We start from the raw sequence: 135,110 nt of genomic DNA on the forward strand, positions 1-135,110 counted from the left end.
TTAGCAGTCTCTTATCCAGAGACACTACAGTAGGGAGTCATTGAGCAGAGGATCTTTTCCAGACACAACAGAAGGGAGTCATTTAGCAGTCTCTTATCCAGAGACACTACAGTAGGGAGTCATTTAGCAGAGTCTCTTATTCAGAGACACTACAGTAGGGAGTCATTTAGCAGAATCTCTTATTCAAAGACTACAGTAGGGAGTCATTTAGCAGAATCTCTTATTCAGAGACACTACAGTAGGGAGTCATTTAGCAGAATCTCTTATCCAGAGACACTACAGTAGGGAGTCATTTAGCAGAATATCTTATCCAGAGACACTACAGTAGGGAGTCATTTAGCAGAATCTCTTATCCAGAGACGTTACAGTAGGGAGTCATTTAGCAGAGTCTCTTATCCAGAGACGCTACAGTAGGGAGTCATTTAGCAGAATCTCTTATCCAGAGACGCTACAGTAGGGAGTCATTTAGCAGAATATCTTATCCAGAGACACTACAGTAGGGAGTCATTTAGCAGAATATCTTATCCAGAGACACTACAGTAGGGAGTCATTTAGCAGAATATCTTATCCAGAGACACTACAGTAGGGAGTCATTTAGCAGAATCTCTTATTCAGAGACACTACAGTAGGGAGTCATTTAGCAGAATATCTTATCCAGAGACACTACAGTAGGGAGTCATTTAGCAGAATATCTTATCCAGAGACACTACAGTAGGGAGTCATTTAGCAGAATATCTTATCCAGAGACACTACAGTAGGGAGTCATTTAGCAGAATCTTTTATTCAGAGACACTACAGTAGGGAGTCATTTAGCAGTCTCTTATCCAGAGACACTACAGTAGGGAGCCATTTAGCAGTCTCTTATCCAGAGACACTACAGTAGGGAGTCATTTAGCAGAGTCTCTTATCCAGAGACACTACAGTAGGGAGCCATTTAGCAGTCTCTTATCCAGAGACACTACAGTAGGGAGTCATTTAGCAGTCTCTTATCCAGAGACACTACAGTAGGGAGTCATTTAGCAGTCTCTTATCCAGAGACACTACAGTAGGGAGTCATTTAGCAGTCTCTTATCCAGAGACACTACAGTAGGGAGTCATTTAGCAGTCTCTTATCCAGAGACACTACAGTAGGGAGTCATTTAGCAGAGTATCTTATCCAGAGACACTACAGTAGGGAGTCATTTAGCAGAATCTCTTATCCAGAGACACTACAGTAGGGAGCCATTTAGCAGAGTCTCTTATCCAGAGACACTACAGTAGGGAGTCATTTAGCAGAGGCTCTTATCCAGAGACTACAGTAGGGAGTCATTTAGCAGTCTCTTATCCAGAGACACTACAGTAGGGAGTCATTTAGCAGTCTCTTATCCAGAGACACTGCAGTAGGGAGTCATTTAGCAGTCTCTTATCCAGAGACACTACAGTAGGGAGTCATTTAGCAGAGGCTCTTATCCAGAGACTACAGTAGGGAGTCATTTAGCAGAATCTCTTATCCAGAGACGCAACAGTAGGGAGTCATTTAGCAGAATATCTTATCCAGAGACGCTACAGTAGGGAGTCATTTAGCAGAATCTCTTATCCAGAGACACTACAGTAGGGAGTCATTTAGCAGTCTCTTATCCAGAGACACTACAGTAGGGAGTCATTTAGCAGTCTCTTAGCCAGAGACTACAGTAGGGAGTCATTTAGCAGTCTCTTATACAGAGACACTACAGTAGGGAGTCATTTAGCAGAGTCTCTTATCCAGAGACACTACAGTAGGGAGTCATTTAGCAGTCTCTTAGCCAGAGACACTACAGTAGGGAGTCATTTAGCAGTCTCTTATCCAGAGACACAACAGTAGGGAGTCATTTAGCAGTCTCTTATCCAGAGATACTGCAGTTGGGAGTCATTTAGCAGTCTCTTATCCAGAGACACTACAGTAGGGAGTCATTTAGCAGAATCTCTTATCCAGAGACACTACAGTAGGGAGTCATTTAGCAGTCTCTTATCCAGAGACACTGCAGTAGGGAGTCATTTAGCAGTCTCTTATCCAGAGACACTACAGTAGGGAGTCATTTAGCAGAATCTCTTATCCAGAGACACTACAGTAGGGAGTCATTTAGCAGTCTCTTATCCAGAGACACTACAGTAGGGAGTCATTTAGCAGTCTCTTATCCAGAGACACTACAGTAGGGAGTCATTTAGCAGTCTCTTATCCAGAGACACAACAGTAGGGAGTCATTTAGCAGTCTCTTATCCAGAGACACTACAGTAGGGAGTCATTGAGCAGAGGATCTTTTCCAGACACAACAGTAGGGAGTCATTTAGCAGTCTCTTATCCAGAGACACTGCAGTTGGGAGTCATTTAGCAGTCTCTTATCCAGAGACACTACAGTAGGGAGTCATTGAGCAGAGGATCTTTTCCAGACACAACAGAAGGGAGTCATTTAGCAGTCTCTTATCCAGAGACACTACAGTAGGGAGTCATTTAGCAGTCTCTTATCCAGAGACACTACAGTAGGGAGTCATTTAGCAGTCTCTTATCCAGAGACACAACAGTAGGGAGTCATTTAGCAGTCTCTTATCCAGAGACACTGCAGTTGGGAGTCATTTAGCAGTCTCTTATCCAGAGACTCTACAGTAGGGAGTCATTGAGCAGAGGATCTTTTCCAAACACAACAGAAGGGAGTCATTTAGCAGTCTCTTATCCAGAGACACTACAGTAGGGAGTCATTTAGCAGAGTCTCTTATTCAGAGACGCTACGGTAGGGAGTCATTTAGCAGAATCTCTTATTCAGAGACACTACAGTAGGGAGTCATTTAGCAGAATCTCTTATTCAGAGACACTACAGTAGGGAGTCATTTAGCAGAATCTCTTATCCAGAGACGCTACAGTAGGGAGTCATTTAGCAGAATATCTTATCCAGAGACACTACAGTAGGGAGTCATTTAGCAGAATCTCTTATCCAGAGACACTACAGTAGGGAGTCATTTAGCAGAGTCTCTTATTCAGAGACGCTACGGTAGGGAGTCATTTAGCAGAATCTCTTATTCAGAGACACTACAGTAGGGAGTCATTTAGCAGAATCTCTTATTCAGAGACACTACAGTAGGGAGTCATTTAGCAGAATCTCTTATCCAGAGACACTACAGTAGGGAGTCATTTAGCAGAATATCTTATCCAGAGACACTACAGTAGGGAGTCATTTAGCAGAATCTCTTATTCAGAGACACTACAGTAGGGAGTCATTTAGCAGAATATCTTATCCAGAGACACTACAGTAGGGAGTCATTTAGCAGAATATCTTATCCAGAGACACTACAGTAGGGAGTCATTTAGCAGAATCTCTTATCCAGAGACACTACAGTAGGGAGTCATTTGGCAGAGTCTCTTATTCAGAGACACTACAGTAGGGAGTCATTTAGCAGAATCTCTTATTCAAAGACTACAGTAGGGAGTCATTTAGCAGAATCTCTTATCCAGAGACGTTACAGTAGGGAGTCATTTAGCAGTCTCTTATCCAGAGACACTACAGTAGGGAGTCATTTAGCAGAATATCTTATCCAGAGACACTACAGTAGGGAGTCATTTAGCAGAATCTCTTATCCAGAGACGTTACAGTAGGGAGTCATTTAGCAGAGTCTCTTATTCAGAGACGCTACAGTAGGGAGTCGTTTAGCAGAATCTCTTATCCAGAGACGCTACAGTAAGGGAGTCATTTAGCAGAATATCTTATCCAGAGACACTACAGTAGGGAGTCATTTAGCAGAATATCTTATCCAGAGACACTACAGTAGGGAGTCATTTAGCAGAATATCTTATCCAGAGACACTACAGTAGGGAGTCATTTAGCAGAATCTTTTATTCAGAGACACTACAGTAGGGAGTCATTTAGCAGAATATCTTATCCAGAGACACTACAGTAGGGAGTCATTTAGCAGAATATCTTATCCAGAGACACTACAGTAGGGAGTCATTTAGCAGAATATCTTATCCAGAGACACTACAGTAGGGAGTCATTTAGCAGAATCTTTTATTCAGAGACACTACAGTAGGGAGTCATTTAGCATCTCTTATCCAGAGACACTGCAGTAGGGAGTCATTTAGCAGTCTCTTATCCAGAGACACTACAGTAGGGAGTCATTTAGCAGAGTCTCTTATCCAGAGACACTACAGTAGGGAGTCATTTAGCAGAATCTCTTATCCAGAGACACTACAGTAGGGAGTCATTTAGCAGTCTCTTATCCAGAGACACTACAGTAGGGAGTCATTTAGCAGTCTCTTATCCAGAGACACTGCAGTAGGAGTCATTTAGCAGAATCTCTTATCCAGAGACACTACAGTAGGGAGTCATTTAGCAGTCTCTTATCCAGAGACACTACAGTAGGGAGTCATTTAGCAGTCTCTTATCCAGAGACACTGCAGTAGGAGTCATTTAGCAGTCTCTTATCCAGAGACACTACAGTAGGGAGTCATTTAGCAGAGTCTCTTATCCAGAGACACTACAGTAGGGAGTCATTTAGCAGAATCTCTTATCCAGAGACACTACAGTAGGGAGCCATTTAGCAGAGTCTCTTATCCAGAGACACTACAGTAGGGAGTCATTTAGCAGAGGCTCTTATCCAGAGACTACAGTAGGGAGTCATTTAGCAGTCTCTTATCCAGAGACACTACAGTAGGGAGTCATTTAGCAGTCTCTTATCCAGAGACACTACAGTAGGGAGTCATTTAGCAGTCTCTTATCCAGAGACACTACAGTAGGGAGTCATTTAGCAGAGTCTCTTATCCAGAGACTACAGTAGGGAGTCATTTAGCAGTCTCTTATCCAGAGACACTACAGTAGGGAGTCATTTAGCAGAGTCTCTTATCCAGAGACACTACAGTAGGGAGTCATTTAGCAGTCTCTTAGCCAGAGACACTACAGTAGGGAGTCATTTAGCAGTCTCTTATCCAGAGACACTACAGTAGGGAGTCATTTAGCAGAGTCTCTTATCCAGAGACTACAGTAGGGAGTCATTTAGCAGTCTCTTATCCAGAGACACTACAGTAGGGAGTCATTTAGCAGAGTCTCTTATCCAGAGACACTACAGTAGGGAGTCATTTAGCAGTCTCTTATCCAGAGACACTACAGTAGGGAGTCATTTAGCAGTCTCTTATCCAGAGACACTACAGTAGGGAGTCATTTAGCAGTCTCTTATCCAGAGACACTACAGTAGGGAGTCATTTAGCAGTCTCTTATCCAGAGACACTACAGTAGGGAGTCATTTAGCAGAATCTCTTATCCAGAGACACTACAGTAGGGAGTCATTTAGCAGTCTCTTATCCAGAGACACTGCAGTAGGGAGTCATTTAGCAGTCTCTTATCCAGAGACACTACAGTAGGGAGTCATTTAGCAGAATCTCTTATCCAGAGACACTACAGTAGGGAGTCATTTAGCAGTCTCTTATCCAGAGACACTACAGTAGGGAGTCATTTAGCAGTCTCTTATCCAGAGACACTGCAGTAGGGAGTCATTTAGCTGTCTCTTATCCAGAGACACTGCAGTTGGGAGTCATTTAGCAGTCTCTTATCCAGAGACACTACAGTAGGGAGTCATTGAGCAGAGGATCTTTTCCAGACACAACAGAAGGGAGTCATTTAGCAGTCTCTTATCCAGAGACACTACAGTAGGGAGTCATTTAGCAGAATCTCTTATCCAGAGACACTACAGTAGGGAGCCATTTAGCAGTCTCTTATCCAGAGACACTACAGTAGGGAGTCATTTAGCAGAGTCTCTTATCCAGAGACACTACAGTAGGGAGCCATTTAGCAGTCTCTTATCCAGAGACACTACAGTAGGGAGTCATTTAGCAGAGGATCTTTTCCAGACACAACAGAAGGGAGTCATTTAGCAGTCTCTTATCCAGAGACACTGCAGTTGGGAGTCATTTAGCAGTCTCTTATCCAGAGACACTACAGTAGGGAGTCATTGAGCAGAGGATCTTTTCCAGACACAACAGAAGGGAGTCATTTAGCAGTCTCTTATCCAGAGACACTACAGTAGGGAGTCATTTAGCAGTCTCTTATCCAGAGACACTACAGTAGGGAGTCATTTAGCAGTCTCTTATCCAGAGACACAACAGTAGGGAGTCATTTAGCAGTCTCTTATCCAGAGACACTACAGTAGGGAGTCATTTAGCAGTCTCTTATCCAGAGACACAACAGTAGGGAGTCATTTAGCAGTCTCTTATCCAGAGACACTGCAGTTGGGAGTCATTTAGCAGTCTCTTATCCAGAGACACTACAGTAGGGAGTCATTGAGCAGAGGATCTTTTCCAGACACAACAGAAGGGAGTCATTTAGCAGTCTCTTATCCAGAGACACTACAGTAGGGAGTCATTTAGCAGAGTCTCTTATTCAGAGACACTACAGTAGGGAGTCATTTAGCATAGTCTCTTATCCAGAGACACTACAGTAGGGAGTCATTTAGCAGAGTCTCTTATTCAGAGACACTACAGTAGGGAGTCATTTAGCAGAATCTCTTATTCAGAGACACTACAGTAGGGAGTCATTTAGCAGAATCTCTTATTCAGAGACACTACAGTAGGGAGTCATTTAGCAGAATCTCTTATCCAGAGACACTACAGTAGGGAGTCATTTAGCAGAATATCTTATCCAGAGACACTACAGTAGGGAGTCATTTAGCAGAATCTCTTATCCAGAGACACTACAGTAGGGAGTCATTTAGCAGAATCTCTTATCCAGAGACACTACAGTAGGGAGTCATTTAGCAGTCTCTTATCCAGAGACACTACAGTAGGGAGTCATTTAGCAGAGTCTCTTATCCAGAGACACTACAGTAGGGAGTCATTTAGCAGAATCTCTTATCCAGAGACACTACAGTAGGGAGTCATTTAGCAGAATCTCTTATCCAGAGACACTACAGTAGGGAGTCATTTAGCAGAATATCTTATCCAGAGACACTACAGTAGGGAGTCATTTAGCAGAATCTCTTATCCAGAGACGCTACAGTAGGGAGTCATTTAGCAGAGTCTCTTATTCAGAGACGCTACAGTAGGGAGTCATTTAGCAGAATCTCTTATCCAGAGACGCTACAGTAGGGAGTCATTTAGCAGAATATCTTATCCAGAGACGCTACAGTAGGGAGTCATTTAGCAGAGTCTCTTATTCAAAGACTACAGTAGGGAGTCATTTAGCAGAATCTCTTATTCAGAGACACTACAGTAGGGAGTCATTTAGCAGAATCTCTTATCCAGAGACACTACAGTAGGGAGTCATTTAGCAGAATATCTTATCCAGAGACACTACAGTAGGGAGTCATTTAGCAGAATCTCTTATCCAGAGACGTTACAGTAGGGAGTCATTTAGCAGAGTCTCTTATTCAGAGACGCTACAGTAGGGAGTCATTTAGCAGAATCTCTTATCCAGAGACACTACAGTAGGGAGTCATTTAGCAGAATATCTTATCCAGAGACACTACAGTAGGGAGTCATTTAGCAGAATATCTTATCCAGAGACACTACAGTAGGGAGTCATTTAGCAGAATATCTTATCCAGAGACACTACAGTAGGGAGTCATTTAGCAGAATCTCTTATCCAGAGACACTACAGTAGGGAGTCATTTAGCAGAATCTCTTATCCAGAGACACTACAGTAGGGAGTCATTTAGCAGAATATCTTATCCAGAGACACTACAGTAGGGAGTCATTTAGCAGAATATCTTATCCAGAGACACTACAGTAGGGAGTCATTTAGCAGAGTCTCTTATCCAGAGACACTACAGTAGGGAGTCATTTAGCAGAATATCTTATCCAGAGACACTACAGTAGGGAGTCATTTAGCAGAATCTCTTATCCAGAGACGTTACAGTAGGGAGTCATTTAGCAGTCTCTTATCCAGAGACACTACAGTAGGGAGTCATTTAGCAGAATATCTTATCCAGAGACACTACAGTAGGGAGTCATTTAGCAGAATCTCTTATCCAGAGACGTTACAGTAGGGAGTCATTTAGCAGAGTCTCTTATTCAGAGACGCTACAGTAGGGAGTCGTTTAGCAGAATCTCTTATCCAGAGACGCTACAGTAAGGGAGTCATTTAGCAGAATATCTTATCCAGAGACACTACAGTAGGGAGTCATTTAGCAGAATATCTTATCCAGAGACACTACAGTAGGGAGTCATTTAGCAGAATCTCTTATCCAGAGACACTACAGTAGGGAGTCATTTAGCAGAATCTCTTATCCAGAGACACTACAGTAGGGAGTCATTTAGCAGTCTCTTATCCAGAGACACTACAGTAGGGAGTCATTTAGCAGAATATCTTATCCAGAGACACTACAGTAGGGAGTCATTTAGCAGAATATCTTATCCAGAGACACTACAGTAGGGAGTCATTTAGCAGAATCTCTTATTCAGAGACACTACAGTAGGAGTCATTTAGCAGTCTCTTATCCAGAGACACTGCAGTAGGGAGTCATTTAGCAGTCTCTTATCCAGAGACACTACAGTAGGGAGTCATTTAGCAGAGTCTCTTATCCAGAGACACTACAGTAGGGAGTCATTTAGCAGAATCTCTTATCCAGAGACACTACAGTAGGGAGTCATTGAGCAGAGGATCTTTTCCAGACACAACAGAAGGGAGTCATTTAGCAGTCTCTTATCCAGAGACACTGCAGTTGGGAGTCATTTAGCAGTCTCTTATCCAGAGACACTACAGTAGGGAGTCATTGAGCAGAGGATCTTTTCCAGACACAACAGAAGGGAGTCATTTAGCAGTTTCTTATCCAGAGACACTACAGTAGGGAGTCATTTAGCAGTCTCTTATCCAGAGACACTACAGTAGGGAGTCATTTAGCAGTCTCTTATCCAGAGACACTACAGTAGGGAGTCATTTAGCAGTCTCTTATCCAGAGACACTACAGTAGGGAGTCATTTAGCAGTCTCTTATCCAGAGACACAACAGTAGGGAGTCATTTAGCAGTCTCTTATCCAGAGACACTGCAGTTGGGAGTCATTTAGCAGTCTCTTATCCAGAGACACTACAGTAGGGAGTCATTGAGCAGAGGATCTTTTCCAGACACAACAGAAGGGAGTCATTTAGCAGTCTCTTATCCAGAGACACTACAGTAGGGAGTCATTTAGCAGTCTCTTATCCAGAGACACTACAGTAGGGAGTCATTTAGCAGTCTCTTATCCAGAGACACTACAGTAGGGAGTCATTTAGCAGAGTCTCTTATCCAGAGACACTACAGTAGGGAGTCATTTAGCAGAGTCTCTTATCCAGAGACACTACAGTAGGGAGTCATTTAGCAGAATCTCCTATTCAGAGACACTACAGTAGGGAGTCATTTAGCAGAATCTCTTATCCAGAGACACTACAGTAGGGAGTCATTTAGCAGAATATCTTATCCAGAGACACTACAGTAGGGAGTCATTTAGCAGAATCTCTTATCCAGAGACGTTACAGTAGGGAGTCATTTAGCAGAGTCTCTTATTCAGAGACGCTACAGTAGGGAGTCATTTAGCAGAGTCTCTTATCCAGACACACTACAGTAGGGAGTCATTGAGCAGAGGATCTTTTCCAGACACTACAGTAGGGAGTCATTTAGCAGAATCTCTTATCCAGAGACACTACAGTAGGGAGTCATTTAGCAGTCTCTTATCCAGAGACACTACAGTAGGGAGTCATTTAGCAGTCTCTTTTCCAGAGACACAACAGTAGGGAGTCATTTAGCAGTCTCTTATCCAGAGACACTGCAGTTGGGAGTCATTTAGCAGTCTCTTATCCAGAGACACTACAGTAGGGAGTCATTGAGCAGAGGATCTTTTCCAGACACAACAGAAGGGAGTCATTTAGCAGTCTCTTATCCAGAGACACTACAGTAGGGAGTCATTTAGCAGTCTCTTATCCAGAGACACTACAGTAGGGAGTCATTGAGCAGAGGATCTTTTCCAGACACAACAGAAGGGAGTCATTTAGCAGTCTCTTATCCAGAGACACTACAGTAGGGAGTCATTTAGCAGTCTCTTATCCAGAGACACTACAGTAGGGAGTCATTTAGCAGTCTCTTATCCAGAGACACAACAGTAGGGAGTCATTTAGCAGTCTCTTATCCAGAGACACTGCAGTTGGGAGTCATTTAGCAGTCTCTTATCCAGAGACACTACAGTAGGGAGTCATTGAGCAGAGGATCTTTTCCAGACACAACAGAAGGGAGTCATTTAGCAGTCTCTTATCCAGAGACACTACAGTAGGGAGTCATTTAGCAGAGTCTCTTATTCAGAGACACTACAGTAGGGAGTCATTTGACAGAATCTCTTATTCAAAGACACTACAGTAGGGAGTCATTTAGCAGAATCTCTTATTCAGAGACACTACAGTAGGGAGTCATTTAGCAGAATCTCTTATCCAGAGACACTACAGTAGGGAGTCATTTAGCAGAATATCTTATCCAGAGACACTACAGTAGGGAGTCATTTAGCAGAATCTCTTATCCAGAGACGTTACAGTAGGGAGTCATTTAGCAGTCTCTTATTCAGAGACGCTACAGTAGGGAGTCATTTAGCAGAATATCTTATCCAGAGACACTACAGTAGGGAGTCATTTAGCATAATCTCTTATTCAGAGACACTACAGTAGGGAGTCATTTAGCAGAATATCTTATCCAGAGACACTACAGTAGGGAGTCATTTAGCAGAATATCTTATCCAGAGACACTACAGTAGGGAGTCATTTAGCAGAATATCTTATCCAGAGACACTACAGTAGGGAGTCATTTAGCAGAATCTTTTATTCAGAGACACTACAGTAGGGAGTCATTTAGCAGAATCTCTTATCCAGAGACACTACAGTAGGGAGTCATTTAGCAGTCTCTTATCCAGAGACACTACAGTAGGGAGTCATTTAGCAGAGTCTCTTATCCAGAGACACTACAGTAGGGAGTCATTTAGCAGAATCTCTTATCCAGAGACACTACAGTAGGGAGTCATTTAGCAGAATCTCTTATCCAGAGACGCTACAGTAGGGAGTCATTTAGCAGTCTCTTATCCAGAGACACTACAGTAGGGAGTCATTTAGCAGAATCTCTTATCCAGAGACACTACAGTAGGGAGTCATTTAGCAGTCTCTTATCCAGAGACACTACAGTAGGGAGTCATTTAGCAGTCTCTTATCCAGAGACACTACAGTAGGGAGTCATTTAGCAGAATCTCTTATCCAGAGACGCTACAGTAGGGAGTCATTTAGCAGAATCTCTTATCCAGAGACACTACAGTAGGGAGTCATTTAGCAGTCTCTTATCCAGAGACACTACAGTAGGGAGTCATTTAGCAGTCTCTTAGCCAGAGACACTACAGTAGGGAGTCATTTAGCAGTCTCTTATCCAGAGACACTACAGTAGGGAGTCATTTAGCAGAATCTCTTATCCAGAGACTACAGTAGGGAGTCATTTAGCAGTCTCTTATACAGAGACACTACAGTAGGGAGTCATTTAGCAGAGTCTCTTATCCAGAGACACTACAGTAGGGAGTCATTTAGCAGTCTCTTAGCCAGAGACACTACAGTAGGAGTCATTTAGCAGTCTCTTATCCAGAGACACTACAGTAGAGGGAGTCATTTAGCAGAATCTCTTATCCAGAGACACTGCAGTTGGGAGTCATTTAGCAGTCTCTTATCCAGAGACACTACAGTAGGGAGTCATTGAGCAGAGGATCTTTTCCAGACACAACAGAAGGGAGTCATTTAGCAGAATCTCTTATCCAGAGACACTACAGTAGGGAGTCATTTAGCAGTCTCTTATCCAGAGACACTGCAGTAGGGAGTCATTTAGCAGTCTCTTATCCAGAGACACTACAGTAGGGAGTCATTTAGCAGAATCTCTTATTCAGAGACACTACAGTAGGGAGTCATTTAGCAGAATCTCTTATCCAGAGACACTACAGTAGGGAGCCATTTAGCAGAGTCTCTTATCCAGAGACACTACAGTAGGGAGTCATTTAGCAGAGTCTCTTATCCAGAGACTACAGTAGGAGTCATTTAGCAGAGTCTCTTATCCAGAGACACTACAGTAGGGAGTCATTGAGCAGAGGATCTTTCCAGAACACTACAGTAGGGAGTCATTTAGCAGAATCTCTTATCCAGAGACACTACAGTAGGGAGTCATTTAGCATAATCTCTTATCCAGAGACACTACAGTAGGGAGTCATTTAGCAGAATCTCTTATCCAGAGACACTACAGTAGGGAGTCATTTAGCAGAATCTTTTATTCATAGACACTACAGTAGGGAGTCATTTAGCAGTCTCTTATCCAGAGACACTACAGTAGGGAGTCATTTAGCAGTCTCTTATCCAGAGACACGACAGTAGGGAGTCATTTAGCAGAGTATCTTATCCAGAGACACTACAGTAGGGAGTCATTTAGCAGAATCTCTTATCCAGAGACACTACAGTAGGGAGCCATTTAGCAGAGTCTCTTATCCAGAGACACTACAGTAGGGAGTCATTTAGCAGAGGCTCTTATCCAGAGACTACAGTAGGGAGTCATTTAGCAGTCTCTTATCCAGAGACACTACAGTAGGGAGTCATTTAGCAGTCTCTTATCCAGAGACACTGCAGTAGGGAGTCATTTAGCAGTCTCTTATCCAGAGACACTACAGTAGGGAGTCATTTAGCAGAGGCTCTTATCCAGAGACTACAGTAGGGAGTCATTTAGCAGAATCTCTTATCCAGAGACACTACAGTAGGGAGTCATTGAGCAGAGGATCTTTTCCAGACACAACAGAAGGGAGTCATTTAGCAGTTTCTTATCCAGAGACACTACAGTAGGGAGTCATTTAGCAGTCTCTTATCCAGAGACACTACAGTAGGGAGTCATTTAGCAGTCTCTTATCCAGAGAGATACAACAGTAGGGAGTCATTTAGCAGTCTCTTATCCAGAGACACTGCAGTTGGGAGTCATTTAGCAGTCTCTTATCCAGAGACACAACAGTAGGGAGTCATTTAGCAGTCTCTTATCCAGAGACACTGCAGTTGGGAGTCATTTAGCAGTCTCTTATCCAGAGACACTACAGTAGGAGTCATTGAGCAGAGGATCTTTTCCAGACACAACAGAAGGGAGTCATTTAGCAGTCTCTTATCCAGAGACACTGCAGTAGGGAGTCATTTAGCAGTCTCTTATCCAGAGACACTACAGTAGGGAGTCATTTAGCAGAGGCTCTTATCCAGAGACTACAGTAGGGAGTCATTTAGCAGTCTCTTATCCAGAGACACTACAGTAGGGAGTCATTGAGCAGAGGATCTTTTCCAGACACAACAGAAGGGAGTCATTTAGCAGTTTCTTATCCAGAGACACTACAGTAGGGAGTCATTTAGCAGAGTCTCTTATTCAGAGACACTACAGTAGGGAGTCATTTGGCAGAGTCTCTTATTCAGAGACACTACAGTAGGGAGTCATTTAGCAGAATCTCCTATTCAGAGACACTGCAGTAGGCAGTCATTTAGCAGTCTCTTATCCAGAGACACGACAGTAGGGAGTCATTTAGCAGAGTATCTTATCCAGAGACACTACAGTAGGGAGTCATTTAGCAGAATCTCTTATCCAGAGACACTACAGTAGGGAGTCATTTAGCAGAGTCTCTTATCCAGAGACACTATAGTAGGGAGTCATTTAGCAGAGGCTCTTATCCAGAGACTACAGTAGGGAGTCATTTAGCAGTCTCTTATCCAGAGACACTACAGTAGGGAGTCATTTAGCAGTCTCTTATCCAGAGACACTGCAGTAGGGAGTCATTTAGCAGTCTCTTATCCAGAGACACTACAGTAGGGAGTCATTTAGCAGAGGCTCTTATCCAGAGACTACAGTAGGGAGTCATTTAGTCTCTTATCCAGAGACACTACAGTAGGGAGTCATTGAGCAGAGGATCTTTTCCAGACACAACAGAAGGGAGTCATTTAGCAGTTTCTTATCCAGAGACACTACAGTAGGGAGTCATTTAGCAGTCTCTTATCCAGAGACACTACAGTAGGGAGTCATTTAGCAGTCTCTTATCCAGAGATACAACAGTAGGGAGTCATTTAGCAGTCTCTTATCCAGAGACACTGCAGTTGGGAGTCATTTAGCAGTCTCTTATCCAGAGACACAACAGTAGGGAGTCATTTAGCAGTCTCTTATCCAGAGACACTGCAGTTGGGAGTCATTTAGCAGTCTCTTATCCAGAGACACTACAGTAGGGAGTCATTGAGCAGAGGATCTTTTCCAGACACAACAGAAGGGAGTCATTTAGCAGTCTCTTATCCAGAGACACTGCAGTAGGGAGTCATTTAGCAGTCTCTTATCCAGAGACACTACAGTAGGGAGTCATTTAGCAGAGGCTCTTATCCAGAGACTACAGTAGGGAGTCATTTAGCAGTCTCTTATCCAGAGACACTACAGTAGGAGTCATTGAGCAGAGATCTTTTCCAGACACAACAGAAGGGAGTCATTTAGCAGTTTCTTATCCAGAGACACTACAGTAGGGAGTCATTTAGCAGAGTCTCTTATTCAGAGACACTACAGTAGGGAGTCATTTAGCAGAGTCTCTTATCCAGAGACACTACAGTAGGGAGTCATTTGGCAGAGTCTCTTATTCAGAGACACTACAGTAGGGAGTCATTTAGCAGAATATCTTATCCAGAGACACTACAGTAGGGAGTCATTTAGCAGAATCTCTTATCCAGAGACGTTACAGTAGGGAGTCATTTAGCAGTCTCTTATCCAGAGACACTACAGTAGGGAGTCATTTAGCAGAATATCTTATCCAGAGACACTACAGTAGGGAGTCATTTAGCAGAATCTCTTATCCAGAGACGTTACAGTAGGGAGTCATTTAGCAGAGTCTCTTATTCAGAGACGCTACAGTAGGGAGTCATTTAGCAGAGTCTCTTATCCAGACACACTACAGTAGGGAGTCATTGAGCAGAGGATCTTTTCCAGACACTACAGTAGGGAGTCATTTAGCAGAATCTCTTATCCAGAGACACTACAGTAGGGAGTCATTTAGCAGTCTCTTATCCAGAGACACTACAGTAGGGAGTCATTTAGCAGTCTCTTATCCAGAGACACTACAGTAGGGAGTCATTTAGCAGTCTCTTATCCAGAGACACTGTAGTTGGGAGTCATTTAGCAGTCTCTTATCCAGAGACACTACAGTAGGGAGTCATTGAGCAGAGGATCTTTTCCAGACACAACAGAAGGGAGTCATTTAGCAGTCTCTTATCCAGAGACACTGCAGTTGGGAGTCATTTAGCAGTCTCTTATCCAGAGACTCTACAGTAGGGAGTCATTGAGCAGAGGATCTTTTCCAAACACAACAGAAGGGAGTCATTTAGCAGTCTCTTATCCAGAGACACTACAGTAGGGAGTCATTTAGCAGAGTCTCTTATTCAGAGACACTACAGTAGGGAGTCATTTAGCATAGTCTCTTATCCAGAGACACTACAGTAGGGAGTCATTTGGCAGAATCTCTTATTCAAAGACACTACAGTAGGGAGTCATTTAGCAGAATCTCTTATTCAGAGACACTACAGTAGGGAGTCATTTAGCAGAATCTCTTATCCAGAGACACTACAGTAGGGAGTCATTTAGCAGAATATCTTATCCAGAGACACTACAGTAGGGAGTCATTTAGCAGAATCTCTTATCCAGAGACACTACAGTAGGGAGTCATTTAGCAGAGTCTCTTATTCAGAGACGCTACGGTAGGGAGTCATTTAGCAGAATCTCTTATTCAGAGACACTACAGTAGGGAGTCATTTAGCAGAATCTCTTATTCAGAGACACTACAGTAGGGAGTCATTTAGCAGAATCTCTTATCCAGAGACACTACAGTAGGGAGTCATTTAGCAGAATCTCTTATCCAGAGACACTACAGTAGGGAGTCATTTAGCAGAATATCTTATCCAGAGACACTACAGTAGGGAGTCATTTAGCAGAATCTTTTATTCAGAGACACTACAGTAGGGAGTCATTTAGCAGTCTCTTATCCAGAGACACTGCAGTAGGGAGTCATTTAGCAGTCTCTTATCCAGAGACACTACAGTAGGGAGTCATTTAGCAGAGTCTCTTATCCAGAGACACTACAGTAGGGAGTCATTTAGCAGAATCTCTTATCCAGAGACACTACAGTAGGGAGTCATTTAGCAGAATCTCTTATCCAGAGACACTACAGTAGGGAGTCATTTAGCAGTCTCTTATCCAGAGACACTGCAGTAGGCAGTCATTTAGCAGAATCTCTTATCCAGAGACACTACAGTAGGGAGTCATTTAGCAGTCTCTTATCCAGAGACACTGCAGTAGGGAGTCATTTAGCAGTCTCTTATCCAGAGACACTACAGTAGGGAGTCATTTAGCAGAATCTCTTATCCAGAGACTACAGTAGGGAGTCATTTAGCATTCTCTTATCCAGAGACACTACAGTAGGGAGTCATTTAGCAGAGTCTCTTATCCAGAGACACTACAGTAGGGAGTCATTTAGCAGTCTCTTAGCCAGAGACACTACAGTAGGGAGTCATTTAGCAGTCTCTTATCCAGAGACACTACAGTAGGGAGTCATTTAGCAGAGTCTCTTATCCAGAGACTACAGTAGGGAGTCATTTAGCAGAGTCTCTTATCCAGAGACACTACAGTAGGGAGTCATTTAGCAGTCTCTTATCCAGAGACACTGTAGTTGGGAGTCATTTAGCAGTCTCTTATCCAGAGACACTACAGTAGGGAGTCAGCAGAGGATCTTTTCCAGACACAACAGAAGGGAGTCATTTAGCAGTCTCTTATCCAGAGACACTGCAGTTGGGAGTCATTTAGCAGTCTCTTATCCAGAGACACTACAGTAGGGAGTCATTGAGCAGAGATCTTTTCCAGACACAACAGAAGGGAGTCATTTAGCAGTCTCTTATCCAGAGACACTACAGTAGGGAGTCATTTAGCAGTCTCTTATCCAGAGACACTACAGTAGGGAGTCATTTAGCAGTCTCTTATCCAGAGACACAACAGTAGGGAGTCATTTAGCAGTCTCTTATCCAGAGACACTGCAGTTGGGAGTCATTTAGCAGTCTCTTATCCAGAGACACTACAGTAGGGAGTCATTGAGCAGAGGATCTTTTCCAGACACAACAGAAGGGAGTCATTTAGCAGTCTCTTATCCAGAGACACTACAGTAGGGAGTCATTTAGCAGAGTCTCTTATCCAGAGACACTACAGTAGGGAGTCATTTAGCAGAATCTCTTATTCAAAGACACTACAGTAGGGAGTCATTTAGCAGAATCTCTTATTCAGAGACACTACAGTAGGGAGTCATTTAGCAGAATCTCTTATCCAGAGACACTACAGTAGGGAGTCATTTAGCAGAATATCTTATCCAGAGACACTACAGTAGGGAGTCATTTAGCAGAATCTCTTATCCAGAGACGTTACAGTAGGGAGTCATTTAGCAGTCTCTTATCCAGAGACACTACAGTAGGGAGTCATTTAGCAGAATCTCTTATCCAGAGACACTACAGTAGGGAGTCATTTAGCATAATCTTTTATTCAGAGACACTACAGTAGGGAGTCATTTAGCAGAATATCTTATCCAGAGACACTACAGTAGGGAGTCATTTAGCAGAATATCTTATCCAGAGACACTACAGTAGGGAGTCATTTAGCAGTCTCTTATCCAGAGACACTACAGTAGGGAGTCATTTAGCAGTCTCTTATCCAGAGACACTACAGTAGGGAGTCATTTAGCAGAATCTCTTATCCAGAGACACTACAGTAGGGAGTCATTTAGCAGTCTCTTATCCAGAGACACTGCAGTAGGGAGTCATTTAGCAGTCTCTTATCCAGAGACACTACAGTAGGGAGTCATTTAGCAGAGACTCTTATCCAGAGACTACAGTAGGGAGTCATTTAGCATTCTCTTATCCAGAGACACTACAGTAGGGAGTCATTTAGCAGAGTCTCTTATCCAGAGACACTACAGTAGGGAGCCATTTAGCAGTCTCTTATCCAGAGACACTACAGTAGGGAGTCATTTAGCAGTCTCTTATCCAGAGACACTACAGTAGGGAGTCATTTAGCAGTCTCTTATCCAGAGACACTACAGTAGGGAGTCATTTAGCAGTCTCTTATCCAGAGACACTACAGTAGGGAGTCATTTAGCAGTCTCTTATCCAGAGACACTACAGTAGGGAGTCATTTAGCAGTCTCTTATCCAGAGACACAACAGTAGGGAGTCATTGAGCAGAGGATCTTTTCCAGACACAACAGAAGGGAGTCATTTAGCAGTCTCTTATCCAGAGACACTGCAGTTGGGAGTCATTTAGCAGTCTCTTATCCAGAGACACTACAGTAGGGAGTCATTGAGCAGAGGATCTTTTCCAGACACAACAGAAGGGAGTCATTTAGCAGTCTCTTATCCAGAGACACTACAGTAGGGAGTCATTTAGCAGTCTCTTATCCAGAGACACTACAGTAGGGAGTCATTTAGCAGTCTCTTATCCAGAGACACTACAGTAGGGAGTCATTTAGCAGTCTCTTATCCAGAGACACTGCAGTTGGGAGTCATTTAGCAGTCTCTTATCCAGAGACACTACAGTAGGGAGTCATTGAGCAGAGGATCTTTTCCAGACACAACAGAAGGGAGTCATTTAGCAGTCTCTTATCCAGAGACACTACAGTAGGGAGTCATTTAGCATAGTCTCTTATCCAGAGACACTACAGTAGGGAGTCATTTGGCAGAATCTCTTATTCAAAGACACTACAGTAGGGAGTCATTTAGCAGAATCTCTTATTCAGAGACACTACAGTAGGGAGTCATTTAGCAGAATCTCTTATCCAGAGACACTACAGTAGGGAGTCATTTAGCAGAATATCTTATCCAGAGACACTACAGTAGGGAGTCATTTAGCAGAATCTCTTATCCAGAGACGTTACAGTAGGGAGTCATTTAGCAGTCTCTTATCCAGAGACACTACAGTAGGGAGTCATTTAGCAGAATATCTTATCCAGAGACACTACAGTAGGGAGTCATTTAGCAGAATCTCTTATCCAGAGACGTTACAGTAGGGAGTCATTTAGCAGAATCTCTTATTCAGAGACACTACAGTAGGGAGTCATTTAGCAGAATCTCTTATTCAGAGACACTACAGTAGGGAGTCATTTAGCAGAATCTCTTATTCAGAGACACTACAGTAGGGAGTCATTTAGCAGAATCTCTTATCCAGAGACGCTACAGTAGGGAGTCATTTAGCAGTCTCTTATCCAGAGACACTGCAGTAGGGAGTCATTTAGCAGTCTCTTATCCAGAGACACTACAGTAGGGAGTCATTTAGCAGAATCTCTTATCCAGAGACACTACAGTAGGGAGTCATTTAGCAGAATCTCTTATCCAGAGACACTACAGTAGGGAGTCATTTAGCAGTCTCTTATCCAGAGACACTACAGTAGGGAGTCATTTAGCAGTCTCTTATCCAGAGACACTACAGTAGGGAGTCATTTAGCAGAATCTCTTATCCAGAGACACTACAGTAGGGAGTCATTTAGCAGTCTCTTATCCAGAGACACTACAGTAGGGAGTCATTTAGCAGTCTCTTATCCAGAGACACTACAGTAGGGAGTCATTTAGCAGAGACTCTTATCCAGAGACTACAGTAGGGAGTCATTTAGCATTCTCTTATCCAGAGACACTACAGTAGGGAGTCATTTAGCAGAGTCTCTTATCCAGAGACACTACAGTAGGGAGTCATTTAGCAGTCTCTTAGCCAGAGACACTACAGTAGGGAGTCATTTAGCAGTCTCTTATCCAGAGACACTACAGTAGGGAGTCATTTAGCAGAATCTCTTATCCAGAGACTACAGTAGGGAGTCATTTAGCAGAGTCTCTTATCCAGAGACACTACAGTAGGGAGTCATTTAGCTACAGTAGGGAGTCATTTAGCAGTCTCTTATCCAGAGACACAACAGTAGGGAGTCATTTAGCAGTCTCTTATCCAGAGATACTGCAGTTGGGAGTCATTTAGCAGTCTCTTATCCAGAGACACTACAGTAGGGAGTCATTGAGCAGAGGATCTTTTCCAGACACAACAGAAGGGAGTCATTTAGCAGAATCTCTTATCCAGAGACACTACAGTAGGGAGTCATTTAGCAGTCTCTTATCCAGAGACACTGCAGTAGGGAGTCATTTAGCAGTCTCTTATCCAGAGACACTACAGTAGGGAGTCATTTAGCAGAATCTCTTATTCAGAGACACTACAGTAGGGAGTCATTTAGCAGAATCTCTTATCCAGAGACACTACAGTAGGGAGCCATTTAGCAGAGTCTCTTATCCAGAGACACTACAGTAGGGAGTCATTTAGCAGAGGCTCTTATCCAGAGACTACAGTAGGGAGTCATTTAGCAGAGTCTCTTATCCAGAGACACTACAGTAGGGAGTCATTGAGCAGAGGATCTTTTCCAGACACTACAGTAGGGAGTCATTTAGCAGAATCTCTTATCCAGAGACACTACAGTAGGGAGTCATTTAGCATAATCTCTTATCCAGAGACACTACGGTAGGGAGTCATTTAACAGAATCTCTTATCCAGAGACACTACAGTAGGGAGTCATTTAGCAGTCTCTTATCCAGAGACACTACAGTAGGGAGTCATTTAGTCTCTTATCCAGAGACACTGCAGTAGGCAGTCATTTAGCAGTCTCTTATCCAGAGACACTACAGTAGGGAGTCATTTAGCAGAATATCTTATCCAGAGACACTACAGTAGGGAGTCATTTAGCAGAATCTCTTATCCAGAGACACTACAGTAGGGAGTCATTTAGCAGAATCTCTTATCCAGAGACACTACAGTAGGGAGTCATTTAGCAGAGGCTCTTATCCAGAGACTACAGTAGGGAGTCATTTAGCAGTCTCTTATCCAGAGACACTACAGTAGGGAGTCATTTAGCAGTCTCTTATCCAGAGACACTGCAGTAGGGAGTCATTTAGCAGTCTCTTATCCAGAGACACTACAGTAGGGAGTCATTTAGCAGAGGCTCTTATCCAGAGACTACAGTAGGGAGTCATTTAGCAGTCTCTTATCCAGAGACACTACAGTAGGGAGTCATTTAGCAGAGTCTCTTATCCAGAGACACTACAGTAGGGAGTCATTTAGCAGTCTCTTAGCCAGAGACACTACAGTAGGGAGTCATTTAGCAGTCTCTTATCCAGAGACACTACAGTAGGGAGTCATTTAGCAGAGGCTCTTATCCAGAGACTACAGTAGGGAGTCATTTAGCAGTCTCTTATCCAGAGACACTACAGTAGGGAGTCATTTAGCAGAGTCTCTTATCCAGAGACACAACAGTAGAGTCATTTAGCAGTCTCTTATCCAGAGATACTGCAGTTGGGAGTCATTTAGCAGTCTCTTATCCAGAGACACTACAGTAGGGAGTCATTGAGCAGAGGATCTTTTCCAGACACAACAGTAGGGAGTCATTTAGCAGAATCTCTTATCCAGAGACACTACAGTAGGGAGTCATTTAGCAGTCTCTTATCCAGAGACACTACAGTAGGGAGTCATTTAGCAGTCTCTTATCCAGAGACACTACAGTAGGGAGTCATTTAGCAGAATCTCTTATCCAGAGACACTACAGTAGGGAGTCATTTAGCAGAATCTCTTATCCAGAGACACTACAGTAGGGAGTCATTTAGCAGAGTCTCTTATCCAGAGACACTACAGTAGGGAGTCATTGAGCAGAGATCTTTTCCAGACACTACAGTAGGGAGTCATTTAGCAGAATCTCTTATCCAGAGACACTACAGTAGGGAGTCATTTAGCAGAATCTCTTATCCAGAGACACTACAGTAGGGAGTCATTTAGCAGAATCTCTTATCCAGAGACACTACAGTAGGGAGTCATTTAGCAGAGTCTCTTATCCAGAGACACTACAGTAGGGAGTCATTGAGCAGAGGATCTTTCCAGACACTACAGTAGGGAGTCATTTAGCAGTCTCTTATCCAGAGACACTACAGTAGGGAGTCATTTAGCAGAGTCTCTTATCCAGAGACACTACAGTAGGGAGTCATTTAGCAGAATATCTTATCCAGAGACACTACAGTAGGGAGTCATTTAGCAGAATATCTTATCCAGAGACACTACAGTAGGGAGTCATTTAGCAGTCTCTTATCCAGAGACACTACAGTAGGAGTCATTTAGCAGTCTCTTATCCAGAGACACAACAGTAGGGAGTCATTTAGCAGTCTCTTATCCAGAGACACTGCAGTTGGGAGTCATTTAGCAGTCTCTTATCCAGAGACTCTACAGTAGGGAGTCATTTAGCAGAGTCTCTTATTCAGAGACACTACAGTAGGGAGTCATTTAGCAGAATCTCTTATCCAGAGACACTACAGTAGGGAGTCATTTAGCAGAATCTCTTATTCAGAGACACTACAGTAGGGAGTCATTTAGCAGAATCTCTTATCCAGAGACACTACAGTAGGGAGCCATTTAGCAGAGTCTCTTATCCAGAGACACTACAGTAGGGAGTCATTTAGCAGAGGCTCTTATCCAGAGACTACAGTAGGGAGTCATTTAGCAGAGTCTCTTATCCAGAGACACTACAGTAGGGAGTCATTGAGCAGAGGATATTTTCCAGACACTACAGTAGGGAGTCATTTAGCAGAATCTCTTATTCAGAGACACTACAGTAGGGAGTCATTTAGCACAATCTCTTATCCAGAGACACTACAGTAGGGAGTCATTTAGCAGTCTCTTATCCAGAGACACTACAGTAGGGAGTCATTTAGCAGAGTCTCTTATCCAGAGACACTACAGTAGGGAGTCATTGAGCAGAGGATCTTTTCCAGACACTACAGTAGGGAGTCATTTAGCAGAGTCTCTTATCAGAGACACTACAGTAGGGAGTCATTTAGCAGAATCTCTTATCCAGAGACACTACAGAAGGGAGTCATTTAGCAGTCTCTTATCCAGAGACACTACAGTAGGGAGTCATTTAGCAGTCTCTTATCCAGAGACACTACAGTAGGGAGTCATTTAGCAGTCTCTTATCCAGAGACACAACAGTAGGGAGTCATTTAGCAGTCTCTTATCCAGAGACACTGCAGTTGGGAGTCATTTAGCAGTCTCTTATCCAGAGACTCTACAGTAGGGAGTCATTTAGCAGAGTCTCTTATTCAGAGACGCTACGGTAGGGAGTCATTTAGCAGAATCTCTTATTCAGAGACACTACAGTAGGGAGTCATTTAGCAGAATCTCTTATTCAGAGACACTACAGTAGGGAGTCATTTAGCAGAATCTCTTATCCAGAGACGCTACAGTAGGGAGTCATTTAGCAGAATATCTTATCCAGAGACACTACAGTAGGGAGTCATTTAGCAGAGGCTCTTATCCAGAGACTACAGTAGGGAGTCATTTAGCAGAGTCTCTTATCCAGAGACACTACAGTAGGGAGTCATTGAGCAGAGGATATTTTCCAGACACTACAGTAGGGAGTCATTTAGCAGTCTCTTATCCAGAGACACAACAGTAGGGAGTCATTTAGCAGTCTCTTATCCAGAGATACTGCAGTTGGGAGTCATTTAGCAGTCTCTTATCCAGAGACACTACAGTAGGGAGTCATTTAGCAGAGTCTCTTATCCAGAGACACTACAGTAGGGAGTCATTGAGCAGAGGATCTTTTCCAGACACTACAGTAGGGAGTCATTTAGCAGAATCTCTTATCCAGAGACACTACAGTAGGGAGTCATTTAGCATAATCTCTTATCCAGAGACGCTACGGTAGGGAGTCATTTAGCAGAATCTCTTATCCAGAGACACTACAGTAGGGAGTCATTTAGCAGAGTCTCTTATTCAGAGACACTACAGTAGGGAGTAATTTAGCAGAATCTCTTATCCAGACACTACAGTAGGGAGTCATTTAGCAGAATCTCTTATTCAGAGACACTACAGTAGGGAGTCATTGAGCAGAGGATCTCATCCAGACACTACAGTAGGGAGTCATTTAGCAGAGGCTCTTATCCAGAGACACTACAGCAGGGAGTCATTTAGACTTACTTACTGCACATTCATATTAAGATAACTAGATGAGACAACCACAAATCACAGTCAAATACAAGATACGAGCATTCCATTCCAGTTAAACACTCGGTATATAGCGTTTAAAAAAAAACACATTTTCATAACCAGCTCAAATCTATGAATAAAAAATCAGAGAACAATAATATTTTATACACACATGAAGGTCCCCATAAGCAATCATTTCTGATGGAAAAAAACACAAATTTGAAAAATTGGTTGATATAGCATTTTGGAAAGAAACTTCATATCTAGTCTGCACAGTCACCCATAGAAAGGGCCTCAGAGTACGAGATTTACTTGTGATTGTATCAGTTACATGAATGATGCTGATTACAGCAAATGTAATGTAGGTTCTGAAGGGTCTAGTTATCGGATCACTGCAGTAGGAGTTGTGTAAGATTTCATTAAACAGAGTAAAACTAATGATGCCCTCAAATCAGGACTTGTAATCTTGTTGTTACATTGTTATCAATATGTAGCTTTTTATTACACTGAATAGCATCAAAAGAACAATCCCCAATGATATATTGAACAAAGTGATATCAGCTTCCCAACACCGCTCTTTGTCAGGTCTCAGAAAGAAAGAAACATTGAGAATCACAACATGGACACACCAATCACTTCTAAAGGATTCTTTATTGCCATGTCCTCCAGTTCACAGTACATGAACAACATTTAGTCAGTTGACTTCCTGTGAGGGAAAGAACAGGTTTAGAGGTGGCATCATACTGAAAACATGTTTTTGTGTTTTACAATACATTCCCTCAGTGTGCCCCACTGCCTGGTTATGGTAACATTTTTAACTGGCTGAGCTGAGTGCATAATGTGTGCTACCATTCTGACCTGATGTGTGGCCCAGGCCTGCCGTAAACCTACACCAGGATATGACTTCATGTGTAGTTCTACTGGTAATCATGTCCTATATTCTATCTTGACATTCCAGCTCTTGTGTGGTAAGTAGGGCATATACTGATGCCATGGTTTCCTGTAAGGATGGTGCCATGACATAAAAGGCAAACCAATAAGAGGATAACAGGAAAACACTGTTCATTTATCTGTGCTCTTACAGCATGGAGGGGAGGAGGGAACAGCCACATGTCTCTCTACCAGGGATCTTTCTCACAGGTTTCCTATTGGCTGGTTGGAGATCATTTGCCAGCTGAAGTAGCATACAGCAGGTGAAAGCCTATTGAATTGTTACTATCTGTAATGTGTTGTTAGGTGTCAGACATACGTTCTGTGTTAGGTGTCAGACATACGTTCTGTGTTAGGTGTCAGACATACGTTCTGTGTTAGGTGTCAGACATACGTTCTGTGTTAGGTGTCAGACATACGTTCTGTGTTAGGTGTCAGACATATGTTCTGTGATGCATAAATGGGTCTTCAAAGTGCACTCAAGAGTGTGATTTGGAGGATGGTTTATACTTGTCCAAATTATTGTGGAAAGTTTTTCTGCATCAAATGATTATATTTTGATAGGGTTGGAGATACTGGTCTTTAACCAGTGCTATACAGAATAATTCCCATTAACCTAACAAAACACAAACTTCATATCGTCTTCATATAACCCATTTGACAATTTCCTGGGGTCCCTAAACCCATCTTATTGTAGGTCTTCTTTTAGATTTAATTAGGGCTGCAGAGCGGACCCTGGAGAGACCCCATACCAACCAACCGTACATCTGCGTCTGTCATGTGGCAGACACACCTGTCTATTCTGGAGGGTACAGGACAACCTGTCACTGTCTGCTACCATAAAGAACTGAAATGAAGACACCAAGCTGAGTTACCGTTCATTACACTTTCAGGTAGGCAGAATGTCTGAGAGAGAAGCCTTCACATGAACCAGTCTGACCATGTTGTCTGTCCGGTCCTCTGTGGACAGTCTGAGAGTCACTCTTTAACATGTACCTAGTGGCTTTAGAGACCTTATTGAATGTGAATGTAGGAGCTCTGAATGAATAGCTCAATAGTAATATGACAATGATAACCAATATTATTTCCCCAAGAAATACTAGAACATTGCAGAAATATATTTCCTGCTGTCTTCTTATGTTTGAATTTCTACCAAAAAAAGATTATTCCTTAAAACCAACACCCACCATACCAGTTGAACTTTCTAGCACATGTAATTGCTCCCCCCTTGTATTAAAACATCCAACAAGGAATTCCACATTTGCAAGATTAATAAGTTATTACATTTTTATACACACACACACGCACGCACACGCACACACACACACACACACACACACACACACACACACACACACACACACACACACACACACACACACACACACACACACACACACACACACACACACACACACACACACACACACACACACACACACACACACACACACACACACACACACAGGGGAGCTAGGAAGTTGCCTGGTGCAGTACCATGCTTCAACAACCTCCTAGAATCTAAAGAACTATACAGAAGAACACAGTAAAACATCAGATATTCTTCCACTTCTCAACTCTACTAATAATTTCCAACAAGGCATCACCATTTCAAACAGCATGGATCAAACAGCCTGTTCGGCCACATTTACACTGGTCTGCATATTAAACCATCCTGCAATGGACAGCATACACAACCAAATGCGCTAAGTAACATTGAACACTTCAGCTGTACATGTCATCTTCACATATAGATAAAGTCTAGATGTTTTATTTAATTAGAATATATTGTAATCTGCTGGTACCGGGCAATCACAGTGACTCTAAAATAAAATCACAAGAGGAAGTAAAAGGGTAGGTCTTTAAAAAGGAGCATTGAGACAGTGTGATTGACGATTGTTTGGCATTCCTTCCAAATTTTAAGTCTAGTTATTTTGGGCGTGTCACAGCTGGGTCCAGTGGTCTGAGTGGGGTGTAGGAGATCTGCCCTGGCGTCTTTTGGCAGAACAGTCTTGGAGGAGGAATAATCCCGTCCTCCTCTGATCTCATATTGTTATTGGCGTCATCAGCAGTGCACCTGAAGATGAGGTGGGGTGAGATCAAATCCACTTTCATTTTTCAAGCAAGGCATAAACCTGGGCAGGAGGTTAAATAGTGCCCTGGCCCATGCCCATATAGGTTATGCTAAAAGTGCAAAAACAACGCAGAAACACATACAGTAGGTACACACACAGAAAGATGAAATGAGGGAATCCCTCACCCAGTCAACCACTCTAGAACCTTTCCGAGTCAATTTCAAATACACTGAAGTATCATTGTAGCCAGCAAACAAACAAACACAAAATATAATTGAACACAGATGGCTGTGTTCACTAAAGGAATCCTGTTCAGTTTACATTAAATCTCTACAATGTTTTTTTTCTTTGAAAGGAGAGCTGCCGTGTGGCAATGCATGGCTCAGTCCAGCAGGAGGCGTCCTTTCTACAGTGTAGCTTCTACAGCCATTCTTTAAGGGATAAAGTTCCATTGTTTCATCCTCATCCAAGGTATTATCCACTTCCATATCCATCTCAAGTACTTGCACGGAACACCACCAGCTCTCTGAGTGCATTCGGTGAGTCAATTCCCTTATAACTAAATTGCATCTCATTCCCTGAAAGCAGATGTGAAATACTCTGTTACTTGCCGACTCAAGTCCATAACGGTAGGGAGGGGAGAGAATAGTGTCTCTACACAATGAACTAACCATTCTGTGAGCAGGTTGGCAGAGAGAGGAAGGGTCAGTATGCATCAGTCCGTCTTTTCAAGCAGGCTGCATGCATGTCATTTTCCCTATGTAGCTCCAAGGCCATCCCCTCTAATGGTGCACAGCTGAGCTGTTTGTTCTCAGTCCGAGACGTTGCATATCATGGAGAGGGTTGAGCAGAGAGGAGAGAGACTACTGTTTACATACTGTACACACACTTTGGGTCAATTGAAATAAACAGCCATCAAACATGCTGCACATGTGTCTCTTCATCTAAATCAATTGGGTAGCTTTACGCAATTGCTATTCTGCCCAACTTGTCAAGTATGTGAAGCAAGATAAAATAACCATGGTGATGCACGCACGCGCACACTCAAAGAAAGGTACAAAGAAACACACTATTGGGTAAAGAGCAACCCTGGATATGCCTCTCAACTGGTCAAGCTATTGAGAAGACCATCAGATGGTGAGAAATGACTCAGGGTTGTTTTTCAGTTGGTTTGACACTCATGGGCTGGTCCAGAGTTCAAATATCCTTCTACAGAATGCAGAGTATTATGCATATGTGTGTGTGTGTGTGTGTCTGTATTAATATACAGTGAGCAACAGTAATAGAGTATGTTGATGTATTGTGCATGGGGTGTTTGTATACAATATTGAATGTGGTGTGTCCGGAATGTGTTTATGATCTTGATTGTCTGCGTTTGTTTGTTTGTGTGCGTTTGTTTGTGTGTGATCTTGTTTGTGTGTCTGTGTACACATAGTGTGTACTGTGACAGAGCTAGCAGGGCTTGTTGACATTGCACAGCAGCTCGGTGACTTTGATGAGGCGGGCCACGGTGCTCTGGGATTCCTCCTGCAGCCGCTGGTTATTCTGCCTGAGGCTCTGCACCTCGGCCTGCAGCACCGCCTTGTCCTCCTTCTCCTGCCAGGGAGTGGCACACAACAACACCCGTCTGTCAGACCACCATGGCTGGGATGGATGGAGGGGTGAGAGGGGGCTGGGTGTGGGTGGAGGTGGGTGAGGGCTGGCTTGGACTGGGCTGGACAGCAGGCACGCGCAGACAGACAGGTTCACAAACATACACATACATGCCTTGTGGTAGCAGTGCAAGCAAGACAGGGTACTAGAGAAGTATACACACACACACACCAGATACACGCACACACTCACACACACAAATACAAACCAATTTCCTTCTATAAAAACACTCCATAGGGAGAAGTGGAGTATGGAGGAAATGTTTAGACAGATTTACTATGGCAACCACTTGTTCCAGACCAAACAACCAATTAATAAATCAATCTCTCATTAAACGAGAGCAGAGGAATTGGCATAACATTTTATTTCCAATGTAGCTGATTGATATACAAGTGAGATTTCCATAAAGACCCAAGCTCCAAAATGTCTTGCATTCCTCATCAACCAAACAGCAGGGGTCACCCTAATCTCTCACTACTTGGAATTCAGTTTGAAATCAGCTATTGCAATTTTTAGAGCGGTGATTTGCCATAGTAAATGCTTCCTGTTTGCTATTTCACAAACTGTATCAAGAGCTGTGACAGAGACAGGAAATCGGAGGCTTAAGGTAGACAAACAGACAGGGGCCACTACCAGCACAACCAGTGTTACTTTAATTACGTTGGTAAACAGTTTATAATAGCAATAAGGCACCTCAGGGATTTGTGGTTTATGGCCAATATACCACTGCCAAGGGGTGTATCCAGGCACTGCGTCATGCCTTACGCCGTGGAACAGCCTTACGCCGTGGTATATTGGCCATTTACCACACCCCCCCGTACCGTATTGCTTAATTATATAGCCTCCCCACACCTTTGCCTTGTGTAATGGTGTTGATATGTTTTACTATCTACACAGAGAGAGGGTTCTATCCAGACTGACCCCTGTCAATCTGTCTCGTCTGTCTCGTCTGTCTCGTCTGTCTCGTCTGTCTGTCTGTCTGTCTGTCTGTCTGTCTGTCTGTCTGTCTGTCTGTCCGTCTCTGTCCATCTGTCTGTCTTGTGTGATGTGATGTCAGTGAGTCGTGGGATGAGGAGGAGACAGGTTACGGATAGTTGACAATAAAAATTCATGATAGATGAGACCAGTTATCATCAATCTGGGTCAATAGGAATTATCTTTGGTAGCAGCAGTACTGTATGGCTTTGCTGGTTCAACTCCCTAGTGGACCATAATGCAACTGTGCCCTGGAGCAAGTCAATAAACCTGAGATAACAAGTACTCAGCTTCAGAATTGGGAAAATGAATAAATGTAAAGATGAGAGTCCACCAGAAAGCAAAGTAACCAATGTTCATCACCACATCAGGTGGGTGTTGGGCCATACTACACTGGCTCCAGTGAGGTCAACCCTCCCGCCTTGGCAGTCAGACAGAAACCAAAGACTAACCAAAAGTAGTCCATGTTTCACATCACACTTCTGAATGGAACCTAACCAGCTACTCTGAGGTAACACAATTCCCACAGTCTCAGCTAATTCCTACTTGTTTCTGCTGGACATACTATGGGACTAGGACAGCCCATAACCAACCATGCTCACTCACTCTACCAGGGCAGAAGGTAAACAACAGAGAAAATGGATCATCTGACGTGGCATGTCCCTGTTAGGTCATCTTCCTTGTTCATTGTCCCTGACTGTTAATGTCTGTGTGTTGTCTAGATTGATGATAACACTGTGTTAATGGTGAGTGTTCAGAGGAAGAGTAGGGAGTTACGAAAACAGAGGGTAAGACTTTGGTTATGTTGGTGTTATAGCCACAGGATTGTGACCATAAATATCTGCAGAGTTGGATTCGTATGTGTGCTTCATGTCTCACATGTTTCAAGAAGTTGAGCGAATAGCATTTGCACTAAAATCCTTAGAATGCCATTCACATAGTTGGATGGCAGTTTTAAACACTGGCTGTGTGGCGTCTCTTTGATATTTGAGTGGTAAAAAAGGACTACGTTGGAGATATAGCACACTGCATACCATAGGGTTTCAGTTGACCTCAGAGATTAAACACCTTCGTTACTGTAACAAAGGAATCATGTCTCACCCAAATGTGTTTAAGGATGCTTGGGAGGCTTCCAAACCCTCTTCATTTCTCTCTCCTTCTTTCATTCTTTCTCACCCTTTCTCCTATTTGCTTCAGTCTTCCTTTCCTCTCCAGATGCTCTACATTGTGTAACCAACACTACAAGAGCAGCTAGTCATTCAGTAGTTCTGAAGGCTTCAAAGGTCATCCATCCCCAAGTCCCCATGTTTCCCAGAGAAGAACCTGTGAATGGAGAAATGGTGCTGAGGTCCTGAGGCTGCACACAGGGATGACTGACAGCCTGTCAGACCTTCAGGGTTGCGAGGAGGAACTTTGCTTACATCGTTCACATCCATGAAGGACCCCACAGGTCGTTTTGGGTTATTGGGTTAATTAAATCAGGTCTGTTTTTTAGTAGTTCCATTTCCAATTGTTATTTTGTTCTCAACGCAACAACAGAGGAAAAATCTCATGCTGTACTTGCCTCTACTGCCATTGGCCACATAGTGTTGAGAGAGTGAGCATGGTTGCCCAAAGTCCCTCCAGCCAATCTTCTCACCTCCTCTGTTCACCCTGCCCAATGACAAGACAGGTTTCTTTTGCTTGGCCCACCCTACTTCAACATTCCGTCTGTCTTTCTGTCTGTCTGTCTGTCTGTCTGTCTGTCTGTCTGTCTGTCTGCAGTAGGAATCAGGGGGTTGGGTGAGGAGAAGGGAGGGCGGGGTACAAGGTAGGGTGGGGGGTAAGTGGACAGGATGGGGGGGTCATGGGGTCACTGTGTGGGCAGGATGCTGGGGGGGGTCTGGGGGGGGGCTGTGGTTGGCCATCTGAATGGGGAGTACCTTTTGCAAGTCGTCCTGCAGCCTCTTCAGCATGTCCTCCAGCTGGGACACCTTCTCCTCCAGGTGGCCCGGTGAGTCACTGGCGAAACGGGACAGAGACACACACTAAGTATAATGCACATAGTTTGGTGCTGTCTGTATGTTTCCTGTATCCAGGGTCGGCCCTAGCCTTTTGGGGGCCTTGAGCAAAATTTTGTTGGGGGGCCACACCACCTCGCAGGCAAAACATTTTAGTGGCCCTGTCAATAATTCAATCATGATTCCTACAAGTTTAGATAGCTGGCTATTTTTTATTTTGAACTTTTTTCTCTTTTTTTTACCCCTTTTTCATGGTATCCAATTGGTAGTTACAGTCTTGTCCCATCGCTGCAATTCCCGTACGGACTCGAGAGGCAAAGGTCAAGAGCCACGCGTCCTCCGAAACACGACCCTGCTTGCTTAACCCGGAAGCCAGCCACCCCAATGTGTCGGAGGAAACACCGTACACCTGGCGACCAAAGTCAGTGTGTATGCGCCCGGCCTGGACATCCCCGGACAAGGACATCCCGGCTGGCCAAACCCTCCCCTAACCCAGACAATGCTGGTCCAATTGTGCGCCGCCTCACGGGTCTCCTGGTCGCGGACGGCTGCGACACAGCCTGGGATCGAACCCAGGTCCGTAGTGATGCCTCGAGCACTGCGATGCAATGCCTTAGACCACTGCGCCACTCGGGAGGCCCCGGCTAGACTAAATGACCAATCCAAAAAATTGTTAGCTGATTGAGTAAATGTTAGTAACTGAGGTTCAAACAAATTTCGAAAATGCACTTGATGTATTCAACTAACTCTCAACAGAGAGTTCCAAAAGAATACACACTGCCGTTCAAACATTTGCGGTCACTTAGAAATGTCCTTGTTTTGAAAAAAAAGCAATTGTTTTGTCCATTAAAATAACATCAAATTGATCAGAAATACAGTGTAGACACGGTTAATGTTGTAAATGACTATTGTAGCTGGAAATGACGGATTTTTAATGGAATATCTACATAGGCGTACAGAGGTCCGTTATCAGCAACCATCACTCCTGTTTTCCAATGAAACGTTGTGTTAGCTCATCCAAGTTTATGATTTTAAAAGGCTAATTGATCATTAAAAAAAACGTTTAATTTTTTCACCCCAATTGGTAGTTAGTCTTGTCTCCTCGCTGCAACTCCCTTACGGACTCGGGAGAGGCGAAGGTCGAGAGCCACGCATCCTCCCAAACACAAACCCAACCAACCAACCACTGCTTCTTAACACACTGCCCATCCAACCAGGAAGCCAGCCGCACCAATGTGACGAAGGAAACACCGTACACCTGGCGACCTGGTCAGCATGCACTGCACCCGGCCCGCCACAGGAGTCGCTAGTGCGCAATGAGACAAGGACATCCCTGCCGGCCAAACCCTCCCTATCCCAGACGACGCTGGGCCAATTGTGCGCCGCCCCATGGGCCTCTCGGGCGGTTGCGACAGAGCCTGGACTCAAACCCAGAATCTCTGGTGGCACAGCTAGCGATGCAGTGCCTTCGACCACTGCGCCACCTGGGAGGCAATCTTTTGCAATTATGTTAGCACAGCTGAAAATTGTTGTGCTAATTAAATAAGCAATAAAACTGGCCTTCTTTAGACTAGTTGAGTATCTGGTGCATCAGCATTTGTGGGTTCGATTACAGGCTCAAAATGTCCAGAAACAAATAACTTTCTCCCACTCCTCTTTCTATTCTGGTTAGAGCCAGTTTGCGCTGTTCTGTGAAGAGAGTAGTACACAGCGTTGTATGAGATCTTCAGTTTCTTGGCAATTTTTCGCATGGAATAGCCTTCATTTCTCAGAACAAGAATAGACTGACGAGTTTCAGTAGAAAGTTACTTTTGAACGGTAGTGTATATATCTAGATTTTTTTGACAGGTGGTCGGGCACCCTTGGAGACAGCTTATGTCGCTTATGCCTGGGGCCGGCGCTGCCTGTATCCTCTCTGTTTTGTGTTTGTGTGGAAAGACAGTGAGTAAAATAGATGTATGTTTGTGAGCTAGAGAGACTTTGAGTCAGAATGGGAGACACAATAAAGGGAGGAATGGGGTAAAAGAGGAGCATGCCATCACACTGAGTCAAACAGAGAGGAGGCTGAGGTACTGGCTGTGACCCCACTCTCTGGGGGGGTCTCAGGGGGAGTTGGGATATGCACAAAAATACATGTCCAATTAACACGTATGAAATAGGACAAATATAAGCAACCGCCAAATGATTATTAATCAGAGTGAAAGAAGGAGAACACATAACAGCAGGAGAGAGAGAGTTGGAGAGTTAAAGAAAGAGAGTGTGAGAGATGATGAGGGGAGATCTAAGGACAGGCAATATGCCAAAGAGCAAGTATCATGATGAGCAACAGAGAGGCTGAAATATGCACACTGTTCCACACAAAGGACAATGAGTCAGACACCATTTGGAGTTCACATACACAGAGAGACATGCATAGAGGTCTACAGTGATCCAATCTCAGTGTGTGCATGTATTTATTTTTCATTTGATATTTAACATTTATTTAACTAGGCAATTCAGTTCAGAACAAATTCTTATTTTCATTGACAGCCCACCGGTGAACAGTGGGTTAACTGCCTTGTTCAGGGGTAGAAAGACAATAGTTTTACCTTGTCAGCTCGGGGATTCAATCCAGCAACCTTTCGGTTACTGGCCCAACGCTTTAACCACTAGGCTACCAGCCGTGTATAGCTTGAGACCCAAACCCACCTGTCCTTCATGTCCTTTAGCTTGCCATCTGTCAGGGAGTCTGCTCCTTGGGTCCCATCTCCTGCTTTACGTTGTGAAATATGACACACCACTTACCCATGTTAGTCACTGAGCCCAACCACACAGAGCCAGTCATACACAGCCAGTCATATACACTCGATAGAAAATAAAGTATTTTGTTTTCAACAGTGCTAATTTGACCATTTCCTGTGGTAATGTATCAAATATGACAGCTGTAGATGCATTTAGTAAAATAACATAATCTGTTGTCATCCCATGCAGATAGATGTCTTCTTACCTTCACGTGACAGGGCTTCTAGGATGCTGCGGCATGCTGTGGCTAGATCAGCTATAGACTGCCACTCCTCCTCTGAGGAATCTGTGGTCTCCGACAGGACTGGAAGAGAGAAACAGAGTTTCAATGGGCTTTCATAACAAAGGCATATCAACAAGGTGAGCAGCAGACCATGACAATACAACATGACAACACAACAGAATTGTGGGATTTATGAGCAGGCAAATGCCTTCTGTGGTTCAACAAGGACAAAGAGCCACCACCAGGGGGTGCTACCACAATGCTTTGCTGCCTCGGTGGCGCTGCCCGACTAGCTGCAGTGTGAGAGCGAGAAGTGGGTTCTTTCAATCTCTGTGTGTGACGGCCTTCTGGAGTGTGGGGAGGGAAACAGAGACAATCTCCTCCAAGAAAGCTGAAGTATCTGCTGAGAAGATGAGTGTGTGAGCTCTTACAGAAACACTGTGATGAGTCTCATAGCCTCACGGCAGAGAAAGAGAGAGAGCAGATGGTCCAAAAGGGATCCTTGATTTGAGGCAGCCTAAAGCCCACCCCCCATCTGGCCCTCCTTTGGTGTGTAGCTGGTAGGGGGTGGTAGAAGGGCGGGGGCATATTGGGTTATGGGGATAGGGGGCAGCCTAGATGAAAGAAGAGGGACAAAGGGGATGGAAGGGAGGGCTAAAGGAGGATAATGAGGAGAGGGGTTTAGGGGAGAAAGGGTCTGGGGGCTAAAAAGGGATTTGAGTCTCAATTACAGCAGAGAGCATTTTTGAACAGTTGTAATTGTTCCATTTCAGCACCATTCGGCATGGCCTCATCAGCTGGCACAGGGTCTGCAGAGGCCTTCAGACGGCCTGGCCTTCATAGACCTTCTCTTATCATAGCTACTCCTCTCTTTACAGTTTTCTTTTGTTTTACTGCTCTAACTCTCAAGCTGTTGTGGCAGTGGAACAACTGTCTGTTTGCCATCACTAGGAGGGTGATCAACATCGCTGAGCAGAGTCTCTAATAGACGCCATCACTAGGAGGGTGATCAACATCGCTGAGCAGAGTCTCTCATAGACGCCATCACTAGGAGGGTGATCAACATCGCTGAGCAGAGTCTCTCATAGACGCCATCACTAGGAGGGTGATCAACATCGCTGAGCAGAGTCTCTAATAGACGCCATCACTAGGAGGGTGATCAACATCGCTGAGCAGAGTCTCTAATAGACGCCATCACTAGGAGGGTGATCAACATCGCTGAGCAGAGCCATCACTAGGAGGGTGATCAACATCGCTGAGCAGCGTCTCTAATAGACGCCATCACTAGGAGGGTGATCAACATCGCTGAGCAGAGTCTCTAAGACGCCATCACTAGGAGGGTGATCAACATCGCTGAGCAGAGTCTCTAATAGACGCTATTGTGTTAAAGGGCTGTTTAATAAACAGGAGAAACACATGGGAAATGGGATTCACAACACACATCACCATCCTCACCTAAAACTAGGACGTCTACCTAGGGGTAGTTGATATGTGGTGATGGTAATGAGGTGTGTAAGGACATTGGAGAGGAATTGATTGGAGAGGAATTGGGATGTTATGCAGGACAGAGTGAGTGGTGTGGTGGAACACCCACTCTTGGTGATGGAGTTGTGTAGGCTCAGGGCTCGGGAGTTTCTCTCCGCTCTGTTCAGACATGACAACCGGGTGGAGGACAGGGAGGGGTCACTCGCTGATGGCCTCTCCTCACCCAACTCAGCCCCCACAAACTAGAGGGAAAGAGAGAGAGATAGAAACGGTCAAACTAGGGGGTGGGGACCTTCATCAGATTATTATCCAGATTGTCATTTGTCTCCATGCCTGTGTGTGTCTCTGTGCCTGCTCCTCGTCCAGGGGCATCTTGGGTTTGACAGCCAGGATGAGGTCAGGCGTGGCGTCTCTCAGCTCCCCTGGGTTCTCATAGATGTGATGTTTCAACTTCACACCCACGTTGTCATACACATGCCTGTCACAGAGAGACACAAAGATTGAGACATATACAGATTATAAATCCGCTGCTTCCACTAATGACTTTCCGATCCAATCTGGAGAGCAAACTAGTTCATCTAGTCATCTTCAGGATAGCTGAGATTTGGGCTAAAATTTGAGTTCATTCGATAAAACCATAAACATACACAACAATACCTAGTGAAAACCATGATGTTTGAACTCGTGATGACAAGGATGTCAGAGAATCCTCTGAGGAATAAATAACCTGAGGTTTATGATGGGGCTGAGGGTGGAGGTCACATACCTGTCACATGTGTCTCGGCAGGACGGGTGCCTCTCTAGGGAGTAGCTGCGTGTTAGCTGGGAGGGGGTGATCTCCACGGTCTGGTTGAGTGGGTGGTCCTGCAGGGAGGTGGCCCGTAACAGAGGCAGGCTGGGTGGGGAGAGGAGGGAGCCCTGGTCCTCCTCACCCTGTCCAGTCTCTGACAGCCTGTCCTCAGCCTCTCCTCCCTCTGCTGGTCCCTCCATCGTCTCCGCCTCCTTCCCCTCTCCCTGTTCCCGCTCCTCTTCCTCCATCTCTTCCTCCTCCTCCCTCTCGTCCAGCACCCAGGCCTCTCCAGACTGGCCCTCCCCAGGCTTACGCTCTGCATCCTGGATGGCTTTCTGGTATAACTCTGAGAAACTCCTGGAGCCATTAGAGACAGCAGGAGAGCAAGAAAAGTTTCACTAACAAGATGGTATTACTGAATAAATATTACAGAAATGTATACATCCCTTTTAATACACTCCGTTTATTCATGAATGGTACAGTATTCTAGAGCAGTACCTCTGAGGATTTTGCACAACAATAAAAACATATATTTACATATATTTATGAAAAAACATGGCATCTCTTTGAAATCCAAGAGGTGTCCTTCCCTATTATAAGATGTAACAACATTCTGACAGTGGCCACACTTTTGTGGTTGTTCTTAAACACGACTGTCAAAACCCTATCTACCAATGAGGGGTTCTCTCTCTGTAGATAGCTCCACCAGCCAGTTTGACATGTACATGGCGAGCCCTGTTAATAGTGTTGCCTTACCTCTGAGAAGTTCATCCTTTACCAGGCTGCAGGAACACTGTCCATCTGGCTGACATTAGAAGAATGTAGAGGTCTTTGCTAACTGCCACTACCTGGGTCACTATCATTAGAGGCCATTAGAGACATTGATTGGTGGTTAACCAGCTGGTGGGACACTGACTACAACACGCCATAAACAATAGAGTGAGCCGTGACCCTGGAATGGTGTGTCTCTGACCTCTTGAATTCATCTGTTCATCTGTATCCCCATCCATCTTTCACTACCCCTGACCCCCCTTCACCCCCCTCTCTGACCTGCGGGGCTTGCCGTTCTCATCTGGAGGGATGACGGTGATGTGGATCTTGTGGGCGGTGCGGAGCAGTCTGGTTCTTTCCTCTGGTCCTAGGTGCACCAGGGCGTGGCCACACAGACGCACCACCCGTGCCCCCAGCTGCAGACCCCCGCTCTCCGCATAGCCGAACCGCTGCAGATCCGTCACAAAGCCCTCCTCGCTCATCAGGAAGCCTGGCTGGCCGACCCCGTCACGCAGGGGGGTCACCTCCCGTGCCTCGCACCCCCGCGTCACCAACTGGACACAGAAACAGGACACAGTGAGTATCCAGTAATGTATCATCAGAACAGAAACAATGATTCACTAACTTAATAGTATATGAGCAGCGGTGTTTGAAAGACTTCCCACCTCCAGTCTCTGCACCATCTCCCGTATCTCCTCCGCCTGGCTGTCCATCACATTGATTGACACAGCCTCCCCCCTCTCATAGAAGATATCCAGGCAAGGCCCGCCTATGGCCCTGCTGTCTATCACTGCCTTCCAGCCAATCACATCGCGGCAGCAGCAGTTGAACACCACCCTCCGTGTGTATCTCTCGATCAGCACCACTGATTCAGCTGAGACCCCCAGTAGACAGGGCAGCTTGTGTCCTCCTGTCTCCCCCTCATTCCCACTGGTGGCCATCACAGCCCAGACCAATGCCCCAGCACTGTGCAGCTCTGCCCCCTTGGCCCCCTTCAGTTTGTCTTTGCGTTTGCTCCCCAGGGACAGCAGGGGGAACTTGGTGGAGGAGTCGATTGGCGTGGTGGTCACGTAGTTCTCTGCCAGGTCCTTCAGGTACTCCTGTCGTGTCCGGGTGGCCATGGAGCGGAACTTCTCTGCCTTCTCGGCAGCGTTCTCAGCATTCACCGCCTTGGCCAGCAGGAAGTCTCTGAAGGCAGGGGAACGGGGGAATCGAGCACCCTTAGGGAACAGAGGCCCAAATAACGGGATGTCTTTGGAGCGTGTCACCGCCACCCTGAGATGGAGGGAGGGAGAGGGAGAGAGAGGGTGTTAGGGTATAAACCTCATAGAAAAATGAATCCAGCCTCATAATCATAGTCTTGCTAAACAGTCATAGGTTTGATACCCAACATGTTGTTACATGTTGTTGATTGATAATGCTGAAAGAAAATAAACCAACTGAGGCAGTGGTGGAGCAGCCAGGTACAGTGGTAGAGCAGGAGAGAAGGTTCTTTTCTCACTTGTAGTAGGTATGGTCAGAGCAGGACTGTTCCACCTGGACGATGATGAAGACATGTTGGAAATGGGAGCGGATGGCCTTAGGAGTGAAGGGCAGAGCCCCTGGCTCCTGGAACACTATGGTCACTATGTCATTCCCAATGTGCCTCTTTCTCAGCAACTACCAAACAGAGAGAGGGGGGGTAGCAGGGAGAGGGAAAGAGATGGGGTAGCAGGAACGAGAGGGAAAGAGATGGGGTAGCAGGAACGAGAGGGAAAGAGATGGGGTAGCAGGAACGAGAGAGAGAGATGGGGTAGCAGGAACGAGAGAGAGAGATGGGGTAGCAGGAACGAGAGAGAGAGATGGGGTAGCAGGAACGAGAGAGAGAGATGGGGTAGCAGGAACGAGAGAGAGAGATGGGGTAGCAGGAACGAGCAGGAAGGAACGAGAGAGAGAGATGGGGTAGCAGAGAGAGAGATGGGGTAGCAGGAACGAGAGAGAGAGATGGGGTAGCAGGAACGAGAGAGAGAGATGGGGTAGCAGGAACGAGAGAGAGAGATGGGGTAGCAGGAACGAGAGAGAGAGATGGGGTAGCAGGAGAGAGAGAGATGGGGTAGCAGGAACGAGAGAGAGAGATGGGGTAGCAGGAACGAGAGAGAGAGATGGGGTAGCAGGAGCAGGAAGATGGGGTAGCAGAAGAGAGAGAGATGGGGTAGCAGGAACGAGAGAGAGAGATGGGGTAGCGAGAGAGAGAGATGGGGTAGCAGGAACGAGAGAGAGAGATGGGGTAGCAGGAACGAGAGAGAGAGATGGGGTAGCAGGAACGGGAGCGAGAGAGAGAGAGGAAGAGAGCAACAGAGACAGAGAGACAGAGAGAGAGAGAGATGGGGTAGCAGGAACGAGAGAGAGAGATGGGGTAGCAGGAACGAGAGAGAGAGATGGGGTAGCAGGAACGGGAGCGAGAGAGAGAGAGAGAGAGAGAGGAAGAGAGCAAGAGAGACAGAGAGAGAGAGACAGAGAGAGAGAGACAGAGAGAGAGAGAGATAGGGTTAGCGAGGTAGTCAAGAGAGTGGGGAAGCTGTTTTGTTTTGGTTATTTGATCCACTAATGATCATGTGCAGTTAGTTATTTGGTGTTAGTTATTTGCATGGTGTCATGTTTCCAAATCACTCCACCAGAAGAGCTGACATGTGAGAGGCTCCCCAGCCTGACTGCCAGCCAAATAGACAGAGAGGCAGTATATCAGTAGCTATAGGCAGACCCAGCATGCTTTTAGAGTGGGTGTTGGACATAGAAACGCAGAAGAACAAAGAATTTGTCTGTCATGCTTGCTGTGCGACATTACTCAAGCGTGAAAGCCTTCATTTCAATATATTACTATGGGGAAATGTGTAGCTTTTAGCACCAAAGAATAACCATGACATAAACACAGAATCAAGAAGATTATTTTTTAAATTGTGATTTACTACAGGAATGCTGCTTGTGAAAGTTGATTATTCTCTTCGACATAAAAAGGCTGTGCTTGAATAAAAGATCAGGACCTCTGCTTCTGATCGCATTAAGGCTCAAACACACTGGCTAAGAGCACTTAGTATCTCTGAAAGTCATTTGCGACCCCACATGTAGAATCTCGTGAAAAACATCGGCAGTCAGACGTCTACAGCGGGTGGTCCCTAAAACACAGCGCGCTGAACGATTAGCAAACAGACGCTAGATCCACATCCGGTCGGTGTGATGTGCGTGAGCCTTCAGATTTCAAAAGTACCTTCTAAATACTATGTTATCACACCATCATTGCTATAGCTGATAATGTATTTCTTTAACTAGGCAAGTCAGTTAAGAACACATTTTTAGTTAGACGGTCTACCCCGGCCAAACCCTAACGACCCTGGGCCAATTGTGCGCCGGCCTATGGGACTCCCAATCACGGCCGGTTGTGAGACAGCCTGGAATCAAACCAGGGTCTGTAGTGACACCTCTAGCACTGAGATGCAGTGCCTTAGACCACTGCGCCACTCGCGAGCCCCTTAGTTGACTGGGTTTCCTTGGTGTCCTGTAAAGCAGTGTGTATTGTTACCTGTTGTGTGTTGTTGGCCGTGTAGGGCAGCATGGTGGACACATGGAACATCACCTCATAGTCCTGGTAGTGTGTGTAGAGGGACTGGGTCCCTGTGGAGTCCGCTGTACACACACACACACACACACACACAGAGAAAGGTTTACACACGTCGCTCTCAGCCTAGTAGTTAACAGAGTGAGAGACAGTCTCCAGATAGTTAAACACAGACTAAACTGTCAGTGTGGTCTGACTCTAGGGTGCTGAGATTACACAGTGATGGACAGTATTAAGATGGAGGACAAACACAGAGACTATACGACCTCTCCCAATACTGCTACGATTACACAGTGTTAGATAGTGTTAATCTTATGCGTTCCCTGGCAAATAATGCCCCCTATAGTGTGTGTCTCCAGACAGGGTGAGCTATATCCAGCCTATAGATAATGTCTTGATAGAACACTTGTACAGTCATTATCACACTATCTTAATTTGTCCAGTTTCTCACAGCAGGAAAATTAATCCTGCAGAAACAGGAAATGTGAATTATTATGTGGATTATAATTAATGGAAAAATATTTTGCGCAGGAAAATTCCCTTCAACACCAGTGATCAAATTAAGAGAGCAGATCTGTATGTGCAATGCTCACTCTTGGTGTCCAACTGAGCTCGGTACTTCTCCCAGCCTTTCAGATTCACCCGCTCCCCCAGCAGATCCAGGAACTCCTCGAAGGCCGGCCCCGAGCTCTCGTTGTTATACATGTCCTCCTCAGAGCTCTGGCCTGCACGGCAGTACATCACCCCCACCTTCCTCTGGAAGTTCAGCTGGGGAGAGGGAGAGAGGGAGAGGGAGGGAGAGAGGGAGGGAGAGAGGGAGGGAGAGGGAGGGAGAGAGAGAGAGGGAGAGAGGGAGAGAGGGAGAGAGGGAGAGAGGGAGAGAAGGAGAGAAGGAGAGAGGGAGAGAGGGAGAGAGGGAGAGAAGGAGAGAAGGAGAGAGGGAGAGAGGGAGAGAGGAAGAGAGGAAGAGAGGAAGAGAGGGAGAGAGGGAGAGAGGAAGAGAGGGAGAGAGGAAGAGAGGAAGAGAGGAAGAGAGGGAGAGAGAGAGGGAGAAGGAGAGGGAGAAGGGGAGAGAGAGAGAGAGAGGGAGAGGGAGAGGGAGAGGGAGGGAGGGAGAGGGAGAGGGGGAGAGAGAATTTGTCATTAAATCTTACCTGTTCATCAAACTGTAGGAGGTTTACATCTAACAGAGTATCCTGAGCAGTGGAGGCTGCTGAGGGGAGGACAGCTCATAATAATGTCTGGGATGCAGTAAATGAAATGGCATCAAACACATGGAAACCATGTGGTTGACTCCATTCTAGCCATTATTATGAGCTATCCTCCCCTCAGCAGCCTCCACTGATCCTGATGGATCTGACCTTTTTTGGGCCAGGCCATGCAGAGTGACAGAACACTGAGTGGTCAACCCAGCACAGTTAGCGTTACTAACCATGAACATTTCATCCAGTATGTTTAGGATGAATCTCTGAATGACAAATAATAGACCATGAATTGAAATTGCAATGTCCTTATCCATTTCTATTAAATATATATATATACAACTTATTATTATTTTTACCCACTTTTTTCCCCAATAGCCTAGTGGTTGGAGCGTTGGGCCAGTAACCGAAAGGTTGCTGGATCGACTCCCCGAGCTGACAAGGATCTGTCGTTCTGCCCCTGAGCAAGGCAGTTAACCCAGTGTTCCCCGGGCGCCAAAGACATGGATGTCGATTATGGAAAGCAAAGAAGGGAATACCTCGTAGGTTGTACAACTGAATGCATTCAACCCAACCCCTCTGAATCAGAGAGGTGAGGGGGGCTGCCTTAATCCACATCCACCTCTTCGGCACCCCGGGAACAGCAGGTTAACTGCCTTGCTCAGGGGCAGAACAACAGATTTGATCCAGCAACCTTTTGGTTACTGGCCCAACACGCTAACCACTAGGCTACCTGGCTCTAACCACTAGGCTACCTGGCTCTAACCACTAGGCTACCTGGCTCTAACCACTAGGCTACCTGGCTCTAACCACTAGGCTACCTGGCTCTAACCACTAGGCTACCTGGCTCTAACCACTAGGCTACCTGGCTCTAACCACTAGGCTACCTGGCTCTAACCACTAGGCTACCTGGCTCTAACCACTAGGCTACCTGGCTCTAACCACTAGGCTACCTGGCTCTAACCACTAGGCTACCTGGCTCTAACCACTAGGCTACCTGGCTCTAACCACTAGGCTACCTGGCTCTAACCACTAGGCTACCTGGCTCTAACCACTAGGCTACCTGGCTCTAACCACTAGGCTACCTGGCTCTAACCACTAGGCTACCTGCAGTCAACCCCCTGCACCGCTCTGATTCAGAGGGGTTGGGTTAAATGCAGAGGACAAATTTCAGTTGAATGCATTCAGTTGTACAACTGACTACCTTTCCCAATTTTTAAAAATCTTATATCATTGATGCAACTCCCCATCTGGCTCGGGAGAGGCGAAGGTGGAGTCACGTCCGCAGGAAACATGCCAGCATAACCACACTCCTTAACACCCTCCAGCTTAACCCGGAAGCCAGCCGCACCAATGTGTCGGAGGAAACACTGTTCAATTGGCAACCGGAGTCAGCGTGTAGGCACCCAGCCCACCATAAGAGTCATAAGAGTCGCTAGAGTGCGATGAGCCAAGTAAAGCCTCACCGGCCAAACCCTCTCCTAACCCGGACGATACTGGGCCAATTGTGCGCCATCCTATGGGACTCCCGGCCATGGACGGAAATGAACCCAGGTCTGTTGTAATGCCTCTAGCGATGCAGTCCCTTAGACCGCTGAGCCACTCAGGAGGCCCATTTCTATTAATTCTAATAATCTATCTATATATTCCATTTCTATGCCACTGGCAGTATGGCTGTGGCAGTGTAAGCAGCAGCACCATGGGTGGGACCTACTCACCCCTTGTTCGTCCAGCTTGAGCAGGGTGTCTCGGACCTTGGGTGAGGTGGAGGCCAGGCGCAGGCAGTGGAGGTTGAGCTCTGGGATGATGAACTCCAGGAGCCTCTTGGGAGACAGGCCTCGGGGGGTGGTGTGGCGGGCCGCTGAGGGCACGGACTCCTCCAGGATGGAGCCTCGCAGAGTCTTCAGCTGGGAGGAAGAGAAAGGCAGGAGGGGTGTGAGTGACTGAAATGGATGAGTGACTTCGTAATGCCATAATGTGTCAGTCTGGGTTTGTGTATGAGTGAATGCCAGTATGTTTTCATAAAAGGACCTGTAAGTCTGTCAATACTGTCTACTCTTTTTGACCACGAGACTGCGGAGTAGACTGACCTCAGTGGTTCTGAAGATGATCCTGTAGTTATACTGAGCTCCACTAGACCCCTCCTTCTCCTCTCTACGGAAGCTGATGGCCACTGGACCAAGGCGGTCATCCATGCCAAAGAAGTTCTGATGATCTGAGTAGTGAAAAGACTGTTTTTACACATCTATAACAGGTTTCCTTATAACACTGTTGTTGACTAACACTATTAATTCAAGAAAAGCAAACAACCTCTCTCACACACACCTACACAGCACTCACCTTTCATGTAGAAGTATTTGCGGTAGTAGTGGGCTCCCAGGTCTGCGTGTTCTATGAAATAGTTGCTCTTGCCCTGCTGTTGGACGTGGCTCTCTCTGGGTTCCTCCAGTACTGAGACAGCATCGTTGGGGTTCCTCAGGCTTAGCCACAGACCCCCTCTGCCCTGCGTATGCCCCAGGCCCACCCGCTCTTCACCCCCCATCTCATTACGGAAGTGGGGGCAGCTGAGCAGCAGCTCGTTGTCGATGCCATCTCCTTCGTCCAGGGAGGGGTCCTCCACAGCCCCCCCAACACCGCCCCCACTCTGCGAGGGCGTGGCCTGGGTGAGGGGACGCATCGTCGAGGCAGCCGATGCCCCTGAGGTGATGTTCTTTTTGCGGCCGATGCTGTCTCGGTTGCTGGCCGCCTCTGTGAGGTCAAACAAAATGCTCTGGACATCATAGTGGGCAACATTCCTGACCCAGGCTCCTCCACCCAGGTTGTCATAAGGACCTGGTTGGGGGACCTGTGGAGGAGAGGGCTTGGCCTTCTTGCTCAGCCCCTCAGGCTTTGGGGGCTTGGCTGGTTTTGGGGTGTCTCCTGCGGGGGTGGACAGAGCCCTGAAGAAGCCGTCAGGCTCTGGGGGGGTTCCCTGCAGGCCCAGCAGCAGAAAGGGGTCTTTGAAGCGGAGGGCGTTGGGGCTCAGAACGCCTTGGTCCTCTGCACTCGGGTCCTGGGTTCCTGACAGACCTATCTGTCTCTCCAGTGAGGAGAGGCTGCCATACTCCCTGTGCAGCACCACCCCTGAGTCCTCCTGGGCCCCGGCACCTGCCTTCTCCCCCACCGCCCGTGTTGCCTTCCCTCCCGCCTTACCAGAGGAGTCCAGGTCTCCCAGCGTCACGTCACTGTTGCTTCTCTGCATGATGTGTCCTCGGCCCACTGACCTCAGGTTCAGACCCACACAGCTCGGAGTAGTAAGACTCTCCCCATCTGTTCCATCCCTCCTCGGGGGCCACTCCCCTGCCACCACCCGCGCCCTTACCCCACCCTCCCGCTTAGAGTCAAAGTTGACCGTTGTCAGAGGGGGTCGTGGCCTCTGCCGGCAAAACTTGCGTAGGAAGAGGTCGTCAGACTGCATGGTGCCTCAGACTCCGACTCCAACTATCTCTCCTCACTGTGTCAAGCCTGATGAGTAAGAGGACTACACGTGGTCTTCATCCACATTCAATAACAAAATGCAAAGGACTATTAGATGACTGTATCAGATACAATAATATGTTTTAGGTCTGGAAAACGTACACCCATTCCAAGTTCCTTTAGGACGTCCTCCAGCTTTGGCTTTGTGGTGCAGTCGTGGTGTGGTCCAGTCGTGGTGGGGTCCAGTCGTGGTGTGGTCCAGTTGTGGTGTGGTCCAGTTGTGGTGGGGTCCAGTCGTGGTGGGGTCCAGTCGTGGTGGGGTCCAGTCGTGGTGGGGTCCAGTCGTGGTGGGGTCCAGTCGTGGTGTGGTCCAGTCGTGGTGTGGTCCAGTCGTGGTGGGGTCCAGTCGTGGTGTGGTCCAGTCGTGGTGGGGTCCAGTCGTGGTGGGGTCCAGTCGTGGTGGGGTCCAGTCGTGGTGGGGTCCAGTCGTGGTGTGGTCCAGTCGTGGTGGGGTCCAGTCGTGGTGTGGTCCAGTCGTGGTGGGGTCCAGTCGTGGTGGGGTCCAGTCGTGGTGGGGTCCAGTCGTGGTGGGGTCCAGTCGTGGTGGGGTCCAGTCGTGGTGGGGTCCAGTCGTGGTGGGGTCCAGTTGTGGTGGGGTCCAGTCGTGGTGGGGTCCAGTTGTGGTGTGGTCCAGCTCTCTGTCCTCTGGGTTGGGGAGGATTTGCGTGTGTGTTGGCCTCTCTGATCTGTCATCCATCAGCTCCCACCCCTCAGCACCTGCTTGCTTCTCTTTGGTCTCTTCCACTGGACACCTGTACACAGAGACAAAGCGACAGTCAATTTTAAGTATGGTTTTGACCGCAGACACCCATCTTGGCTTGACACTGCTATTATGCTTCCTGATACCTCAGATTTCATTCAACGGTTGCAAAGCAAACCGTAGACCAGTGTTTTAGCCCCTTTGGCCAAAATATTACCATGCATTTATTTTCAACAATGAAGTGTAGAAACGTGAATATAGGAAAACCAGAAGCTCAGACGTGTGTTGTATTTTTCAGTAGCGTTTCACCTCTGAATACTTGCATTATAATTTTTTTCCTTTCCAAAAATAGCTGCCAAGCAAGTCATATGGCCCACCACATCCACCCTACAGACAATCAATAGAACCCTGTGGGCTGGAGGAGGGGGCCTTCCTGTCCAAAGACTATTTAAGAATACAATCAGAACATGTAGAGAAGCATGTTTAGTTAAAAAATAATAATAATAATAAACAGGATATTAGACGTCTCAAGAGCTATGCTTCAATATGCAGACAAAATAAACATGTTGTTGTTGTTTTTTTTACATAGAATTATGCATAATGACTATGGCTCTAGGTTGCAGGAAAAAGCTGTTTCAGAATTTACTCTGGACCACCCCCCAGCCATCCTTGTACTTTGTGCCCCCTCAAATTCTTGCGGTGCATGACGCCCTGAATACAATAGTCATAAACCTAACAATGCTGGCCAGCCTGCCAACAGAATAAGATCTCTCTCTCTCTCTCTCTCTCTCTCTCTCTCTCTCTCTCTCTCTCTCTCTCTCTCTCTCTCTCTCTCTCTCTTTCTGTCTCTCTGTCTGTCTGTCTGTCTCTCTCCCTTTCATGCTCTGTCTGTCTCTCACCTTCTCTCTGTCTGTCAAATGTACCGGCTCGTAAATAAAGCATCCTCCATTCAGGATGCAAAGGCAAGATCTTCAAATGGCGAGCCGCCGCAAAAGAAACGGGGAAAATATGTGCTCTATGTGTCTCTCAATATATGTCTCTTTATAAAACACAATTTTTCACCACCATTTTCGGATTTTCGGGCAATTTAGGATGTTGCACACCGCGTTCAGTCAAGGGAGGGGGATAGCCTAGCCGTTGGGCCAGTAACTGAAAGCTTGCTCCCAGAACCAATTCGAATCAGTGAAACATCTGTCGATGTGCCCTTGAGCAAGGCACATAAGAGCGTCTGCTAAATGACTAAAATGTCATGTAAATGTAATTATAGCTAGTTAAGGCGGGAAATTATGCCTTTTCATCCTGAATAGTGGATGGGGGTCGTTCCTAGACGATTGTGCAAATCTAGCCAATACTATCGGCTGCCTAGGCTACATTGATACCAGATCTTGGCAACTCATTCATTATTTCTGTCATCATTTGGGTTGGGCCAAGACTTTTCCAGACCCCGCGACAAACACATTGATTGATACTTGTACAGTACACGTGAGAGTTCCCTAGGTGACAAGGCCAGCCTATTGCTAAAATATGCGTAATTTCATCATCTAGTTAGGCCTAATCTAAACATCCTTATTCGTTTTCATTACAGACCATTGATTTTATTTTATGTTTATATTTACTCACCGGCGATAATAGGTTGTTTGCAAATGAATTGCTTCGGTTCCTGACATCCCCTTTCTCTTTTCCCTTGTCTATGACCAAATTGACGTCAATCACACGATATCGGAAACCCGTTTGGCGTTAATACGAAGATGAGATAAGGCATTCTTCTACGGTCTTTGCTATCTGGAATCCTTGGTACATCCCTACCCATTGAAGTTAACATTTAAAATGGTTAAGGTAAGGGTTACGTTTAGGGGTCTCAAAGTTGCTTGCTGTCTCGCTATTTATCATGCAACTCCTGTCTCCAGATGATATGCAGTCTTGAGAGCAGGTGCAGTGATGCAGCTCAGCTCAGCTTCCCGGCGCGCCACCACACAGCACAGAATGCTGCAGAGACGTGTAGCTGATTGGTGAGTGAGGAAGTAATATCTGTCTCAGTCTCTCTCGTTCTTTATTTTTATCTCGACTCTTTCTCTCTGTGCCTCTGTAAAAGTGAATGTAAATAGTCATTCCGTTTATTGACTGAATATTGGAGATGACAATTCTCTGTATGTCCACAAAAGGAATAATCCACCTGTAACCGGTGGTATAAATACAGTATTGTAGGCCTGGACCTCGACCATGATGACATGTGAAACATGATAACATTTTGGACATGCATACTGAAACTAAGCCTCCAGCTATGAATTGCACTATCCACTAGATGCCTTTAACCACAGTAATTCACTCTGATATATTTTCGGGATAATATCAATTTCTTCTGCAGCAAATCAGGTTTGACTTGTTCAAGGACAGAGCAGCAGCATCCATCTCCCTGCTGGTACCAAGCCCAGCCACTTAGTTTCCATCCAAGGATTATGAATCCCCCAGCCTATAGTCTCCTGACATGCTGTGTCAGTCAAATGTTTGGTACAGTCTGAGAACAGGATAGAATTTTCTGAAATGTGAGCATTACTGTAGTTCCAAACAGGACCAAGGGATCTGTATGTGTTCATCGAGAACACTCAGAGTATTTTTTTGTGATCTATAGTTCAAGCAGGTACATCCACTGTATAGCCATGCACCCCCCCATGCGCCCCTCATAGAGATAGTTCCCTGTTGTTTTTAGTGAACCAATGGCAGATTATAAGCAAGCATTCAACAATCTCAATCTGCACGCACCCACAACAATTACCCATAAATGTAGGTCGTCTCTTTTAACAACACGATAACACATGCTAAATATTTCATCAATCCAGTCTCATTTTTTTCAGTCTCATGCATTATAAATTGATTGCCAGCTTAAAACTGGAAATCCAGTGGTTTTGTTGCCTTGTTCATTACAACCACATAAAGGGCTGCAGAGGAGGCTGCCCTGCAGGCAAATCATTATACTCCCATGTTCTGTGGATTGACTTAGAGGCATACTGAACATATTTAAGTTATGAGTCAGATTGATGAAGGGAAACTCTAACCAGTCTAGTGCTGTACAGATGTAGGATCTTACTTTGAGCCAGTGCGCTACAGCAAGAAAATAATCCTGCAGCAACAGGACATTTGAATTATTATGTGGATTATAATGAATGGACATTTTTGTAGGGGTTGATCCATTTTTCTTAAGGGAAAATCAAATCACAAAAAAAGTGGAAATCACGAACTTCAGAAGACTTTTTCAAGCTGAAATATATCTCAAGTTTAACATTTCCTACATTGCAGGGAAGTTCTCCTGCAACAGGATGATCCGATTAAGATCTTCTATTTGTATGTGATGTTCTGTTTCTAACTGCCCACCCCAAGAGAGGGGCTTGAGATCGCTAGTTTAAACTATGCAACAGGGGACCATGGTGACCACAGGTTCCTGCTCATCTCACTTCTGTGCAGAGCTGCAATGTTAATTTCTCCACCCCTCACAGACTACTAACCAGCACGTCTGGTGGTTTCTGTGTCAAACACGGAAGTGCCTTTATTGAATGTATCAACATTATAGCGTGAAAGGTTTCCTCACCCTAAAGGTCATGTGAACCTATTTCTGTCACATCTGTCCCTTCCTTTAACCAAATTCACTATCTATTTAGATCTGCATGCTGGCCTTTCATTCAAACAAACGGTAGAGGGCGGGATGTTCGTTTTGAAAATGGGTTCATGTTTTCATGTGAAACCATTATATGACAGAGAGTTTAATAGATCAATATGCATTCTCCACTTCATTGTATGCAGTTCAAATTACAGTAAATCACAATAACCTACAAACTGCAATGTATTTCCTCCTCTAGCAAAGGATTAAGCAAAGAGGGATTGCCAAAGACATGCAACCAAGGGATTAGAGTGTTCTCCAGGACTTTCTGAAGATTGGGTGCGTTTATTGTGACCGTTCAGCGGTCCCATTTCCACGGTAAACAGATCCTCTCATGAAACCAGAAAGCAGAGCAGTCTCACTGCCTCAGAAGCCCAACCAGGAACGCACTGCCTCGCTACATCATTAAGCCTCAACATTGGTGTTTGATGCACTGTCTAACTACGCTGATAAAACATTGCTAGCAGTGAGTGGCTGCTAATGATCTCAGATCTCAGTCACTATACTGAGTATCTTTGCTCTCTGTATGACCTGTGTTGATCCAGTCTTTATAGCGGGACTTTGACTTGGTACTCCAGCAGACTTCCCCTCTACAGGTACTACAGTATGTCTGTGTTGGGCTCATGTTTTCTAGTGTTGTCTATCTTTCACCAGCTCTGCTGGGACCTTAGTGGTTTGGAGGCCATGAGTGCTCAGCGCAGTGGGGTCTCCATCCTGTTTGGTGTACATGTAAAGCCCAGGACAAGACTACAGGGCTGCTGGTGTGTGCTGTCCGGATGTGGCCATGGTGACTGTACACCCACTTTAGGGAAGCCATGTTTCCTGGACACTTTTCTTTTTGTGCCACCTCTGACCCCTACTCCCTTCTAGGCTTCGTCCTGTGCAGCAGGAAGTGATGTCACATGCATCCTGACCTTTTAACCGTCAGAGGATGGGTGTCGTCATCATATCCCTGCTCTGCTCTCCCCCTCCCATCACGGCTAACTGGACTACCAGAGAGAGACCTGGCAGCCTTCAGCCTGCCAACCACAAATCTCTGTTTAACTCCTGACCTCCATCTCACATGCCTTCATCAAGCTTAAATGCATTTTTAAGCCCCTTCTTATCAGCAAATCATTTTGAGGGGGAAAACGGCAACAACAAAAGTATTTGCAGATCATTATAAATTGTATTTGCTGTAGCCTACAGTAGGGTACATTCATTAAATGTAGTGTATAAATGTATTTCCTTCAGGCCCAGCTCTGAAAATCAGCTTAAAAGCTCACCACAGGCAGCCGTTAAATGTGATCAATGACCAGGGTAGGTATCCACCCCACGGCCATATCCGCTCTCTCACGTGATAAACTGGTTCTCTATGTCAGGTTTCAGTGGCTGTCTAGGCTTACAGATCCCTTATGGACTCATTGATTTATTCTACTGTATGTTACGGTGTCTGTTGAATATTCAAGCTGGTTCCTGTGTTATAAAACAGCTATGCCGTCAATGACGATGCAACCTGCCGTTGAAAATATCCGACTCCCCTGCCCTGTTTCTGGTTTTGGCTCATGGTTACCTACGCACATGTGGGATTCAAATGATCTGTAGAAATGGGGAACAGGCCAGATTACTGTGATAGATCAAACCAAAGGCCATTAAGAGTATATATTTCTGTACTTCTGGCATGATTTCTAAAACCCTCATTAGAACTGCAGAGAAGTGTGAAACTTTAACAAGGATTCCAAGCAGACATGTTAGATGAAAAACAAAGTACTTGTGTTTAATAGGAATATATTTTATTAAGTATAGAAGTGTAATGAAATTATTCTCTCTCCCTCTTAAATACTATCACTAGACTTGAGAGCAACATCGGGTTTCCCACAATTTTCCTCATTGCATACTAGTATTTTTATGCTGAATCACAGTATTGCCAGCCACCAGCTACACAACCTCCGTCCTCCAAATCACAGTGATTGGTGCTTATGGTACAATGGGGCCTAAATTGACCATTAAGGATAATTGATTTAGGTTTAGCCAACTAACCTCGTATTCTCACTATGCCCGGCAGCCAATCCCAGGGCCCGTTATTGATCCCAGCTCTGTCTGTTACATTTGGACTGACACTGCACAACTACCGTGTCATTAGAAACACAAAACTGGTTGAAAAGACTAAAAACAGCCAGTGGGTGTATTATTGCGCACAAAATTTGTTTCAGGAAATAAAGTAATCCTAATGCTACTTCTCCCTCGTATCACTTCACCCCTCCTTTCTTCTGCTGCCCGCTGAGTAGGGCCTGTGCCAGGTCCAGAGAATGCTAAGTGACTGGTTCTGGCGCACTCTCTCATTTTGTCCTGCATTTTATCTCAGTTTTTTTTATTTCATATAGTTAGCAGACGTCCGTCTGGTTTATTGGTCTCCAAAGTCACATAGCTCCTTTACTCAATAGATTGCCTCGGAAAAGAGGTTTGCTGTCAAAGTGGCAGAGGGGAAAGTGGAAAGCTTCAGGACTTTTTGTTCGTTTATGAACTCATCACCCCTCCCAGAGCTTTGGTCAGCTCACTCAGTACCAGTGGAGGCTGCTGAGGGGAGGACGGCTCATAATAATGGCTGGAATGGAGCGAATGGAATGGCATCAAACACATGGAAACCATGTTTTTGATGTGTTTGATACCATTCCACCTATTCCACTCCAGCCATTACCACAAACCTGTCTTTCCCAATTAAGTGCCACCAACCTCTTGTGCTCAGTACAGTATCACATCATCAAGTCTCAGAGATCAGATGTTGATTTAAGGAGTGGTGATAGCATGATAGCAACGGGGAGAGCAGTTCGTCTCCCTGGCTTCTGGCAGGTCACCAGGCTGAGTCACTGCAGCATGTGGGAGTGTACAGATATGACCCTCCCTGCCATCCACACTTCCCACCCTTCTACCTTCCTACCCTGGTGATTTTAAAATATGCGTCACATTGGACGCACAAAGGAAGTTGGATAATTTTTTGGGGCACCTTTCACATTTCCAATGTAATTTTGCTAAGTCTATTTAATGTCACCTTACAGAGTGTGTTGCCTGCTGTCTGCCTGTGTGTCCTCCAGTGGGGGACATAGTGAACTGGGTGTCTCTCACTACTGTCGATTGGTGTGTGCAGGTCAAGCCCACCTTTAGGCTAGACTGAAACAAGGCAACAGTAAACATGTGCACCACAAATGATCCATTATATTGACCAGATACTCAAGTGGCTGCTTTAACAATGAAAGTTAGCCTGGGTACCCGTCTCTTTAGTTGATCCACTCCCTGTAGTCCATATCATGTGCCAAAGACTCTTTGGCAGTGACAAGGAGTGGCAAGTGGAATATTAGCTAAAGAGACCTCTACTCAGACTAGAAGGCAGTCGGGAGGAGGCAAGATCAGGTGGGTCCATTCTAGCCAATGAGAGGGCAGATACAAGTGTGAACAACAGGCACAACTCCGAAATAAAGTGTTTTTTCTCAAAGTTGTCAGGATGTCATGTGTCCTACTTATCAGTGCACTTGTAACAACCTAAGCTCTACAAAACTTCTATTCGATCAAATAAGACACACGTAGCAAACTAGCAATTCCATTTTTTGTTAGCCGAATTCGTTTGATTCGGCAGTCTCGTCCAGATCATCATATTGTACAATACAGGCTACACGATTATCAGAACATCACGCTAGGGTAGGCCTACACAAAATACAGCGCTTATTTTAAGTCTTACTAACATCCCATATGGGAAAAATTGATGGTGGAAAAATGATTGGAACCAAGTCCCTGTTTGACCGCTAGGTTTTATGCGTATTATACTGTGGTACTCTATAGCCTATAGACCAGATCTAGGAACCAAGCAACAACACTGCCCTCTAGGCTGCGGATGGGATTGATACGGCGTGACTCAATTATCAGGTAGTAAAAAAGTATGTTGAATGCCAGAATGTATTACAAAGAGCAGTGATGAAAAACAACATTGCAACACTCCGGATCTAGCGTCTGCAAAGACCTTGTAGGAAGCTTTAATTGTGCATCCGTCATCCTCATCCACAACACTCTAGCAAGCCCCCAGACTACTCGAATGTAATAGGCACTCCCATTGCCCCCAGTGGATGGTATAGCTTCCACATTTCGCCAGGTCCAAACGTAATATGGTACCTGCAGAATTTGGCACCTCTTGTCGTGTTCCATAAGAGGCCCTCATACCATCGTGGTCACCTAATCCTCTCCAGCTTCCAATTGGCTCATTCAACCCCCTCCTCTCCCCTGTAACTATTCCCCAGGTTGTTTCTGTAAATGAGAACATGTTCTCAGTCAATTTACTTGATAAAATAAGGGTTAATAATTCATAAATAAGAGAATGGGCTGGTGTGTTTGTGTACATAAGTGCATGTTTGTGTGTTCACTCGTGTATGAAAAAGAAACCAAAGTATTTTTCAGTTATTCTGATCATTGATAAAACAGACTGTGTGTTTTAACATGCTTATTGAAACATATACAGTACCAGTCAAAGGTTTGGACACACCTTCTCATTCCAGGGTTTTTCTTTATTATTACTATTCTCTACATTGTAGAATAATAGTGAAGACATCAAAACTAGGAAATAACACATATGGAATCATGTAGTAACCAAAAAAGTGAGATTATTTTAGATTATTCAAGGTAGCCACCCTTTGCCTTGATGACAGCTTTGCACACTCTTGTCATTCTCTCAACCAGCATCATGAGGAAGTCACCTGGAATGCATTTAAATTAACAGGTGTGCCTTGTTAAAAGTTATTTTGTTGAATGTATTTCCTTAATGTGTTTGAGCCAATCAATTGTGTTGTGACAAGGTAGTGGTGGTTTACAGAAAATAGCCCTATTTGGTAAAAGACCAAGTCCATATTATGGCAAGAACAGCTCAAATAAGCAAAGAGAAATGACAATCCATCATTACCTTACGACATGGTCTGTCAATCTGGAAAAATTCAAGAACTTTGAAATTTCTTCAAGTGCAGTCACGAAAGCCATCAAGCACTATGATGAAATTGGCTCTCCTGAGGACCACCACAGGAAAGGAAGACCCAGAGTTACCTCTGCTGCAGAGGATAAGATCATTAGAGTTAGCTGCACCTTAGATTGCAGCCCAAATAAATGCTTCACAGAGTTTAAGTAACAGACGCATCTCAACATCAACTGTTCAGAGGAGAACAGGCACTTCATGGTCGAATTGTTGCATTGTGTCTGTCTGTCTGAATCTGGCACACTGCCCACAGTGGCAGGAAGAACAGCCACTGCTAAAGGACACCAATAAGAAGAGACTTGCTTGGGCCAAGAAACACAAGAAATGGACATTAGACCAGTGGAAATCTGTCCTTTGGTCTGATGAGTCCACATTTGAGTTTTTTTTCCAACTGCTGTTTTTTTGTGAAATGTAAAGTAGGTGAACAGATGATCTCTGCATCTGTGGTTCCCACTGTGAAGCATGGAGGAGGAGGTGTGATGATGTGGGGGTGCTTTGCTGGTGGCACTGTCTGTGATTCATTTCGAATTCAAGGCACACTTAACTAGTATGGCTACCACAGCATTCTGCAGCGATACGCCATCCCATCTGGTTTGCGCTTAATGGGACTATCATTTGTTTTTCAACAGGACAATGACCCAAAACACACCTCCAAGCTGTGTAAGGGCTATTTGACCAAGGATAGTGATCATGTGCTGTATAAGATGACCTGGCCTCCACAATCACCCAACCACTTCCCAATTGAGATGGTTTGGGATGAGTTGGACCGCAGAGTGAAGGAAAAGCAGCCAACAAGTGCTCAGCATATGTGGTAACTCCTTCAATACTGTTGGAGAAGCATTCCTCATGAAGCTGGTTGAGAGAATGCCAAGAGTGTGCAAAGGGTGGCTACTTTGAATAATATAAAATATAAAATCTATTTCTTTAACACTTTTTTGGTGACTACATGATTCCATATGTGTTATTTCATAGTTTTGATGTCTTGACTATTATTCTAGAATGTAGAAAATAGTAAAAATAAAGAAAAACCCTGGAATTAGTAGGTGTGTCCAAACTTTTGACTGGTACTGTAAATGTATAATATGTCATGAACTGAGCATGTTTAAATCTGGTGTTACCTTCTATTTCAGTAAATGCAGCCAGAAAGAGGAAGTTGGCTTAGAAAAGACCCTTTCTATGGCATCGTCTACGTTTTCTGCATCTAACCCTGACTTCCTATTTTACTGAATACTACCAGCTTAAAGAGGGATGATACATCTCTTTCTCTCCATCTTACATTACTATGTCCATCCATCACCACTGTGAGAAAGCCTATGAACACTTTGACTAAGGTATTGGTAATGTGCATGCTGAAAGAACTATATTGTGAGGTTATATGGGAGTACATGGCATGCGTGTAAGAGTTAGTCAGAGTGAATGTGTCTGTCTGTCTGAATCTGGCACACTGCCCACAGTGGCAGGAAGAACAGCTGTCCCTCTGCAACGGCACTGTGTGTGATTCAGCCCATGACTGTGTGTGTGTGTGTGTGTGTGTGTGTGTGTGTGTGTGTGTGTGTGTGTGTGTGTGTGTGTGTGTGTGTGTGTGTGTGTGTGTGTGTGTGTGTGTGTGTGTGTGTGTGTGTGTGTGTGTGTGTGTGTGTGTGTGTGTGTGTGTGTGTGTGACCGGAACGAGAGAGGAACTGACCCTCACTCCATCACTGCTGCTATTATGTGGAGCTGAACTGCACACTGTGGTTCCTCTTCCATACGTGCAGCTGGCTCTGAGGCAGAGGCAGAAACACTGCCCACACTAGCATTTATAGTAGTCTGAAATGGTACCCCTACCCTGTCTGCTCAGAGAGGAAGAGACACTGGCCTCCCTCACTTCCTCACTATCCCCGCTATTGTGCTTCGAAATGAATCTTGGTGCCCCTGAAACGGCTGCACCGCCCACACACACTCTCTCTCTCTCTCACACACACACTCACCCAGATAGGCTCTATGTATTACCACACATTCTTTCATCATGAATCTCAGATCTGGCCACCCCATGCACAGTGACTACTAAAGACATTGGTTTAATTTAACTGATGCTTTGCAGAAAAATTCTGAAACAACACCAACTGCAACAGCATATGTCCTCTTGCATACCATTTTCTGCATGACATTGATGACTGAGAGGGCAGTGGTTACAGTTGCTGTCTTCCACATTCTAGGCAGTCAGACACCTTGCTCCAGTCAGGCCCTCCTGTTGCTCTGTCTCTAGTCTCTAGCAGCGCTGGCTTCTACACCACGTGCTGCTCTGTCTCTAGTCTCTACCAGCGCTAGTCTCTACCAGCGCTAGCCTCTACACCATGTGCTGCTCTGTCTCTAGTCTCTACCAGCGCTAGCCTCTACACCACGTGCTGCTCTGTCTCTAGTCTCTACCAGCGCTAGCCTCTACACCATGTGCTGCTCTGTCTCTAGTCTCTGGCAGCACTGGCCTCTACACCGCCTGTTGCTCTGTCTCTAGTCTCTAGCAGCACTGGCCTCTACACCGCCTGTTGCTCTGTCTCTAGTCTCTAGCAGCGCTGGCCTCCACACCGCCTGTTGCTCTGTCTCTAGTCTCTAGCAGCGCTGGCCTCCACACCGCCTGTTGCTCTGTCTCTAGTCTCTAGCAGCGCTGGCCTCTACACCGCCTGTTGCTCTGTCTCTAGTCTCTAGCAGCGCTGGCCTCTACACCGCCTGTTGCTCTGTCTCTAGTCTCTAGCAGCGCTGGCCTCTACACCGCCTGTTGCTCTGTCTCTAGTCTCTACCAGCGCTAGCCTCTACACCACGTGCTGCTCTGTCTCTAGTCTCTACCAGCGCTAGCCTCTACACCACGTGCTGCTCTGTCTCTAGTCTCTACCAGCGCTAGCCTCTACACCACGTGCTGCTCTGTCTCTAGTCTCTACCAGCGCTAGCCTCTGTGCCTGGTGATACAAGCCAATATGCTAACTGTGCCTGGTGATACAAGCCAATATGCTAACTGTGCCTGGTGATACAGGCCAATATGCTAACTGTGCCTGGTGATACAGGCCAATATGCTAACTGTGCCTGGTGATACAAGCCAATATGCTAACTGTGCCTGGTGATACAAGCTGATTTTGCTCCTTTCCGTGTGTAGGCTGTGTTTGCGTGAGTCTTGCATCATGCTTTAAACACTGAACAAAAATATAAACGCAACATGCAACAATTTCAAAGATTTTACTGAGTTACAGTTCATATAAAGAAATCAGTCAATTGAAATGAATTCATTAGGCTCTAATCTATGGATTTCACATGACTGGGAATACAGATATGGATAAGTTGGTCACAGATACTTTTTTTTTAAACGTAGGGGTGTGGATCAGAAAACCAGTCAGTATCTGGTGTGACCACCATTTGCTTCATGCAGCGTGACACATCTCCTTCGCATAGAGTTGATCAGGCTGTTGATTGTGGGCTGTGGAATGTTGTCCCACTCCTCTTTAATGACTGATGCGAAGTTCATGGATATTGGCGGGAATTGGAACATGTCGATCCAGTGCATCCCACACATGCTCAATGGGTGACATGTCTGGTGAGTATGCAGGCCATGGAAGAACTGGGACATTTTCAGCTTTAAAGGAATTGTGTACAGATCCTTGCAACACTGGCCGTGCATTATCATGCTGAAACTTTTGGTGATGGTGGTGGATGAATGGCACAACAATGGGCCTCAGGATCTTATCATTGTATCTCTGTGCATTCAAATTGTCATTGATAAAATTCAATTGTGTTTGTTGTCCGTTGCTAGCCCATAGCATAACCCCACTGCCACAATGGGGCACTCTGTTCACAACTTTCACATCAGCAAACCGCCCGCCCCACAAGACACCATACACACTGTCTGCCGTCTGTGGGACGACAAGCATCCTGGTCTCGGATGATCCCGCAGGTGAAGAAGCTGGAAGTGGAGGTCCTGGGCTGGGGTGTTTTACACGTGTTGTGTGGTTGTGAGGCCGGTTGGACGTACTGCCAAATTTTCTAAAACAATGTTGGAGGCGGCTTATGTTAGAGAAATTAACATGACATTTTCTGGCAATATCTCTGGTGGACATTCCTGCAGTCAGAATGCCAACTCCACAACTGCACATTTTAGAGTGGCCTTTTATTGTCCCCAGCAAAAGGTGCACCTGTGTAATGATCATGATGTTTAACCAGCTTCTTGATACGCTAAACCTGTCAGGTGGATGGATTATCTTGGCAAAGGAGAAATGCTCACTAACCGGGATATAAACAAATGTGTGCACAACATTTTAGAGAAATAAGCTTTTGTGCACATGGAACATTTCTGGGTTCTTTTATTTCAAGTTATGAAACATGGGGCTTCACATGTTGCATTTATATTTTTGTTCAGTATAGTTCAACCATCAGAGTATCACCTCGCCACGAGTGTCACTTTAATGGAGTGTGAGAAGGAGACTGTAACACAAGCACATTGATTTAGTTGAAATCAATGGCAAGTGGCTTTGTAAGGTATGATCATGTAGTGAACAGACGCATATGCTAGTACCCTGGGATCTCAAATCAAATGTAAAAAATGGTCACATGCTTCGTAAACAACAGGTGTAGACTAACAGTGAAATGCTTACTTACAGGCCCTTCCCAACAATGCAGAGAGAAAGAAAACAGAGAAATAATAGAAAGTAAAACATGTAATAGAAGTAATAATAAATACATAATGAGTAACGGGCTCCTGAGTGGTGCAGCAATCTAAGGCACTTCATCTCAGTGCTAGAGGCGTCACTACAGACTCTGGTTCGATTCCAGGCTGTATCACAACTGGCCGTGATTGGGTGTCCCATAGGGCGGTGAACAATTTGCCCAGCGTCGTCTGGGTTTGGCTGGGGTAGGCCATCATTGTAAATAAGAATTTGTTCTTAACTGACTTGCCTAGTTAAATAAAGGTTCAATTTTTAAAAAGTAAAAAATAAATGATAACTTGGCTATATACAAAGCTATATCTGGTTCTCTGAGCTCTGTTAGTAATGTTAGTAGTGTTTCTGATCCTGACCCAGCTGTGCGGCCCTCCACCTTGGTCTGTGAGGTACATCCTGTCTGTGTGTTTCCTATGTGCGGCAGCTGTCTGAGAGGAGCCTCTCAGACACACACAGGCAGGACCGATCTACCAGTGGTACAGCTAAGCGCTTCTAATTAGTAACTCTGTTTTTTTGTTATGCTCTTTTTCCGCCAACGCCTTTTAATATGAAATGCAGCCAGTTGCACAGTGACTCTTTCCACCCTTATTGACTGTAATAGAATGGACATGAAGTGCTTTTCCGACATGGCTAGAGCAGTAATGATTTTCACTGTGTTGTATGTATCTGTCGATTAATGTGATATTGTGTGTGGAGGTCTTTTTTTTTCTTGTGTTCTGCCTTTTTGATCAGACTGCTCAGGATGGGGAAGTAGGGATGTCGTGGGAGTGTATTGAGTTAGATCTTCTTTCTGCACCACTGAATGTCACTGAGGGCACTTCTCCTATAATGGGAATTGGAATAACGAGAATAGGTGTGTGTTTGTGTGTATTGTTCAGTCAGTGTATGTATGATATAACTTTATTTAACCTTTATTTAACCAGGAAAGGCTCATTGAGATTCAAATCTATTTTTCAAGAGCGCCCTGGCCAAGATAGGCAGCAGCAAGTCATTACAAAAAATTACAGGCAGACAACATGAAAAACTACAAGTAATCTAGTAAAAACCATTGAATTCACAAGAGTATAAAACAGCAAATTAAAACCATTGACAGGTCAGGGAATCAGCTTCAAAATCATTCATCAGTGATTTAAAAACACCAATCGGGACAAGTTCTTCCAGTTTAAAAGTAGTTTGTAAGGCGTTCCAAGAGGATGGTGCAGAGTACATAAAAGCCCTTTTACCAAATTCAGTTTGGACATTTGGAGCAGGATAACGTCCAGCGAACGAAGAGAGTACCCATCACATTTCTAAACAATAAAAATGCACAAATAAAAGGTAGTAAACCCAAAATGGCTTTGTGAATAAAAGTATACCAGTGACTGAGCCTACGAGTGACTAGAGAAGGCCAGCCAACCCTGGTATACAAAGTGCAGTGGTGCGTAAGGGTTTTGCAGTTTAAATAAATCTCAAAGTGCCATGGTAAAGAGTGTCAGTTGATCTCAAACACTGAGCGCAAGCATTCATATATAAAATATTCCCATAGTCTAGTAAAGGCATAAATGTAGCTGATATTACTAGCCTCCTTCTGGCTTCAAAAGAAAAACAGGCCTTATTCCTAAAATATTTCAGCTTCAATTTTTTTGTAAGTTGTTGAATATGCAATTTAAAAGTGAGGCCATCGTCAATTAAAATTCCAATATATTTATATGAGGTTATAAACTCAATCTCCTTGCCCTGGCAGGTAGTAATAGGTGAAAGGTTCAGAGGTCTATTTCTTGCATTAGAACAACACCATTTGTTTAGTTTTGTCAGTATTGAGGATAACCTTCAATTGACACAAGGTATGTTGAACAGTATAAAAAGCAGTTTGCATGTTCTGGAAAGGATTTGTAAGAGATGATGCACAAACGTAAATAACAGTATAATCAGCATAAAAATGAAGTTGTGCAATTTGGACATTTTTGTCGAAATCATTTATATAAATAGTGAATAAGAGAAGACCAAGTACAGAGCCTTGGAGCACACCATTAAAGACAGACAATTGAACAGACATAAGCCCATCAAATTGAGTGCACTGAGTTCTATCAGACAGATAGTTAGCAAACCATGCAACTGCATGCTCCGAAAGACCTACACTCGACAATCTCTGCCTTAGTATAGCATGATCAACTGTATCAAAAGCCTTAGAGAGATCAATAAAAAGTGAGACACAGTGCTGTTTTTTGTCAAGGGCTTCAGTGATATCATTTAAAACCTTCATAACTGGTTGATTAACAACATTGACGACAGCAAACTCCACACACCCACTGCCTACAGTATTTCTGACTAGTGGGTTATTTACAGAGTGCAAATCTGTGATGAGCAAGCGAACCTCCCTAGTGTGAATTTATTCAAATATTCAGCAGATGTTTTATTATCATAATCCTAATGCACTTTAAGATTTAATTTAGCTGAAATGACAAACACATAAACCTATACAGGTCAAAACGTGTTATTTTCAGTTACACAAATGTAGTAGTACAGTAGTAGTATGTAGTATAGTGGTATAATAATGTAGTAGTATAGTAGTATGTAGTAGCTTTATTTGGCTAATTTTCTACTTCTCACTATCTTTTTAATACTCCTCCTTGCCTCTCTTTCTATTTCCCCATGAACACTCTCGCTCTCCTATGTCTCTCCTCTCTTGTCCTGCTCATTGTGCAGTCAGGCCCTGTGTGGCAGAGCAGAGCTGGGCCGGCCAGAGCCCAGGGACAGAAATCTGAGGGTGACTCCACTCCAGAGAGGGCTGAGCTCCCATTAAGAGCATGGCCACAGAGGACAGGTGACAAAGGAGAGCACAATCCGATTAGTGGATCCACCCAGTGGCTTCCACTGCTATCTACCATCCTACCATCCTCTGCTCTGTCCACCAGGCTCCCTCAGTCACACAGACACACTGCTCACTGGGAGAGATAGAGAGACACAGTCTGGCTAGGCCTAGTAACGCAAAATGGCTCCAACTGAGGGAGACGGTGTAGTTCTGCTGACTCATGTTTCAGTGGAGAGGATAATCTGCCTCGTAACCTTAGAAATATTTGATCCATGTTGATGAGGTATCATTAACTGGACAAATTGATTATTTCTCTTGAGACGCCACTGAAATCATTTAACTATTGTATTTGCCATATTATATATGTCTGGATTTAATTTTCGCCCTTACTGGTCAGTTAAAATATATCAGTTTGGCACGGGACAGTGTGGGAGCACCATGGTAAATGTCCTCTCTCGTGGAGTACAGTAGGCCTAAACATAGATTGAATAGCCTTTTCACATAGTCTTTCTGCCTCAGGTTGTTGTCAGATAGGCTCCTGTCCACGTTGTGTTATGTAAAGACAGTTGGTTGACTGTTGAGAGGCAATTTTCTGCAGCGGCCCTATGGAGAGGAGTTGCTTTTGGCATGGAAATATAATTTGGTATGCAAAGAAGGCAGCAATGTAAGCTGGAGTTGAAATCCTGGGTGACACACAGCTTTAGTACATCTGAGGCAGGCAGGATCTGTTAGCCCTGTGGCTCTGCTAGCATCCTGCACCACAGATGTGTAACACTGCTGCTCTCACTATCATTTCCATCATATACAGTTGAAGTCGGAAGTTTACATACACCTTAGCCAAATACATTTAAACTCAGTTTTTCACAATTCCTTAATTTAATACTAGAAGAATTCCCTGTCTTAAGTCAGTTAGGATCACAACTTTATTTTAAGAATGTGAAATGTCAGAATAATAGGAGATAATTATTTATTTCAGATTTGATTTCTTTCATCACATTCCCAGTGGGTCAGAAGTTTACATACACTCAATTAGTATTTGGTAGCATTGCCTTTAAATTGTTTAACTTGGGTCAAACGTTTAGGGGAGCCTTCCACAAGCTTCCCACAATAAGTTGGGTGAATTTTGGCCCATTCCTCCTGACAAAGCTGGTGTAACTGAGTCAGGTTTGTAGGCCTCCTTGCTCGCACACACTTTTTCAGTTCTGCCCACACATTTTCTATAGGATTGAGGTCAGGGCTTTTTGATGGCCACTCCAATACCTTGACTTTGTTGTCCTTAAGCCATTTTGCCACAACTTTGGAAGTATGCTTGGGGTCATTATCCATTTGGAAGACCCATTTGCGACGAAGCTTTAACTTCCTGACTGATGTCTTGAGATATTGCTTCAATATATCCACATAATTGTCCTTCCTCATGATGCCATCTATTTTGTGAAGTGCACCAGTCCCTCCTGCAGCAAAGCACCCCCACAACATGATGCTGCCACCCCCGTGCTTCATGGTTGGGATGGTGTCCTTCGGCTTGCAATTCTCCCCTTTTTACCTCCAAACATAACAATGGTCATTATGGACAAATAGTTATATTTTTCTTTCATCAGACCAGAGGACATTTCTCCAAAAAGTACGATCTTTGTCCCCATGTGCAGTTCCAAACCGTAGTCTGGCTTTTTTATGGCGGTTTTGGAGCAGCGGCTTCTTCCTTGCTGAGCGAACTTTCAGGTTATGTTGATATAGGACTCGTTTTACTGTGGATATAGATACTTTTGTACCCGTTTCCTCCAGCATCTTCACAAAGTCCTTTGCTGTTGTTCTGGGATTGATTTGCACTTTTTCACAAAGTACTTTCATATCTCCTTCCTGAGCGGTATGACAACTGAGTTGTCCCATGGTGTTTATACTTGTGTACTATTGTTTGTACAGATGAATGTGGTACCTTCAGGCATTTGGAAATTGCCCCCAAGGATGAACTAGACTTGTGGAGGTCTACAATTTTTTTTGCTGAGGTCTTGGCTGATTTCTTTTGATTTTCCCATGATGTCAAGCGAAGAGGCACTGAATTTGAAGGTAGGGCTTGAAATACATCCACAGGTACACTCCAATTGACTCAAATTATGTCAATTAGCCTATCAGAAGCTTCTAAAGCCATGACATAATTTTCTGGAATTTTCCAAGCTCTTTAAAGGCACAGTCAACTTAGTGTATGTAAACTTCTGACCCACTGGAATTGTGATACAGTGAATTATAAGCGAAATAATCTGTCTGTAAACAATTGTTGGAAAAATTACTTGTGTCATGCACAAAGTAGATGTCCTAACCGACTTGCCAAAACTGTAGTTTGTTAACAAGAAATTTGTGGAGTGGTTGAAAAATGAGTTTTAATGACTCCAACCTAAGTGTAAGTAAACTTCCGACTTCAACTGTAAGTCATTTAGGGCTTCAATGTTTTGGGATCTCCGCTTATTAAACTGGCAAAGGACAAACATGTAACAGCTCCTTTACATTTAAGATATCTATTAAAGACATCAAGTGGTTCTGTACTTACAGCCTTGTTTCGTCTAATCAGATTCCTCATATTATAGTAACTATAGTCATTTTAGTTGGATAGATCTGTTCTCTGTGGCCAGGAGCTGGTGTAGGAATGGACAGTGATGTGGAGCAGTTTGATTCTGCAGGAAATACAAGTGGGCCTGATCGATCACAGAGATTAGCTGCTCTGCCTCACCTCTTTTCCCTTCTCTGATCCCCTCTCCTTCTCTCCTCCCACTCAGCTGAATAATGTGTGCCACACATGTCCCTGCTGACTGACAGAGAGCCTCTCATATTTAAAAAGAGTCCCAGACACCCACAGGTTTTTTTTAGCTCCATACTGTGACGATACTATGAGTCCTCAATAGATGAACAAATATAGACGCCTACACGCTCTGACGCCAATTGCTAGTTCCCATCATTTGGGTCAAAACAGCATATTTAAAGAGCAACATTTTTAACATGTTCTATGAAAAGGTTTTCTTTTTTAGAGCGCCTGAGTGCTTCAACACACTTCAACACCAGCTAGAACAGGAATATTTCTGTCACTGACACACACACATCTGATAATTATATTATTGTAGGTATAGAAACATCTACCTACTGTCCACAAACTATTGGAGGCTGAGGGGAAAGCTTTTTTCTGTTATGTTGTCAAATAATAGAGAAATGTTGGAGTCTACTTTATCCTAAAATACAGGCGGGTACATCCATTAACCTTAATTTGACTGACAAATAAATGACTGTTGGGTTAAGATTGCTGCATTGAATAATTGTATGTCTGAGTTTAGAGTTGACACATTCATTTGGCCTAATTAACCTAATCAAAGTATACTCAAGTTAACAATACATTTGATCCTAAATTGAATGCCGCTTTGCAACTCTATTTTCTAATTACTACATTAGTATTCTGATATTATTACATCATCAATGATTTTGTAGTATTTGAGTAGCATTTTATGACAATTTAAGCACCATGGTAAGGTCCATTTTCCAACCCATCATTGGCACTGTGACCTCAAAGCATCACTAGACACTTGTACCCATACGCCTTGTGTGCAATGCCACAGTGGTTGTGTGTCATATTCGCCCATAAATCTGCTGTTTGCATCTGGGCTCAGTTACACCCTGTCACATATATATTCATTCTCAGATAGTCAATGTTAATCTTCTGAAAACAAGCTATGTTCTGTATTTTAGATACATTTGTCAGATGTGTCGCTGTCAAAGTGAGTCTATGATTGGAGAGCAGAGGGGCTTTCACACACACACACACACACACACACACACACACACACACACACACACACACACACACACACACACACACACACACACACACACACACATCCATGGGCACATCTGGCCAGCCATGCAGATTAGCAGTCTCGGATGGATAACGTCACACCCTCTGCCAATCTGGCCGCAAACGCACAAAGACCGCGACCAAGTCAATAGCCCTGTTTATGCCTGCCGTTAACATGCGTCCTTCGTCCTGATCTTGACCTGATTTGTCTGTTTACACTTATAAGATCTGTTCACAGTCAGATCACAATGAGTCTTTTAATTGTCTACACTTGTCTAAAATGTGGCCAAAATCAGAATGTGGACAAGATAAGGACAAAGGCCGCATGTTAGATCCAGGTATAAACAGGGCTTCTGTCATCAAATTTAGACAAGCACACGACCTGCCGCACTCCTCAGGAAAGAGAGCGAGGACTTCACCATGTCAAGTCTCAATGCATTCATCATCATATGGAATGAGATTGTCCGCTACTGACAACCACAGTGAAAACCACATATGATGAGGACTCATGTGGTGCAAAATAAATTAAATGGTCCGTCCTTTTAGTGCACTGGCTTATGTAAGCTGTCCCTCAACCCTCTCCTCTTCATCTCCCTCAATAATTTGCCCGTTCTCTTTCTCTACCAGCCATCACCATCCCTTGCATCCCCGACTCCAAAAACACAACCCCCCTCACAGACAAATTGAGAAGAAAAAAAATCTCCTGCATCCCTCCTTTTCTTTGCCACCTTGAAAACAACACCCTGATCCTGGCTCTGGTTCTCCATTCCATCATTGTCTGTGCACGTTACATGCAGTACCCTCTCAGTCCTCTTTATCATCCATATCCCCCACACAAAACACGCAGGGGCTGCAGACCTTTGTTTGTAAAATAAATAAATAATAACAATATATATTTTTAAATCCTATTTATCTTGTCTTTTTGTTTCTGTATCACTATAGATCCTCTCTATTCCTTTTTTTCCTTTTCCCTCTTTCTGTCTCTGCTCCCTCCCTTCCTCCACCTGGCCCACATCTCTGGGTCCTGCAGCCCAGAGCGCCCTACACAGCAAGGTCTGCAGTGGCTTCATGTCAATGTCAGAACAGCGTTTTTAAACGAGCCCACAACACCAGAGAGAGGGGGGAGAACGAGCGTGAAGAGAGCAGAATGTTGCTTAGACATCCTTTCCTACCCCTGACAAAGCGTTCGTTCATTGTGTTGACACATCCTCTGCTCTCTCACTTTTGTACTGCAGAATACTCTGAATCTCTGGTGGAACCAACTGGAAATAAGAGCATATGTATGCCCACATCGAGCCATCTAGGTTGTCCTGATCAAGCCAATCACATTCATTATCACCAGACCACAGGACATAGGGAATTAGGAATGTGGCATTCTAAAGGGTCTGAGTAGAGAAAGACAGGACTTACCTCCACATTTCAGCTCCGCTCCACCCTGCCTGGTCTCATTCTGTTTCTTTCTGTCTGCTCCCTCCCCCTCTCCCCATGACAGCATTTTTCTGCTATCTATCCCCACTCTGATGCCTTTTCTCCTCCTCGTCCCTCTTCGGTTCCCCTTGTCTGCTCCCTTCTTCCCCTCTCCAAAAATAAAACTCCTCTCTGATCAGTGTGGCTAGGAGCTCAGCTCTTCCATACCGTTGTTCAGTCAAAAGAGGCAGGTTGATTTGCTCAGTCCCTCACGCTCTCTCTCACGCCCATTCAAATCACACTAAAGCCAACCCCCTCCTTCTCCTCCCCTCACACACACCACATCACCTCCCTCTCTCCTCCCCCTCTCTCTCTCTCTTTCGCTCTGTCAAAGAGAGGCTGAGGCAGCAATAGACCGCAATAGGCAGGATGTGCTCTTCTCTCTCTCTATCTCTTTCTCTCTCTGAGTCTAATCTGTTTTCTATATTAATGGTTGGATGATTAGGGCGACTAGATTAAGCGACCAATGACTAAGTGCATCTAGCCTGTCAGCCTCAATGTGCTATTCTAAGCAAATGTGTGTGTTTTGGGTGGAGGAAGGGTTGGGGGGCAAATTGTATTTATTTATTTTTTTATTTAACCTTCACTTAACTAGGCAAGTCAGTTAAGAACAAATTCTCAAGGAGCATATGTTTGCATGTTTATGTTTGTGTGTGTTTAGGGGAGACCTAGTGTGTCCACACTAAACAATGAAATGGTTGCCCAACAATAACAGTACATGGTTTACTAGACTGACCATTAAGAGGACTACCATCACTGTTCACCTCCCCCTCCCATCCTATCCCCTCCCCATGCCTTTCCTCCCAGCAGGTGCTCTGCCACCTGACCTTGTCCAGCATGCGTTTCCATAGACATTACCTTGTCTTCCTAAGCCCAGACATGGCGTGCTCTGATTATGTCATCCTACCAAAGCACAGGCGTCAGTCCCAGACTGAACACGGGAGATGTTTATGAGAGGGGAGAATTAATTTGTGAGCTTTTTTACTGTGTCAAATGAAGGTGTTACCACTGAGGATTATGGTGTTTTCCATTTTGTCTTCGATATGTTGTGCCAGCACGGTCATTTTTCTCTCTTTTTTCAGATGGATTTTTGTCTTTATGGGGTAAGGAAAATCACAGCCTACAGTACTGTGTACCTCACTTTAGAATACAAGACTGAGCCCCTAATCCCAGATGCTCCTCCTCTCATCACGCTCAAATGCATCCTCATGTTGGAAACGCAGGGCATAAAACAACATGTAATGTATGCTGCATGACTCATAACATTACAGGCATATCCAATATGTACGTAATATAGTCACAAATATGTGTATATTGTAAGCATTAGTACATGTTTTCTATACTCAGTTAGGTGCTTCTTTACCCTCACTAACTAATAGCCTTAAAAGTCCAGCTTTAAACAACCCTTTAGCTTATGTGGCAGTGTAGCTGGGGCCCGACTCCATCCCCTAATTACTGTATATAATCCCCCCCCTCGCCTGACCATGTGGCCCTTTTAGGAGGTCACCAGCTCTGGCCAAGCCCACAACAGAGCCGGGTGTGGGGGTAGGGTGGGGATAGGAGGACGGTGTTGGGGATAGTGAGTCTTCAACAGATTACAACAAAGGAATAATGATCATAGTTTAGCATACACAAGACAAGCATTTTAGTGATGGCACTAGAATGACATTGGTGTATATCATCGAATGACACCTTCTGTAAAACAAAGAAAAAAAAGAATGTACATTCACTATTATTATATTGCATTTGAAATGTGTTCAAAATACCATTCACACATGGCAATGCAAAACCCAATGAGTGAAATATATACTTTTCATCAACAACTTGTTTATTTAACATCATGTAGATGAAATATCTCTTTCAAATAAGTGTTACCATATATGGGTCCAACCATTTAAGCAGAAAATAGTTTGTAAGTATTGATTGTGGATCAGATAAATATTATTTTTTAGTATTCATTTTGTATTTAACTAGGCAAGTCAGTTAAGAACAAATTCTTATTTTCAATGACAAACTAGGAGCAGTGGGTTAACTGCCTTATTCAGGGGCAGAATGACAGACGTGTACCTTGTCAGCTCGAGGATTCGATCTTGCAACCTTTCGGTTACTAGTCCAACACTCTAACCACTAGGCTATCTGAGTGCTGTTATTTTTGTCAAAGACCAGACTACCCCCAGCTCATTTACTCTGGGCACTATTTCCCCTTCCTATTTTGTTAGGAAATCAGGAAATGTGGCCCAATGAAACGAGAAGCTGACTGCTTCACTATATATCTCTATTAGAAACAATGGCTGAAAGAAATTCTACTGCTGTCACATTCTCCAACCAAGACCATCATGCTAGAACATACTGCATCTATAATATTTAGCAAGTCTAGCTGCCTGGCTAGTGTGTTTTATTAACAGGAAAATGTAGAGTGGTTGTGTTGGCATTGATATAGGCCTAACATAATTACATTCCACCCTATACAGAGAAATCATGTTCCTGAATAAACATTCTCTTATAGGCCCAAACAAAGTGAGATCTGGAAATGAACTACATTTCATGGTTGTTGTTACCCATTTCATGTGAATACATGTTGACAGTGACACAAGGTTTCCACATCCTTTGTCATCTCGCACATCCTGTGTACCGTTAAATTGTCAGTACTAGCTCACAGCAATAGTCAGTACTACAGCGACATCTATTGGCAAAGTGATGTGTCGACAACCTTGTGCCATTGTGACCAGGGCCCAGACTTTGCACCAGTTATTCTCAGAAGAGACAAAAAGGGAAAAGAAGGTGTGTTTGATATATCTTACATCTTACACCTTCTCTGATCCTTAATTTACATTGTTCATTTCCTTCTCATAATAACAAGTACATAAATACATCAGGCTATTTATTATGTTATGAGTATGGAGATAGATGGTCACTATGACTTCTTTCTAAATCATATTTACCAGCTGCTTAATAAAACTCAGAGTGGTAAGACCATGACCAGAGATGCATAGGCCTACAGAATGTGGTTTCAAGAAACAACACCAGGGCTCTTTTATCAAGATTAAACATGTACATTAACTCTCTAGTCGAGGACAAATAAGATTTCTCATGCGGAGGTTAAATTGGTATTATGATGAGTCACTGAAGGTTTGTGGGAGAAGAGTGCACGACTAGGACTAGGTACATTTCCTGAAGTAAATGTGTACGCTTGCTTCAATTATCTTAAAGAAATGGTATGGTATTGTAAGTTTAAATTGTTATTTATAACATAAGAATATTGTAACAACGGTAACAACTGCTATAGAAATGATAACCCTAACCCTAGATTAATGTACCCACGCCAACTCCACCTTGTCCACATTCCGGTTCAAACCCTACCCTCAACCACAACCCTACCCTCAACCACAACCCTAGCCTCAACCACAACCCTAACCCTAGCCTCAACCACAACCCTAACCTGAGACTCAACCACAACCCTAACCCTAGCCTCAACCACAACCCCAACCCTAGCCTCAACCACAACCCCAACCCTAGCTTCTTGTCCACATCCCGGTTCAACCCTAACCCTAGCTTCTTGTCCACATCCCAGTTCAACCCTAACCCTAGCTTCTTGTCCACATCCCGGTTCAACCCTAACCCTAGCTTCTTGTCCCAGTTCACATCCCGGTTCAACCCTAACCCTAGCTTCTTGTCCACATCCCAGTTCAACCCTAACCCTAGCTTCATGTCCACATCCCGGTTCAACCCTCACCATAGCTTCATGTCCACATCCCGGTTCAACCCTAACCCTAGCCTCAACCACAACCCTAACCCTAGCTTCTTGTCCACATCCTGGTTCAACCCTAACCCTAGCAGTTCAACTCTAACCCAGCCTCAACCACAACCCTAACCCTAGCTTCTTGTCCACATCCCGGTTCAACTCTAACCCTAGCTTCAACCACAACCCTTACCTAGCCTCATGTCCACATCCTGGTTCAACTCTAACCCTATCCTCAACCACAACCCTAACCCTAGCTTCATGTCCACATCCCGGTTCAACCCTAACCCTAGCCTCATGTCCACATCCCGGTTCAACCCTAACCCTAGCTTCAACCACAACCCTTACCCGAGCTTCTTGTCTACATCCCGGTTCAACCCTAACCCTAGCTTCATGTCCACATCCCAGTTCAACCCTAACCCTAGCTTCAACCACAACCCTAACCCTAGCTTCATGTCCACATCCCGGTTCAACCCTAACCCTAGCTTCATGTCCACATCCCGGTTCAACCCTAACCCTAGCTTCATGTCCACATCCCGGTTCAACCCTAACCCTAGCTTCATGTCCACATCCCGGTTCAACCCTAACCCTAGCTTCATGTCCACATCCCGGTTCAACCCTAACACTAGCTTCATGTCCACATCCCGGTTCAACCCTAACCCTAGCTTCATGTCCACATCCCGGTTCAACCCTAACCCTAGCTTCATGTCCACATCCCGGTTCAACCCTAACCCTAGCTTCATGTCCACATCCCGGTTCAACCCTAACACTAGCTTCATGTCCACATCCCGGTTCAACCACAACACTAACAGTGTTTCTTTGTGGTCTTAAACAAATCTACTTTGAAACAAACGTATACACCTCACACACATGGCTATGGGCTTAACAAAAAGAGGACACCTGTACCATGTCAGATATAGAGTTGAAATGTATTCAAATCTGAGTTTGCATTCCGATATTACGCTTTATATACATCTCAGAACACTGAAATTTAACAAAATCGTTTGACATAGAAACACCGGATTTTCTGTATTTAAAAAAAAAAAAGTTTATTAATTATGAAACTATTAAAAAAATATGAATAACATTCCACCAATGAGGCCACTAGTCATTTGACTGCAGGAAAGGGCTTCTGATATATAGCCATTTATTCTAGAATAATAGAACTTATAAATGCTTGATGAGCTTAGTTCAACTGTCATACCCCATCAGAATCAAATCAAATGTATTTATATAGCCCTTCGTACATCAGCTGATATCTCAAAGTGCTGTACAGAAACCCAGCCGAAAACCCCAAAAAGCAAGCAATGCAGGTGTAGAAGCACGGTGGCTAGGAAAAACTCCCTAGAAAGGCCAAAAGGAAGAAACCTAGAGAGGAACCAGGCTATGTGGGGTGGCCAGTCCTCTTCTGGCTGTGCTGGGTGGAGATTATAACAGAACATGGCCAAGATGTTCAAATGTTCATAAATGACCAGCATGGTCACATAATAATTAATCACAGGCAGAACAGTTGAAACTGGTGCAGCAGCACGGCCAGGTGGACTGGGGACAGCAAGGAGTCATCATGTCAGGTAGTCCTGGGGCATGGTCCTAGGGCTCAGGTCCTCCGAGAGAGAGAAAGAGTGAATTAGAGAGAGCATACTTAAATTCACACAGGACACCGGATAGGACAGGATAAGTACTCCAGATATAACAAACTGACCCTAGCCCCCCGACACAAACTACTGCAGCATAAATACTGGAGGCTGAGACAGGAGGGGTCAGGAGACACTGTCGCCCCATCCGATGACACCCCCGGACAGGGCCAAACAGGCAGGATATAACCCCACCCACTTTGCAAAGCACAGCCCCCACACCACTAGAGGGATATCTTCATCCACCAACTTACCATCCTGAGACAAGGCTGAGTATAGCCCACAAAGATCTCCGCCACGGCACAACCCAAGGGGGGGCACCAACCCAGACAGGAAGATCACATCAGTGACTCAACCCACTCAAGTGACGCACCCCTCCTAGGGACGGTATGAAAGAGCCCTAGTAAGCCAGTGACTCAGCCCCTGTAATAGGGTTAGAGGCAGAGAATCCCAGTGGAAAGAGGGGAACCGGCCAGGCAGAGACAGCAAGGGCGGTTAGTTGCTCCAGAGCCTTTCCGTTCACCTTCACACTCCTGGGCCAGACTACATTCAATCATATGACCCACTGAAGAGATGAGTCTTCAGTAAAGACTTAAAGGTTGAGACCGAGTTTGCGTCTCTTACATGGGTAGGCAGACCATTCCATAAAAATGGAGCTCTAAAGGAGCCTCTAGCTGTTTGCTTAGAAATTCTAGGGACAATTAGGAGGCCCACGTCTTGTGACCGTAGCTTACGTATGTACGGCAGGACCAAATCAGAGAGATAGGTAGGAGCAAGCCCATGTAATGCTTTGTAGATTAGTAGTAGAACCTTGAAATCAGCCCTTGCCTTGACAGGAACCCATGATATAAGCTTGTTTTACTCCAATGTGTGTTGTTTATCCATTTTTTCGATCATTCCAATCAGCACTTCAGATGAACAAAAACAACTCTCGTCACAATGCCTCTCCCCTATTTGACCTAGATATTTTGCGTGTATGTATTGATATGTAGGCTATGTGTGCTGTTTTTAAATGTATGTAGTTCTGTCATTGAGCTGTTCTTGTCTATTAATATTCTGTATTGTGTCATGTTCTGTGTGGACCCCAGGAAGAGTAGCAGTGTCTTTTCCAACAGCTAATGGGGATCCTAATAAATTACCAAAAATACAACAGCGCCACCTAGGCCAAAGCCCGCCTAACTGAAAGTTGAACATGGTTGGTTGAGGTGAGGTGTAGGCCTATATGATTTTAGGACATGAAAAATATTTGAGCATTTTTTCGCTAAATGGGCCAGCTGCAAAGTCAAAATTGGCTATATTGTAAAAATGTATGAAAAAAATGTAAGGTTAGGGTTAGGCATTAGGTTTAGCAGTGTGGTTAAGGTTAGGGTTAAGGTTAGGTTTGACTTTGTGCCTGTGCCAGTTAGAGAAGACTCAGAAGAGCAGCCTCCAGAACAAGATGCATGAAAAAAAATGCTAACCTGCTAAAATGACATGAAAATCGAATAGGCCTATACCTAGCCTACATTATATTTGTCCCACTATTAAATCGGGGAGGGGACTGTGGATTTTTCTCAGTCCATCAGCACGTTCCTTTGTACATTAAGCTTACGCAATATCCCAGACAGCACTGGGATGATTTTGATGTAACTTGATAGTGAATGATGCGTCTTGCCATAGAGATCAGGCATTTACAAAGTTACACTGATTGGCCCTAGGCGGGAGCTGTGGTCATTGACTGAAATGTGTTCGTCATATGCAATATCTCAATTGGCCCAAGGGGTGCTGCATCATTTGTGGGGGACGACATGATACTGCAACCTCTTGCCTTATTTTTTCAATAAATTGACACAAAAACATATTTAAAAAATAAGGGTTTCTATTTTGAAGGAATTCAGATAAAAAATTCCACAAGAGGGGTCAAGAACACATCTGTGTTATCACTGCTACCTCCTCCTAATGTATCACAATTTCTGTCTTTAGATTACCCCCCTGCCTTTACCATATTTCATCTGACTGAATGGTTGAAACGGAATTGGAGAGTCATGGTGCTGTCGTTTAAGTTGATTCTATTGTTGTTAGGCTGTGTATTCATGTCCTCGGCAAACTGTACAGCTGTATGTAAATAAGACAGCACGAACTGCACATGGCCCACGAGTGCCACGGGCCAATCGCAGGCGCTCCTACATCCTTTCTGGTAGCAACAAGATTACACATTCCGAATTCCTCCTGCCCAGGCTGTGTGCTGAACAAAGGCAGTGTAGGCCGAAGTTGGTGGTGCCTCTGTATAGCCCATAGGCTGCTCTAGAGCCAGGCATTGAGGATTCTTCTAAGTACATTTTCAAGCAATTGCTGAGACTATGACGAATCATCAATGATGTACGTGATGATGATGATGATATCATTGTAGGCATAGTGGGTCACTTTATAGGCTAAAGACCTAAAAAAAAAAAAATGTAAATAATAAACAAAACATTTTTTTTTTAAACCTACATTACCTACTGAGGCTGAATTGAAATGTGAAATGTAGGACAGGCTCATAAACACCCCGAGGGCCCATGCAGCAATGCTCTTTTTGAAACAACATTTTGTAGGCTAACATTGTAGTTGTATTGGGTGGATTTAACATATTGCTAGATATTACTGCACCGTTGGAGGTAAAAACATAAGCATTTCTCTGCACCTGCGATAACATCTAAAATTAGATTTTGAGGTTAATGACATTAGTTTGAACGTGTTGACCAGTGTATATTGCGGGTGGCACATTTTTTAAAACAAGTTTTCCCTTATAGGCCTCAGTGGAGATAGGTATTCCGTTAGTTTAAAAGCGCCACATTTGTGATTCCGTTTAATTATCCCACCGCTGAACAACCAGGGACCGCCAGTAATTGACTAAGTCAGGCAGGTCACGTCAAAGAATAGGACCGAATTCAAATCTCCAGCTTTATGCAAATAGGGTGTCACAGAGGTCAGGGCAGGCGCGTGGCTTGTGCCTCCAAAGGCACACGCTTCAAACTTCCAATTCCAACAAAGGCAGAAAGTAAAATAATGGGGGAAGTCCCCCCTTCAACCCCGAACACATAGGCCTATTCAAATACATGCCCTACGCCTCTCCCTAGTGCTATCCTCCTCGCGCACAAACTTTTTTGTCTACTATCCCCAAAGGATGAAAAGAAAATCCAATAACAATCAAAGCTCCCGAGATAACAGACCGGTTGGGAGACACCATACAAAGGCTGGTGTGTGTGTGTGTGTGTGTGTGTGTGTGTGTGTGTGTGTGTGTGTGTGTGTGTGTGTGTGTGTGTGTGTGTGTGTGTGTGTGTGTGTGTGTGTGTGTGTGTGTGTGTGTGTGTGTGTGTGTGTGTGTGTGTGTGTGTGTGTGTGTGCGTGCGTGCGTCCTGAGCATATTCCAAACTAGATTGCTGCTGAGGACAGTGTCGGTTTCTCCTATTGTGGGACATGCTTATTCTTCATAACAACATTATCTGATGCCTATTTTAAATCAATGTTGACATGTTAAAAGGAAAGGCATAAGGAAACGGGCTGAAGGTAATGATTTTGTCTGGGTTGATACCCCTAATATATAATTTCTCGATCAAAACAGGAATTGGGAATGTTGTCTATTATTTGTATTTTATTTCAAGGCACAATAACACATTATCCACAGGCCTATTTCATACAGGAACTTATAGAATTGCAACAATATGCCATAGGCCTACACGCCAATTTGATGTTAAGCACAAAAGAGGCTAAAAACATGAATCAATGCAACTGACTGCTTAGATTTATTAACATTATCAATATATATATATATTTAACTAGGCAAGTCAGTTAAGAACAAATTGTTATTTACAATGATGGCCTACCCTGGCCAAACCCTAACCCGGACGACACCGCCCTATGGGTCCTTACACTGTAAAACGAAATGCTTAGGATCTGAACACATAACTTAAGACTTTTCTGTAACACTTTTTAAATGTGTCAAGGATTTAGAATTTCAATGAAAACGTGTAAACACCGGAACATGCTTATTCCCTGTAACACATTTTAAACACGCATTTTTTTCAGAAAAAGGGGAATAGATTTTAAACACTAAACAATGGGGGTGTTGTTTTAACACTGAAGGGTGTGAAGAGGGAATTGCGTATTTCCCAGCATGCCTTTCAGGTGAATGTGAGAGATACCCACCCATGACTGTGTTTGTTAGTGACCGAGAGATGGTTGTTGCATTATTGCTAGCACTTTCACCAAAGTGATTGCCAAAGTGAATGTGTTTCAATTACAAGTAAATATTAGCATACAGCTGTTAGTTATTGTCTAGTCATTCTCAACATTGTGGTCTGAAAATCCTGGCTCATAGACCTGCAAGTTTCTAAAGTGATTAGTTAGTCCTATCAGAATACAGCCAGAGGGAGGATATCCAAGAATTTGAATATTATATCACTCACAACCTGCACACAGAATGACTGCTATGGTGAAGGACTTAATAAACAAGACTACCTATCAATTAATCAATGTGCAAGAAGAAACATAGATATTAAAACAAACTATTCTAAGAATCAACCTGCAACAAAACATGCTGGGAAATATTAGAATGCAGCCCCTCCCATTTATTTTTGAGTGGGCGGGTTCAATTATATTGAGACTGCGGGGCACTGGTCTGTGGCCCGCAGGGTTGGGGAGTAACGGATTGCATGTCATCTGTTACATGCAAGGGATTACAAAAAACTGTAACGATAATCCATTAAATTACTAGCAAAAATATTGTAATCAGATTACAGATACTTTTGAAAAACTAGATGATTACTTCAAGGATTACTTTTAAATTCAGAAAGGATGTTTGCGAAAATAAATCTGACACTTCTCTGTTTTCTCAGTGACATTCAAATCAGCATTGAAAAAAGTTGCAAGTTTAAATTTGTTCCACCTGAGCGAGTTTGACCACAAGTCAGAGACCACTATGAAGGTAGGCCTTGAAATACATCCACAGGTACACCTCCAATTGACTCAAATTATGTAAATTAGCCTATCAGAAGCTTCTAAAGCCTTGACATAATTTTCTGGAATGTTCCAAGCTGTTTAAAGGCACAGTCAACTTAGTGTATGTAAACTTCTGACCCACTGGAATTGTGATACAGTGAATTATAAGCGAAATAATCTGTCTGTAAACAACTGTTGGAAAAAGTATTTGTGTCATGCACAAAGTAGATGTCCTAACCGACTTGCCAAAACTATAGTTTGTTAACAAGAAATTTGTGGAGTGGTTGAAAAACTAGTTTTAATGACTCCAACCTAAGTGTATGTAAACTTCTGACTTCAACTGCATATAAATTATCAACTCAGCAAAAAAAAAGAAACATCCTCTCACTGTCAACTGCGTTTATTTTCAGCAAACTTAACATGTGTAAATATTTGTATGAACATAACAAGATTCAACAACTGAGACATAAACTGAACAAGTTCCACAGACATGTGACTAACAGAAATGGAATAATGTGTCCCTGAACAAAGGGGGGGTCAAAATCAAAAGTAACAGTCAGTATCTGGTGTGGCCACCAGCTGCATTAGGTACTGTGGTGCATCACCTCCTCATGGACTGCACCAGATTTGCCAGTTCTTGCTGTGCGATGTTACCCCACTCTTCCAACAAGGCACCTGCAATTTCCCTGACATTTCTGGGGGGAATGGCCCTAGCCCTCATCCAACAGGTCCCAAATGTGCTCAATGTGATTGAGATCCGGACTCTTCGCTGGCCATGGAAGAACACTGACATTCCTGTCTTGCAGGAAATCACGCACAGAACGAGCAATATGGCTGGTGGCATTGTCATGCTGGAGGGTCATGTCAGGATGAGCCTGCAGGAAGGGTACCACATGAGGGAGGAGGATGTCTTCCCTGTAACGCACAGCGTTGAGATTGCCTGCAATGACAACAAGCTCAGTCCGTTGACGCTGTGACACACCGCCCCAGACCATGATGGACCCTCCACCTCCAAATCAATCCCGCTCCAAAGTACAGGCCTCGGTGTAACGCTCATTCCTTCGAAGATAAACGCAAATCTGACCATCACCCCAGGTGAGACAAAACCGCGACTTATCAGTGAAGAGCACTTTTTGTCAGTCCTGTCTGGTCCAGCGACGGTGGGTTTGTGCCCATAGGCGACGTTGTTGCCGGTGATGTCTGGTGAAGACCTGCCTTACAACAGGCCTAAAAGCCCTCAGTCCAGCCTCTCTCAGCCTATTGCGGACAGTCTGAGCACTGATGGAGGGATTGTGCGTTCAGGGCGGGGTGGCAGGGTAGCCTAGTGTTTAGAGCGTTGGACTAGCAGCCGAAAGGTTGCAAGTTCAAATCCCCGAGCTGACAAGGTACAAATCTGTCGTTCTGCCCCTGAACAGGCAGTTAACCCACTGTTCCTATGCCGTCATTGAAAATAAGAATTTGTTCTTAACTGACTTGCCTAGTTAAATGAAGGTAAACAACGTTGATGTTACATGAACTCTGTTAAGCTTTTATTTGGGCTGCAATATCTGAGGCTGGTAACTTATCCTCTGCAGCAGAGGTAACTCTGGGTTTTCCTTACCTGTGCCGGTCCTCATACGAGTTAGTTTCATCATAGTTCTTGATAGTTTTTGTGACTGCGATTTCCCGGATTGACTGACCTTCATGTCTTAAAGTAATGATGGACTGTCGTTTCTCTTTGCTTATTTGAGCTGTTCTTGCCATAATATGGACTTGGTCTTTTAGCAAATAGTGCTATTTTCTGTATACCACCCCCTACCTTCTCACAACATAACTGATTGGCTCAAACACATTAAGAAGGAAAGAAATTCCCTAAATTAACTTTTAACAAGGCACACCTGTTAATTGAAAAGCATTCCAGGTGACTGCCTCAATAAGCTGGTTGAGAGAATGCCAAGCTTGTGCAAAGCTGTCATCAAGGCAAAGGTTGGCTACTTTGAAGAATTTAAAATCTAAAATATATTTTGATTTATTTAACACTTTTTTGGTTACTACATGATACCATATGTGTTATTTTATAGTTTTTATGATTGCACTAATATTCTACAATGTAGAAAATTGTAATAATAAAGAAAAACCCTGGAATGAGAAGGTGTGTCCAAACCTTTGACTGGTATTGTATATCCATTGATTCATAAAGAATATTGTCATAGTCATAGTTCAAATGTCACACTCCATGAGAACCCAAAATGTAAGTTTATCTTTGTAAATGTAAACAAACACTGTATAGCCTCATAACATGGTTAAAACAATCATTTTGATACAATGGATGGTCAGTACTTGCATCCATAGCTCTGTCTATTAATCTGACAGTGGTTGCATTTCTCCAGTCCTATCCCTCGATTTTTTACCAAAACAGAGGTGTGATGACCGTTTTGTTATTGTTTCATCTCTGGATTTACCCTTCAAACCACTGCATATTATCAAGATAACAAAGTGTCACCAACAAAAATTGGCCTATAGCAAATGCACCATATTGCATTCATTTTTCACATGTAAAAAGCACATTTCAGCGGTGGTCAAAGCATGCCATTCCATGAGTGCAATATTTATTTTTCAACTCGAATCAATGAGCCCAGTCAGTCCTCCATGACATCAAAATCATAAACTACAGAGTACGGCTGGCTAATAAATCCTTAGTTTTGGGGTTATGCTCGGGTAAAACAATTTGGCTAATCTATACTTTCATATTTCCAAGTCCTATTCTTGAAGATCAAGAGGTATAGCATTTATTGGAATGACTGGAATTCTGATTGACTTTGGTTTTTCATGTAAAGATATAATTTAATCATATTATAATATGTAGTAGAAAGCGATGGGTTAGAAGAAGCCTACATAACCAAACTATAAAGTAAACTGTAACATCCATATATGTCCAGCTATGTAAACGTTAACATTGATTTATCCTGCAATAGATGTCATTCAATTGGTAACATACATTTTTGTCTTCTTCTCATGCCTCTTAAGGGGAAAGTAATTTTTTTTAAATGTAACTGAATGTAATCAGATTACGTTACTGAGTTTGGGTAATCCAAAAGTTACTTTACTGATTACAATTTTGGACAGGTAACTTGTAACTGTAATTACATTTAGAAAGTAACCTTCCCAACATTGATGGCATGTGATGTGAACGGGCAAAAACGGCGAGGGATGAGCGCCCTTCTCAAATGGAACAGTAATCTGCGCCGCTCGGTTATGTTGTCAACAAGGAAGCATGGTGCACCGTCCAGAAACATACAACAAATTTTCAAACTAGTTTTCATTGGGGAGGCAGATAAAGCATTTTTATCAAGAGCAATCACTTTTGCATGTAAAAACAGAATCCTACTTTTTACTGCACATGCTTAATAACGTCACTTTTGTTTTGAGACGACTTCGGCATTTGACCACCATTTTTCCTCATGCAGTGCAACACATCCTTTGCATAGACTGGATCAGGCTGTTGATTGTGGCCTGTAGAATGTTGTCCCATTCCTATTCAATGGCTGTGCGAAGTTGCTGGATATTGACGGGAACTGGAACATGCTGTCGTACACGTTGACCCAGAGCATCCCAAACATGCTCAATGGGTGACATGTCTGGTGAGAATGCAGGTCATGGAAGAACTGGAACATTTTCAGCTTCCAGGAATTGTGTACAGATCCTTGCGACATGGGGCCAGGCATCATCATGGTTAAACATGAGGTGAAAAAGGCAGAGGAATGGCACGACAATGGGCCTCAGGATCTTTTCACTGTATCTCTGTGCATGCAGATTTCCATAAATAAAATGCAATTGTGTTCATTCAAATCAAATCAAATGAAATTTTATTTATATAGCCCTTCGTACATCAGCTGATATTTCAAAGTGCTGTACAGAAACCCAGCCTAAAACCCCAAACAGCAAGCAATGCAGGTGTAGAAGCACGGTGGCTAGGAAAAACTCCCTAGAAAGGCCAAAACCTAGGAAGAAACCTAGAGAGGAACCAGGCTATGTGGGGTGGCCAGTCCTCTTCTGGCTGTGCCGGGTGGAGATTATAACAGAATATGGCCAAGATGTTCAAATGTTCATAAATGACCAGCATGGTCGAATAATAACAAGGCAGAACAGTTGAAACTGGAGCAGCAGCACAGTCAGGTGGACTGGGGACAGCAAGGAGTCATCATGTCAGGTTGTCCTGGGGCACGGTCCTTGGGCTCAGGTCCTCCGAGAGAGAGAAAGAAAGAGAGAATTAGAGAGAGCATATGTGGGGTGGCCAGTCCTCTTCTGGCTGTGCCGGGTGGAGATTATAACAGAACATGGCCAAGATGTTCAAATGTTCATAAAAGACCAGCATGGTCAAATAATAGGCAGAACAGTTGAAACTGGAGCAGCAGCATGGCCAGGTGGACTGGGGACAGCAAGGAGCCATCATGTCAGGTAGTCCTGGGGCATGGTCCTAGGGCTCAGGTCAGTTAAAACTGGAGCAGCAGCATGGCCAGGTGGACTGGGGACATCAAGGAGCCATCATGTCAGGTAGTCCTGGGGCATGGTCCTAGGGCTCAGGTCCTCCGAGAGAGAGAAAGAAAAAGGAGAGAATTAGAGAACGCACACTTAGATTCACACAGGACACCGAATAGGACAGGAGAAGTACTCCAGATATAACAAACTGACCCTAGCCCCCCGACACAAACTACTGCAGCATAAATACTGGAGGCTGAGACAGGAGGGGTCAGGAGACACTGTGGCCCCATCCGAGGACACCCCCGGACAGGGCCAAACAGGAAGGATATAACCCCACCCACTTTGCCAAAGCACAGCCCCCACACCACTAGAGGGATATCTTCAACCACCAACTTACCATCCGTTCATTGTCCGTAAATTATGCCTGCCCACACCATAACCCCACCGCCACCATGGGGCACTCTGTTCATAACGTTGACATCAGCAAACCACTCATCCACACAACGCCATACACGTGGTCTGTGGTTGTGAGGCCGGTTGGACGTACTGCCAAATTCTCTTAAATGACATTGGAGGAGGCTTATGGTAGAGAAATGAACATTCAATTATCTGGCAACAGCTCTGGTGGACATTCCTCCAGTCAGCATGCCAATAGTACACTCCCTAAAAATTTGAGACATCTGTGGCATTATGTTGTCTGACAAACTGCACATTTTAGATTGGCCTTTTTTGTCCCCAGCACAAGGTGCACCTGTGTAATGATCATGTTATTTAATCATCTTCTTGACATACCACACCTGTCAGGTGGATGGATTATCTTGGCAAAGTAGAAATAAAGTAAAGTAGTAAACAAATGTGTGCACAACATTTTAGAGAAATAAGCCTTTTGGAAATATGTCAAATTTCTGGGATCTTTTATTTAATCTCATGAAACATGGGACCAACACTTTAAATGCCACATTTATATTTTTGTTCAGTGTAGGTAAGATGACACATTCCTAATACTGATTTGAATAAAAGGCATGGAAAGTTACATCAATTTCTCTTGACAATGCACTCTAAACAGGATGATGGGAAAGTAAACACTAGTGTTTACAATCTGAACACAGGAGATATAGGTGTTCTCCTGGTTGGAAAGTGACTGGAAAAAGCTGACTATCATGTTTAATCGTGCATACTAAACAACCTGTGTTTAAGATAAGAACATTAATTGGCAAATCTAAATGCCTTATGTTTAAGTTTTAAACACTGACATTTAGTTAATAGGTAAACCTGTCACAGGTTTCATGGCTTTACAGTTAGGCTATGGAAGATGTTTGGTCTGTGACCTTTACCATTTATTGATTTCAAACGTTTTTTTTTTGCTCTTTTACAAGACAGCCCTGATTCAGATAGCTTTGCTGCTAATAATATGTATTTTGTTATGTTGGGGGTTGGGTCTGTATATGTAATGTGTTTTTTTCCGCCAGATTGTAGACGTGTGATGAAAATGGTTAATTTCACTGACAATGACATGACAGACTGTTTCTATTGTTGAGTTGAGACGTTTGACGTTGGAGGTATTCAATGCTTGCCACAACTAGGGAGCTTTTTAAACGTTGATGATAAAACAATTGGGATCCCCTTCACATCAGGGCCTGAATTCCCAAAACGTAAAATAACTTCACAAATGGAGTTACTTTTTTGGTGATTTTTATTGTCTTGATGTTGAAATCACATTAAATTAAATTGTTCAACGGGTTGAATGCCCCTGGACGTCTATGTTTAAGGCGCATTTGAGCAGCGCATTGAGCACTGATCTGCATATATGTACTGGTGCTGTGCCTCTTCCCTCTGCCTCTTTACCCCCAAACTGGCACAAGTCTGACTCACCTCACCCCCCTTCTCCTTTTGAATCGTGTGTTTTGATGAATGGATGGACGGCTGCGGTACGTGTGTGATGAATAGTCTCAGAGGACATGGGAGAATAAAGGCTGGATAAGTGTGGTGTGGCTCTGTGTAATCTGCATAATGGCAAGGGACCGTCAAGGACGGGACAAGTGGTCTGGGGGGGACTCCGCAATGGGGGAGGCTGACATCTGTCGCTGTGCTCCTCAGAGACTCCCGGTGGATCATGTTGCCGGGCCTTTCTATTGACGGCTGGACTGCTGCCATCTGCGTCCTAACTGACGCACAATGACCGCTCGGGGCCTTTATAAAAACGGAGACAAACGACAGAGGGCCAGTGTGGACAATTACTGCAGAGCGAATAGGGCGCACTGCGATTAGACACGCCTCATTCCAATTTCTGGGCTCGACTTTAACAGCAAAATCTTATTGAGGTTGTTTACAACGCGTCGAGTGTGCTTCCTGACAGTCACCATGCCAAAGGGTTTCCTTATAAAACGTTCTAAAATGGCTGGTCCTGTTTCATACAGGATACGCAAGGAGGACTTGGCGCTGGACGCCAACTGCTCTTCGCTGGTCGAGAATGCCCCGGCTCATGCACTGCCTTGCCACAACTTTATCAGAGTTCCCAGCCGGGGTATTTTCGGTGGAATTCCAGAGTGTCACTGTGCGCCTTCACTGAGCCCGACCCGGCCTGACAGCGAGGGATATCAATACACACCCGTGGACGCCGCTCATCAAATGCTAAGCTCTCTTTCTTCTGCTCCAGCAGATACCTTCCCCGAGGCAAATTTGGGAAGTTTCACCATTGATGGTTCTCCAGTGTCGTCGTCTCTTCAGGAGATGACCACCAGACTGGACACCATGTGCGGGAATGCTAAATATGCAGCAGTGAAGCGGCCTGCCTCCTCCAACGCTAAATCTCCCCATACGAATTATAAAAAGCGCAAGTCCTCAAGCTCCCAAAACCAAGAGAAGTCCAGCCTCCGGGATCAGGTAACCACATCTCCCGTCCTCGGATTGCGCATTACAGAGGATGCAGAGGATGAGGTGAAGCAACGCTCCAACACCAGCATTCCGCTTGGAGAATTCATCTGTCAGCTTTGCAAGGAGCGGTACGCAGACCCTCTCACTTTGGCCTTCCACAAGTGCTCTCGCATCGTCCGAATCGAATATCGCTGCGACGAGTGTGACAAAGTGTTCAGTTGTCCCGCTAACCTGGCCTCCCACCGACGTTGGCACAAGCCAAAGGGTTTCCAAGTGGAGAGAGTCTCATCACAGAGAGAGGAGAGCCGACCTGACACACCAACAGCCAGAGAGGCGCTCCCACCCTCCCCGCCACCCTTAGACTCGGGCTCTGATGAAGACATGATGTTCAGCTGCCCACAGTGCTCAAAGAAATTCAGAAAACAAGCGTACCTGAGGAAACACTTGGCCGTGCACAATAGGAAGGCAGCTAGTCATCCTCAGAATCAGTCTCATTCGGCCAAAGTCTCCGACCAACAACCCAGCAGCCTGCTCGAGTCCCGCCCAGAAACACCCGAGCCCTCCTCCAAATACGCAGGGACTGAGTGCATCACAAAGGTGACAGGAGAGGTGTTTCCGTGTCGATTTTGTAGTGAAAATGTATTCTCCTCCTCTGGCCTCACCAGACACATAAACAAATATCACCCAACGGAGAGCAGACAGGTCATCGTTTTGTCTCAAACAATTTAATAACATCAGACTGTTTGTTTCGGGCATTATGACTGAATTCCATGTTTGGACAGAGTTCTTGTAAACAACTGTTGTGAAATCAGAAATATTTATCCTGAATAGTTGGCTATAGTTTTGTGTAAATTAGTTTAGTTTTCTACAAAGTTATATTTATCTATCTATCTAATCAATTATTTATTTGATATGTATTTATTTGTTTATTTAATAATGTATGTGTTTGTTTATTTATCTGCCCACATTTGTATTAATCATGTTGCTTTTGACTGTGATGATTTGCGTAATGATAAAAAGCTATTTCGCATTGCCTCTAATTACCTCTGACCAAATTAATGTCATATTTTCGTTGAAACAATATTACCATGCCAACTTCTTCCTAAAATAATAAAGGGAGTATAAATCTACTATGCAATTGTGTATTTGTGTATTTATTATTATTTGTATATATTTATATGTATTATATGTCATGGTGTTTTTACTTTTTGTTAGGTTAGATCCATTTCCTGCAACATATACTTAACATACATACCATATAATCTCCAACACCAATTCTAAAAGTATGCTATTTATTTAGAGCAAATAGACTATTAAAAAATATGGACTATTCCATGTCCCCATTTGATGTAGAATAGTCCTTATCAACAATACATTTTTCCAACTTTACGCATCGGCCTTAGGTCCAACTTCAGGGGAAGGGTGCAGTAGGACTGTTTTCCAACTCTAGTCCTCGAGTACCCCTAACAGCACACATTTTGGTTGTTGCCCCTGACAAACTCCCCTGATTCAACTCATTGAGGGCTTGATGATAAGTTGACAAGTTTAATTAGGTGTCCAGGGTCACATCAAAAATGTGTACTTTTGGGGGTACTCCGTGACTGCCGCAAGTAGGATAACGGTTATCAGTCTTAAATTCCACAGACAGGAAGTTGTTTTCGACTTCTTACGGATAAAAAAAACGGAATAACAATTTTGCCTATATTTACGAAATTATGCACGTATCGTTGTTTTCATAAAACGTAGTGAATAGCCTATTTTAAAAAATGATTCGTGTCACCTTTATTTATACAGGTAAGTCCGTTAAGAACGTTCTTATTTACAATGACGACCTACATTTCAAAATGTAACCATATTACTATTTCAACATGTGTTAGAAATCAGACAAAATATAAGTAGACTACGTCCTGTTTTTTCACCACTATTCCAAAATAAATTGAAATGGTTCAAATTGAAATGGCTTATTATAACAAGCCAAGGAAGAGTCCTTCGTTCATTTTTGACGCACGAGATCCTCTTACATCAAATGGAAACAATTGTTGTAAGCTAAACTGTTATCATCCCGCATCCTTGTGGAGAGAGAAAAAAAACGAAAAAGAATAGCACAGTAGAGAAGAAGAGAATGGATGGAATAGAATGGTCAAGGAAGTGTTGAGAATAAAGAAGTCCTTATGACGCACAGATGTATTCCAGTGGCATTCTCTACCCTTCCTCCATGCCGAAGGTTTTATTTTTCCAGAGACAATCCGGTAAATGCTTAGCGACTTGTTTGTATTGATGAATATTTGACAGATGCCTTAATTAGAAGTGTTTGTAGCCAATGACACGGGGAATTGTTGTGAAGATAAAGTAGTGATGGCATGAAGTAATGTTCCCTTGGAAAACTAAAGTTCCTCTAAGTCTAACAATACAATAAATCATTGTGCTGCCATCAGAAAGTGCTCAAAGTTCTCCACTATGACCATTTTGGTGGTCAGTAGCTTTACAGGTTGTTACAATACGAGATTACAGGTTTGATGTTACATGTTTTCATTATACTTCACTGGTACTCTTCTCTGCAGTGTGTGTGTGTTTAGCCTGGAGTGCAAGATGGAAAATCGACCATCATACAGGCAGACAGTGGCTGGAAAGGGCAAGACCCCCCCTGCCCAAACTCACAACGTTTTACTTTTACATGGAAGAATGACTTCAGAATCCAATATTTATAATCCACACTGTCATCAAATCTCTCTGTACTTCTGTGTGTTTGTATGTCTCATCATCATTCATTATCTATTATGCAGGCTCAACCAGCCACCACAAGTCATCTGTAGCCGCCAAGCAGCCACACAAGAAGCGAGTGTTCTCAACATGTGCGGCCTTAGATGGTGAAATGTTGAAGAGGCTCATCCAAAAAGGTATGTGAAGTATGGTATACTGACGACATTCGTCATAGAGGCAAACTGTTCCGGAAAAGTCACAACGGCCACTTTAATTATGAGTGTGAACAGACTCATTGTAATGGCTGCAATGGAATACATAGAAGAGTCAAACATGTTTGATGTGTTTGAAACCATTATACCCATCCCGTTCCAGTCATTACCACAAGCCCATCCTCCCCAATTAAGGTGCCACCAACCTCCTATGGTGCCACCAACCTTCTCTCTTCTCTCTCTCTCTCTCTCTCTCTCTCTCTCTCTCTCTCTCTCTCTCTCTCTCTCTCTCTCTCTCTCTCTCTCTCTCTCTCTCTCTCTCTCTCTCTCTCTCTCTCTCTCTCTTCTCTCTCTTCTCTCTCTCAGATGAGCAGCGGAGGATCAGGGAACAGCGAAACTCTAGAAAAGGTTGGCTGAGGGCATGGGGTGCTCTGCAGGACTGGATGCATCAGCTGTTCAGGATCATTGTGGCCTTCACAGAAGACCCCATGTTTGACAAGTTCATCCTGTTTGTGGTGGTGCTCAACACAGGGACCCTGGTGGCCCAGACATTTGAAAGTGTGACTGTGAGAGGAGGTGTGAGAAACAGGGAAAATACATTGACTCTTTAAAATCTACTTTTAGTAAGTTCTCTATCCTCCTGCATAAAGAGCTCATGAATGGGTTGAAGTGTGTTAATGACATCTGTTTTGTTTCCCAATGCCAGGGTGGTTCTTCTCAGCTTTGGATTCCGCTTTTCTGGCAATCTATTTAATGGAATGTGTGCTGAAATTGCTTGTCTGGGGTCGACTCTACTTCAAAAACCCATGGAATGACCTGGGTAAGTAGCTGTTTGCATTGGCTTGGGATCAGTCTCCCACTGTTTCATCTCATTTCTATTTTTCCCCTCTGTTCTCTGCCTGTCTCAGACTTTTTCATCATTACGATGAGCCTCATTGACTTCCTGCTGCCACTCATTGAGTCTACAGGGAACTTCAGTGGAGGTCAGGCATCCACAATCTTCCGCATCCTCAAGCTCTTCAAAGGGGTCCGGGCCATCCGAGCGTTCCGGGTCTTGCGTACCATCCGGTAGGATGCATGAATGTTTTTCAGCATTCATGCAGAATAACTCATTATTCAGACCGACCACCCCTCTGTTTGATTTCCTTTCATAGCACTTCAATGGATGAAGTCTGACACCCCAAGTACATAACCTATATTAATACATCAACATCTAATATCTTTCATCATGATTCAGTAACATGTCATCCTTTCCTTGACAGCTTTCTCCAAAATCTCCAGTCCATCGTGTCCACCTGTCTCCAGTCTCTACAGTCTATGGGGGCCATCATCATCCTCATGTTCACATTCCTCTTCATGTTTGCTGTCATTTTCCGAGAGATGTTCAACGAGTCTGACCCGCATCGCTTTGGCACCATGTTTCGGACAATTTTCACTCTGTTCCAGCTGCTCACGTTGGATGACTGGGCTTTCATCTACTCTACCAGCCGAGACAACGGTGAGAGAGGGAACACTACAGTGTGTGTGTCATGCATGGTCTAGAAGTTGGGCATCATCAATCATCACATGATGTAACTATTTGTGGTCAAGACTTTAACTTTCTAAAAATGACAGGTGCACCACATATTATCATCTTCCTTGTCCTGTACATTGTGGTGGAATACTTCACTTTCCTCAAGTGAGTAGGCTTGAAAATGTTGCAACAAAGACACTACAATGCATGTCTGATACTCCTACTATGTCCTTCAAGAGCCAACACCCTTTTAATTGTACATTGTCATTTTCTCTGCATAGTCTATTCATTGCTGTCCTCGTCGACAACTTCCAGATGACAATCAAGAGACGGATGGCGTCAAAGATCCAAAAGGTATTCCGACCATGACAATCAATAAGGCAAAAAAGACAGATACTGGTGTAGATGTTGCTGAACATACCAATGCATTCTTTTCTACTTTAGTTCCAGGATATATATGAGAGCGAGATGCAGTCAATGAAGAAGTTAGGTTGGTTGGTCGGTCGGTCCGACATTTTTCAAAAGGCTACCACATGTACTTGTGGGTGAGGCAAAATACAAACAATGAGCATCAGAAAGACAGGACTCAACCAGTCTCCTCTCCTCCTGTCTGTAGAGCCCCAGCCCATTGAACCACAGACCGATGAGGAGTTCTATGAAGAGGCCCTCAAATTGACCTATAGTGAAAATAAGTATGGAAAGAGGTAAGAAACTATGTCTAACACAAAACAGGAGAAAAGACAGCTGTCAATTTGGTTCACAATGTAAACAGAAAAGCCTGTTTTGCCAAGCCATTTAACAAACTAGTCTATGTGCTGTAGTCGCAATCTAACAAGAGCCCCAACATGACTGGTCCATAGGGAGATAGAGCTGATCACCAGCTACCTCAGACTGCTGGCATCCATAGATCAGAACCAGCAGACTTTCCGCTCTCAGGGCTGTGTTCTGGAGCGTCTCATTGACACCTTCTTTGAGGTGAGAGCATTTCTCTCTGTAGACATTCTCTCTGTAGACAGAAACTTCTGGAGTGGAGTACAATATAGCTCCATTTTACTTACAGTTGAAGTCAGAAGTTTACATACACTTAGGTTGGAGTCATTAAAACTCATTTTTCAACCACTCCAAAAATGTATTGTTAACAAACTATAGTTTTGGCAAGTTGGTTAGGACATGCATGACACAAGTAATTTTTCCAACAATTGTTTACAGATTATTTCGCTTATAATTCACTGTATCACAATTCCAGTGGGTCAGAAGTTTACATGCACTAAGTTGACTGTGCCTTTAAACAGCTTGGAAAATTTCAGAAAATTATGTCATGGCTTTAGAAGCTTCTGATAGGCTAATTGACATCGTTTGAGTCAATTGGAGGTGTACCTGTGGATGTATTTCAAGGCCTACCTTCAAACTCAGTGCGTTTTTGCTTGACATCATAGGACAATCAAAAGAAATCAGCCAAGACCTCAGAAAAAAAATTGTAGACCTCCCCAAGTCTGGTTCATCCTTGGGAGCAATTTCCAAACGCCTGACGGTACCACGTTCATCTGTACAAATAATAGTACACAAGTATAAACACCATGGGACCACGCAGCCGTCATACCGCTCAGGAAGGAGACGCGTTCTGTCTCCTAGAGATAACATACTTTAGTGCGAAAAGTGCAATCAATCCCAGAACAACAGCAAAGGACCTTGTGCTGGAGGAAACAGGTACAAAAGTATCTTTATCCACAGTGAAACGAGTCCAATATCGACATAACCTGAAAGGCCGCTCAGCAAGGAAGAAGCCACTGCCCCAAACCGCCATAAAAAAAAAGCCAGACTACGGTTTGCAACTGCACATGGGGCCAAAGATCATACTTTTTGGAGACATGTCCTCTGGTCTGATGAAACAAATATAGAACTGTTTGGCCATAATGACCATTGTTATGTTTGGAGGAAAAAGGTGGAGGCTTGCAAGCCAAAGAACACCATCCCAACCGTGAAGCACGGGGGTGGCAGCATCATGTTGTGGGGGTGCTTTGCTGGGACTGGTGCACTTCACAAAATAGATGGCATCATGAGGCAGGACAATTATGCAGATATATTGAAGTAACATCTCAAGACATCAGTGAGGAAGTTAAAGCTTGGTCGCAAATGGGTTTTCCAAATGGACAATGACCCCAAGCATACTTCGAAATTTGTGGTAAAATGGCAACAATGTCAAAGTATTGGAGTGGCCATCACAAAGCTCTGACCTCAATCCTATAGAAACTGTGTGGGCAGAATTGAAAAAGTGTGTGCGAGCAAGGAGGCCTACAAACCTGACTCAGTTACACCAATTCTGTCAGGAGGAATGGGCCAAGATTCACCCAACTTATTGTGGGAAGCTTGTGGAAGGCTACCCGAAACATTTGACCCAAGTTCAACAATTTAAAGGCAATGCTACCAAATACTAATTGAGTGTATGTAAACTTCTGACCCACTGAGAATGTGATGAAGAAATAAAAGCTGAAATAAATCATTCTCTACTATTATTCTGACATTTCACATTCTTAAAATAAAGTGGTGATCCTAACTGAACTAAAACAGGGATTTTTTACTAGGATTAAATGTCAGGAATTGTGAAAAACTGAGTTTAAATGTAATTGGCTACAGTTGTAAACTTCCGACTTCAACTGTACATATAAATTGCCTGCTGCCTAAGGCTGCGTTGCGTATACACAGAGGCTGTGTATTCTGATCTTTTTACCAGGAAATTGGTCTCTTGACCAATCAGACCAGCTCTTTTGCAACTAATTGGGCAAAATATCAGAATTGGGCTGCCTGTAACTGCAGCCATAGATACCTGGAAATGTGTAAACAGCCAATGAATAAGGCTTCTGATTCAGCGTCTAAACTGTTGTATTGATGTCCTTTTCAGGCAACAGAGGAGGACAGTCAGGGGAATGACCACGAATAGAGAAATAAGGGTCAAACCTAGTAAAGAAACCCTTATTGCTTTATCCAGATCAGTGATGGCAACTCAGATGTTATACTTTGAGAACTCATTAAAGTCATGAAACCCAGTAAAAGTGCCCGAGTTTATTAGATGTGTGTAAATCCATCTCTTTAGGCTTTTTATATAAAGCTCAGGTTTGTTCGATTTACAGCCTTTCAGTGTGGCCAAAAATGTTACATTTTTTATTTAAAATCACCCATTCCCACACTCTAAACCACTTACAAACCCCTACACTGTTCAGATAATACAAAAGATAAAACAAATCCATGTTGAATTTGCACTTAAATATGAAGGGAAATTACCAAATAGTAGCGACAACACAAAAAAAGTATGAATCACTTACTACAAATTCCTAATACACACAATTGTACAGTAAATAGTAATTAAATTAAATGACACACACAGTGCCAAACATGTTCATTTACATTCAAGTTTTTTTTTAAAGGACAGAACTGTACATGTATCCACATTTACATTCTTGTAACAGTTCGACATGGCTTATTTTCTGTACTGAGCATCCCCGCACATTACATTTGACATACAGAAATGCTTCACCACTTTAAAAATCATTTATAAAACAGGATAGTGTATATACAATTACAAGCACAGTTAGATCTGTAGTTCTCATTGTGTGTTGGATCAATGAAACTAGACGTGTAGTCAAAATCCAGGATTACATCCAAAACAATAACGGAGTGATTTTCACTAACATGAGCACATATTCTGACTAGTCCAAGACTGCCTTCACCTTCCTGGCACTCTGTTGAAGAAACCAAGGGTAGGAGTCCTCAATCTGAAATTATGACCATTCCTACTTTGAGACTAAGAAAATTGTTGATCTACTTGTGTCAAAGACAGAACAGTGAGATGAAACATGGGTAATAAACAGTTCTTGTTCATTTTTAAATCTTCAACAAAAAGGATCCGATGACGATTAAGGGGGAAGAAAAAATAAATCTATTGAAGCTCCCTCTGAGGAGACCTGTGGTGCTCTCCATCCTGATTGTTTCAGGAAAGTCTGTGGTAAGAGGGAGAGTGGGGCCAGGAGAAACAGACAGGGTTCTACCACTTGCCCCTCTTGCTCCAGTCCTTGGGGGTGAAGTGAAGGCATTTGGGGTCGATGGGCAGATGACGCTTCTGCATTGCTCTCTCATGCCCCTCCACTATGTCCTCTGAAAGAGTCAGAATATACTGGCCCTGAGAAACCATAGGGAGAGAAGAAGTTAAAATATGCTGATCAAGAATGTTCCTTTAACAGCTAAAAGTACAGTGCTGAGTGCTGTCCCCTGCTCTCTAGTATCGCTCACCTTATAGTAGTTTATTAGGTTTAGGTACTGAAGTGTAGATATGACATCCTCTTTCTTCACACTGGTGATCTCGCTGATCTCACTGGAAATACACAAGACAATGTGATATTAGGTTACAGAAGCAACTTGAGCTATAAAAAGAAAACAATCAGAGAACAGGACAGAGTCATACTTGATTGTGATCTGAGGCCTCTCCCCGTTGTCAGGCTTGAGGTCCATGAGGATCTCCAGGATGGTCTGGGACCAGTAGGAGCGGTAGGAGAGCAGCCCCAGGTCAGACAGAGGCTTCTCTGGTGTGCCCGTCTTCCCCTCTACCTTAGACAGCTCATAACCTGAAGACCAACAGAAACAAGACAATTTGGGACGGCATACCAAATGGCCACATTTCAACACTCCCACAGAGGTAGAAGTACAATGGTTGTATACATTTACACCGAGATACAATATTTAAAAAGTCAGTTATGTCACTTACTGAACTCAATGAGCAATTTGCCGTAGCCTCTCCTCTGATAGGGAGGTAAGGTGAGAATACAAGCCACGTTGTAATCTTCCGTCGACTCTTTCTCCTGTGCACAGATCATAGGATTATTGCTGATATTCGTGAGCAGCGGATATTTACCTGTTAATACCAGGATATAAGGAGAGTTCAGTGTACCTTGGAGAAGTAGCCCACTATGTGGAAGCCCTTGGAGTCGTACTCTGTCATGACGTAGAAGAGGAAGGGGTCTGTGTCATAGTACAGCGTCTTGTGGTCCAGGAAACACTTGGCCAGTAAACACAGGTTCTGAGAGTATGTCTGGCAAACATGGGAGAAATTAGTTGTGAAGCGAGAATCTCAATGAAACTCATTAGAATAACGAGGGGTGACCATGCAGCTGGGAGGATCATGGACTTTACTCACTTTGTTTTTTCTGCCGTCTATTTCAAAAAAGGAGATGGTGCCCTTGCGGTAGATCTCATTGCCAGGGGGATGCCGAAGATTACACTTGGTCTAGATGAGAGACCAGGAGAATAATATGGGATCACATGCATAAACATGGTGGATCTGTATCCAAGCCCCTAGTGGACATATACACGGAGTATACCAAACATTAGGAACACGTTTCTAATGTTGAGTTGTGCCCCCTTTTGCCCTCAGAACAGCCTCAATTTGTCAGGGGGTGAACTCTACAAGGTGTCAAGTGGATGCTGGCCCATGTTGACGCCAATGCTTTCCACAGTTGTGCCAAGTTGGCTGGAAGACCATTCTTGATTACACACAGGAAACTGTTGAGCGTGAAAACTCCACCAGCGTTGCCGTTTTTGACACAAACCGGTGCGCCTGGGGCCTACTACCATATCTCGTTCAAAGGCACTTACATTTTTTTGTCTTGCCCATTCACCCTCAATGGCACACATACACAATACATGTCTTAATAGTGTCAATGCTTAAAAATCCATCTTTAACCTGTCTCCTCCCCTTCATCTGCACTGATTGAAGTAGATTTAACAAGTGACATCAATAAGGGATCATACCTTTAATCTGGATTCACTTGGTCAGTCTATATAATGGAAAGAACATTCATGTTTTGTATACTCAGTGTAGCTATATCCCTTAGCTCAGCCTAGCTAGTTGGTTGACCCCTGGGCTTCTGTAGCTCAAACAATACCATGACTACACAGCAACCCTGTCTCGAGTGATGGTATTACACACATTACATTGAGATATTCTAATGTAGCATCTCACCAGATGCCTCTGCAGGCACTTAAGGCTCTTGAGGTACTTGAGGCAGAACTCGCAGAGGTAGAGAATAGGCAATGTGGTCAGTTCCTGTGGGTAGGGGGAGAAGTACCAGGGCTTCAGCCTGTGGCGGCCCAGTTCAATGCAGTCAATGTTCTTCATACGCGTGACAATGTCGTCATGGCTACGGTCCGACACCAGACTGCCGGTCATGCGAGGGGCAGAGGGGATGCCATCGGAGCTGTCCTGCGAGTCCTAACACAAAATAGTAGGAAAGGGAAGAGAACAACAGTATTCCATATCTGATGCATTGTGTTAGAACCTTGTCCAAACAAAAGCCAATAAATTCAAATTAAATAATTGATTAAACATAGGTAGATTTTACAGCTTAACAAAACCAGACACTGATAAATAGCTCTCATATGAAATAAAGGTCTGATCGAAGGCCAAAACCTTTAAAATAATTCCAGAAACAAAGACACACAGGCAATGAGAAGGAAATGAGACGGACCTCTCCTGGCGGCAGATAGACATTGGCACATCGAGGGCTGTTGTTATACTGGAAAACCTTAATTATCTAGCAGAAAAACAAGCAGATTAGAGGGCTTTTGGACACGGATTTAAGAGGTACGGAAAATAATTCACATTTATTCTAATTATACCAATACAGGACAACTCAATGGTTAAAGGTCAACAGGGAGATTTCTTCATACATCATATTGACCTGTTCTTTCGTTCCTTGTTAATTTGGGGAGGGCTATCTTAACATTAAACAGAAAGGGAAGGAAATAAATCACAATAGCTGATAATTCCTGAGTTCACACAGATAATTATGTAAAACCCAATTTTGCTTCCTCACACGATCACTACAATGCTGCAAGTAAAATTGTTGAAAATGTGCTTGTCCTGATGCCAACACAGGCTTCTGAAACAGATGACTGTAACTGAAACCATATAACGATGAAAGATAGACATATAGGTCAAGGACAGTAAGAATCAACACTAGTCCAGTATCCCAGCTCAACTTGTCAATGTAGTAAGGACCCGAAGCACTAACTGGATATTATTGTGCTTTATCCTGCGTGAAAATCTGATTTATTTTTGATGCGTTTCAACTCAAAAAGGAAGCTGATGCAATTTCCAAAAACATAAGAATGAATTGTTGATGCCAGTATAATGCTAAAGTGCATCAATCTATAAATGTGAATGATGGGAGAAGAGATGGTCTACAGTTGAAACAAGAGCAACTAATGAGTCGATTAAAGAAACAAATGGTCATCATCCCTTAAGTGTTCCATACCTCATCGGTTCCCCCACAGTTGGGGGGCTGCTTCCTCTTCCTGCCTGGTTGATTGGGCATGGGGCGACGGGCAGTACCATTCTGGGAAGATTTGAAAAGAGGGGATAAGAAATCAAAACACAGACGCACAGTAATATTGGGAGGCTAGAGATTGATCATTACAGAAGGGCAAAGTTCTAAAATGTTGGTGTACCGTCGTGAGTGAGGTAAGCTGCTCGTGATCATCGTGGGCGTTGGATTTGAGGTTGAAAGTGTTGGTGTCCCTCACAGCAGGGTAAACTGACACCTGGGAGGCTTCAGCCAAACCTGGCAAGGATGGCACGGGGGTTGCCGGGGACACTTGTGTTGCCAGGGACACCGACTCTGCTTTCCTCTTCTGTATGAGAGGCGAAACATGGGCAGACATGAAAAAAACTCATTCCGAGACATTTAATTAATCTCTTAAGATTATGTTGATGGAATTTCAAATGCCAACCACACCACAGGCATAATCAAGGTGTTATAGCCATCTTAAACATTACCAGTCATATTCTAGGGCCGGGGGGGAAACCCAGTCAACAATATAATTTATCATATACTCCAGAGGTCACAAACCTTTGAGTCAAAATGCAAGCCGAGATCACCACTTTTTTAAAGCCTATGCAACATTAACCAATTAAAAACAGTTCTGTAGCAATGATGTTAGTGCAGAAGGCTATAGGTCCAATTCCTTTACCACCGCATATTGGTAGGGAAAATGAAGCATAGCCAATGTTCTTCCCAGAACATTTTGAAATGATATTTAAACACTGGTAATTGATAGCTTAGTCTCACAACAAGTTGAGTGAGCATAATAATTAGCTTTTTTTGGCCTGCATCTGATGTTCAGTCTGACGGAAGCAGGAAGCAGTGGTGAGGCTGCCTTATCTGACTCACCTTCCCTCCTCTCCCTCCCTCCGCTGAGAAAAGGAACATGGTCTTCCAGCTGATGGCAATACTCAAGTCACACTGCATTATTTCTGCCTCATGCACCAATTAATGTTGTTACTCTTATGACCAGAAAAAGTTAATTATTCCCCCAAAAAATTTAAAGGCAAGCCGCTAATAATAACGCAAGCTTATCGGAACACTTTACTATACTCATTCATTACAGCTGCAGTGCTGGTTGTAGTGTGAGTGGAAGTAGGGAGAACACGCATTATGGCTTATAAAAGTATTGACAGTGCTGATCAAGAACTTACTCAAAAACAGCAGCTCTTTGCTGTACTTGTCTCTCTCTTGTCAAGGTTTTAAAAGTTTTGAAATCTCACAGTATCAACTTTGCTGTGCGTTCGAGGCTTCTTTTTGGACTATGGCTCGAGGAAACTGTGCAGAAATGATCCGAGTTATCTGTTTGGCCAGCAGTAGACCTATAGGTACACTTGATATTCTCTCTGGACCTACCCGGTAGGCTGAGTTCTACCTTCGCTAGGGCTGCTAAATCAAGTGCACCTACTGCAATCAGTGCAAAAAAAAAAAAAAAAAAAAAAAAGGAACGCAAGGCTTGATCGTTTTTTTTTTTTACAGAAATGTTTGGTGATCGACTAGGAATGTGTTGGAGATCGACCAGTCTGAGCACTGATCTACTCGCAATATGTTTTTCCTTGATTTTAGAATTATACATCTGTAAGTTCAAAAATAGCTGGAGTGAGTCTAAATTCGGTTGTTGTTAGTATTCAAATTTAGCTATGAACCCATTCTGACTTTGTGGACAAAACAGTAGTTAATCATGGATCTCTGTAGAATGGGTAACTTGAAGCTGTACCGGTGTGGGCAGGGTTTTGCCTCTGGAAGGAGCTGTGGCAGTCTGAAGGTTGAGATCAAGACTCTTCCTCTGAATTTGAACAGAAAGGAAGAGGATGACAGTCACACAAAACTCCACAAGAATTGAGTTGCGTTTTTCACCTGAAATAGTCATGTTATCCATTAAATATTGTAATAGAAGCATAATCAGTCAAGACAGCATATTTTTGAGCAGTTGAAAATAAACATGTGGTTTGCACATGCCTGAGAATGACTTTATAAGCCAGTGTATCAAAACAGAAGAAATACATCCCCCGGTGCTTTATTTTGCAACTTCTGTCTCCTCACAGAGCCAAGACCAGAAATATTGAATAAGCCACCTGACATTTCACTTTATAAGATCTTTGAAATAATTTATGAAGCACCAATTGTGCCATTTTCATTTAACAAAGGTCTATAAATAATTTCAACCAGTCTAATTTCAACAAATTATCATAGCTTCAAAAAACTATATACCAAATTATGGTATTCACAAAATAGGTTGTACTTTAGTGGACAGGTTAAAACAAGATAGCTGTCCAAAATCTCAGTATTAAGCACAACTGCAAAAAAAACATCTAGGTTACAATGACAATGTTAGTTGTCAGCATCAGAGTACAATTCCCAGGGCTGGGCTTAAGACACTACTTCCAAACCTGAACTTGTTGTTGCAGCACTTGAAAGTCTGGTATAGAAGTCTTGGTGGGTAGACACTTCTGCTGGGCTTGCGGCTGGGGGGGCCGGCTGGGGGGATGTTGGGGGCCAGTTCCGGCTGCTCTTACCACCTCTCTCTCTGGGGAGCTGGGACGTGAACCCGGAAGCCCGTTCTTAGTAGGCGTTTTAGCCTCCTTCTTAGGGAACTGGAGCTTCTTCATGTCAAGCCTTTCCGGAGTAACCCACTCATCCAGACGCTTGTTGACTTTAAACACAAGCAGAGACACAAACACATATACATCTAGTCAAATGTTTTCCACATTTAGACATACTGGTACATGTGCTTCTACTGTGAGGATCACTGGTGGCAATGTCAGAACATTACAATCACATTCACTCTGAATTACATGAAGCATAGGCTACTCACAGTCAATATAGTGGACATAGTAGAGTTTTCTCCCAGGGATCTCTTTCACACTGAGAATTTCAGCCAGGGCTGCAAAGAAAAACATCACACGACATGACAGATATCGATACCTATCCAAGCAATAAGCACCTTCGCGGTCCCAATTGATACATTAGGTAGGAAACTAGCTAGATAGCCAAGTACACCATCTAGCTAACGTTATATTCTAAAAACGAACAGCGCACACAACATGTGAATATAACGTTAGCTAGCTAACTGTAACTTCAGCATTCACACGCTATCAAAATACGTAGTTAGCTAACTAGCTAGCGTTCACACACAAGTAGAAAGCATTTGTAAATCCCCGTAAAACACAACCAGCGCATTTGTTTCCGATCTGCCACTAGCCGTAGCTAGCCGCTTGTGTTTTCAAACATTCAGCCATGACAGTTGTTTAATTATGCAGCTAGCGTAGCGCTAGCTACCCTACTAGCGGTAGCCAAGAGACAACACTCACGCCACTCGTCTTCGTTTTCCTGATTTTTTCGGAGAACAGGGAGCCGACAGCCCTCGATAACATCGACCTGTCGAAAGAAAATATATTGAAAATGTATTTTAATGAAAGTCGAGGGCACACATCTACACATACACGTTGTAATTGTATAACAATTTGGGATTATCGAGTACCCACCGACGAATCCGCCATTTTGGTCATCTGTGAACATAGACGCGCGCAAGGAGTTATGGGGGATTGGACATATGTAGAGGACTCATCTTTGTATCTGTGCCATTGTAGAGATATATGTTAATGGCGTCTTTTTGTAGGCTCTAACTCAGCCATGGTTTGTTAGACAAAACCTATGTAGAAATTAATGGCGTTTTTGTAGTTTTATTTTATAAATTACGAAAAAAAGATCTGTGTTGAACACAGGCGTAGGAGACGTTTTGTTCTATGAGATAACCTTCATCAACTAACGTCACTTTTTTAGACATTTAAAACAGTATGTAATAAAAAAAAATGAGCCACATACATGCATCATAATTCATGTTAACTTTGTATTTATGTGTTATTTATTTAACCTTTATTTAACTAGGCAAGTCAGCTAAGAACAAATTCTTGTTTACAATGAAGGCCTACCAAAAGGCCTCTTGCGGGGCTGGGATTAAAAATTTGAAATAAATCAATTGTAAATATAGGACAAAACACACATCATGGCAAGAGAGACAACACAACACTACATAAAGAGAGACCTAAGACAACAACATGGTAGCAACATAACATAACAACAACATGGTAGCAACACAACATGGTAGCAACACAACATGGTAGCAATACAAAACATGGTACTAACATTATTGAGCACAGACAACAGCACAAATGGCAAGAAGGTAGAGACAACAATACATCACGCAAAGCAGCCACAACTGTCAGTAAGAGTGTTCATGATTGATTCTTTGAATGAAGAGATTGAGATAAAACTGTCCAGTTTGAGTGTTTGTTGCAGCTTGTTCAAGTCACTAGCTGCAGTGAACTGAAAAGAGGAGGGACCCAGGGATGTGTGTGCTTTGGGGACCTTTAACAGAATGTGACTGGCAGAGCAGGTGTTGTATGTGAAGGATGAGGGCTGCAGTATATATCTCAGATAGGGGGGAGTGAGGTCTAAGAGAGTTTTATAAATAAACATTAACCAGTGGGTCTTGCGACAGGTATACAGAGATGACCAGTTTACAGAGGAGTACAGAGTGCAGTGATGTGTCCTATAAGGTGCATTGATGGCAAATCTGATGGCCGAATTGGAAAAGAACATCTAGCCGTTCGAGAGAACCTTTACCTGCCCTTACCTTACCTCTACAAATTATGTCTCTGTAATCTAGCATGGGTAGGATGGTAATCTGAATTAGTTTGGCAGCTGGGCTGAAAGAGGAGTGATTACGATAGAGGAAATCAAGTCTAGATATGTGATGAGAGAAGGACAGTGTACCGTCTAGCCATACTCCCAAGTACTTGTTTGAGGTGACTACCTCAAGCTCTAAACCCTCAGAGGTAGTAATCACACCTGTGGGGAGAGAGACATTTTTCTTACCAAACCATATGACCTTTGTTTTGGAGGTGTTCAGAACAAGGTTAAGGATAGAGAAAGCTTTTTGGACACTAAAAGAGCTTTGTTGTAGAGCATTTAACACAATATACTGGGAGGGGCCAGCTGAGTATAAGACTGTATCATCTGCATATAAATGGATGAGATAGCTTCCTACTGCCTGATCTATGTTGTTGATGTAAATTGAGAAGAGGGCGGGGCCTAGGATTGAGCCTTGGGGTACTCCCTCTGTGAAAAGCGGTGGCTGAGACAGCAGATTTTCTGACTTTATACACTGCACTCTTTGAGAGAGGTAGTTAGCAAACCAGGCCAAAGACCCATCAGAGACACCAATACTCCTTAGCTAGCCCACAAGAATTGAATTGTCTACGATATCAAAAGCTTTGGCCAAGTCAATAAAAATAGCAGCACAATATTGCTTAGAATCAAGGGCAATGGTGACATCATTGAGGACCTTTATGGTTGCAATGACACATCCATAACCTGAGCGGAAACCAGATTGCATACCAGAGAGAATACTATAGACATCAAGAAAGCCAGTCGGTTGATTATTGACAATTTATTTCCAACACTTTTGATAAACAGGGCAAAATAGAAATAGGACCAGCTTGATCTCCCCCTTCAAATAAAGTACGAACCATGGCTGCCTTCCAAGAAATGGGAACCTCCCCAGAAAGGAGAGACAGGTTAAAAAGGTCAGAGATAGGCTTAAAAAGGTCAGAGATAGGCTTGGCGATGATAGGGGCAGCAACCTTAAAGAAGAAAGGGTCTAAACCATCTGACCCAGATGTTTTTTGGGGGTCAAGTTTAAGGAGCTCCTTTAGCACCTCGGACTCAGTGACTGCCTGCAGGGAGAAACTTTGTAGCGGGGCAGGTGAAAAAGAGGGAGAAGCGGTGGGGATAGCCGCATTAGAAGGGGTGGGAGATGAGGAAATGTTGGACGGGCAAGGAGGCATGGCTGAGTGAAATAGGAAACCTGACTTAATGAAGTGGTGATTAAAGAGCTCAGCCATGTTCTTCATGTCAGTAATAACAACAACATTAACATTAAGGGGCATGGGAAGCTGTGAGGAGGAGGGTTTATTCTCCAGGTCTTTAACCGTTCTTCAGAACCTCTTGGGGTTAGACCCACAGAGAGAGAACTGCTCCTTAAAGTAACTAACTTTGGCCTTTCAGATAGCCTGAGTGCACTTATTTCTTATTTGCCTGAACGAGAGCCAGTCAGCCTAAGTATGCGTGTGCCAAGCTTTTCTCCAAATGCAATTCTTGAGGTGGAGTAACTCTGCACGATCACGATCGAACCAGGGGCTGAACCTATTTTTAATCTTAATTTTCATTATGGGGGCATTTGTTAACAATACCACTGAAAATATAAAAAGGGGGGATCAAGCTGATTCTATACCTTTTTACAGAGGCCAGTTCATGAAGGGAGGCTTGCTCATTAAAGTTTTTTAGCAAGCGTCTATGACAACTGACGGATATTATCACAATTGAGCAAGAGGACAAGTACATTAGAGTGTCTAGTTTGAGAAACAGACGCCTCACAAGTCCTCAACTGGTAGCTTCATTAAATAGTATCCACAAAACACCAGTCTCAATGTCAACAGTGAAGAGGTGACTCCGGGATGCTGACCTTTTAGGTAGAGTTCCTCTGTCCAGTGTCTGTGTTCTTAATATTTTATTTTTATTGGCCAGTCTGAGATATGGCTTTTTCTTTGCAACTCTGCCTAGAAGGCCAGCCACTTCTACATTAATGTGGATGCTACCATTATTAGGAATAGTCCTGAATTAATTGTGAATAATGATGAGTGAAAAAATTACATATGCACAAATACCATACCCCCAAAGAATTCTGTCATGTCTTTGGGGTAGGATATATGAACTCACTCATTATTCACGATTCATTCAGGATTTTCCGTTAATGTAGAAGTGTTTAGAAGCATATTCTATTCTTATTTACAATAAAAGTGACTCCAAAATGACACAATACATTATTTACCATTAATTTCTATTGGGGACAAAATCATCTGAAACACAACCAAAACAAACAGCAAATGCATCTAACAGATGTGTAGTCACAAGCTTGATGTAGTCATTGTGTGTTATGAATATGGGACCAAAGACTTCACTTTTTACTACTTTAATACACATATAAGGGAATTTGTCCCAATACTTTTAGCCCAGTAAAATGGAGGGGACTAAGTACAAATAGTGCTTTAATTTCTAAACAGTTCACCAGATTTTGATGAAAATACCCTCAATTTAAAGCTGACAGTCTGAACTTTAACCTCAAAGTCCTTCTATCATTTCAAATCCAAAGTGTGGGAGTACAGAGCCAAAACAACAACAAAACATACTTTGGAGCTCAATGTACGACTAATAAAAATTGAAACTAATAAAGCCAAATTATTCAGTCCTGTGAGATAAGCCTAAAACAGCCTTTGTCTGACTGTGAATGTAGGCCTGCCGCATAGACATGGGAAGTAGGGGTGCTGAGGGTGCTACTGCAACCCCCTGAAAAATCGGAATAATGGCAACAACAAAACCGACATAGCCATCTGCAGTGCGGGCAAAAAGTTTCCCCCGTCAGACTTCTATGGCCTGCCTCCATCCTTCCATCAGGCTTTATGCCTTGGTGATAAATGTGCACCTTTTACATCTTATTATTTTTAACAACCACAACAACAGAGCAAATAATAAGCCGTTTTGCTTGCCATTCATTTAATATAATTGATGTAGCCTATTGAATACATTTCAATACAAAAATACACAAACATTTGAAAACTAAATGGACTTTTATAACGCCAGAAAAACATATTGTATGGTCGAGTAATAACAATACAATTGTGGAAATGGTAGCCTGTGCAGAACGTGTCCAACTGACCACTTTCCCATTGAAAGTCTTGGTCACTCTGACAACCTGCTCTAATAATGCATGTCCATGTAACGTAAAACCATGAAGAGGTGCATTCTGAGATACAAATATTCATGGATGTTTAAATGGCTTCATGACCACCAGTCAGCTTGAAGAAGAGCTCCTGGTTCAACACCTCGGCCTGCTCTTTGGTGCGTGTGGCCATGAAGATGTAGCCCCCAATGTACTCGTGCACAATCTTGCAGGTTGCAGTCACACAGCTGAAGGCAATGTTCACATTGCCATTGAACTCAATGGCCATCTGGAATAAAGAAAAGAGGTTTAACAATCGATTCCACTTATAGGTCTTCTTCAGATAAACATTTAAGTCATAATTAGTTGGTATATATTTGATACAATACAGTAGACAGACCTAGTAAGATATAGATGAAGACACATTAGGCAGACAGTGAGATGTCTCACCTGTTGAATATCCCAGTTGACATTCCACTGCCTCATGGTGTTGTATCTCCATGTCTTCACCACATCTCCTATGCTGAGGTCAATGCGGATGAGACGGTTGTTGGTGACCCCAAGGACTTCATCTTTACGGCATCCCTTAAACCTGTGATTATACAGGAAATGTGTAGAACTTGGGTCATTTCAAGTGAGAAAAGATGTAGTGCTATGCTGACAAGGCGGATAGATGGAAAATATTTGACAAAAGGACAAGTACTCACCTCACCACAAAATAGGACACCCCAAAGTCGGGTAGACCCTGCCAGATTTGAAGAAACCTGAGGAGGGCATCTGTTAGAGGGAGCTGGGCCACATTCTGATAGGCTTCCAGGATGCGTGGAGTAAGCTGACAGAACAGAGGAATGGTTAGAATCACTGGAGACAAGTTTGAACGTTATGGTTGATTCTATTATCCTACATTCTGTAATATTATAATATAATATAATATAATAATAATAGTAATATTATGCAAGTTTCCCCCAGATCGCCATGACTATTACCTGTTTGGCTTTGTACTTTTTGTGGTAGCGTGGGGATACAAGGCTGTATGTGTTGATGCTGTCATCAGTCTGAGCAGTATTGGCCCCAGGGTTGGTTCGCTGCATGGCCAGGAAGGACTGGATATTCTGCACCTCACTAGAGAAAGAGCTATCTGCTAGTGTCTTCCCTTTGGAGGCTAAACGGCAAGCTGCCATCCACCTGCTGTACTGCAGCTCCTAGTGACAGGAGATTAATGGACATCAGATGGAAATATACCATAGCCGAGCATGACATAGCAGGACTTAGAACATTTATATGTAGCAGTTGAGTCTATTCCTTGGAAAAGGTTGCATAGGATGATATGAATAGCTTCTCATTCATGGGAAGAATTCTGTAAACAGAGTGAGCTGAGAGTTGAGTTCCTTACATTCTCACAGCGTAGGTAGACTTCGTTCATGCCCTCAGCCCCAGGGATCAGCAGTCTGATGCAGAACTTCTGACCAGCCACACTAACGTCTGGGGCCACCTCACAGCCTGGGGAGCACAACAGTGTCTTAAGTGGCCAGGTTAGACTCACTTGGCTTATTGAAGTCATCAGCGATTCATTATATCTACCATAATATTGATTGGCCCAGAAGTGAAATCTTGTGTCAAACGTAATTTCTGAAGCTCTACGTACTAGAATGGATGCTGTATGTACACATCTTTGCAGTGGTATCAGCTTGTGTGGTTGCGAAAATGTGGGCTGAGTCTATGTGCATGTAGCTAGGTGTGCAGTTTCCCAACAGCGTATGTCAGTGCATTTTACCTTTGAGGTTCATCTGCTGAATGGGTTCCTTGAGGCTCTCCTCTTTACTCTTGTAGTAGGAGATGGATGTGTTGTTGAATGCGAACCAGAACTGTTTATAGCCCTTTAGTGTCAGTCTTTTTGGTCTAGGTCAGAGAAAGTGAGATAAAACAAAGTACTACTAAAATGCTAACGTTTTTCTGCAACATTGGAAAGGGTATGCAGTTGAATGTGTGTGAGTGTGCATGTCAATATAACTGTGGCTGCATCGTAGTGTGTGTTTGCTTGGGAGTGTGTGGGTGAGTATGCCTATGTCTCATAGAAACTCCTCAAGACTATCCAAAAGTCTCATATATCTTGCGTGATCGATATCCAATCTAAACTCCAAGGCAGGAAAAGGTTGTCACTGGCAGAAAGATGGATCTGAAATCAGAGGGCATTCAGCCAGCCAACAATGATGTACATTGTCAACCCATCTTACCTGAAGATTTTCAAGTAGTCCTGCAGCTCTGGTGCTACCGTCATTGTTTGCTGTGTAGAGATAAAATCACCTGTCTATTTTGTGTTTTCATGTGCAGTTGCAATTCAACTTCTTTCCTGCTGCCTTACAAATCGGCTATGGCCACAGCTACAGACCGTTACAGTATAGTGTTTTGCATGTCAGCAATCAAGTTTTCAAGATATATCACTTTAAAAATACTGAAATACAGCCGGTATGATGCATTTAGCATCATATGATGCAATATGATGCTAAATGTATCATACCGGCTAAATGCATCATACCGCTGTATTTCTGCATTTTGAAAGTTCTATATCTTGAAAACTTGATTGTTGACATGCAAAACATTTTGGGACTATATCAACAATGGACTAATGAAACAAATACCTAAAGATAGTTTTTGAGTGGAATTTTCCTTTAACCTTAACCTTAACCAAACCCTTAACCTTAACCCTAACCTCATTTGAACCAATTCTGAGACGAAAAATTGGTTTGCAGGTCAGGAGTGTCCGTATAGCCTTTACCGACTCAGAGGGACTAACCAGCATGTCTGCAGTGATACTCTCCTCCGCTTCCATCTTCACCTCCAAACACTGAAGGGCAGAGTCAAGATCATCCATGGCAGGACATGATGTCATCGGCTGGGGCTCTGACAGAGACACCTTACCAATGTGGTACTGAGGATAGTGTACACACACACAAAGCACATACACAAACGTATAACATTGTGAAAGAGAGGGGAAGCAATGTGTCACAGACAGGGAAAAACCTTTGGTGCCATTTCAATCAGTCGTTGTTTACCTGAAGGGCAGCAAAGAGCATCATCTCTTCCTCTGTGCAGTCAACATCCTCCAGCAAGATGGCCCAGCGAGCCTGCTCATACAGCTGGGTCAGACGGACCGCATCATACTGGAGACGGAGACAAGGCAGATAAAGTGACAGATTACACACAGCCAAATTCATGGCCACCATGAGGTAAACAAAGGAAATAATCGATAGCCCTTCAGAAAGTGTGGTGTAGGCCTACCTTTGGATCCAGGTCATGGAAGCAGTAATATTTGAAGCGTAGTAGCAGCCTGTCATGCTCCTGCACTCCCTGTTGGAGCAGAGAACGAGACGAATCCAGCCATCTAATGAAAATAAGAAAACACAGATTTAATTACACCCTCAATCGCACAGAGTAACCTACATAAACATATCTATGTGTGCTGTGCCCACATAAACAAGACACGCACCTGCTGTGAACTTGTGCCTTGTCCATAAGGCTGGTGGGACGGAGCATCTTGGTGATAGTCTCAGGAGCAGGTGCAGGTAGGCTGACAGACAACATCTTATACACAGCCTCAGTCTGCAGTGAGTCAGCAAAGTGCATAGGCATGCCATTGGACAGGGTGTGAGCTGGACCTGTTGTTATTACATATGCAGTTAGGATATGTTACACAGTATTTGGTATGTGCTGTACAGTGAAAGATACTGTACGGAATGTTACTCAGCCATTTAGAAATTTGAAGTGTACCTCCAATTCGACTGGACCTACCTGATGAGGTCCGAAGGCCTGTTAGATCGTATACTACTTCCTCTTCTGCCTCCTTGTCTTTTTTCTTTTTCTTCACCTGTATTGGCCGTAACAACGACAGCTCCTCTGGGTGACGCAGGTCTGAGGATGACCAGAGGGAAGCAGTGTAAGGGGCTACGGATGAACATCTGCAACAATAAGAAGAATCTCTTACTTTATTTAGGTGGGAACTCTTCTTCATATATTTACTTACTCAGCAGATGACAGACCCCCATGACCGTTTGGAAGACTGGACGAGAGAAGCAGGCCTGAAGCCTCAGGGTGGTCCCGTTGGGTAGCCCCAGTCTTAGAGGCTTGTGCTGGGGGGTGAGGCTCAGGCGAGCGTCGGCATGGATTTCATACTTCTCAAGGGTCCAGGATGGTCGGAGCAGCCACTGCTGCTTCTGTTCCCACCACAGGGCATGGTCTGACCAATCCTTCTTTATCTCTGGAGTGGACAGAGAGGTGTCTGGCGATGATGTATATGAACACATCTATGGTGCCTGGTGGTGATCATATTTGACACTCCAAATACAGTACAGTCTGTTGTTTTCATTTGCATAGATATTTTGAATGTTGTTTTGTCTGACTTACAGATGTTGTGGAGTATGAAGGAATAATAACTTAATACTCTACACCCCACGGTTGTATATGAAATAGATGTTTATATGCAATCTCAAATTATAAACTGGGTGGTTCAAGTCCTGAATGCTGATTGGCTGACAGCCGTGGTATATCAGACCATGTACTACAGGTATGACAAAACATACATTTTTACTGTTCTAATTACGTTGGTAACCAGTTTATAATAGCAATAAGGCACCTCAGGGGTTTGGGATATATGGCCAATATAACACACCTAAGAGCTGTGTCCAGGCACTTGCGTCATGCCTAAGAACAGCCCTTAGCTGTGGTATATTGGTCATATAACACAACCCCTCGGGTCTTGTTGCTTAAATATACTATTATCTTTAATATACTACCAAGATGGATGGAAGTTGAAGTGTACATTGGTAGGGAACTCACGTGTCTTCTCCACAATTTTGAGAATGACGCCACCAATGTGCAAGTCTGAGGTCACGCTAACTTTGAGGGGTGGGGCCTCTGGGCCAAGCTCCTCCACTGTCACAGACAGATCCCAGGCAGCCATACTTACAGAGAGGGAAAATATAGCACTCATCATCACAGTGAACAATTATCACTCAATTGTCAGGTGTTAATTGTGATAGCTGATGCTCCATCATAGAACTAACGATCAACTCTCATTTTTAAGGTATTATAGTGGTAATGAATCCATCTGTATTAACACATTTAACATAGAAACACCCAATATTAAAATACTTTTCAATTAAAGCAAAAATGATTGTTTTCTCATTGCAAGTGAAATACTGAACATTGATAGACAATGTATGGTTATTAGATCAGACAACAAAGGGTGAGATCAGGTAATACAGTGAATAAAACTACAGGACAAATCTTGTCTGCTCTGCACGTGACCTTCTTAGCAAACCCCCACATTAAAATATATTTAAATGAAGTACTCCACCTGCATAAACCTCATTGTGTTGTAATTATAAGATAGGAAACCAAAACCATATTACTTCCTGTAAACGAATGACCCCTTTCTCAATCATCTGTGAAATAACACCCATACTCCTATCCAATCTTTTCTATCTGTCCTTTCTTTACTTTTAGACTATCATAGGCATAATAAAATGTTACATCAGTAATTAACTATTCAGAATCTGTTCCTCAACATCACCCATTTTCATATAGCATACTTCTACTCTCTGCCCTGACAGGACATTGTTGTTTCTTACCTAGTTGTAAGTCCCAAACTAATGTTCTTCAGTCAAACAATATAGGTGCCCTCTGCCTCTGCCTTTCTTTGCAGCTTGTGAAATCTGCCTGTTACTTCCTCCAGTCTCTCTCACAACGTCTTAGTTGCTGCGGTCTCATCCTGTGTGTGAGCAAATGTCAAGAGAGCGATAACTGTTCCGCTTTTACATGCCATTTTTCTTTAAGGGGGAGTTTATCATCAGATATTGTTTCTGAGAAACATGTGAGACAATAGTTACGCATAGGATATACAAATCAAATCAACTAGTAAACACATATTGGAATTGGGATAGTTAGAACAACTTGATTAAGTTGACCTCTAAAATATGTATGCTACCATTTTTTATATCATGATGAGAACTTGGCTAGTTTGTGAACGGGTAGGTAGGGTGAATTTGAGACACTCCTGAGGGCTTGGTGAGTAATGCCCTCTAGTGGTTAATTAGAGGCAAATCATGAGTTTAAGATATATCAAGGTTAAGATGCATAAAAATGGCAAGTCTTGTCATAAGGTCAAGGTTTGTTTTCAGTGCATTGGATAAATACTTCTCGTACATTTATACTGAACAAAAACATAAACACATGTAATGTTTCATGAGCTGAAATAAAAGATACATCCACCTGACAGGTGTGGCATATGAAGAATGATAATTACACAGGTGCCCCTTTTGCTGGGGACAATAAAAGGCCAATCTAAAATGTGCAGTAGTCACACAACACCACAGATGTCTCAAGTTGAGGGAGTGTGCTATTGGCATGCTGACTGCAAGAATGTCCACCACAGCTGTTGTCAGATAATTTTATGTTAATGTCTCTATCATAAACTCCAATGTCATTTTAGAGTATTTGGCAGTACGTCCAAACGGTCTCATGACCACATGTAACCACGCCAACCCAGGACCTCCACATCTGCCCTCTTCACCTGCAGGATCATCTGAAAATGAGGTCTAATTCTGTCAAAAGTTGTGGGGGAAAACTCATTCTGATTGGCTGGGCCTATACCATGCCCAGTCGTGAAATCCATAGATTAGGGCCCAATGAACTTGTTTAAATTGATTAATTTCCTTATATGAACTGTAAAACTTAGTAAAATCTTTTAAATTGGTGCACGTTGCACTTATATTTTTGTTCAGTTTAAAAAGTGGGATTTTTACATTTTAATTAAGCAATCTGCAAATCCATGCAGATTAGCACAATCTGAATATGCTTTGAGGGGTCTCCCCATTGGAGAAGAGTAAGGACATAACCACAGACACAAATTAACTTAAAAATATATTCAGATATATTTTGCAGAACAGGATTCAATTTCACTTGTACATTACACTTCTGGGGATTTGTGTTGACATAAAGCATATGTGGGTGTCACTTCTGATAATGGACTGGTTGTGTAATCACAGACTCAAATCTGCCATGTCTAGTCTACTGGCACCCAGAGTCCTGAAGAACTCTAGAATAGCAAGGCTATGGTGAAATGTGAAAGAAAAAAATAATCTTGACAGGAACAGTACATATATTTTAACACAACCCTCCCACATTACTATCTGAACCAGACAAACAAAACATCCTTGAGTATGACATTAAAGGTCTTAAGAAACAATATCCTGCAGTTGTTGGCTGGCAGATTTTTTGTGCACCATGTGAAGCAGAAGAGCTTTAATACAAGCGCCAACTAGAGATGATACTTCTCTCTGTATTACCAGTCAAAGGGGTTTAATGACGAGAGAAGATATTCGAAAAAGTTAAATCACCATTTAACTTCCACAGCTGTAATCCAATGCGGATCCCAAGATCAGTACTTCCATGACCAAGCAACATTCATTTCTAAAGATCTGGAAAGCACAGTATTGTGAGCTTGTAAGCCTGTACACCAGTAGCACAACTACATTGACCTGAATTTATGAAAGATATCCTGTCCAGAACGGGAGAAATCTTAGTCAGGCGCCCTACACAGATATTTAAGACAGCTGGTCTCAGCAGTCTTAAAATAAAACAAAGAGAAAAATGAAGCAGTCATATTGCACCTTGACATCATGGTTCAACACCCAAATAGAACTTTACTTGTTTTGTTATAAGCTGCAGCACTGATATGAATGCAGTGTCATTGTGCCAACCAAAGCTCTAGCCTGGTCTGCTGCTCCAGTAATAGGTGTTTGTTAAGTTTGCCCAATCAAATTATTTGTTTCAGAGAGTTCTGTGATGAGAAAGACACTAAGTACAATTTCATTAAGGCCGTAAAAATGGACAAAGAAAATGAAACCCTTTGTTGGTTGAAGTTTGGGCAAGATGGTATACAGTATCATTTTGAGGGTAAAAGGGAGAGGGGGGGTTATATCTTAAAGGGGGGGTTATATCTTAAGGGAATGGCATCTTGATCCTCTGTGGTCTTGCGGTTGGATCTTCATGGGTTCTGGCCCTGTTCTCCTCACCGGATGGCTATCAGTCCCACATCTATCAGTTTCTGGATCTTCTGAGCAATGCCTGGATTCTTAAGGTGACTGAAAGGGTCCAGGGAGAAAGAGAGAACAAATTAACTAAATTTCAAGCTCATTTGGCCAATTACAGTGTGTGATTATGGTGCATGCGTTGTATACTATGTAGACAGTGAGTGTGTAAAATGTGTAGCTGCGGAGTTGGCCTGCTTACTCGCTGAGTGCCTGTGGGTCCTTCTGCATCTGCTCTAGGATCATGCGCATGGCTGGGTCACTCATGATCTGCTGCACCTCCGGGTCAGCCATGGCCCTCCTCTTCACGTCCTCTGGACTGTCGTCATTCCTCACGTGCTGGCTCATCATGCAGCGCTGGATGCCCTCTGTGGCCTCCTGCACTCGGAACAGAGATGGTTTAACTGTTAGCCTCAGTCCGCTCAGTGACACCAACAAAACAAGGTAGAAGGACCATAAGCCATGGCTTAATATTTAATAGAAACCGCATACAAAATAAACTTCACTTTCTTTTAGAGTTGGTTGGTAAAGGAGATCCTGCTAGTGCACCAATGTAAATCTGTCATACTGTACCTTGGAAGTAGAGTCCAGCTCCAGAGCCTTCTCGTAGGCAACCATCGCTTTAGAGAAATCTTTCATGGCCTCCAAAGCAGCTGCCTTGCGCGTGTACCCTTTTACTGTGAAGAGAAGTTAGATTAAGTCTATGCTTTTAAAGGGCCTAGGTTTGTTACAGTTCAAACAATTGCACATCAGCAGTCAAGTTCTCAAGATGCAATTTATCTACAGTTTTCTGATGACCAAAATCAATTAGGAGAAAAACGTAAACATGGCTGCTATTAGAAAAGCTAGGAGGCCTGTATGTGCTAAATCAATTAAATGGTGGACTGACCATTTCATTTTTAAAGTAAAAGGTTTTAAAGTTCAATACGTACTGAAGGTAGGATCAAGTTTGATACAGTCCTCACAATCCTAAAAAGAGAGAAAAAAAATATCAGTCCTAGTCCTTTGACTGATAAACACTTGATATCCACTTTATTAGTTAGTAATGAGGATAAAGCTCATATACATTCATGGCACTACAGTAGTCAGGTGTGCTGTACCTTTAGGGCAAGCTGGAACTCCAGCAGCTTCGTGTAGCAGGCAGCTCTGTTGCTGAAGAGCTTGGCGTCATGGGGGTTCCTCTTGATGGCCTCAGAGTAATGTCTCATGGCTGAAGGATAGTCTCCTGTAGAACAGAGAATAACCACAGCATGTCAGATATCCTAACACTACCAACATTTTTAAATTGTACCTTTATTTAACCAGGCAAGTCAGTTAAGAACAAATTCTTATTTTCAATAACGGTCTAGGAACAGTGGGTTAACTGCCTGTTCAGAGACAGAACGACAAATTTGTCGGGGGTTTGAACTTGCAACCTTCCGGTTACTAGTCCAACGCTCTAACCAGTAGGCTACCCTGCCGCCCCAATCTAAAATGGTATGCAGACAACTAGAGAAATCTTACCACTAAGAGTACACACAGGCATGACACATAATTAATACTTTCAACTGCTGTAGATCCTCCATTTCACAGACACACACCTTTCTGGAAGGACTCGTTGCCCTTGTTCTTCTCTTCCAAGGCCTGATCTGGGTTGATGTAGGCCAGCTTCTCCTGCTCCTTCAATACCTTCTCCGCCTGCAGACATAGAAGGGATGGTGAGAGTGACAGGACGGTGATTAACAGACTGGTTAAAGAGTCGTTATCGAACCCAGCATAATCTACCCTGACAGTCCTCATTCAATAGGGTCAACACTCTCTGTACCTGCTGGCACTTCTTAAGGACATCAGGGGTGCGATGCTCTGTCAGACTCTTGTTGTAAAACTGGACTGCTTCCTTGTATTTCTCCTGCTTGAAGTACGAGTTGCCAACCCTAGCCAAGGCCCTGAGAGAGGAGGATAGGGATAGAGACATTAAGCAGAGATGACTCAAGCTCTGACATTCCATTTCCCCGGTTTGTAGCAGAGCCCACCATTACCAAAATGTGACCTGCCAATGGTGAATACAAGGATTTAATTGGCTGCTTATTCAGAAGACCTAATCTCTCCTCATACACCGTGTGAAAACAGTCCCCTTCAGACTCCCAGCAGTTTATACCCTAGAGGGTGACTCACGTGTAATTATTTTCAGTGAATTGACGAGGAACTCACTTGGCAATGTGTCTGTAGTCCTCCCGGTTCTCTCTGCCCACCTCGATGGCCTTGTCACACAGCTCCCTGCACTTCTCATACTCAGCTTTCTCAAAGAACACAGCTGGGATGGGAAAACAGACAAATGCAGACACCTTAGAAAGCACATCATTATCCAATCAAATATTACAGATCATAAAAACTATGCATATAAGAATCATATGACATTGTCTGCATGATGGTAAGCTAAGATAGTATTTTATTAGATCCCCATAAACTACTGCTATGGTAGCAGTAGTTAATAATTATTCTTAAAAGCAGGAAAAATCTATTCTGTAAAATGACTTTGAGGACCCACACAAATTGGTCAAATGCTATGCTGCTTTATCTGCCCTTAATCATATATCCTCTAAATGTAATTAGATCTTCAAGGACATTTTATCAATCCAACAGTATTTTTCATTTAGAGATCCTTTTTATTTTATTTAACTAGGCAAGTCACTTAAGAACAAGTTCTTATTTACAATGACGGCCTACCCCGGCCAAACCCTAACGACGCTTGGCCAATTGTGCGCCACCCTATGGGACTCCCAATCATGGCTGGGGTAGTGACGTCTCTAGCACTGAAATGCAGTGGCTTAGACCACTGCGCCACTCAGAAGCCCCTTTCATGTGTCCTACCAATTATTATTGGATTATTCACCATAGCAACCACTCGTTACCATAAAAAAAAAAACATTTCTCAGTTCGTTGGCTTTCTTGGAGATCTAACGTTTTAATTTGCAGGGATATTTGTTTTTGTAAGTAAAAAAAAAAAACTTATTTAACTTTTATAATATCCCTGTTGCTATTGTTATATGTACATACAATAAATGTGTATGTAGAGGGGTAAGTTTCTTCACCAATTCTCTTACCATTTTGTACAATTATGTGATTAGCCTACCAGTTGGTGTAACTAATGTTAATTCTCGAGAGGAATTATGACGTGTTAATTTTCTCTTTTTGTAACTTGCGTATAGAAATTTCTGACATGACTGTTTAATGTAATATTGTTTATTGGATTTACATTATAGTAATTTTCTATTTATTTGACCCCGTTTCCCTCTGTACACAGACTACAGCAGCATTACCACCCTGCATCCCACTGCTGGCTTGCTTCTGAAGCTGGGCAGGCTTGTTCCTGGTCAGTCCCTGGATGGGAGACCAGATGTTGCTGGAAGTGGTGTTGGAGGGCCAATAGGAGGCACTCTTTCCTCAGGTCTAAAAAAAAACATGCCACTGCCCTGTGTAGGGTGCTGTCTTTCGGATGGGATGTTTAACGGGTGTCCTGACTCTGTGGTCATTAAAGAGCCCATGGCATTTATTTAAGAGTAGGGGTGTTAACCCTGGTGTCCTGGTTAAATTCCCAAGCTGTCCCTCATACCATCATGGTCACCTAATCATCCCCAGCTTACAATTGGCTCATACATCCCCTTCCTTTCCCCTGTACCTAATCCGCAGGTTGTTGCTGTGAATGAGAATGTGGTCTCAGTCAACTTACCTGGTAAAAAAAACATGTATACTCTGTTTCATAATTAAACTACTGGGCTTCTGTGTCTGTTATCACTTTGACCAGATTGCAGTCGTATCCATTTACTCCCAGTGGCCTATCCACACAGAGAACACCAGACTCTGTTTTACACAATATTATCTGTCTCTGTGTGTATACACAATGATGATTGTATACCTGCTTGGTTAGAAAGATATGTCATGTTGGTTGGGTCATGCTTAAGGGCTTCTTCATAATGTTCCAGTGCAGTGGTAAAGTCTTTTTTCTTGTACGCCTCGTTGCCCAGCTCCTTCTCCTTTAGAGCCTATGGAAGCACAATGGACATTTAAGCTGTTAAAAACAATGCTGAGAGGGCAAGAAATCCCACAAATCGGTGTGGGTGCTAAGGAGATACATGCACAAATTACCATTGTCCCAGACTGAAGGACTATAGGATTACTTATAATGCAATATATTTACTTGTCTCTTGTTCGCAGGTAAGTCTTCCTCTTTGGGAGGGGGTGGCTGAGTCTCTTTGGGTTTGGGAGGTGGGGGAGGAGTAGGCTCTTCCTCTTCATCCATGCCAGCCAAGTCTAACCCCAGCAGGACCGACAGGGTGGTCATTACTCTAGGGTCCTGGAGCTTCCTAAGGGTTGAAGGACAGACAGTGTACTTGAATTAGATCACAGGAAATTCACAAGCGCTACAAAGGAATGTTGTGTTCTGGTACTTATTACTACAGTCAGACAAGATAAAAACTGAAAAGCATGAAAGAATGCAGTAAATTTCTAAATGTACAGGTGCGGTGCAACAAGACAAAAGGCGTCCACAGAAATACTCACAAGCCAAGCATAGACGGTTTATCCCTGAGCTGCTCCAAAAGCGCTCTGTACTCTGGATCTTTCATTAGGGCATGGGTTCGAGAGTCGCTCTCCAGCTTTTCAAACATGTTGGGCATGGAGAAGGGGTTCATCATCTTTTTTTCTGGTGAGGCAAGAGGTGAAATTCACAACACAGGGAAAACGCATGATGAGCAAACAAAATCCCATTGTTGTTTTTATAATGTAAGTGAAAGTGTGACAGGATCATATTTCTACCTGCTAACCGGGCTTCTATGTTCTGCAGCCCCTCCTTGAGCTGCTGATTAGTGGGCTCCTGTCTGAATCCCTCTTGGTACGTCAATTTTGCATCCTCAAACTGTCCAAGGAACTCCTGGGCTGCCGCTTTCCTTGAGTAGCCCTGTGCAAGCACAAATCATGGTGACGAGGCTTGTCACTTTTGACAATAACTAGTGCAAATACAAGCCACCCTCTCTGGACAACTGTGCTGTGACATCGTCTCACCTTTCCCCAGTCAGGTTTAATCTTGATGGTCTGACAGGCGTCCTCCAGAGCACTCTCGTAGTTGCCCTTCTTGGCATGGGCAGCCGAGCGGTTACTGAAGAGGACATGGTTTGAGGGATCGAGGGCCAACGCTTCTGTGTAGCAGCGTATGGCCTCGTCGATCTTCCCGGCACTCAGTGCCTTGTTGCCCTGATCCTTCAACTGTGACACCTGAGGGGAAAGAGGGACCTGAATAAATTCACTGTAATCAAATCTGTTTAAATATATTGCTTTTTCATGATATTGATTTTCTACTAAACTGACAAGTAAAGAAATACTGCCATCGTGATTTGTCCAATTTGAGCTCTATAAACAATCTGATTCCTAAAGCAGCCATGGTCTAACGTTAGGAGCCAGCAGGCAGGTTAAACCAAACAAGCCTAGACATCTACATGCTATGAGGCCATTACATATTGCAGAACCTTGCCATGTTTCAGCTAAACGGATATAGACTGCTAGCTGAACCACTAAGATGTTAAAGGTGGTTTACTGAGTTGAACTAGCTACTGCTATATGATAGCTAGCAAGTTTGATTGCTGACTGACTTGAAGTCCTGCCCAACGCTTAACTTAACTTGCTGGTTAACTTGCCAGCCATGTCCTAACTTAGTAGTCAGTTAGATAACCAACTAATACGCTAGCTAGCTAACTAATTGGAAAAGCTAGCTAGATAGCCATGTTGGTAAACGTGAAAAAGTTAACTACCAGCAATGTTAGCCATTTCACAGCATGAAGTCATTTGTGCCTGCACTTTGTTTTTTTTCTCATGATCGACAGACCATGCGTATGTAATATTAGCTAGGTAACTTGCTAGCTATAATAGCTGATTAGCTCGCTAACTACCGGTAGTTAAATCGCCTGGCTACTAATACACACGGTTCTGGACCAAACATATTTGCCGGCTAAATTAGCCAACTACAATTGAAAGCTATTCTGTAAGCTAATGTGCTAACATGACCAGTTAGCTATATAGCTAATACGCTAAAATTGCCGGTTAGCTAGCTAGCCAGCCAACTAGCTACCGTTACATGGCGAGCTAGTAACAATGAAGTCCGCATTGAGTAAAGCGAGGTAGAAAATTGTAACTAGTTTGCTGGCTAGCTATCAATCTTCAAATAGGACAAATGCGTTATAATTGACCACCATACACACACGGCGCGACAATACTGTAAATATTGCAGAAGAAACAGTTTTTTGACCCGAATATTGATGAGTTGCTACTCACTTTCTCCATGGTATAACCATGAGGTTCCAGAAACTACTGTGAGACGAAAGCACCGCCCCTGCACAATATGGAACAAGGTTGCCAGATTATGTCCAAAGAAAGCGAAGACCTGAGATCAAAAATGTTTTGTGGCAGTTTCCTTTAGGATGTTTTGTATTGTTCGTTAAATATAGATCTGTGTATTAGATAATTTATCAATATAAAAGTGTTTATGAAGTTGATTGATAACCAAACTGTGTTACTCTAAACTCCGCTTGCATACATGGCAACCCAAGAGCGCTTACCTATTATAGTTCAGTAATATTTCTGGCTTTATGCGCACTGGTGTATGATTGGTTCAGCTTGGTTAATCGAGAAAAGCTCAGCAAATCAAAGGCTAGTTCGCGTTGAGTACGATGAGTAAAACAACAAACGTCGAGCCAAGGAACGTTACCATATTCATTCTAGAAGGATCGATCTGATTCATCTCTTTTCTAGAACATTCTGGATATTGGGAAACGCTTGCTGTTGTTTATATAAATCATCAATTGAGTGTGATATGCTGTCAGTGGACCTGGTATGACAAAAGGAACATAAGGACAAAATGAGTTATGAGAGAAATCTCCCCTTAGAAAGCCCTGGGTTATATATAATAAAGAATGGAAGCTGCATACAGTGCATTCTGAAAGTATTCAGACCCCTTGACTTTTTTCACGTTGTTATGTTACAGCCTTATTCTAACATGGATTAAATTGTAATTTGTTCTAATCAATCTACACAGAATAACCCATAATGACAAAGCAAAAGGTTTAGAAATGTTGGCCAAAAAACGTTTAAAAAACAAACAAAAAAATTACATTTACAGAAGTATTCAGACCCTTTACTCAGTACTTTGTTGAAGCACATTTGGCAGGGATTACAGCCTTGAGTTTTCTTGGGTATGGTGCTACAAGCTTGGCACACCTGTATTCGGGGAGTTTCTTCCATTCTTCTCTGCAGATCCTCTCAAGCTCTGTCAGGTTGGATGTGGGAGCGTCGCTGCGCAGCTATTTTCAGGTCTCTCCAGAGATGTTTGATCAGGTTCAAGTCCAGGCTTTGGCTGGGCCAGTCAAGGACATTCAGAGACTTGTCCCGAAGCCACTCCTGTGTTTTCTTGGCTGTGTGCTTAGGACCGTTGTCCTGTTGGAAGGTGAACCTTCACCACAGTCTGAAGTCTTGAATGCTCTGGAGCAGGTTATCATCAAGGATCTATATTTTGCTCCGTTCATCTTTTACCCAATCCTGACTAGGCTCCCAGTCCCTGCTGCTGAAAAACATCCCCACAGCATGATGCTGGCACCACCATGCTTCACTGTAGCGGGCTGTCATGTGCCTTTTACTGAGGAGTGGCTTCCATCTGGCCACTCTACCATAAATGACTGATTGGTGGAGTGCTGCAGAGAAGGTTGTCCTTTTGGAAGGTTTTCCCATCTCCACAGAGGAACTCTGGAGCTCTGTCTGAGTGACCATCGGGTTCTTGGTCACCTCAATGACCAAGGCCCCCGATTGCTTAGTTTGGCCATGCGGCCAGCTCTAGGAAGAGTCTTGTTGGTTCCAAACTTCTTCCATTTAAGAATGATGGATGCCACGGTGTTCTTGGGGACCTTCAATGCTGCAGAATTCTTTTGGTACCCTTCCCTAGATCTGTGCCTCTACGGACAATTCCTTCAGCCTCATGAATTGGTTTTTGCTCTGACTTGCTTATATAGACAAGTGTGTGCCTTTCAAAATCATGTCCAATCAAGCTGTAGAAACATCACAAGGATGATCAATGGAAACAGGATGCACCTGAGCTCAATTTCGAGTCTCGTAAGCAAAGGATCTGAATACTTATGTAAATAAGGTATTTCTATTTTTAACACATTTGCAAACATTTCTAGAAACCTGTTTACACTGTCATTATTGGGGTATTATTGGGGTATTGCTGAGGAAAATTCATTTATTTAATCAATTTTAGAATAAGGCTGTAATGTAACAAAATGTGGAAAAAGTCAAGGGATCTGAATACTTCCTGAATGTACTGTATATGTGATGTTATTCCTTTCCTATTGTTGTAAGGTTAAATACATTAATGAATAGCAATGAAGTCATTAATAAATATAGTGGTAACCTATAAACTATCTTAGATTCGTGTTGTAAAAAATAACATTTATTTTCTTTAATTCATTAATACGAATGGATACTTACACGATAACATGATCAACTCTATTAATATTATCATACTGCTATACTTTTTTCCACAAGGGATGTTAGAGTATTAAAATATATTCAATATTTCTGAAGGGTGGATATATCATTTTTACAGTAGACATGGAATCCATAGTAACACACAGTATAATGAGCTTGAACACCAAGTGGTAAGGATTTAATAATAATAGGCAAACGAGTAGCCTACACATATGTTTAATGTAAGGGTTAAGGTGATCTCATTCCCCTTCCATACTCACACCATGATGATTGTAATTACCTGTCCGTGTGAGACGTCCCTGCAGCACCAGAGCTGCCTGATTGAGCTGCAGCTTTTTGTTTTGTTCCCCTTGCTCAGATCGACTGTGTCGTCGACTGTCAGATTGCCATAACATATGATGTGGTTACCTGAAACTTAAAATGCCTATCCAGACGTTGTAAGATCTGGCATGCGTCAGCGACGCCTGAGCAAAGGAACATTACCATATCAAATCACATTTATTTATAAAGCCCTTCTTACATCAGCTGATATCTCAAAGTGCTGTACAGAAACCCGCCTAAAACCGCAAACAGCAAGCAATGCAGGTGTAGAAGCACGGTGGCTAGGAAACTCCATAGAAAGGCCAGAACCTAGGAAGAAACCTAGAGAAGAACCAGGCTATGGGGGGTGGCCAGTCCTCTTCTGGCTGTGCCAGGTGGAGATTATAACAGAACATGGCCAGGATGTTCAAATGTTCATAGATCACCAACAGGGTCAAATAATAATAATCACAGTGGTTGTCGAGGGTGCAACAGGTCAGCACCTCAGGAGTAAATGTCAGTTGGCTTTTCGTAGCCGATCACATTCAGAGTATCTTTTCCGCTCCTGCTGTCTCTAGAGAGTTGAAAACAGCAGGTCTGGGACAGGTAGCACGTCCGGTGAACAGGTCAGGGTTCCATAGCCGCAGGCAGAACTGTTGAAACTGGAGCAACAGCACGGCCAGGTGGACTGGGGACAGCAAGGAGAAAGAAAGAAAGAGAATTAGAGAGAGCATACTTAAATTCACACACGACACCGGATAAGACAGGAGAAATACTCCAGATATAACAGACTGACCCTAGCCCCCCGACACAAACTACTGCAGCATAAATACTGGAGGCTGAAACAGGAGGGGTCGGGAGACACTGTGGCTTCATCCGATGATACCCCCGGACAGGGCCAAACAGGCAGGATATAACCCCACCCACTTTGCCAAAGCACAGCCCTCACACCACTATAGGGATATCTTCAATCACCAACTTCAACCACCCAGACAGGAAAATCACGTCAGTGACTCAACCCACTCAAGTGACACACCCCTCCTAGGAACGGCATGGAAGAGCACCAGTAAGCCAGTGACTCAGCCCCCATAATAGGATTAGAGGCAGAGAATCCCAGTGGAGATTCATATTCTACTTGAATCAGACTCCTCTGGAGAAAAACATCAATCAATCAATCACATTTATTTATAAAGCCCTTTTTACATCAGCAGATGTCACAAAGTGCTTAAACATCAGTCCTAATCCCCAACAAAGCATTGAGTTTCAGGACGCCATGTTGATGAACACATTTAAAGTAATGCTGATATTTCCAATTTCACTGGATGTTTTGTAGGATTTTTTGGGAAGTTTATGATCATATAATCATTACTTAATTCATCTATCTGCTTGCCATCACAGTTCAATGCAGCAACAGTGTGGATTTTCTAAAGCACATGTGATGTAGGATCCTTTTGTTATGTTGTCATTAATCCTTTGCAGTGCCTTGCTGAGTTGCAGTTACCCCTGTATGTCGGCTGATGGCAGCAGGAGCTTAGCATAGCTCAGCGTACACTGCTGGGTGTTGCCGACCCAACCCCTGGATTCTTATTTGAAAAAATGTTGTTAATTTATGATGACCTTAGTAAGAGATACTGTATGTGTGAATGTGTGTGTGGGTGGGTGGGAAGCTGGGGCGAGCCGGACATAAACCAGCAATCGTGAACAAGGTTCTCTCCCGCTGCTACACGCCAATAGTCTAAATCACCTGTCAAACTCATTCAGAGGGCCAAATGTCTCAGTGTTTTAGCTCCTCCCTTGTACTTGATTGATGAATTAAGGTCATTGGTTAGTTAGGAACTCCCCTCATCTGGTTGTGTAGGTCTTAATTGGACACAAATTGAAAGGAAACGCCAAAAACCAGCAGACACTCGGCCCTCCATGAAATTAGTTTGACTCCCCTGGTCTAAATGATCCCATCCTAAATGGGTTTTTGTGCCATTTCCAAGCCCGTTAGAAAACACACTGAATAGCTTGGCAGAAAAAAATAATGAAAAGGGCAATGAACGTTTGGCTCTGCCTGAGAGAAATATTGTAATATATATATATATATATATATATATATATATATATATATGTCCATGACTCTGCCTATTCATAAAAATGTCTTATGTCCCATCACCCTATGGCCCAAATGCTGCTGAATCAACCTACATAACTTTTATGTGACAGATAATGAAATTGGAGAGCAGGTGTGTGTATGAGAGTGTCAGCATAAGAACGAGTGTCTATATATACACATCTGTGTATGTGTTTGCATGTGTGTATATTGGTGTGCATGCATTTGTGAGTGAGGGAGCGAGAGAGAGAGAGTCTTTCACAGCTCACTGCACAGCTAGATTGTCTGCAGAAGAGGTGACAAATTAGAGAGGCAGTGTCAAAAGAGAAGAGAGCAACATCACCCAAAGAAGTGGTAAGGATGGGTGGAGAGAATGTGATATGTGAAATTACATGGGATTTGATGTGCTGTGATGCTCTGTAATGACATGAAGCAAACACATGAATCACTGAGAGAATAGTGACTACAGGATATTGAAAGCAGTGGTGCTGTCAGAGCAGAAGGGGCGACTGTAATGACAAAGACGCAGACGAGAGGGCAGCCTGAGAACTGAGGAGGTGTGGAGCGAAACAACAACAGGGAAGGTTGTGGGTAGGGGCAGGGGGGGAGAGTCACTTTGTGTGGCAGTGGCATCAATTGATTTATTCCTTCTGTATCGATCAGCCGACAGCCCTGTCCATGAAGGAAAGCATGAGGATTATTGCATTGGCTTTTGTAATGAATGGGGCTCCTGGAGTGGGGAGAGAGGGGCTGGCACTAAATCAGTGTGGTGTTGATCATCCAGATGGGCCCAAGAAAGCATGAAATAGGTACAGCAAGGTGTGTGTGTGTGTGTGTGTGTGTGTGTGTGTGTGTGTGTGTGTGTGTGTGTGTGTGTGTGTGTGTGTGTGTGTGTGTGTGTGTGTGTGTGTGTGTGTGTGTGTGTGTGTGTGTGTGTAAGAATGCTGTTCATAGACTACAACTCAGCATTCAACACCATAGTCCCCCCCAAGCTCATCAAGATGAACACCTCCCTCTGCAACTGGATTCTGGACTTCCTGACGGGCAGGCTCCAGGTGGTGAGGGTAGGCAACAACACCTCCGGCATGCTGACCCTCAACACGGGGGCCCCATGGGTGTGTGTGCTTAGTCCCCACCTGTACTCCCTGTTCACCCACGACTGTGAGGCCCCGCACGACTCCCACACCATCATCAAGTTTGCTGATGACACAATGGTGGTAAGCCACTACAACAACCTTTCCCTCAACGCCAGTGAGACCAAGGAGCTGATCGTGGACTGCAGGAGAATGAGGGGAGAGCACGCCCCGATCCACATCGACAGAGATCATCACGAAGGACTTAACAAGGTCCACATATACCTGCACAGTCATGAAAAGGGCACAACAGCGCCACTTCCCCCTCAAGAGGCGGAAAAGATTTAGCATGGGCCCTCGGATCCTCAAAATGTTATACAGCTGCCCCATCGAGAGCATCTTGACTGGTTGCATCACCACTTGGTATGGCAAATGCACTGTCTTCGACCACAAAGTGTTACAGATGGTGGTGTGGAAAGCCCAGTAGATCACCGGGGCCTAGCTCCCTGCTGTCCAGGACCTCTATATCAGGCAGTGTCAGACACCCCAGCTCCAGATACCCCAGCTATAGACTGTTCACACTGATACCGTCCGGCAAACGGTACCGAAGCATCGGACCAACAGGCTCTGAGACAGCTTCTACTAAATAGCCATCAGACTGCTAAATAGTGAATTAAATAGTTACCTGGACTATCTGCACTGACCATACCTTGCACTGACTATATATACATTCACAAGATTATATATGCACACTATATACACACTCACTCACTCACACACACTACACTGACACTCACACGAACCCACACACATTCACATACACTACATACGCACATACACATAACACACACGCATACGGACACAACACAAATACACACACACACACCATTACACTCATCATATGCTGCTGCTACTCTGTTTTTATTTTACTCTTATTATCCAATGAGTGTACAAAACATTTCCACGACATAGACTGACCAGGTGAATCTGGTTAAAAGCTAAGATCCCTTATTGATGTCACTTGCTCAATCCACTTCAATCAGTGTAGATGCAGGATTGTGTACAGCCAGATCACCCATGATACAAGTCCGTATTCAACATCCATCCATGTCTGACGACGTCGGGAGATGGCATGGAAACGAGCCACTAGGGGCATCAGTGAGCTCCGTTGCCTTAGGCGGTTCTGGATTTGCTACGGCATTGTGTATGGGCGTAAGCATTTGCCTCTGATTCCAATGATTAAGGTAAGAGTTAAGGTTTGGGATAGGGTTATGAATGGTTAAGGTAAGAGTTAAGGTTTGGGATAGGTTTAAAACTAAAATCTCCAAAATGACTTTCTATCGTTGGATTTCAACTAGCAACCTTTGGAATCAGAAGCATCAACAACTTGTTTTAGATTTTCTATCCTAAACCTTAACCCTTACCTTAACCATTTTGAGTTAATGCCTAACCTTAAGATTTCTGAGTTAATGCCTAACCTTAAGATTTCTGAGTTAATGCCAGAACTTAACCCTAACCTTCAAAATTAGGAGTTAATGCCTAAACTTAACCTTAAACAACTTGAAATGTTATGTTTGCAACAACTTCTAAATTTGATGTTTGAAAATCATGGATGAATGTTTAATTTTGATGCAAAGCTGTGAGAGCTAGTTGATTGTGTATGTGTGCCATTCAGAGGGTGAATGGGCAAGACAAAACTGTGGGAAGCATTGGAGTCGACATGGGCCAGCATCCCTGTGCAACACTTTAGACACCTTATAGAGTCCATGATCCCGACGAATTGAGGCTGTTCTGAGGGCAAAAGGGGGTGCAACTCAATATTAGGATCGTGTTCCTAATGTTTTGTACACTCAGTGCATATCCTGATACCTAGTCACTTTAACCTGCCTTGTTCATGTCTATCTCAAATACCCCGTACCCCTGCACATTGATCTTGTACTGGTACTCCCTGTATATAGCTCCACATTGGTCTGGTACTCGTATTCCCTGTATATAGCTCCACATTGATCTGGTACTCCCTGTATATAGCTCCACATTGGTCTGGTACTCGTACTACCTGTATATAGCTCCACATTGATCTGGTACTCCCTGTATATAGCTCCACATTGATCTGGTACTGGTACTCCCTGTATATAGCTCCACATTGATATGGTACTGGTACTCCCTGTATATAGCTCCACATTGATCTGATACTAGTGTAACGGATGTGAAACGGCTAGCTAGTTAGCGGTGGTGCGCGCTAAATAGCGTTTCAATCGGTGACGTCACTTGCTCTGAGACCTTGAAGTAGTGGTTCCCCTTGCTCTGCAAGGGCCGCGGCTTTTGTGGAGCGATGGGTAACGATGCTTCGTGGGTGACTGTTGTTGATGTGTGTAGAGGGTCCCTGGTTCGCGAGGGGAAGGTCTAAAGTTATACTGTTACACTGGTACTCTCTGTATATAGCTCCACATTGATCTGGTACTGGTACTCCCTGTATATAGCTCCACATTGATCTGGTACTGGTACTCCCTGTATATAGCTCCACATTGATCTGGTACTCCCTGTATATAGATCCACATTGATCTGGTACTGGTACTCCCTGTATATTTACATTTACATTTAAGTCATTTAGCAGACGCTCTTATAGCTCCACATTGATCTGGTACTGGTACTCCCTGTATATAGCTCCACATTGATCTGGTACTGGTACTCCCTGTATATAGCTCCACATTGATCTGGTACTGGTACTCCCTGTATATAGCTCCACATTGATCTGGTACTGGTACTGGTACTCCCTGTATATAGCTCCACATTGATCTGGTACTGGTACTGGTACTCCCTGTATATAGCTCCACATTGATCTGGTACTGGTACTCCCTGTATATAGCTCCACATTGATCTGGTACTGGTACTCCCTGTATATAGCTCCACATTGATCTGGTACTGGTACTCCCTGTATATAGCTCCACATTGATCTGGTACTGGTACTCCCTGTATATAGCTCCACATTGATCTGGTACTGGTACTCCCTGTATATAGCTCCACATTGATCTGGTACTGGTACTCCCTGTATATAGCTCCACATTGATCTGGTACTGGTACTCCCTGTATATAGTTCCACATTGATCTAGTATTGGTACTGGTACTCCCTGTATATAGCTCCACATTGATCTGGTACTGGTGCTCCCTGTATATAGCTCCACATTGATCTGGTACTGGTACTCCCTGTATATAGCGCCACATTGATCTGGTACTGGTACTCCCTGTATATAGTTCCACATTGATCTAGTATTGGTACTGGTACTCCCTGTATATAGTTCCACATTGATCTGGTACTGGTACTCCCTGTATATAGCTCCACATTGATCTGGTACTGGTACTGGTACTGGTACTCCCTGTATATAGCTCGACATTGATCTGGTACTGGTACTGGTACTCCCTGTATATAGCTCCACATTGATCTGGTACTGGTACTCCCTGTATATAGTTCCACATTGATCTAGTATTGGTACTGGTACTCCCTGTATATAGCTCCACATTGATCTGGTACTGGTACTCCCTGTATATAGCTCCACATTGATCTGGTACTGGTACTCCCTGTATATAGCTCCACATTGATCTGGTACTGGTACACCCTGTATATAGTTCCACATTGATCTGGTACTGGTACTCCCTGTATATAGCTCCACATTGATCTGGTACTGGTACTCCCTGTATATAGCTCCACATTGATCTGGTACTGGTACTCCCTGTATATAGCTCCACATTGATCTGGTAATGGTACTCCCTGTATATAGTTCCACATTGATCTAGTATTGGTACTGGTACTCCCTGTATATAGCTCCACATTGATCTGGTACTGGTGCTCCCTGTATATAGCTCCACATTGATCTGGTACTGGTACTCCCTGTATATAGCTCCACATTGATCTGGTACTGGTACTCCCTGTATATAGCTCCACATTGATCTGGTACTGGTACTCCCTGTATATAGCTCCACATTGATCTGGTACTGGTACTCCCTGTATATAGCTCCACATTGATCTGGTACTGGTACTCCCTGTATATAGCTCCACATTGATCTGGTACTGGTACTCCCTGTATATAGCTCCACATTGATCTGGTACTGGTACTCCCTGTATATAGCTCCACATTGATCTGGTACTGGTACTCCCTGTATATAGCTCCACATTGATCTGGTACTGGTACTCCTGTATATAGCTCCACATTGATCTGGTACTGGTACTCCCTGTATATAGCTCCACATTGATCTGATACTGGTACTCCCTGTATATAGTTCCACATTGATCTAGTATTGGTACTGGTACTCCCTGTATATAGCTCCACATTGATCTGGTACTGGTGCTCCCTGTATATAGCTCCACATTGATCTGGTACTGGTACTGGTACTCCCTGTATATAGCTCCACATTGATCTGGTACTGGTACTCCCTGTATATAGCTCCACATTGATCTGGTACTGGTACTGGTACTCCCTGTATATAGCTCCACATTGATCTGGTACTGGTACTCCCTGTATATAGCTCCACATTGATCTGGTACTGGTACTCCCTGTATATAGCTCCACATTGATCTGGTACTGGTACTCCCTGTATATAGCTCCACATTGATCTGGTACTGGTACTCCCTGTATATAGCTCCACATTGATCTGGTACTGGTACTCCCTGTATATAGCTCCACATTGATCTGGTACTGGTACTCCCTGTATATAGTTCCACATTGATCTAGTATTGGTACTGGTACTCCCTGTATATAGCTCCACATTGATCTGGTACTGGTGCTCCCTGTATATAGCTCCACATTGATCTGGTACTGGTACTCCCTGTATATAGCTCCACATTGATCTGGTACTGGTACTCCCTGTATATAGCTCCACATTGATCTGGTACTGGTACTCCCTGTATATAGCTCCACATTGATCTGGTACTGGTACTGGTACTCCCTTTATATAGCTCCACATTGATCTGGTACTGGTACTCCCTGTATATAGTTCCACATTGATCTAGTATTGGTACTGGTACTCCCTGTATATAGCTCCACATTGATCTGGTACTGGTACTCCCTGTATATAGCTCCACATTGATCTGGTACTGGTACTCCCTGTATATAGCTCCACATTGATCTGGTACTGGTACTCCCTGTATATAGCTCCACATTGATCTGGTACTGGTACTCCCTGTATATAGCTCCACATTGATCTGGTACTGGTACTCCCTGTATATAGCTCCACATTGATCTGGTACTGGTACTCCCTGTATATAGCTCCACATTGATCTGGTACTGGTACTCCCTGTATATAGCTCCACATTGATCTGGTACTGGTACTCCCTGTATATAGCTCCACATTGATCTGGTACTGGTACTCCCTGTATATAGCTCCACATTGATCTGGTACTGGTACTCCCTGTATATAGCTCCACATTGATCTGGTACTGGTACTTGTACTCCCTGTATATAGCTCCACATTGATCTGGTACTGGTACTCCCTGTATATAGTTCCACATTGATCTAGTATTGGTACTGGTACTCCCTGTATATAGCTCCACATTGATCTGGTACTGGTACTCCCTGTATATAGCTCCACATTGATCTGGTACTGGTACTGGTACTCCCTTTATATAGCTCCACATTGATCTGGTACTGGTACTCCCTGTATATAGTTCCACATTGATCTAGTATTGGTACTGGTACTCCCTGTATATAGCTCCACATTGATCTGGTACTGGTACTCCCTGTATATAGCTCCACATTGATCTGGTACTGGTACTCCCTGTATATAGCTCCACATTGATCTGGTACTGGTACTCCCTGTATATAGCTCCACATTGATCTGGTACTGGTACTCCCTGTATATAGCTCCACATTGATCTGGTACTGGTACTCCCTGTATATAGCTCCACATTGATCTGGTACTGGTACTCCCTGTATATAGTTCCACATTGATCTAGTATTGGTACTGGTACTCCCTGTATATAGCTCCACATTGATCTGGTACTGGTGCTCCCTGTATATAGCTCCACATTGATCTGGTACTGGTACTCCCTGTATATAGCTCCACATTGATCTGGTACTGGTACTCCCTGTATATAGCTCCACATTGATCTGGTACTGGTACTCCCTGTATATAGCTCCACATTGATCTGGTCTGGTACTGGTACTGGTACTGGTACTCCTGTATATAGCTCCACATTGATCTGGTACTGGTACTCCCTGTATATAGCTCCACATTGATCTGGTACTGGTACTGGTACTGGTACTGGTACTCCCTGTATATAGCCTTTATATAGCTCCACATTGATCTGGTACTGGTACTCCCTGTATATAGTTCCACATTGATCTAGTATTGGTACTGGTACTCCCTGTATATAGCTCCACATTGATCTGGTACTGGTACTCCCTGTATATAGCTCCACATTGATCTGGTACTGGTACTCCCTGTATATAGCTCCACATTGATCTGGTACTGGTACTCCCTGTATATAGCTCCACATTGATCTGGTACTGGTACTCCCTGTATATAGCTCCACATTGATCTGGTACTGGTACTCCCTGTATATAGCTCCACATTGATCTGGTACTGGTACTCCCTGTATATAGCTCCACATTGATCTGGTACTGGTACTGGTACTCCCTGTATATAGCTCCACATTGATCTGGTACTGGTACTCCCTGTATATAGTTCCACATTGATCTAGTATTGGTACTGGTACTCCCTGTATATAGCTCCACATTGATCTGGTACTGGTACTCCCTGTATATAGCTCCACATTGATCTGGTACTGGTGCTCCCTGTATATAGCTCCACATTGATCTGGTACTGGTACTCCCTGTATATAGCTCCACATTGATCTGGTACTGGTACTCCCTGTATATAGCTCCACATTGATCTGGTACTGGTACTCCCTGTATATAGCTCCACATTGATCTGGTACTGGTACTGGTACTGGTACTCCCTGTATATAGCTCGACATTGATCTGGTACTGGTACTCCCTGTATATAGCTCCACATTGATCTGGTACTGGTACTGGTACTCCCTTTATATAGCTCCACATTGATCTGGTACTGGTACTCCCTGTATATAGCTCCACATTGATCTGGTACTGGTACTCCCTGTATATAGCTCCACATTGATCTGGTACTGGTACTCCCTGTATATAGCTCCACATTGATCTGGTACTGGTACTCCCTGTATATAGCTCCACATTGATCTGGTACTGGTACTCCCTGTATATAGCTCCACATTGATCTGGTACTGGTACTCCCTGTATATAGCTCCACATTGATCTGGTACTGGTACTCCCTGTATATAGCTCCACATTGATCTGGTCCTGGTACTCCCTGTATATAGCTCCACATTGATCTGGTACTGGTACTCCCTGTATATTGCTCCACATTGATCTGGTACTGGTACTCCCTGTATATAGCTCCACATTGATCTGGTACTGGTACTCCCTGTATATAGCTCCACATTGATCTGGTCCTGGTACTCCCTGTATATAGCTCCACATTGATCTGGTACTGGTGCTCCCTGTATATAGCTCCACATTGATCTGGTACTGGTACTCCCTGTATATAGCTCCACATTGATCTGGTACTGGTACTCCCTGTATATAGCTCCACATTGATCTGGTACTGGTACTCCCTGTATATAGCTCCACATTGATCTGGTACTGGTACTCCCTGTATATAGCTCCACATTGATCTGGTACTGGTACTCCCTGTATATAGCTCCACATTGATCTGGTACTGGTACTCCCTGTATATAGCTCCATGTATTTTAGTCCTCTTGTGTTACTATTTTTATTTATATTATTATTTTGAGTAGGGCTCATAAGCAAACATTTCACAAGTCTACACCCATTGTTTTTTCGGCACATGTGACAAATAGAATTTAATTAGATGTGCTTAGGCAGTAACAATGAGCTGTCTGTCACGATTGTTGTCAAGGAAATGACCGGACCAAGGGGCAGCGTGGTAAGCGTAAATTATTTTATTTTAAATGTCGCCAACAAAACAATAAACAACTAAACGAACGTGAAGCTCTGTAAGGCTATAAATGCCACTAACAAAGACTACAACTCACAAATAAGAAAAGTAAAAAAGTATGATTCCCAATCAGAGACAACGATAGACAGTTGTCCCTCATTGAGAATCATACCCGGCCAAAAACAAAGAACCAAAAAGCATAGACTTTCCCACCCGAGTCACACCCTGACCAAACAAACATAGAGAATAAAAGGATCTCTACAGTCAGGGCGTGACACTGTCTAAACCAGCGTGCAGTCAGAGCAGGCCACAGCCGTCCCTTCCCAGTGAGTCAGTCCCCATGCAGACTGCTTGCTTAGGTCGGGTGACCCTAAACCCGCCTTAGACACCAACACAGCTGATTACACACTTATTATTACAATTGCATTTGATGCAGTTTTCGAACTTGTACCTGCTCTTCATTTCTCCTAATTTGACTTCTTTACAACAAATCGTTTGCCCTGTATCTAAGAATCATGCAAAATTGTATATCTTAATTCAATCCATGATCACAATCGCAATATGATTTGGAACGTAATTAGACACTGGATTCCGTTACTTTTCCAGAGCAATGGCTTGAAGGCAGGTCCGTTGGGCTTTGCTCGGAATAAAATTGGATTGACTGATTGATTCATGTATGTCAAATGAAGGACACACACACAGACAAAGAGAAATCCCACACAGAGCGAGAGAGAGGGAAAGAGGAGGGGAATCACGGATGGATGGATGAAGCAGAGGCAGTGGATGGGGTGGTTGGGTATAGAAAGAGACAGAGACAAATGGAGTGTGTGAGACAGAGGGAAAGAAGTGAGACGCATGCCTACTGACCTCCCCCTACTCTCAGCTAATCCATACAGAAGAGGGGAGGAGGTGGAGGGGAGGGCTGTTTGTGTCACTCCCAATAAAGATAGGAAATACAGTGACATTGGCTCGCCCCTGTCTCCCCCCCCCCTCCATCCTTTTGACATGCTTCTATTTAATATGGTGCCCTGGAAATCCTATAAAAGACATGAGGCCTGGAGCACTTAGGCTGTCCTCTAGAGGAGGGGTGGGTGGGGGACACAACGTAACTCCTGTACAAATGACTGTTTCCTTGGGCCTGCATGCCTCTCTCTATTTGCCCAACTTGTTTCCTTTTGCAGTCAGGATTGTTCAATGGACTAAAACCACAGTAATGCATACCGCTAATGTGTACACCTCTGCCTCAGACTATCAAATCCAAAATGGTTCCTTCCTCTTTCAGACCAGCTAGGCAGACAACTAGAGGAAAGAAACAGCTGCCTTAAAACATAAACAACATTTATTTTCCCAACTAAATGAGTTCATCGGAAGGTTCCTACTGTTCTTAGCTGCTTATTGTCCCAGTAGACTAATTCCCGTGTTACTCATAGTCAGCCAGCACTGCTGTGATAATGTCTCTTCAGTATTAGTGCATCCAGCAGCCATGGACATAGTTTAAAGACGCTCATGAACAGGCCAGTATGAATGTGAGAGCAGGTTAATGCTGGCCCATCTGTTCTCGGAGCTGCTTGTTTTTGAACAGGGGAGGAAATAAAGAACAGCGAGAGAAGACAATGAGTGCAATGGTAATCATTGTAGGTTTATCAGCTGTGTAGTGTGTGTGTGTGTGTG

The 135,110-nt window shown here is 43.6% G+C and overlaps 7 protein-coding genes and 1 long non-coding RNA gene across 15 annotated transcripts; 3 read left to right on the plus strand and 5 right to left on the minus strand.

The window, feature by feature from the left end:
* Positions 1–26,715: 26,715 nt before the first annotated feature.
* Positions 26,716–45,981, minus strand: LOC118385084 (signal-induced proliferation-associated 1-like protein 2). 7 transcript variants are annotated; one of them, XM_052521036.1, is made up of 17 exons: positions 44,865–45,981; positions 44,615–44,739; positions 44,243–44,431; positions 41,916–42,090; positions 41,287–41,390; positions 39,232–39,389; positions 38,396–39,005; positions 38,010–38,284; positions 36,936–37,316; positions 36,503–36,647; positions 36,279–36,411; positions 34,667–34,765; positions 34,369–34,432; positions 31,603–31,681; positions 31,245–31,333; positions 30,857–31,003; positions 26,716–27,054 (listed from the first exon to the last, which is right to left on the minus strand). In XM_052521036.1, the coding sequence occupies exons 1-15, from the start codon at positions 45,979–45,981 to the stop codon at positions 31,316–31,318; spliced, it is 3,672 nt and encodes a 1,223-aa protein (XP_052376996.1). In that variant the 3' UTR covers positions 26,716–27,054; positions 30,857–31,003; positions 31,245–31,315. The 7 variants fall into 7 exon arrangements, with proteins under 7 accessions (XP_052376996.1, XP_052376994.1, XP_035627822.1 ...); XM_052521034.1 differs by lacking the exons at positions 30,857–31,003; positions 31,245–31,333 and adding an exon at positions 27,724–28,648; XM_035771929.2 differs by lacking the exons at positions 30,857–31,003; positions 31,245–31,333 and adding an exon at positions 27,724–28,648 and having other exon boundaries at positions 26,716–27,630.
* Positions 45,982–46,104: 123 nt separating this feature from the next.
* Positions 46,105–68,382, minus strand: LOC127930738 (uncharacterized). Of its 2 annotated transcripts, none has more exons than XM_052521038.1 (2): positions 68,092–68,382; positions 46,105–46,792 (listed from the first exon to the last, which is right to left on the minus strand). In XM_052521038.1, the coding sequence occupies exons 1-2, from the start codon at positions 68,097–68,099 to the stop codon at positions 46,105–46,107; spliced, it is 696 nt and encodes a 231-aa protein (XP_052376998.1). In that variant the 5' UTR covers positions 68,100–68,382. The 2 variants fall into 2 exon arrangements, with proteins under 2 accessions (XP_052376998.1, XP_052376997.1); XM_052521037.1 differs by lacking the exon at positions 68,092–68,382 and adding an exon at positions 48,361–48,579.
* A 730-nt stretch (positions 68,383–69,112) lies between these two features.
* On the plus strand, positions 69,113–89,308 carry LOC127930739 (uncharacterized). Its single transcript, XR_008139151.1, has 3 exons — positions 69,113–69,251; positions 88,599–88,712; positions 89,094–89,308. It is a non-coding gene; the product is annotated as an uncharacterized LOC127930739 (long non-coding RNA).
* LOC118385644 (insulinoma-associated protein 1a-like) lies at positions 84,018–86,938 on the plus strand. Its single transcript, XM_035772864.2, has one exon. The coding sequence runs from the start codon at positions 85,303–85,305 to the stop codon at positions 86,542–86,544; it is 1,242 nt and encodes a 413-aa protein (XP_035628757.1). The 5' UTR covers positions 84,018–85,302; the 3' UTR covers positions 86,545–86,938.
* A 131-nt stretch (positions 89,309–89,439) lies between the features above and the next one.
* On the plus strand, positions 89,440–93,284 carry LOC118385086 (cation channel sperm-associated protein 1-like). The gene is made up of 9 exons (XM_035771938.2): positions 89,440–89,547; positions 89,636–89,795; positions 89,990–90,225; positions 90,342–90,405; positions 90,522–90,594; positions 90,685–90,730; positions 90,857–90,944; positions 91,101–91,215; positions 93,140–93,284. The coding sequence occupies exons 1-9, from the start codon at positions 89,481–89,483 to the stop codon at positions 93,176–93,178; spliced, it is 888 nt and encodes a 295-aa protein (XP_035627831.2). The 5' UTR covers positions 89,440–89,480; the 3' UTR covers positions 93,179–93,284.
* Position 93,285: 1 nt separating this feature from the next.
* On the minus strand, positions 93,286–101,234 carry LOC118385085 (histone acetyltransferase KAT5-like). Its single transcript, XM_035771937.2, has 15 exons — positions 101,096–101,234; positions 100,922–100,988; positions 100,426–100,494; positions 100,001–100,263; positions 99,328–99,396; positions 97,738–97,920; positions 97,545–97,625; positions 96,756–96,821; positions 96,251–96,499; positions 95,426–95,515; positions 95,180–95,320; positions 94,997–95,090; positions 94,697–94,856; positions 94,525–94,606; positions 93,286–94,414 (listed from the first exon to the last, which is right to left on the minus strand). Exons 1-15 carry the CDS (start codon positions 101,117–101,119, stop codon positions 94,280–94,282), a joined length of 1,773 nt encoding a protein of 590 aa, XP_035627830.1. The 5' UTR covers positions 101,120–101,234; the 3' UTR covers positions 93,286–94,279.
* Positions 101,235–105,204: 3,970 nt separating this feature from the next.
* LOC118385087 (fermitin family homolog 3) lies at positions 105,205–111,181 on the minus strand. Its single transcript, XM_035771939.2, has 15 exons — positions 111,018–111,181; positions 110,224–110,348; positions 109,412–109,645; positions 109,180–109,299; positions 108,878–109,046; positions 108,670–108,772; positions 108,444–108,551; positions 108,185–108,319; positions 107,625–107,674; positions 107,165–107,289; positions 106,784–106,890; positions 106,377–106,592; positions 106,098–106,222; positions 105,841–105,982; positions 105,205–105,679 (listed from the first exon to the last, which is right to left on the minus strand). Exons 2-15 carry the CDS (start codon positions 110,345–110,347, stop codon positions 105,500–105,502), a joined length of 1,938 nt encoding a protein of 645 aa, XP_035627832.1. The 5' UTR covers position 110,348; positions 111,018–111,181; the 3' UTR covers positions 105,205–105,499.
* Positions 111,182–112,295: 1,114 nt separating this feature from the next.
* On the minus strand, positions 112,296–120,052 carry LOC118385088 (stress-induced-phosphoprotein 1-like). Its single transcript, XM_035771940.2, has 14 exons — positions 119,781–120,052; positions 118,518–118,727; positions 118,272–118,413; positions 118,017–118,158; positions 117,655–117,820; positions 117,373–117,499; positions 115,668–115,770; positions 115,282–115,402; positions 115,058–115,154; positions 114,578–114,702; positions 114,410–114,446; positions 114,051–114,154; positions 113,680–113,855; positions 112,296–113,531 (listed from the first exon to the last, which is right to left on the minus strand). Exons 1-14 carry the CDS (start codon positions 119,787–119,789, stop codon positions 113,459–113,461), a joined length of 1,632 nt encoding a protein of 543 aa, XP_035627833.1. The 5' UTR covers positions 119,790–120,052; the 3' UTR covers positions 112,296–113,458.
* Positions 120,053–135,110: the final 15,058 nt, after the last annotated feature.

The sequence above is a fragment of the Oncorhynchus keta genome, chromosome 6, assembly GCF_023373465.1.
Source record: "Oncorhynchus keta strain PuntledgeMale-10-30-2019 chromosome 6, Oket_V2, whole genome shotgun sequence".
Lineage (NCBI taxonomy): Eukaryota > Metazoa > Chordata > Actinopteri > Salmoniformes > Salmonidae > Oncorhynchus > Oncorhynchus keta.

Excerpts from the sequence above, each read along its gene's own strand:
- LOC118385085 (XM_035771937.2), bottom strand. The coding sequence starts at position 101,119 with ATGACCAAAATGGCGGATTCGTCG. Across the intron at positions 99,397-100,000 it reads TGCTGCAACAACAAGTTCAG|AGGAAGAGTCTTGATCTCAA; the intron begins GTTTGGAAGTAG and ends GTTCAAATTCAG. Across the intron at positions 94,857-94,996 it reads CAAATTGCTCATTGAGTTCA|GTTATGAGCTGTCTAAGGTA; the intron begins GTAAGTGACATA and ends GTTGGTCTTCAG.
- LOC118385087 (XM_035771939.2), bottom strand. The coding sequence starts at position 110,347 with ATGGCTGCCTGGGATCTGTCTGTGACAGTGGAGGAGCTTGGCCCAGAG. Across the intron at positions 108,552-108,669 it reads TCCATGACCTGGATCCAAAG|TATGATGCGGTCCGTCTGAC; the intron begins GTAGGCCTACAC and ends CTCCGTCTCCAG. Across the intron at positions 105,983-106,097 it reads GTGTCCTATTTTGTGGTGAG|GTTTAAGGGATGCCGTAAAG; the intron begins GTGAGTACTTGT and ends GTATAATCACAG.
- LOC118385088 (XM_035771940.2), bottom strand. Across the intron at positions 115,155-115,281 it reads TCCTTAAGAAGTGCCAGCAG|GCGGAGAAGGTATTGAAGGA; the intron begins GTACAGAGAGTG and ends CTATGTCTGCAG. Across the intron at positions 113,856-114,050 it reads AGCTGGACTCTACTTCCAAG|GAGGCCACAGAGGGCATCCA; the intron begins GTACAGTATGAC and ends TTCCGAGTGCAG.
- LOC118385644 (XM_035772864.2), top strand. The coding sequence starts at position 85,303 with ATGCCAAAGGGTTTCCTTATAAAACGTTCTAAAATGGCTGGTCCTGTT.
- LOC127930738 (XM_052521037.1), bottom strand. The coding sequence starts at position 48,407 with ATGTCAGGAACCGAAGCAATTCATTTGCAAACAACCTATTATCGCCG. Across the intron at positions 46,793-48,360 it reads CAAACAACCTATTATCGCCG|GTGTCCAGTGGAAGAGACCA; the intron begins GTGAGTAAATAT and ends CTCTGTGTACAG.
- LOC118385084 (XM_052521034.1), bottom strand. The coding sequence starts at position 45,981 with ATGCAGTCTGACGACCTCTTCCTACGCAAGTTTTGCCGGCAGAGGCCA. Across the intron at positions 44,740-44,864 it reads CAAATACTTCTACATGAAAG|ATCATCAGAACTTCTTTGGC; the intron begins GTGAGTGCTGTG and ends TTCACTACTCAG. Across the intron at positions 31,682-34,368 it reads CTAAAGGACATGAAGGACAG|TGACTCACCGGGCCACCTGG; the intron begins GTGGGTTTGGGT and ends CCGTTTCGCCAG.
- LOC118385086 (XM_035771938.2), top strand. The coding sequence starts at position 89,481 with ATGGAATGTGTGCTGAAATTGCTTGTCTGGGGTCGACTCTACTTCAAA. Across the intron at positions 89,796-89,989 it reads CGGGTCTTGCGTACCATCCG|CTTTCTCCAAAATCTCCAGT; the intron begins GTAGGATGCATG and ends TTTCCTTGACAG. Across the intron at positions 91,216-93,139 it reads TCATTGACACCTTCTTTGAG|GCAACAGAGGAGGACAGTCA; the intron begins GTGAGAGCATTT and ends TGTCCTTTTCAG.